This window comes from Pleurodeles waltl, chromosome 5 (assembly GCF_031143425.1).
Source record: "Pleurodeles waltl isolate 20211129_DDA chromosome 5, aPleWal1.hap1.20221129, whole genome shotgun sequence".
NCBI classification, from domain to species: Eukaryota; Metazoa; Chordata; class Amphibia; order Caudata; family Salamandridae; genus Pleurodeles; species Pleurodeles waltl.
The window spans coordinates 1,322,826,976-1,322,960,804 of record NC_090444.1 but is presented as its reverse complement, the minus strand read 5'-3'; the positions used below and the strand labels follow the sequence as shown (position 1 = coordinate 1,322,960,804).

General features: G+C 47.9%; 1 long non-coding RNA gene and 7 other non-coding genes across 8 annotated transcripts; all 8 read right to left on the bottom strand.

Moving 5' to 3' along the window:
* Window positions 1-32,436: 32,436 nt before the first annotated feature.
* On the bottom strand, window positions 32,437-115,950 carry LOC138296449 (uncharacterized). Its single transcript, XR_011203831.1, has 9 exons — window positions 115,780-115,950; window positions 113,439-113,591; window positions 67,791-67,844; window positions 65,323-65,372; window positions 62,973-63,026; window positions 60,392-60,441; window positions 43,249-43,302; window positions 40,668-40,717; window positions 32,437-32,489 (listed from the first exon to the last, which is right to left on the bottom strand). It is a non-coding gene; the product is annotated as an uncharacterized lncRNA (long non-coding RNA).
* Window positions 34,412-34,479, bottom strand: LOC138297964 (small nucleolar RNA SNORD50). The gene has a single exon (XR_011204502.1). It is a non-coding gene; the product is annotated as a small nucleolar RNA SNORD50 (small nucleolar RNA).
* Window positions 40,957-41,043, bottom strand: LOC138297942 (small nucleolar RNA SNORD103/SNORD85). The gene has a single exon (XR_011204481.1). It is a non-coding gene; the product is annotated as a small nucleolar RNA SNORD103/SNORD85 (small nucleolar RNA).
* On the bottom strand, window positions 60,021-60,088 carry LOC138297962 (small nucleolar RNA SNORD50). The gene has a single exon (XR_011204500.1). It is a non-coding gene; the product is annotated as a small nucleolar RNA SNORD50 (small nucleolar RNA).
* On the bottom strand, window positions 60,681-60,767 carry LOC138297941 (small nucleolar RNA SNORD103/SNORD85). The gene has a single exon (XR_011204480.1). It is a non-coding gene; the product is annotated as a small nucleolar RNA SNORD103/SNORD85 (small nucleolar RNA).
* On the bottom strand, window positions 64,952-65,019 carry LOC138297961 (small nucleolar RNA SNORD50). Its single transcript, XR_011204499.1, has one exon. It is a non-coding gene; the product is annotated as a small nucleolar RNA SNORD50 (small nucleolar RNA).
* On the bottom strand, window positions 65,612-65,698 carry LOC138297939 (small nucleolar RNA SNORD103/SNORD85). The gene has a single exon (XR_011204478.1). It is a non-coding gene; the product is annotated as a small nucleolar RNA SNORD103/SNORD85 (small nucleolar RNA).
* On the bottom strand, window positions 69,749-69,816 carry LOC138297959 (small nucleolar RNA SNORD50). The gene has a single exon (XR_011204497.1). It is a non-coding gene; the product is annotated as a small nucleolar RNA SNORD50 (small nucleolar RNA).
* Window positions 115,951-133,829: the final 17,879 nt, after the last annotated feature.

The following is a 133,829-nucleotide window of genomic DNA, read 5'->3' as shown; positions in this document are numbered from 1 at the left end:
AAAGGGTGATCCATGTAAACCGCCTTAAGCTCTTCCACGACAGGGCTGATGTCAATCTGTTGATGGTAACAGATGAGGATCAGGAGGCAGAGAGTGAACCTCTCCCTGATCTTCTGTCATCAGACCCAAAAGATGGTACAGTAGATGGAGTGATCTACTCAGACACCCTCTCTGGCCAACAGCAAGCTGATTGTAGGAGAGTCCTACAACAGTTTCCTGAACTCTTCTCCTTAACCCCTGGTCAGACACACCTGTGTACCCATGATGTGGACACAGGAGACAGCATGCCTGTCAAGAACAAAATCTTTAGACAGTCTGACCATGTTAAGGAAAGCATCAAGGTGGAAGTCCACAAGATGCTGGAATTGGGAGTCATTGAGCGCTCTGACAGCCCCTGGGCTAGCCCAGTGGTCTTAGTCCCCAAACCTCACACCACAGATGGAAAGAAAGAGATGAGGTTTTGTGTGGACTACAGAGGGCTCAATTCTGTCACCAAGACAGATGCTCATCCAATTCCAAGAGCTGATGAGCTCATTGATAAATTAGGTGCTGCCAAATTCCTAAGTACCTTTGACTTGACAGCAGGGTACTGGCAAATAAAAATGGCACCTGGAGCAAAAGAAAAGACAGCATTCTCCACACCTGATGGGCATTATCAGTTTACTGTTATGCCCTTTGGTTTAAAGAATGCCCCTGCCACCTTCCAAAGGTTGGTGAATCAAGTCCTTGCTGGCTTGGAGTCCTTTAGCACAGCTTATCTTGATGATATTGCTGTCTTTAGCTCCACCTGGCAGGATCACCTGGTCCACCTGAGGAAGGTTTTGAAGGCTCTGCAATCTGCAGGCCTCTCTATCAAGGCATCCAAATGCCAGATAGGGCAGGGAACTGTGGTTTACTTGGGACACCTTGTAGGTGGAGGCCAAGTTCAGCCACTCCAACCCAAGATCCAGACTATTCTGGACTGGGTAGCTCCAAAAACCCAGACTCAAGTCAGGGCATTCCTTGGCTTGACTGGGTACTACAGGAGGTTTGTGAAGGGATATGGATCCATTGTGACAGCCCTCACTGAGCTCACCTCCAAGAAAATGCCCAAGAAAGTGAACTGGACTGTGGACTGCCAACAGGCCTTTGACACCCTGAAACAGGCAATGTGCTCAGCACCAGTTCTCAAAGCTCCAGATTATTCTAAGCAGTTCATTGTGCAGACTGATGCCTCTGAACATGGGATAGGGGCAGTTTTGTCCCAAACAAATGATGATGGCCTTGACCAGCCTGTTGCTTTCATTAGCAGGAGGTTACTCCCCAGGGAGCAGCGTTGGAGTGCCATTGAGAGGGAGGCCTTTGCTGTGGTCTGGTCCCTGAAGAAGCTGAGACCATACCTCTTTGGGACTCACTTCCTAGTTCAAACTGACCACAGACCTCTCAAATGGCTGATGCAAATGAAAGGTGAAAATCCTAAACTGTTGAGGTGGTCCATCTCCCTACAGGGAATGGACTTTATAGTGGAACACAGACCTGGGACTGCCCATGCCAATGCAGATGGCCTTTCCAGGTTCTTCCACTTAGAAAATGAAGACTCTCTTGGGAAAGGTTAGTCTCATCCTCTTTCGTTTGGGGGGGGGTTGTGTAAGGAAATGCCTCCTTGGCATGGTTGCCCCCTGACTTTTTGCCTTTGCTGATGCTATGTTTACAATTGAAAGTGTGCTGAGGCCTGCTAACCAGGCCCCAGCACCAGTGTTCTTTCCCTAACCTGTACTTTTGTATCCACAATTGGCAGACCCTGGCATCCAGATAAGTCCCTTGTAACTGGTACTTCTAGTACCAAGGGCCCTGATGCCAAGGAAGGTCTCTAAGGGCTGCAGCATGTCTTATGCCACCCTGGAGACCTCTCACTCAGCACAGACACACTGCTTACCAGCTTGTGTGTGCTAGTGAGGACAAAACGAGTAAGTCGACATGGCACTCCCCTCAGGGTGCCATGCCAGCCTCTCACTGCCTATGCAGTATAGGTAAGACACCCCTCTAGCAGGCCTTACAGCCCTAAGGCAGGGTGCACTATACCATAGGTGAGGGTACCAGTGCATGAGCATGGTACCCCTACAGTGTCTAAACAAAACCTTAGACATTGTAAGTGCAGGGTAGCCATAAGAGTATATGGTCTGGGAGTCTGTCAAACACGAACTCCACAGCACCATAATGGCTACACTGAAAACTGGGAAGTTTGGTATCAAACTTCTCAGCACAATAAATGCACACTGATGCCAGTGTACATTTTATTGTAAAATACACCACAGAGGGCACCTTAGAGGTGCCCCCTGAAACTTAACCGACTATCTGTGTAGGCTGACTAGTTTTAGCAGCCTGCCACAAACCGAGACATGTTGCTGGCCCCATGGGGAGAGTGCCTTTGTCACTCTGAGGCCAGTAACAAAGCCTGCACTGGGTGGAGATGCTAACACCTCTCCCAGGCAGGAATTGTCACACCTGGCGGTGAGCCTCAAAGGCTCACCTCCTTTGTGCCAACCCAGCAGGACACTCCAGCTAGTGGAGTTGCCCGCCCCCTCCGGCCAGGCCCCACTTTTGGCGGCAAGGCCGGAGAAAATAATGAGAATAACAAGGAGGAGTCACTGGCCAGTCAGGACAGCCCCTAAGGTGTCCTGAGCTGAGGTGACTCTAACTTTTAGAAATCCTCCATCTTGCAGATGGAGGATTCCCCCAATAGGGTTAGGATTGTGACCCCCTCCCCTTGGGAGGAGGCACAAAGAGGGTGTACCCACCCTCAGGGCTAGTAGCCATTGGCTACTAACCCCCCCAGACCTAAACACGCCCTTAAATTTAGTATTTAAGGGCTACCCTGAACCCTAGAAAATTAGATTCCTGCAACTACAAGAAGAAGGACTGCCTAGCTGAAAACCCCTGCAGCGGAAGACCAGAAGACGACAACTGCCTTGGCTCCAGAAACTCACCGGCCTGTCTCCTGCCTTCCAAAGATCCTGCTCCAGCGACGCCTTCCAAAGGGACCAGCGACCTCGACATCCTCTGAGGACTGCCCCTGCTTCGAAAAGACAAGAAACTCCCGAGGACAGCGGACCTGCTCCAAGAAAAGCTGCAACTTTGTTTCCAGCAGCTTTAAAGAACCCTGCAAGTTCCCCGCAAGAAGCGTGAGACTTGCAACACTGCACCCGGCGACCCCGACTCGGCTGGTGGCGATCCAACACCTCAGGAGGGACCCCAGGACTACTCTGATACTGTGAGTACCAAAACCTGTCCCCCCTGAGCCCCCACAGCGCCGCCTGCAGAGGGAATCCCGAGGCTTCCCCTGACCGCGACTCTTTGAACCTAAAGTCCCGACGCCTGGGAGAGACCCTGCACCCGCAGCCCCCAGGACCTGAAGGACCGGACTTTCACTGGAGAAGTGACCCCCAGGAGTCCCTCTCCCTTGCCCAAGTGGAGGTTTCCCCGAGGAATCCCCCCCTTGCCTGCCTGCAGCGCTGAAGAGATCCCGAGATCTCTCATAGACTAACATTGCGAACCCGACGCTTGTTTCTACACTGCACCCGGCCGCCCCCGCGCCGCTGAGGGTGAAATTTCTGTGTGGACTCGTGTCCCCCCCGGTGCCCTACAAAACCCCCCTGGTCTGCCCTCCGAAGACGCGGGTACTTACCTGCAAGCAGACCGGAACCGGGGCACCCCCTTCTCTCCATTCTAGCCTATGTGTTTTGGGCACCACTTTGAACTCTGCACCTGACCGGCCCGGAGCTGCTGGTGTGGTGACTTTGGGGTTGCTCTGAACCCCCAACGGTGGGCTACCTTGGACCAAGAACTGAACCCTGTAAGTGTCTTACTTACCTGGTAAAACTAATCAAAACTTACCTCCCCTAGGAACTGTGAAAATTGCACTAAGTGTCCACTTTTAAAACAGCTATTTGTCAATAACTTGAAAAGTATACATGCAATTTTGATGATTTGAAGTTCCTAAAGTACTTACCTGCAATACCTTTCGAATGAGATATTATATGTAGAATTTGAACCTGTGGTTCTTAAAATAAACTAAGAAAAGATATTTTTCTATATAAAAACCTATTGGCTGGATTTGTCTCTGAGTGTGTGTACCTCATTTATTGTCTATGTGTATGTACAACAAATGCTTAACACTACTCCTTGGATAAGCCTACTGCTCGACCACACTACCACAAAATAGAGCATTAGTATTATCTATTTTTACCACTATTTTACCTCTAAGGGGAACCCTTGGACTCTGTGCATGCTATTCCTTACTTTGAAATAGCACATACAGAGCCAACTTCCTACACTGAGCCTTTGGAGCTTGAACCTTACCAGGTTGAGCTCTTAGGCCCAGGGGGACCCTCAAGGGAGGAGCTGTGTAAGGGACAAGAAACCTGTCCCTCTCTTGAAGGCCTTAGGCAGCAAGCTGCTGAAGAGTCCAAAGGCAAGAAAAATGGAACGCATAGGGTCTATTGGGAAGATGGACTCCTGTACACTGAGGCCAGAGACCCCAAACCTGGTGCCACTAGGAGAGTGGTAGTGCCTCAGCTGTTCAGAGAGTTCATCCTAACATTGGCCCATGACATTCCCCTTGCTGGACATTTGGGACAAACCAAGACGTGGGAGAGGTTAGTCAACCACTTCTACTGGCCCAATATGTCCAACATGGTTAAGGAGTTTTGCCTCTCCTGCCCCACCTGTCAAGCCAGTGGTAAGACAGGTGGGCATCCAAAGGCCCCCCTCATTCCACTTCCAGTGGTGGGGGTTCCCTTTGAAAGAGTGGGTGTGGACATAGTTGGTCCACTGGAACCTCCCACAGCCTCAGGAAATATGTATATCCTGGTAGTAGTGGATCATGCTACCAGGTATCCTGAAGCTATTCCCCTTAGGTCGACTACTGCCCCTGCAGTAGCCAAGGCCCTCATTGGTATCTTTACCAGAGTGGGTTTCCCTAAGGAGGTGGTGTCTGACAGAGGTACCAACTTCATGTCAGCATACCTAAAGCACATGTGGAATGAGTGTGGAGTGACTTATAAATTCACTACACCATACCATCCACAAACTAATGGCTTGGTTGAGAGATTCAACAAGACATTAAAAGGCATGATCATGGGGCTCCCAGAAAAGCTCAAAAGGAGATGGGATGTCCTCTTGCCATGTCTGCTTTTCGCTTACAGAGAGGTGCCACAGAAGGGAGTAGGATTCTCACCCTTTGAACTTCTGTTTGGTCATCCTGTAAGGGGACCACTTGCCCTTGTTAAAGAAGGCTGGGAGAGACCTCTCCATGAGCCTAAACAGGACATAGTGGACTATGTACTTGGCCTTCGCTCTAGAATGGCAGAGTACATGGAAAAGGCAACCAAAAACCTTGAGGCCAGCCAACAGCTCCAGAAGTTTTGGTATGACCAAAAGGCTGCACTGGTTGAGTTCCAACCAGGGCAGAAAGTCTGGGTTCTGGAGCCTGTGGCTCCCAGGGCACTCCAGGACAAATGGAGTGGCCCTTACCCAGTACTAGAGAGGAAGAGTCAGGTCACCTACTTGGTGGACCTGGGCACAAGCAGGAGCCCCAAGAGGGTGATCCATGTAAACCGCCTTAAGCTCTTCCACGACAGGGCTGATGTCAATCTGTTGATGGTAACAGATGAGGATCAGGAGGCAGAGAGTGAACCTCTCCCTGATCTTCTGTCATCAGACCCAAAAGATGGTACAGTAGATGGAGTGATCTACTCAGACACCCTCTCTGGCCAACAGCAAGCTGATTGTAGGAGAGTCCTACAACAGTTTCCTGAACTCTTCTCCTTAACCCCTGGTCAGACACACCTGTGTACCCATGATGTGGACACAGGAGACAGCATGCCTGTCAAGAACAAAATCTTTAGACAATCTGACCATGTTAAAGAAAGCATCAAGGTGGAAGTCCACAAGATGCTGGAATTGGGAGTAATTGAGCGCTCTGACAGCCCCTGGGCTAGCCCAGTGGTCTTAGTCCCCAAACCTCACACCAAAGATGGAAAGAAAGAGATGAGGTTTTGTGTGGACTACAGAGGGCTCAATTCTGTCACCAAGACAGATGCTCATCCAATTCCAAGAGCTGATGAGCTCATTGATAAATTAGGTGCTGCCAAATTTCTAAGTACCTTTGACTTGACAGCAGGGTACTGGCAAATAAAAATGGCACCTGGAGCAAAAGAAAAGACGGCATTCTCCACACCTGATGGGCATTATCAGTTTACTGTTATGCCCTTTGGTTTAAAGAATGCCCCTGCCACCTTCCAAAGGTTGGTGAATCAAGTCCTTGCTGGCTTGGAGTCCTTTAGCACAGCTTATCTTGATGATATTGCTGTCTTTAGCTCCACCTGGCAGGATCACCTGGTCCACCTGAGGAAGGTTTTGAAGGCTCTGCAATCTGCAGGCCTCTCTATCAAGGCATCCAAATGCCAGATAGGGCAGGGAACTGTGGTTTACTTGGGACACCTTGTAGGTGGAGGCCAAGTTCAGCCACTCCAACCCAAGATCCAGACTATTCTGGACTGGGTAGCTCCAAAAACCCAGACTCAGGTCAGGGCATTCCTTGGCTTGACTGGGTATTACAGGAGGTTTGTGAAGGGATATGGATCCATTGTGACAGCCCTCACTGAACTCACCTCCAAGAAAATGCCCAAGAAAGTAAACTGGACTGTGGACTGCCAACAGGCCTTTGACACCCTGAAACAGGCAATGTGCTCAGCACCAGTTCTCAAAGCTCCAGATTATTCTAAGCAGTTCATTGTGCAGACTGATGCCTCTGAACATGGGATAGGGGCAGTTTTGTCCCAAACAAATGATGATGGCCTTGACCAGCCTGTTGCTTTCATTAGCAGGAGGTTACTCCCCAGGGAGCAGCGTTGGAGTGCCATTGAGAGGGAGGCCTTTGCTGTGGTTTGGTCCCTGAAGAAGCTGAGACCATACCTCTTTGGGACTCACTTCCTAGTTCAAACTGACCACAGACCTCTCAAATGGCTAATGCAAATGAAAGGTGAAAATCCTAAACTGTTGAGGTGGTCCATCTCCCTACAGGGAATGGACTTTATAGTGGAACACAGACCTGGGACTGCCCATGCCAATGCAGATGGCCTTTCCAGGTTCTTCCACTTAGAAAATGAAGACTCTCTTGGGAAAGGTTAGTCTCATCCTCTTTCGTTTGGGGGGGGGGTTGTGTAAGGAAATGCCTCCTTGGCATGGTTGCCCCCTGTCTTTTTGCCTTTGCTGATGCTATGTTTACAATTGAAAGTGTGCTGAGGCCTGCTAACCAGGCCCCAGCACCAGTGTTCTTTCCCTAACCTGTACTTTTGTATCCACAATTGGCAGACCCTGGCATCCAGATAAGTCCCTTGTAACTGGTACTTCTAGTACCAAGGGCCCTGATGCCAAGGAAGGTCTCTAAGGGCTGCAGCATGTCTTATGCCACCCTGGAGACCTCTCACTCAGCACAGACACACTGCTTGCCAGCTTGTGTGTGCTAGTGAGGACAAAACGAGTAAGTCGACATGGCACTCCCCTCAGGGTGCCATGCCAGCCTCTCACTGCCTATGCAGTATAGGTAAGACACCCCTCTAGCAGGCCTTACAGCCCTAAGGCAGGGTGCACTATACCATAGGTGAGGGTACCAGTGCATGAGCATGGTACCCCTACAGTGTCTAAACAAAACCTTAGACATTGTAAGTACAGGGTAGCCATAAGAGTATATGGTCTGGGAGTCTGTCAAACACGAACTCCACAGCACCATAATGGCTACACTGAAAACTGGGAAGTTTGGTATCAAACTTCTCAGCACAATAAATGCACACTGATGCCAGTGTACATTTTATTGTAAAATACACCACAGAGGGCACCTTAGAGGTGCCCCCTGAAACGTAACCGACTATCTGTGTAGGCTGACTAGTTTTAGCAGCCTGCCACAAACCGAGACATGTTGCTGGCCCCATGGGGAGAGTGCCTTTGTCACTCTGAGGCCAGTAACAAAGCCTGCACTGGGTGGAGATGCTAACACCTCCCCCAGGCAGGAATTGTCACACCTGGCGGTGAGCCTCAAAGGCTCACCTCCTTTGTGCCAACCCAGCAGGACACTCCAGCTAGTGGAGTTGCCCGCCCCCTCCGGCCAGGCCCCACTTTTGGCGGCAAGGCCGGAGAAAATAATGAGAATAACAAGGAGGAGTCACTGGCCAGTCAGGACAGCCCCTAAGGTGTCCTGAGCTGAGGTGACTCTAACTTTTAGAAATCCTCCATCTTGCAGATGGAGGATTCCCCCAATAGGGTTAGGATTGTGACCCCCTCCCCTTGGGAGGAGGCACAAAGAGGGTGTACCCACCCTCAGGGCTAGTAGCCATTGGCTACTAACCCCCCAGACCTACACACGCCCTTAAATTTAGTATTTAAGGGCTACCCTGAACCCTAGAAAATTAGATTCCTGCAACTACAAGAAGAAGGACTGCCCAGCTGAAAACCCCTGCAGCGGAAGACCAGAAGACGACAACTGCCTTGGCTCCAGAAACTCACCGGCCTGTCTCCTGCCTTCCAAAGATCCTGCTCCAGCGACGCCTTCCAAAGGGACCAGCGACCTCGACATCCTCTGAGGACTGCCCCTGCTTCGAAAAGACAAGAAACTCCCGAGGACAGCGGACCTGCTCCAAGAAAGGCTGCAACTTTGTTTCCAGCAGCTTTAAAGAACCCTGCAAGCTCCCCGCAAGAAGCGTGAGACTTGCAACACTGCACCCGGCGACCCTGACTCGGCTGGTGGAGACCCGACACCTCAGGAGGGACCCCAGGACTACTCTGATACTGTGAGTACCAAAACCTGTCCCCCCTGAGCCCCCACAGCGCCGCCTGCAGAGGGAATCCCGAGGCTTCCCCTGACCGCGACTCTTTGAACCTAAAGTCCCGACGCCTGGGAGAGACCCTGCACCCGCAGCCCCCAGGACCTGAAGGACCGGACTTTCACTGGAGAAGTGTGTAGGAGGCTGGACTGGCTTGTAGTGAGTACCAAGGGGTACTTGCACCTTGCACCAGGCCCAGTTATCCCTTATTAGTGTATAGGGTGTCTAGCAGCTTAGGCTGATAGATAATGGTAGCTTAGCAGAGCAGCTTAGGCTGAACTAGGAGACGTGTGAAGCTACCACAGTACCACTTAGTGTCATATGCACAATATCATAAGAAAACACAATACACAGTTATACTAAAAATAAAGGTACTTTATTTTTATGACAATATGCCAAAGTATCTTAGAGTGTACCCTCAGTGAGAGGATAGGAAATATACACAAGATATATATACACAATAGCAAAAATATGCAGTATAGTCTTAGAAAACAGTGCAAACAATGTATAGTTACAATAGGATGCAATGGGGAAACATAGGGATAGGGGCAACACAAACCATATACTCCAAAAGTGGAATGTGAACCACGAATGGACCCCAAACCTATGTGACCTTGTAGAGGGTCGCTGGGACTATCAGAAAATAGTGAGAGTTAGAAAAATAACCCTCCCCAAGACCCTGAAAAGTGAGTGCAAAGTGCACCAAAGTTCCCCTAAGGACAAAATAGTCGTGTTAGAGGGAGAATGCAAGGAAAACACAAATCAGCAATGCAACAACGATGGATTCCTGTCTGAAGGTACCTGTGGAACAAGGGGACCAAGTCCAAAAGTCACAAGCAGCTCGGAGATGGGCAGATGCCCAAGAAATGCCAGCGGTTGGTGCAAAGAAGCTCTTACTAGGCTGAAGAACTGTGAATACTGCAGGAACGACAAGGGCTAGAGACTTCCCCTTTGGAGGATGGATCCCCCACGCCTTGGAGAGTCGTGCAGAAGTGTTTTCCCGCCGGATGGACGCCAACAAGCCTTGCTACACGCAAATCGTGCGTTTGGCGTTTTTGGACGCTGCTGGGGCCCAGGAGGGACCAGGAGGTCGCAAATTGGACCTGCAGAGAGAGGGGACGTCGAGCAAGACAAGGAGCCCTCACTGAAGCAGGTAGCACCCGGAGAAGTGCCAGAAACAGGCACTACGAGGATGCGTGAAACGGTGCTCGCCGAAGTTGCACAAAGGAGTCCCACGTCGCCGGAGACCAACTTAGAAAGTCGTGCAATGCAGGTTAGAGTGCCGTGGACCCAGGCTTGGCTGTGCACGAAGGATTTCCGCCGGAAGTGCACAGGGGCCGGAGAAGCTTGCAAAGTCGCGGTTCCCAGCAATGCAGCCCAGCGAGGTGAGGCAAGGACTTACCTCCACCAAACTTGGGCTGAAGAGTCACTGGACTGTGGCGGTCACTTGGACAGTGTCGCCGGATTCGAGGGACCTCGCTCGTCGTGCTGAGAGGAGACCCAAGGGACCGGAAATGCAGCTTTTTGGTGCCTGCGGTTGCAGGGGGGAGATTCCGTCGACCCACGGGAGATTTCTTCGGAGCTTCTGGTGCAGAGAGGAGGCAGACTACCCCCACAGCATGCACAAGCAGGAAAACAGTCGAGAAGGCGGCAGGATCAGCGTTACAGAGTTGCAGTAGTCGTCTTTGCTACTATGTTGCAGGTTTGCAGGCTTCCAGCGCGGTCAGCGGTCGATTCCTTATCAGAAGGTGAAGAGGGAGATGCAGAGGAACTCGGCTGAGCTCATGCATTCGTTATCTGAAGTTTCCCCAGAGACAGAGACCCTAAATAGCCAGAAAAGAGGGTTTGGCTACCTAGGAGAGAGGAAAGGCTACTAACACCTGAAGGAGCCTATCACAAGGAGTCTCTGACGTCACCTGGTGGCACTGGCCACTCAGAGCAGTCCAGTGTGCCAGCAGCACCTCTGTTTCCAAGATGGCAGAGGTCTGGAGCACACTGGAGGAGCTCTGGACACCTCCCAGGGGAGGTGCAGGTCAGGGGAGTGGTCACTCCCCTTTCCTTTGTCCAGTTTCGCGCCAGAGCAGGGGCTAAGGGGTCCCTGAACCGGTGTAGACTGGCTTATGCAGAATTGGGCACCTCTGTGCCCAACAAAGCATTTCCAGAGGCTGGGGGAGGCTACTCCTCCCCTGCCTTCACACCATTTTCCAAAGGGAGAGGGTGTCACACCCTCTCTCAGAGGAAGTTCTTTGTTCTGCCATCCTGGGCCAGGCCTGGCTGGACCCCAGGAGGGCAGCTGCCTGTCTGAGGGGTTGGCAGCAGCAGCAGCTGCAGTGAAACCCCAGGAAGGGCAGTCTGGCAGTACCAGGGTCTGTGCTACAGACCACTGGGATCATGGAATTGTACCAACAATGCCAGGATGGCATAGAGGGGGCAATTCCATGATCATAGACATGTTACATGGCCATATTCGGAGTTACCATGGTGAAGCTACATATAGGTAGTGACCTATATGTAGTGCACGCGTGTAATGGTGTCCCTGCACTCACAAAGTTCAGTGAATTGGCTCTGAACAATGTGGGGGCACCTTGGCTAGTGCCAGGGTGCCCTCACACTAAGTAACTTTGCACCTAACCTTTACCAGGTAAAGGTTAGACATATAGGTGACTTATAAGTTACTTAAGTGCAGTGTAAAATGGCTGTGAAATAACGTGGACGTTATTTCACTCAGGCTGCAGTGGCAGGCCTGTGTAAGAATTGTCAGAGCTCCCTATGGGTGGCAAAAGAAATGCTGCAGCCCATAGGGATCTCCTGGAACCCCAATACCCTGGGTACCTCAGTACCATATACTAGGGAATTATAAGGGTGTTCCAGTAAGCCAATGTAAATTGGTAAAAATGGTCACTAGCCTGTTAGTGACAATTTGAAAGTAATGAGAGAGCATAACCACTGAGGTTCTGGTTAGCAGAGCCTCAGTGAGACAGTTAGGCACTACACAGGGAACATATACATGCACACCTATGAGCACTGGGGCCCTGTGTGACAGGGTCCCAGTGACACATACATATAGGCCACAAACCTATGAGCACTGGGGTCCTGACTAGCAGGATCCCAGTGACACATAACAACCATACTGAAAACATGGTGTTTTCACTATGAGCACTGAGGCCTGGCTATCAGGATCCCAGTGAGACAGTGAAAACAGTGACAAACACCCTGACATACACTCACAAACAGGCCAAAAGTGGGGGTAACAAGGCTAGAAAGAGGCTACCTTCTCACACAACCCCCCCCCAAACGAAGGACAATAAGGCTAACCTTGGCCAGTTGAGACTTTATTGTCTAAGTGGTGATAAGTAGAGAGTAGCTCTGCAATAGACTGGTTACTCCCTTTATCATCCACTATATGGTTACTTCCCTGTGGGGATGTAAACCACCCTGTTTGAAGTTTTTTTAGCTAAGCAACAATGTGAAGATGTATTTTCAGAGTTTCTATCAGTAAGTTTTAGTTTAGAGCAGTGGGAATTGTCCACTGAACCTATTTGTAGTGATGGAAATGCCAGACAGGGATGCTGTCTCAGAAAAGCCATAGCTGGGCAAAAACTTTGTCCATCTGGCTGGAAGAGAGAACAGGGATGCTGTTTCTCTTGAGTTGGAGCAGGGCAGGGATGCTGTCCTATGAGCTCCACACTAGGGCAGGGATGCTGTCCTAAGTGTTGTGAGGTAGTGCAGGGTTTCTGCACTAAAGTTTCTCTGGGAGGGTTGGAGGGATGCTCCATGTTAACTAAAATGGTGCTGTTTTTCTCACCAATGTTAGTTATCCCACAGAGAGGTACTTCCACCTCAGGGAGTCTAGCTTTGCCAGCTGATGATTCCCTTGGAACAGGTGCCACCCCAGGAGAGGTTTCTCCCACCACAGGAATAGTATCCTGAATGGTAGGGTGGTTAGGGGATACTGTGATACCCTTTTTACCTGTTGATGGAGAGGGATCCTGAGTTTTCAGGCCTTCTCTCCTTTGCTTTTTCATTTCACTTGAAATGAGAGGGAACAATTCCTCAGGGATGCCCAGCATGGCTGCATGGGCATAAAACTCTACATCAGCCCAACCTGAGGCCTCTAGGTCATTACCTAAGAGACAGTCTACAGGTAAGCTAGGTGATACCACCACCTGCTTAGGGCCAGTAACTCCACCCCAACTAAACTGAATTATAGCTAAGGGAAGAAACTTAGTGGAGTTATGGACATCAATAATCTTATACTGTTGTCCAATGATGTGTTGTTCAGGAGGCACTAGGTTTTCAGTCACCAAAGTGAAACTGGCACCTGTGTCCCTGTAGGCCAAGGCCTCAACACCATTTATTGAAACTGTCTGCCTGTACTTATCCATTGTAAGGGGACAAGCAGCCAGTGTGGCAAGGCCAATGCCACTAGGTGTGACAGAAACTGTCTTGGGACTGATTACATCAGTTTCCACTATGGACCCATAAGTGAACCCAACTACACCCTTTGCTTGACTGTTGCCAGCAGTCCCACCACTAGTACCACTACTGCTAGGGGCACTAGAGCTTGATGTATTAGTGGTGGTAGGCTCAGGGGGTTTACCTGGACAGGACTTATCCCCTGGCCTATGGCCTCTATTTTTACACACAAAGCACCAAGGCTTTTTAATGTGTGCAGGTTGGGAAGAAGAGGAAGAATTTGTTTTATCCCCACCCTCTGAAGAGTGTTTAAGATTTGAAGTGGGATCTTTGGTTTTACCCTTATCCCCATGCTTATCTTGAGATTTTTCACCATCTTTCTTCTTATTGCCATCTTTGTCACCCCCTGTATGAACTTTTCTGTTCACCCTTGTTCTGACCCATTTGTCTGCCTTCTTTCCCAATTCTTGGGGAGAGGTCAGATCAGAGTCTACCAGGTACTGGTGCAACAAATCAGACACACAATTATTAAGTATATGCTCTCTCAGGATTGTGTTATACAGGCTTTCATAATCAGTAACTTTACTGCCATGTAACCACCCCTCCAAGGCCTTCACTGAATGGTCAATGAAATCAACCCAGTCTTGTGAAGACTCCTTTTTGGTCTCTCTGAACTTTATCCTGTACTGTTCAGTGGTTAAGCCATAACCATCCAGGAGTGCATTCTTAAGAACTGTAAAATTATTGGCATCACTTTCTTTCACAGTAAGGAGTCTATCCCTACCCTTTCCACTAAATGATAGCCATAGGATAGCAACCCACTGCTTTTGAGGGACATCCTGTACAGCACAGGCCCTCTCAAGTGCAGCAAACCACTTGTTAATGTCATCCCCCTCCTTATAAGGGGGAACTATCTTGTGCAGATTCCTGGAATCATGCTCTTTTGCAGGATGACTATGGGGAATACTGCTGCTGCCACCATGGGTATCTAAACCCAACTTCTGTCTTTCCCTCTCTATTTCTAAAGACTGTCTATCCAAATCCAGCTGTTGCTTCTTGAGCTTCAGTCTGGTTTGCTCCACTCTCAATCTATTGAGCTCCCTTTCCAACAATCTGTCATCAGGGTGGGTGGGAGGGACATTTCTAGATACAGAGGTATGATGGGAATGAACAGAAGGAGACCTGTCCCTTACAGAGGGCACCCTAACAGCTTGGCTACCAGTATAATGTGAGAGCACATCATCAGTATGATGTGATTCAACCTCTGTACCAACTATGCTAGACTGTCTAGTAATGGGCAGGCTGAGAAGTTTCTTTCCTGAACCTTTTCCTGGGGGAGTCCCTGGATCAGATTGAGAACCATTAGCTACTTTTTCTACAGATTGGGCACTTATGGCCTTATCCTGTACTCTAAGCATATTAATTAACAGTTCTAAGGAAGGATTCTTCCCTACACTCAAACCTCTCTCTATGCAGAGACTCCTTGCTCCTTTCCAGCTAAGGTGATCATATGCAAGTTTGGACAGTTCAACTTTTTGGCCTGTGCCAGACATTTTTAGAGAGAGTTAAAGTGATAGACAAAAGAGAAAAAAAGTTTTCAGAACTTTTTGGAAAGACAGAAAAAACTTTTTTAACTTTTAAGAACTTTTTGAAAGTTTAGAAGTACTTTTCAGCACTTAGAAAAGAGTGAAAAGAGGAAATGCAAAACTTTTTGGCTATGTGTATATACACTGACCTTGTTTTGTATATTTTTCTCTTATGAAAAGTACAATGACAAGAGTGGTAAGTAGTCTCAAGCACTTATCCCACCACTGCACAACCAATGTAGGAGGCTGGACTGGCTTGTAGTGAGTACCAAGGGGTACTTGCACCTTGCACCAGGCCCAGTTATCCCTTATTAGTGTATAGGGTGTCTAGCAGCTTAGGCTGATAGATAATGGTAGCTTAGCAGAGCAGCTTAGGCTGAACTAGGAGACGTGTGAAGCTACCACAGTACCACTTAGTGTCATATGCACAATATCATAAGAAAACACAATACACAGTTATACTAAAAATAAAGGTACTTTATTTTTATGACAATATGCCAAAGTATCTTAGAGTGTACCCTCAGTGAGAGGATAGGAAATATACACAAGATATATATACACAATAGCAAAAATATGCAGTATAGTCTTAGAAAACAGTGCAAACAATGTATAGTTACAATAGGATGCAATGGGGAAACATAGGGATAGGGGCAACACAAACCATATACTCCAAAAGTGGAATGTGAACCACGAATGGACCCCAAACCTATGTGACCTTGTAGAGGGTCGCTGGGACTATCAGAAAATAGTGAGAGTTAGAAAAATAACCCTCCCCAAGACCCTGAAAAGTGAGTGCAAAGTGCACCAAAGTTCCCCTAAGGACAAAATAGTCGTGTTAGAGGGAGAATGCAAGGAAAACACAAATCAGCAATGCAACAACGATGGATTCCTGTCTGAAGGTACCTGTGGAACAAGGGGACCAAGTCCAAAAGTCACAAGCAGCTCGGAGATGGGCAGATGCCCAAGAAATGCCAGCGGTTGGTGCAAAGAAGCTCTTACTAGGCTGAAGAACTGTGAATACTGCAGGAACGACAAGGGCTAGAGACTTCCCCTTTGGAGGATGGATCCCCCACGCCTTGGAGAGTCGTGCAGAAGTGTTTTCCCGCCGGATGGACGCCAACAAGCCTTGCTACACGCAAATCGTGCGTTTGGCGTTTTTGGACGCTGCTGGGGCCCAGGAGGGACCAGGAGGTCGCAAATTGGACCTGCAGAGAGAGGGGACGTCGAGCAAGACAAGGAGCCCTCACTGAAGCAGGTAGCACCCGGAGAAGTGCCAGAAACAGGCACTACGAGGATGCGTGAAACGGTGCTCGCCGAAGTTGCACAAAGGAGTCCCACGTCGCCGGAGACCAACTTAGAAAGTCGTGCAATGCAGGTTAGAGTGCCGTGGACCCAGGCTTGGCTGTGCACGAAGGATTTCCGCCGGAAGTGCACAGGGGCCGGAGAAGCTTGCAAAGTCGCGGTTCCCAGCAATGCAGCCCAGCGAGGTGAGGCAAGGACTTACCTCCACCAAACTTGGGCTGAAGAGTCACTGGACTGTGGCGGTCACTTGGACAGTGTCGCCGGATTCGAGGGACCTCGCTCGTCGTGCTGAGAGGAGACCCAAGGGACCGGAAATGCAGCTTTTTGGTGCCTGCGGTTGCAGGGGGGAGATTCCGTCGACCCACGGGAGATTTCTTCGGAGCTTCTGGTGCAGAGAGGAGGCAGACTACCCCCACAGCATGCACAAGCAGGAAAACAGTCGAGAAGGCGGCAGGATCAGCGTTACAGAGTTGCAGTAGTCGTCTTTGCTACTATGTTGCAGGTTTGCAGGCTTCCAGCGCGGTCAGCGGTCGATTCCTTATCAGAAGGTGAAGAGGGAGATGCAGAGGAACTCGGCTGAGCTCATGCATTCGTTATCTGAAGTTTCCCCAGAGACAGAGACCCTAAATAGCCAGAAAAGAGGGTTTGGCTACCTAGGAGAGAGGAAAGGCTACTAACACCTGAAGGAGCCTATCACAAGGAGTCTCTGACGTCACCTGGTGGCACTGGCCACTCAGAGCAGTCCAGTGTGCCAGCAGCACCTCTGTTTCCAAGATGGCAGAGGTCTGGAGCACACTGGAGGAGCTCTGGACACCTCCCAGGGGAGGTGCAGGTCAGGGGAGTGGTCACTCCCCTTTCCTTTGTCCAGTTTCGCGCCAGAGCAGGGGCTAAGGGGTCCCTGAACCGGTGTAGACTGGCTTATGCAGAATTGGGCACCTCTGTGCCCAACAAAGCATTTCCAGAGGCTGGGGGAGGCTACTCCTCCCCTGCCTTCACACCATTTTCCAAAGGGAGAGGGTGTCACACCCTCTCTCAGAGGAAGTTCTTTGTTCTGCCATCCTGGGCCAGGCCTGGCTGGACCCCAGGAGGGCAGCTGCCTGTCTGAGGGGTTGGCAGCAGCAGCAGCTGCAGTGAAACCCCAGGAAGGGCAGTCTGGCAGTACCAGGGTCTGTGCTACAGACCACTGGGATCATGGAATTGTACCAACAATGCCAGGATGGCATAGAGGGGGCAATTCCATGATCATAGACATGTTACATGGCCATATTCGGAGTTACCATGGTGAAGCTACATATAGGTAGTGACCTATATGTAGTGCACGCGTGTAATGGTGTCCCTGCACTCACAAAGTTCAGTGAATTGGCTCTGAACAATGTGGGGGCACCTTGGCTAGTGCCAGGGTGCCCTCACACTAAGTAACTTTGCACCTAACCTTTACCAGGTAAAGGTTAGACATATAGGTGACTTATAAGTTACTTAAGTGCAGTGTAAAATGGCTGTGAAATAACGTGGACGTTATTTCACTCAGGCTGCAGTGGCAGGCCTGTGTAAGAATTGTCAGAGCTCCCTATGGGTGGCAAAAGAAATGCTGCAGCCCATAGGGATCTCCTGGAACCCCAATACCCTGGGTACCTCAGTACCATATACTAGGGAATTATAAGGGTGTTCCAGTAAGCCAATGTAAATTGGTAAAAATGGTCACTAGCCTGTTAGTGACAATTTGAAAGTAATGAGAGAGCATAACCACTGAGGTTCTGGTTAGCAGAGCCTCAGTGAGACAGTTAGGCACTACACAGGGAACATATACATGCACACCTATGAGCACTGGGGCCCTGTGTGACAGGGTCCCAGTGACACATACATATAGGCCACAAACCTATGAGCACTGGGGTCCTGACTAGCAGGATCCCAGTGACACATAACAACCATACTGAAAACATGGTGTTTTCACTATGAGCACTGAGGCCTGGCTATCAGGATCCCAGTGAGACAGTGAAAACAGTGACAAACACCCTGACATACACTCACAAACAGGCCAAAAGTGGGGGTAACAAGGCTAGAAAGAGGCTACCTTCTCACAAAGTGACCCCCAGGAGTCCCTCTCCCTTGCCCAAGTGGAGGTTTCCCCGAGGAATCCCCCCCTTGCCTGCCTGCAGCGCTGAAGAGATCCCTAGATCTCCCATTGACTTCCATTACAAACCCGACGCTTGTTTCTACACTGCACCCGGCCGCCCCCGCGCTGCTGAGGGTGAAATTTCTGTGTGGGCTTGTGTCCCCCCCGGTGCCCTACAAAACCCCCCTGGTCTGCCCTCCGAAGACGCGGGTACTTACCTGCAAGCAGACCGGAACCGGGGCACCCCCTTCTCTCCATTCTAGCCTATGTGTTTTGGGCACCACTTTGAACTCTGCACCTGACCGGCCCTGAGCTGCTGGTGTGGTGACTTTGGGGTTGCTCTGAACCCCCAACGGTGGGCTACCTTGGACCAAGAACTAAGCCCTGTAAGTGCCTTACTTACCTGGTTAACCTAACAAATACTTACCTCCCCTAGGAACTGTGAAAATTGCACTAAGTGTCCACTTTTAAAACAGCTATTTGTGAATAACTTGAAAAGTATACATGCAATTTTGATGATTTGAAGTTCCTAAAGTACTTACCTGCAATACCTTTCGAATGAGTTATTACATGTAGAATTTGAACCTGTGGTTCTTAAAATAAACTAAGAAAAGATATTTTTCTATATAAAAACCTATTGGCTGGATTTGTCTCTGAGTGTGTGTACCTCATTTATTGTCTATGTGTCTGTACAACAAATGCTTAACACTACTCCTTGGATAAGCCTATTGCTCGACCACACTACCACAAAATAGAGCATTAGTATTATCTATTTTTACCACTATTTTACCTCTAAGGGGAACCCTTGGACTCTGTGCATGCTATTCCTTACTTTGAAATAGCACATACAGAGCCAACTTCCTACATGCACTATACCATAGGTGAGGGTACCAGTGCATGAGCATGGTACCCCTACAGTGTCTAAACAAAACCTTAGACATTGTAAGTACAGGGTAGCCATAAGAGTATATGGTCTGGGAGTCTGTCAAACACGAACTCCACAGCACCATAATGGCTACACTGAAAACTGGGAAGTTTGGTATCAAACTTCTCAGCACAATAAATGCACACTGATGCCAGTGTACATTTTATTGTAAAATACACCACAGAGGGCACCTTAGAGGTGCCCCCTGAAACTTAACCGACTATCTGTGTAGGCTGACTAGTTTTAGCAGCCTGCCACAAACCGAGACATGTTGCTGGCCCCATGGGGAGAGTGCCTTTGTCACTCTGAGGCCAGTAACAAAGCCTGCACTGGGTGGAGATGCTAACACCTCCCCCAGGCAGGAATTGTCACACCTGGCGGTGAGCCTCAAAGGCTCACCTCCTTTGTGCCAACCCAGCAGGACACTCCAGCTAGTGGAGTTGCCCGCCCCCTCCGGCCAGGCCCCACTTTTGGCGGCAAGGCCGGAGAAAATAATGAGAATAACAAGGAGGAGTCACTGGCCAGTCAGGACAGCCCCTAAGGTGTCCTGAGCTGAGGTGACTCTAACTTTTAGAAATCCTCCATCTTGCAGATGGAGGATTCCCCCAATAGGGTTAGGATTGTGACCCCCTCCCCTTGGGAGGAGGCACAAAGAGGGCGTACCCACCCTCAGGGCTAGTAGCCATTGGCTACTAACCCCCCAGACCTAAACACGCCCTTAAATTTAGTATTTAAGGGCTACCCTGAACCCTAGAAAATTAGATTCCTGCAACTACAAGAAGAAGGACTGCCTAGCTGAAAACCCCTGCAGCGGAAGACCAGAAGACGACAACTGCCTTGGCTCCAGAAACTCACCGGCCTGTCTCCTGCCTTCCAAAGATCCTGCGCCAGCGACGCCTTCCAAAGGGACCAGCGACCTCGACATCCTCTGAGGACTGCCCCTGCTTCGAAAAGACAAGAAACTCCCGAGGACAGCGGACCTGCTCCAAGAAAAGCTGCAACTTTGTTTCCAGCAGCTTTAAAGAACCCTGCAAGCTCCCCGCAAGAAGCGTGAGACTTGCAACACTGCACCCGGCGACCCCGACTCGGCTGGTGGCGATCCAACACCTCAGGAGGGACCCCAGGACTACTCTGATACTGTGAGTACCAAAACCTGTCCCCCCTGAGCCCCCACAGCGCCGCCTGCAGAGGGAATCCCGAGGCTTCCCCTGACCGCGACTCTTTGAACCTAAAGTCCCGACGCCTGGGAGAGACCCTGCACCCGCAGCCCCCAGGACCTGAAGGACCGGACTTTCACTGGAGAAGTGACCCCCAGGAGTCCCTCTCCCTTGCCCAAGTGGAGGTTTCCCAGAGGAACCCCCCCCTTGCCTGCCTGCAGCGCTGAAGAGATCCCGAGATCTCTCATAGACTAACACTGCGAACCCGACGCCTGTTCCCACACTGCACCCGGCCGCCCCCGAGCTGCTGAGGGTGAAATTTCTGTGTGGACCTGTGTCCCCCCCGGTGCCCTACAAAACCCCCCTGGTCTGCCCTCCGAAGACGCGGGTACTTACCTGCAAGTGGACCGGAACCGGGGCACCCCCTTCTCTCCATTCTAGCCTATGTGTTTTGGGCACCACTTTGAACTCTGCACCTGACCGGCCCTGAGCTGCTGGTGTGGTGACTTTGGGGTTGCTCTGAACCCCCAACGGTGGGCTACCTTGGACCAAGAACTAAGCCCTGTAAGTGTCTTACTTACCTGGTTAACCTAACAACTACTTACCTCCCCTAGGAACTGTGAAAATTGCACTAAGTGTCCACTTTTAAAACAGCTATTTGCGAATAACTTGAAAAGTATACATGCAATTTTGATGATTTGAAGTTCCAAAAGTACTTACCTGCAATACCTTTCGAATGAGATATTACATGTAGAATTTGAACCTGTGGTTCTTAAAATAAACTAAGAAAAGATATTTTTCTATATAAAAACCTATTGGCTGGATTTGTCTCTGAGTGTGTGTACCTCATTTATTGTCTATGTGTATGTACAACAAATGCTTAACACTACTCCTTGGATAAGCCTACTGCTCGACCACACTACCACAAAATAGAGCATTAGTATTATCTATTTTTACCACTATTTTACCTCTAAGGGGAACCCTTGGACTCTGTGCATGCTATTCCTTACTTTGAAATAGCACATACAGAGCCAACTTCCTACATTGGTGGATCAGCGGTGGGGTACAAGACTTTGCATTTGCTGGACTACTCAGCCAATACCTGATCACACGACAAATTCCAAAATTGTCATTAGAAATTGATTTTTGCAATTTGAAAAGTTTTCTAAATTCTTAAAAGACCTGCTAGGGCCTTGTGTTAGATCCTGTTTAGCATTTCTTTTAGAGTTTAAAAGTTTGTAAAAGTTTGAATTAGATTCTAGAACCAGTTGTAGATTCTTAAAAAGTATTCCAACTTTTAGAAGCAAAATGTCTAGCACAGATGTGACTGTGGTGGAACTCGACACCACACCTTACCTCCATCTTAAGATGAGGGAGCTAAGGTCACTCTGTAAAATAAAGAAAATAACAATGGGCCCCAAACCTACCAAAATACAGCTCCAGGAGCTTTTGGCAGAGTTTGAAAAGGCCAACCCCTCTGAGGGTGGCAACTCAGAGGAAGAGGATAGTGACTTGGAGGACAATTCCCCCCTACCAGTCCTATCTAGGGAGAACAGGGTCCCTCAAACCCTGACTCCTAAAATAATAGTCAGAGATGCTGGTTCCCTCACAGGAGAGACCAACACCTCTGAAATCACTGAGGATAGCCCCAGTGAAGAGGACATCCAGTTAGCCAGGATGGCCAAAAGATTGGCTTTGGAAAGACAGATCCTAGCCATAGAGAGGGAAAGACAAGAGATGGGCCTAGGACCCATCAATGGTGGCAGCAACATAAATAGGGTCAGAGATTCTCCTGACATGTTGAAAATCCCTAAAGGGATTGTAACTAAATACGAAGATGGTGATGACATCACCAAATGGTTCACAGCTTTTGAGAGGGCTTGTGTAACCAGAAAAGTGAACAGATCTCACTGGGGTGCTCTCCTTTGGGAAATGTTCACAGGAAAGTGTAGGGATAGACTCCTCACACTCTCTGGACAAGATGCAGAATCTTATGACCTCATGAAGGGTACCCTGATTGAGGGCTTTGGATTCTCCACTGAGGAGTATAGGATTAGATTCAGGGGGGCTCAAAAATCCTCGAGCCAGACCTGGGTTGACTTTGTAGACTACTCAGTGAAAACACTAGATGGTTGGATTCAAGGCAGTGATGTAAATAATTATGATGGGCTGTACAATTTATTTGTGAAAGAACACCTGTTAAGTAATTGTTTCAATGATAAACTGCATCAGCATCTGGTAGACCTAGGACCAATTTCTCCCCAAGAATTGGGAAAGAAGGCGGACCATTGGGTCAAGACAAGGGTGTCCAAGACTTCAACAGGGGGTGACCAAAAGAAAGGGGTCACAAAGACTCCCCAGGGGAAGGGTGATGAGACAACCAAAACTAAAAATAGTAAAGAGTCTTCTACAGGCCCCCAAAAACCTGCACAGGAGGGTGGGCCCAGAGCCTCTTCACAAAACAATGGGTACAAGGGTAAAAACTTTGATCCCAAAAAGGCCTGGTGTCATAGCTGTAAACAGCATGGACACCAAACTGGAGACAAGGCCTGTCCCAAGAAAGATTCCACTCCAAACTCCCATCCAGGTAACACTGGTATGGCTAGTCTCCAAGTGGGATCAACAGTGTGCCCAGAGCAAATCAGGGTCCACACTGAAGCTACTCTAGTTTCTGAGGGTGGGGTGGATTTAGCCACACTAGCTGTCTGGCCGCCTAACATGCAAAAATACAGACAGCAACTCTTAATTAATGGGACTAGAATAGAGGGCCTGAGGGATACAGGTGCCAGTGTCACCATGGTGACAGAGAAACTGGTTACCCCTGGCCAATACCTGACTGGAAAAACTTACACAGTCACCAACGCTGACAATCAGAGAAAAGTACATCCCATGGCAATGGTTACTTTAGAATGGGGAGGGGTCAATGGCCTGAAACAGGTGGTGGTCTCCTCAAATATCCCAGTGGACTGTCTGCTTGGAAATGACCTGGAGTCCTCAGCATGGGCTGAGGTAGAACTAAAAACCCATGCAGCAATGCTGGGTATCCCTGAACTGGTGTGTGTGAAAACAAGAGCACAGTGCAAGGCACAGGGTGAACAAGTAGAGCTGGAGTCTGGAAGAATGGCCCAGCCTACCAAGAGAACAGGAAAGTCAGTTGGGAAACCAACTGCAACACAGCAAAAGAAAGGGAACCTCTCTTCTCAGGAAGAAGTTCTGCCCTCTGAGGGAACTGAGCCTTTGGAGCTTGAACCTTACCAGGTTGAGCTCTTAGGCCCAGGGGGACCCTCAAGGGAGGAGCTGTGTAAGGGACAAGAAACCTGTCCCTCTCTTGAAGGCCTTAGGCAGCAAGCTGCTGAAGAGTCCAAAGGCAAGAAAAATGGAACGCATAGGGTCTATTGGGAAGATGGACTCCTGTACACTGAGGCCAGAGACCCCAAACCTGGTGCCACTAGGAGAGTGGTAGTGCCTCAGCTGTTCAGAGAGTTCATCCTAACATTGGCCCATGACATTCCCCTTGCTGGACATTTGGGACAAACCAAGACGTGGGAGAGGTTAGTCAACCACTTCTACTGGCCCAATATGTCCAACATGGTTAAGGAGTTTTGCCTCTCCTGCCCCACCTGTCAAGCCAGTGGTAAGACAGGTGGGCATCCAAAGGCCCCCCTCATTCCACTTCCAGTGGTGGGGGTTCCCTTTGAAAGAGTGGGTGTGGACATAGTTGGTCCACTGGAACCTCCCACAGCCTCAGGAAATATGTATATCCTGGTAGTAGTGGATCATGCTACCAGGTATCCTGAAGCTATTCCCCTTAGGTCGACTACTGCCCCTGCAGTAGCCAAGGCCCTCATTGGTATCTTTACCAGAGTGGGTTTCCCTAAGGAGGTGGTGTCTGACAGGGGTACCAACTTCATGTCAGCATACCTAAAGCACATGTGGAATGAGTGTGGAGTGACTTATAAATTCACTACACCATACCACCCACAAACTAATGGCTTGGTTGAGAGATTCAACAAGACATTAAAAGGCATGATCATGGGGCTCCCAGAAAAGCTCAAAAGGAGATGGGATGTCCTCTTGCCATGTCTGCTTTTCGCTTACAGAGAGGTGCCACAGAAGGGAGTAGGATTCTCACCCTTTGAACTTCTGTTTGGTCATCCTGTAAGGGGACCACTTGCTCTTGTTAAAGAAGGCTGGGAGAGACCTCTCCATGAGCCAAAACAAGACATAGTGGACTATGTACTTGGCCTTCGCTCTAGAATGGCAGAGTACATGGAAAAGGCAACCAAAAACCTTGAGGCCAGCCAACAGCTCCAGAAGTTTTGGTATGACCAAAAGGCTGCACTGGTTGAGTTCCAACCAGGGCAGAAAGTCTGGGTTCTGGAGCCTGTGGCTCCCAGGGCACTCCAGGACAAATGGAGTGGCCCTTACCCAGTACTAGAGAGGAAGAGTCAGGTCACCTACTTGGTGGACCTGGGCACAAGCAGGAGCCCCAAGAGGGTGATCCATGTAAACCGCCTTAAGCTCTTCCACGACAGGGCTGATGTCAATCTGTTGATGGTAACAGATGAGGATCAGGAGGCAGAGAGTGAACCTCTCCCTGATCTTCTGTCATCAGACCCAAAAGATGGTACAGTAGATGGAGTGATCTACTCAGACACCCTCTCTGGCCAACAGCAAGCTGATTGTAGGAGAGTCCTACAACAGTTTCCTGAACTCTTCTCCTTAACCCCTGGTCAGACACACCTGTGTACCCATGATGTGGACACAGGAGACAGCATGCCTGTCAAGAACAAAATCTTTAGACAATCTGACCATGTTAAAGAAAGCATCAAGGTGGAAGTCCACAAGATGCTGGAATTGGGAGTAATTGAGCGCTCTGACAGCCCCTGGGCTAGCCCAGTGGTCTTAGTCCCCAAACCTCACACCAAAGATGGAAAGAAAGAGATGAGGTTTTGTGTGGACTACAGAGGGCTCAATTCTGTCACCAAGACAGATGCTCATCCAATTCCAAGAGCTGATGAGCTCATTGATAAATTAGGTGCTGCCAAATTTCTAAGTACCTTTGACTTGACAGCAGGGTACTGGCAAATAAAAATGGCACCTGGAGCAAAAGAAAAGACAGCATTCTCCACACCTGATGGGCATTATCAGTTTACTGTTATGCCCTTTGGTTTAAAGAATGCCCCTGCCACCTTCCAAAGGTTGGTGAATCAAGTCCTTGCTGGCTTGGAGTCCTTTAGCACAGCTTATCTTGATGATATTGCTGTCTTTAGCTCCACCTGGCAGGATCACCTGGTCCACCTGAGGAAGGTTTTGAAGGCTCTGCAATCTGCAGGCCTCTCTATCAAGGCATCCAAATGCCAGATAGGGCAGGGAACTGTGGTTTACTTGGGACACCTTGTAGGTGGAGGCCAAGTTCAGCCACTCCAACCCAAGATCCAGACTATTCTGGACTGGGTAGCTCCAAAAACCCAGACTCAAGTCAGGGCATTCCTTGGCTTGACTGGGTATTACAGGAGGTTTGTGAAGGGATATGGATCCATTGTGACAGCCCTCACTGAACTCACCTCCAAGAAAATGCCCAAGAAAGTAAACTGGACTGTGGACTGCCAACAGGCCTTTGACACCCTGAAACAGGCAATGTGCTCAGCACCAGTTCTCAAAGCTCCAGATTATTCTAAGCAGTTCATTGTGCAGACTGATGCCTCTGAACATGGGATAGGGGCAGTTTTGTCCCAAACAAATGATGATGGCCTTGACCAGCCTGTTGCTTTCATTAGCAGGAGGTTACTCCCCAGGGAGCAGCGTTGGAGTGCCATTGAGAGGGAGGCCTTTGCTGTGGTTTGGTCCCTGAAGAAGCTGAGACCATACCTCTTTGGGACTCACTTCCTAGTTCAAACTGACCACAGACCTCTCAAATGGCTGATGCAAATGAAAGGTGAAAATCCTAAACTGTTGAGGTGGTCCATCTCCCTACAGGGAATGGACTTTATAGTGGAACACAGACCTGGGACTGCCCATGCCAATGCAGATGGCCTTTCCAGGTTCTTCCACTTAGAAAATGAAGACTCTCTTGGGAAAGGTTAGTCTCATCCTCTTTCGTTTGGGGGGGGGGGTTGTGTAAGGAAATGCCTCCTTGGCATGGTTGCCCCCTGACTTTTTGCCTTTGCTGATGCTATGTTTACAATTGAAAGTGTGCTGAGGCCAGCTAACCAGGCCCCAGCACCAGTGTTCTTTCCCTAACCTGTACTTTTGTATCCACAATTGGCAGACCCTGGCATCCAGATAAGTCCCTTGTAACTGGTACCTCTAGTACCAAGGGCCCTGATGCCAAGGAAGGTCTCTAAGGGCTGCAGCATGTCTTATGCCACCCTGGAGACCTCTCACTCAGCACAGACACACTGCTTGCCAGCTTGTGTGTGCTAGTGAGGACAAAACGAGTAAGTCGACATGGCACTCCCCTCAGGGTGCCATGCCAGCCTCTCACTGCCTATGCAGTATAGGTAAGACACCCCTCTAGCAGGCCTTACAGCCCTAAGGCAGGGTGCACTATACCATAGGTGAGGGTACCAGTGCATGAGCATGGTACCCCTACAGTGTCTAAACAAAACCTTAGACATTGTAAGTACAGGGTAGCCATAAGAGTATATGGTCTGGGAGTCTGTCAAACACGAACTCCACAGCACCATAATGGCTACACTGAAAACTGGGAAGTTTGGTATCAAACTTCTCAGCACAATAAATGCACACTGATGCCAGTGTACATTTTATTGTAAAATACACCACAGAGGGCACCTTAGAGGTGCCCCCTGAAACTTAACCGACTATCTGTGTAGGCTGACTAGTTTTAGCAGCCTGCCACAAACCGAGACATGTTGCTGGCCCCATGGGGAGAGTGCCTTTGTCACTCTGAGGCCAGTAACAAAGCCTGCACTGGGTGGAGATGCTAACACCTCTCCCAGGCAGGAATTGTCACACCTGGCGGTGAGCCTCAAAGGCTCACCTCCTTTGTGCCAACCCAGCAGGACACTCCAGCTAGTGGAGTTGCCCGCCCCCTCCGGCCAGGCCCCACTTTTGGCGGCAAGGCCGGAGAAAATAATGAGAATAACAAGGAGGAGTCACTGGCCAGTCAGGACAGCCCCTAAGGTGTCCTGAGCTGAGGTGACTCTAACTTTTAGAAATCCTCCATCTTGCAGATGGAGGATTCCCCCAATAGGGTTAGGATTGTGACCCCCTCCCCTTGGGAGGAGGCACAAAGAGGGCGTACCCACCCTCAGGGCTAGTAGCCATTGGCTACTAACCCCCCAGACCTAAACACGCCCTTAAATTTAGTATTTAAGGGCTACCCTGAACCCTAGAAAATTAGATTCCTGCAACTACAAGAAGAAGGACTGCCTAGCTGAAAACCCCTGCAGCGGAAGACCAGAAGACGACAACTGCCTTGGCTCCAGAAACTCACCGGCCTGTCTCCTGCCTTCCAAAGATCCTGCGCCAGCGACGCCTTCCAAAGGGACCAGCGACCTCGACATCCTCTGAGGACTGCCCCTGCTTCGAAAAGACAAGAAACTCCCGAGGACAGCGGACCTGCTCCAAGAAAAGCTGCAACTTTGTTTCCAGCAGCTTTAAAGAACCCTGCAAGCTCCCCGCAAGAAGCGTGAGACTTGCAACACTGCACCCGGCGACCCCGACTCGGCTGGTGGCGATCCAACACCTCAGGAGGGACCCCAGGACTACTCTGATACTGTGAGTACCAAAACCTGTCCCCCCTGAGCCCCCACAGCGCCGCCTGCAGAGGGAATCCCGAGGCTTCCCCTGACCGCGACTCTTTGAACCTAAAGTCCCGACGCCTGGGAGAGACCCTGCACCCGCAGCCCCCAGGACCTGAAGGACCGGACTTTCACTGGAGAAGTGACCCCCAGGAGTCCCTCTCCCTTGCCCAAGTGGAGGTTTCCCAGAGGAACCCCCCCCCTTGCCTGCCTGCAGCGCTGAAGAGATCCCGAGATCTCTCATAGACTAACACTGCGAACCCGACGCCTGTTCCCACACTGCACCCGGCCGCCCCCGAGCTGCTGAGGGTGAAATTTCTGTGTGGACCTGTGTCCCCCCCGGTGCCCTACAAAACCCCCCTGGTCTGCCCTCCGAAGACGCGGGTACTTACCTGCAAGTGGACCGGAACCGGGGTACCCCCTTCTCTCCATTCTAGCCTATGTGTTTTGGGGACCACTTTGAACTCTGCACCTGACCGGCCCTGAGCTGCTGGTGTGGTGACTTTGGGGTTGCTCTGAACCCCCAACGGTGGGCTACCTTGGACCAAGAACTAAGCCCTGTAAGTGTCTTACTTACCTGGTTAACCTAACAACTACTTACCTCCCCTAGGAACTGTGAAAATTGCACTAAGTGTCCACTTTTAAAACAGCTATTTGCGAATAACTTGAAAAGTATACATGCAATTTTGATGATTTGAAGTTCCAAAAGTACTTACCTGCAATACCTTTCGAATGAGATATTACATGTAGAATTTGAACCTGTGGTTCTTAAAATAAACTAAGAAAAGATATTTTTCTATATAAAAACCTATTGGCTGGATTTGTCTCTGAGTGTGTGTACCTCATTTATTGTCTATGTGTATGTACAACAAATGCTTAACACTACTCCTTGGATAAGCCTACTGCTCGACCACACTACCACAAAATAGAGCATTAGTATTATCTATTTTTACCACTATTTTACCTCTAAGGGGAACCCTTGGACTCTGTGCATGCTATTCCTTACTTTGAAATAGCACATACAGAGCCAACTTCCTACACTCGGGATTCCCTCTGCAGGCGGCGCTGTGGGGGCTCAGGGGGGACAAGTTTTGGTACTCACAGTCGGAGAGTAGTCCGGGGGTCCTCCCTGAGGTGTTGGTTCTCCACCAGCCGAGTCGGGGTCGCCGGGTGCAGTGTTGCAAGTCTCACGCTTCTTGCGGGGAGTTGCAGGGTTCTTTAAAGCTGCTTCTTGAAACAAAGTTGCAGTCTTTTTGGAGCAGGTCCGCTGTCCTCGGGAGTTTCTTGTCGTCGTCGAAGCAGGGCAGTCCTCAGAGGATTCAGAGGTCGCTGGTCCCTTTGGAAGGCGTCGCTGGAGCAGAGTTCTTTGGAAGGCAGGAGACAGGCCGGTGAGTTTCTGGAGCCAAGGCAGTTGTTGTCTTCTGGTCTTCCTCTGCAGGGGTTTTCAGCTGGGCAGTCCTTCTTCTTGTTGTCGCAGGAATCTGATTTTCTAGGGTTCAGGGTAGCCCTTAAATACTAAATTTAAGGGCGTGTTTAGGTCTGGGGGGTTAGTAGCCAATGGCTACTAGCCCTGAGGGTGGGTACACCCTCTTTGTGCCTCCTCCCAAGGGGAGGGGGTCACAATCCTAACCCTATTGGGGGAATCCTCCATCTGCAAGATGGAGGATTTCTAAAAGTTAGAGTCACTTCAGCTCAGGACACCTTAGGGGCTGTCCTGACTGGCCAGAGACTCCTCCTTGTTGCTTTCTTTGTTCCCTCCAGCCTTGCCGCCAAAAGTGGGGGCCGTGGCCGGAGGGGGCGGGCAACTCCACTAAGCTGGAGTGCCCTGCTGGGCTGTGACAAAGGGGTGAGCCTTTGAGGCTCACCGCCAGGTGTGTCAGCTCCTGCCTGGGGGAGGTGTTAGCATCTCCACCCAGTGCAGGCTTTGTTACTGGCCTCAGAGTGACAAAGGCACTCTCCCCATGGGGCCAGCAACATGTCTCTAGTGTGGCAGGCTGCTGGAACCAGTCAGCCTACACAGATAGTTGGTTAAGTTTCAGGGGGCACCTCTAAGGTGCCCTCTGTGGTGTATTTTACAATAAAATGTACACTGGCATCAGTGTGCATTTATTGTGCTGAGAAGTTTGATACCAAACTTCCCAGTTTTCAGTGTAGCCATTATGGTGCTGTGGAGTTCGTGTAAAATAGACTCCCAGACCATATACTCTTATGGCTACCCTGCACTTACAATGTCTAAGGTTTTGTTTAGACACTGTAGGGGCACAGTGCTCATGCACTGGTACCCTCACCTATGGTATAGTGCACCCTGCCTTAGGGCTGTAAGGCCTGCTAGAGGGGTGTCTTACCTATACTGCATAGGCAGTGAGAGGCTGGCATGGCACCCTGAGGGGAGTGCCATGTCGTCTTACTCATTTTGTTCTCACTAGCACACACAGGCTTGTAAGCAGTGTGTCTGTGCTGAGTGAGGGGTCTCTAGGGTGGCATAAGACATGCTGCAGCCCTTAGAGACCTTTCTTGGCATCAGGGCCCTTGGTACTAGAAGTACCAGATACAAGGGACTTATCTGAATGCCAGGGTGTGCCAATTGTGGATACAATGGTACCTTTTAGGTGAAGGAACACTGGTGCTGGGGCCTGGTTAGCAGGGTCCCAGCACACTTCTCAGTCAAGTCAGCATCAGTATCAGGCAAAAAGTGGGGGGTAACTGCAACAGGGAGCCATTTCTTTACAGGCATTTTGCCTCTTAGTCTTCTCCCCCTTCTAAAGGGGTGGTGTATGGAATCTGGCTGGACCATGAGCCAGATAACAGAGAGGTTATGTCGCAGGGGTTACATGGGAGCCCCATGGTAGGCCTTGTAGCCTCCATGCCGAAAAAGGGTCTGGTGCAGGGGTGGAAATAAGGGTGCATTCCTTACATTCTTCACTCTGTCTTTCCTACCCAGTCAGTGATCTGGTTCCCTGGTATGGACTTTGGTGCAGCACAATTCAATGGAGACGTTACACAGTATTTAGTTTTGCGTCGAAAGGCTGATACTCGTTAGTGGGCTATTAGCGGAAGAGGAAAGCTCTAAATCACGCAATTCATCCTACTGCCTAGAGGGGATTGAGTCTGCAGTTTAGTGAGCATAATTCCCCTTGTCTGCAGTTTTGTTGAACAAGAGCAGAGGAAAGAGGAAAGCTCTAAATCACACAATTCATCCTACTGCCTAGAGGGGATTGAGTCTGCAGTTTAGTGAGCATATTTCCCCTTGTCTGCAAACAGTTTTGTTGAACAAGAGCAAATTATTGTATTCTTCTGTGGTGGTAGTATGGCTTTACAGGTTACCATTTACTTTTGGAGTTTGCATTGATGTGCTCGTCGGAAGCCCAGAACTTCTCACTTCCTAAAAGATGAGTATGTTATAGATTCCGGCTGGGGCCATTAGTTGCAGCCTGGATCCCAACTGGTGGCAGTATTCAGACAGGCTCTTGACAATTAAAAGCAAACTACTTCACACACCCATCACAAAACTGTTCAAGATTTCTTTCTGAATAATCGATTTGCTTGTAGGTATAAATCACCACATCCTTTCTGCGATGAATATCAGCGGATTTGAGCCTGTTGTGTAAAGTTGGGAGAAAAGTGGCCAACCGAAGAACCAGTTCCAGAGAACGAGAAAAAGTACATCAAGTGCAGCGGGCGGCAGACAGGACACCTGCAGTGCAACAGAGGGGAGCGTCACAGGCAGGAAGGCTGTGGATATCTAACACACTGCTCGAGTGAGGACAGCCAGAGCAATAAAGTGCTGATCAGTCGAGGTCAGGCACACACATCACAGCATGCGAACATTGGGGCTGACCTACAATACAAAGTATGCAGTTGCACCTAGAAGCAAGGTCAGAAAATTCAGTGGTCCTTTTTTGTTTACACGCTAAATCGTAGACACAAAAACGTCCAATGTTCTAAAAGACGAGTGATAACTTATACTGGTACAACAAGACTAGCATGCAATTACAGCTTACTGAATTAAATGCTATGGGGACCCAAGAAATGAAGAGCACTGGGACTAGTTTTGTGGAAGTTGCAAACTGGTGTCAGAGTTATTTTCACAAAGTGCAATGAAAAGCTAAAGAGAAACTGTGGGGCTTAACCATGGCAGCGCTGCGGAGTGCGCAACCACCTAGTGCAATTTTCCACCATGCAGACAAAACAAAATAAGCGAAAACAATAGCACAGAGCTTTCAAACATCACTTGGTAGACATTGATAGAAAGCGATTTGAAGTACCGTTTAATTCCCTGGGTGCTGAGGGACAAAGAAATGCAATCACTTACTGGAAATTGAGCCAAAATCAGCTGAATTTGGCAAGTGGCAGGAGTACACTGGAGCTGTGAATCAAGAGAAATAGCAATTTAAATAGGACCACGTTTCAAAGTAATAGCCCACAGCTTCTAGTAGAAACAAGGGAAGCAGGAATCTAATGACAAATATATGGCTGTACTAAGGATTTCCAGCTGATACACAGTGAAACTGGAATCTGCATAGACCGATATGTCAGAGGCCAAATTGAGACTAATGCTCATTCAAAAAATGTTCATGAAAGATCGCTCTGTGGCCAAAATCCAAACCTGAAGAAAAATATTACAACAGCCAAGCGGTTCGAGAAGTTAATGTAACCTGCTCGGGGGTTCGCAAGAAAAAGCATAATTGATTCACGCTACTGTCAATGTTGTGTGTAAAGAGAAATAAGGTCTTATGCAATGGAAGGGAGAAAGGGAGCTATCTGTTTAAAATGTGGTTCAAGGACATGAGGTAAGCTATTCTGATTGTCCAGCAGTGGGAAAGGAGTGCAAAATACTGGCCACTTTTAAAAGTGTGTTTAGGGAACATGATAGCACAGTGAGATTAAGTCACAGAAAGGAGAAAATAAATGATGTGAATAAAGGAGTATCACAATGGATGTTAGCAGCAGATAAAGAGGTATAACTGATTCAGCTTTACCGTCAACTATTTTATCTCAATGCATGTTTAAAGAATTTCTGATGAATGTGCCATTGAAGACCGCCTATATTAAGTGTGTAGCGTTTGCTGAGTACTACATCAATATTTAGGGCTAGTATGAAGACCACTTAGGAGATTAAGGACAGGGGCAGTTACACAATAATGTATCTGACAACACACACCTAATTACGTGGGTTGATTAGGGACCACACTGACACCACGTACAGAAACAAAGTGTTGCTGGTGGAGCAGATAAATGCCTCTGCCAGTGAAATATATTTTGAAATGTTTTGGAGATGTTTTCTATGACAAAGTTCTTTGTATAAAAGGTTTTGAGCACACATTTTGCAGAAAGGTGCCATCCTGTTGAACACAAGAGATGTGCAACTCAATCTTAGGGGTGAAATGAGGGAGCTTTTGGGTGATGTGTGACCAAGAGATTATTAAGCCTGTTGCTCTATCACAGTTGATTTCTGCTGCCTTAGTGAAGGCGAAAAGAGGAGTGGGTTCACTGGCACTCACTGAACAAGAATAGTGTACTTATCATCCACTTTCCAAAATACCAGAAATGTTAGACACGATGAGTGATGCCAGGTATGTTACAACAATACACGTATTAATGCAGCACATCATTCAGAGACACTTGACGCCAATTCTGAAAACTTGACTACCTTGGTTACACCATTTGGTGCTTATAAATATTTGCATATATCATTCTGAGTCACATTCGAGATTACTATTTTTCAAAAGTTAATACTGCAGCCAATTTAAAATCTGCACCCAGTAAAAGCTTTCAGGACCATAACTGAATTTATGCCAAAAGGGCAGAGGAATACAATAGAATATTAGCAAGAGTGCATGAGGTGCTGAAAGATAGTAGTATGACTGTGACAAGACAGAACTGCAAGTTCTTGAGGTCTTACTAGGGGCATTTTGGCCATTAGATTTGGTGGTTTGGTGATAGCATTAACTGACGCATCTTGTACGTCTGACAAAGATCAACGGAATTGTTCTTAGGAATTAATGTCTATGATTTGAGATTTGGGACAAATGTTTGGGTTAACCACCACAGTATACGAGCTTGGCAAATGAAACAACAAGAGCCATTTGATAATCAATAAGCTTCTACATGTGGTCAATACAAACGGAACGCTGTAGCAATTGTTGCTGCATAAAGTGCGTCAACCTTTAAAAGCACACTTTAGGTCTAATCACTGCCCTAGTCACAAGAACCACCATATCTGATCTTTATGAGAACTCCACTTAGTTGCAATCGGTAAGCAATAGCCATGTGTGCAAAGCCAAACAGATTTCAGGAGTCAGATCTGTATGAATTCTCCTCATGAAGTCAGCTTCGGGATTGCCTCATCTTTACTCAGACTGACGCTAGCTTTTACACCACATGTACAGGAGCGTAGTCCACCTTTTTCGATCAGACAGTGAACCTGTGCTTCCTAAAAGCAGTATAGACAAATCAGTCTTTCAAATACGGAGCATATCCAACAAAATACTGACCAGAAAAGTTCCCCCAAAATAAAGAGTTAAGCTATGGCACACATATAGTTTCCAAAGCATGGAGATCCAAGCCTTAAGAAAGCTATGTGAGAAGCACACCACATTGCACAATAATGAAAATGTCACTTACCCAGTGTACATCTGTTCGTGGCATCAGTCGCTGAGATTCACATGGTATGCATGAGCTCGCCATCTGGTGTTGGGTCGGAGTGTTACAAGTTGTTTTTCTTCGAAGAAGTGTTTTCGAGTCACGGGACCGAGTGACTCCACCTTCTGTGCTCATTGCGCATGGGCGTCGACTCCATCTTCGATTGTTTTCCCCGCAGAGGGTGAGGTAGGAGTTGTACTATAGTAATAGTGCCCGCGCAATGAAAAATGTAAGTATGTACCTATTAAAGGATTAAGTAATATATATACAAATGTACAAAATTGAAGGTAACTTCTGAACTGCTACAGGCTTCCGGGGAGGTGGGTGGGTCCATGTGAATCTCAGCGACTGATGCCACGAACAGATGTACACTGGGTAAGTGACATTTTCAGTTCGATGGCATCTGTCGCTGTAGATACACATGGTATGCATAGACTAGTAAGCAGTTAGTTCCCCATAAGCGGTGGTTTAGCCTGTAGGAGTAGAAGTTGTCTGAAATAGAGTTCTTAATACAGCTTGACCTACTGTAGCTTGTTGTGCGGATAGCACATCTATACAGTAGTGTTTGGTGAATGTGTGAGGCGTAGACCAAGTGGCTGCCTTACATATTTCTTGCATTGGGATGTTTCCTAAAAAGGCCATTGAAGCACCTTTTTTCCTTGTTGAATGTGCCCTGGGAGTAATGGGCAGTTGTCTTTTTGCTTTAAGGTAGCAGATTTGGATGCATTTAACTATCCATCTGGCTATACCTTGTTTTGATATTGGGTTACCTGCATGAGGTTTTTGGAATGCAATAAATAGCTGTTTAGTTTTTCTGATGTTCTTCGTTCTGTCAATGTAGTACATTAATGCTCTTTTGACATCTAATGTATGTAGTGCTCTTTCAGCCACAGAATCTGGCTGTGGGAAGAATACTGGTAATTCTACCGTTTGATTTAGATGGAATGGAGAAATAACTTTTGGTAAAAATTTTGGATTAGGTCGTAGGACGACCTTATTTTTATGTATTTGTATAAAAGGCTCTTGTGTTGTGAACGCTTGAATTTCACTTACTCTTCTTAGAGATGTAATGGCGATGAGAAAGGCAACTTTCCAGGTGAGGAATTGTATTCCGCAAGAGTGCATGGGTTCGAAGGGTGGGCCCATGAGTCTTGTTAGAACCACGTTTAGGTTCCATGAAGGAACAGGTGGTGTTCTTGGTGGTATAATTCTTTTAAGCCCTTCTATGAATGCTTTGATAACTGGTATCCTATACAAGGAAGTTGAATATGTAGTTTGCAGGTATGCAGATATTGCTGCAAGGTGTATTTTAATAGAAGAGAAGGCTAGCTTTGCTTTTTGTAAATTGAGCAAGTAATTTACTATATGTTTTGGAGTTGCCTCTAGTGGTTGTATCTGATTATGATGGCAGTACCAAACAAATCTTTTCCACTTACTTGCGTAGCAGTGTCTAGTGGATGGCCTTCTGGCCTGCTTTATGACTTCCATACACTCTTGGCTAAGTTGTAAGTGTCCGAATTCTAGGATTTCAGGAGCCAGATTGCTAGATTCAGCGATGCTGGGTCCGGGTGTCTGATCTGTTGGTTGTGTTGCGTTAACAGATCTGGTTTGTTGGGCAGTTTGATGTGTGGTACTACAGACAGATCTAGCAGTGTTGTGTACCAGGGTTGTCTTGCCCACGTTGGTGCTATTAAAATGAGTTTGAGTTTGTTTTGACTCAATTTGTTTACTAGGTAAGGAAGGAGAGGGAGAGGAGGAAAAGCGTAAGCAAATATTCCTGACCAGTTCATCCATAGGGCATTGCCTTGGGATTGCTTGTGTGGGTATCTGGACGCGAAGTTTTGGCATTTTGCGTTCTCTTTTGTTGCAAATAAGTCTATTTGTGGTGTTCCCCAGAGTGTGAAGTAGGTGTTCAGAATTTGTGGGTGGATTTCCCATTCGTGGACTTGCTGGTGATCTCGAGAGAGATTGTCTGCCAGCTGATTCTGGATCCCCGGAATAAACTGTGCTATTAGACCAATTTGATGGTGGATTGCCCACTTCCATATTTTTTGAGCTAACAAGCTTAACTGCGTTGAATGTGTTCCTCCTTGTTTGTTTAGATAATACATCGTTGTCATGTTGTCTGTTTTGACAAGGATGTATTTGTGGGTTATGATTGGTTGGAAAGCTTTTAGTGCTTGAAAAACTGCTAATAATTCTAGATGATTTATATGCAGTTTTGTTTGATGTATGTTCCATTGTCCTCTTATGTTGTGTTGATTGAGATGTGCTCCCCACCCTGTCATGGAAGCATCTGTTGTTATTACGTACTGTGGCACTGGGTCTTGGAAAGGCCGCCCTATGTTTAAATTTATACTGTTCCACCATAGAAGCGATAGGTAAGTTTGGCGGTCTAGCAACACCAGATCTAGAAGGTGACCCTGTGCTTGAGACCACTGTGAGGCTAGGCACTGTTGTAAGGGCCTCATGTGCAGTCTTGCGTTTGGGACAATGGCTATGCATGAGGACATCATGCCTAGGAGCTGTAGTATTGTTCTTGCTTGTATTGTTTTGTTTGGAGACATGTGTTGAATGACCCTGTTGAAATTGTGGATCCTTTGTGGAGTTGGCGTTGCTACTCCTTTTGTCGTGTCTATTATGGCTCCTAGATATTGCTGTACTTTGCTTGGCAGAATGTTTGATTTTGCAAAGTTGACGGTGAACCCTAAATTGTAGAGGGTTTGTATGACTTGATTTGTGTGGTTTGAGCATTGTGTGAGCGAACTGGTTTTGATTAGCCAGTCGTCTAGATACGGGAACACATGTATTTGCTGCCTTCTGATGTGTGCAGCGACTACTGCTAGGCACTTTGTGAATACTCTTGGAGCGGTTGTTAAACCAAAAGGCAATACTTTGAATTGGTAATGTATTCCTTTGAATACAAACCTTAGATATTTCCTGTGTGATTGATGGATTGGTATATGGAAATATGCGTCCTTGAGGTCTAGGGTTGTCATGTAGTCGTGTTTTCTGAGCAATGGTAACACTTCTTGTAGTGTGACCATGTGAAAGTGGTCTGATTTGATGAATGTGTTTACTACCCTGAGGTCTAGAATTGGTCTCAGTGTTTCGTCCTTTTTTGGTATCAAGAAGTACAGTGAATAAACTCCTGTGTTTATTTGTGTGCTTGGTACTAATTCTATTGCATTTTTTTGCAGTAGTGCTTGAACTTCTATCTCTAGAAGTTGTGAATGGTATTTTGATAAATTTTGTGATTTTGGTGGTATGTCTGGAGGGAATTGCATGAATTCTATGCAATAACCATGTTGGATAATTGCTAGGACCCATGTATCTGTAGTTATCTTGTCCCATGCTTCGTAATATTGATGTATCCTCCCCCCCACTGGTGTTGTGTGGGAGGGGTGAGTGACGTGTGAGTCACTGCTTGTTGGTAGTGGTTTTGGGGCTTTGAAATCTTCCTCTATTCCTAGGAAATTGCCCCCCTCTATACTGGCCCCGAAAACCTCCCCTGTACTGTCCCTGGTAGGTGGGCGGTGCGGACTGTGAGGTGCTAGCTTGTGTGGCCTGACCCCGAAACCCTCCTCTAAAAGGTGTTTTGCGGAAGGTGTTATAAGATCCTCTGCTCTGCGGGGAGTAGAGTGCGCCCATGGCCTTGGCAGTGTCAGTGTCCTTCTTGAGCTTTTCTATAGCTGTGTCGACCTCCGGACCGAACAGAAGTTTCTCGTTTACTGGCATGTTAAGCACTGCCTGCTGAATTTCTGGCTTGAATCCAGACGTTCTGAGCCATGCGTGCCTACGGATGGTAACCGACGTATTAATGGTTCTTGCGGCCGTGTCTGCTGCATCCATGGAGGAGCGTATTTGATTGTTGGAAATGTTTTGACCCTCCTCAACAACCTGTTTTGCTCTTTTTTGCAGATCTTTTGGGAGATGTTCAATGAGATGCTGCATCTCATCCCAGTGGGCTCTGTCGTATCGCGCTAGCAGCGCTTGTGAATTTGCGATGCGCCACTGGTTTGCTGCTTGGACAGCAACCCTCTTCCCGGCTGCATCGAACTTCCTACTTTCTTTATCTGGGGGAGGTGCATCCCCAGAAGTGTGTGAGTTTGCCCGTTTTCTGGCAGCCCCTACCACCACAGAGTCTGGTGGCAGCTGAGAGGTGATGAAGACAGGGTCCGTAGGAGGCGCCTTATACTTTTTGTCCACCCTAGGCGTCACTGCCCTACTTTTAACTGGCTCCTTGAAAATGTCCTTTGCATGGCGTAGCATGCCTGGGAGCATCGGCAGGCTTTGGTAGGAGCTGTGGGTTGAGGAGAGGGTGTTAAATAAAAAATCATCCTCTACTTGTTCCGAGTGTAGTTCCACATTATGGAATAGAGCTGCTCTAGCCACCACTTGTGAGTAGGCTGTGCTGTCTTCCGGTGGTGATGGCCTAGTTGGGTATGTGTCTGGGCTGTTATCAGACACTGGTGCGTCGTACAAGTCCCACGCATCCTGATCTTGGTCGTCGTGGCTCATGGCGGTGTGAGCTGGCGAATGTGACGGGGTGTAAGTTGGCGAAGCCGGAGTTACAGGTGGAGGCGAGGGAGGAGGTGTTACCTTTTGTGTTGTTTCTTGCTGAGGAGTAAACTGAAGTGTTCTCTTTCGTTTGACAGGTGGAAGGGTACTGATCTTCCCAGTCCCCTGCTGAATAAAGATACGCTTTTGCGTGTGATCCACGTCAGTGGATTGCAGTTCTTGTTCAAATCTATGTTTCTTCATTTGAGAAGACATAGAATGCTCTTCGGTATAGGAGCCAGAAACAGGGTCTGATGTTGCTTTTTTCGGCTCCGAAAGCCCTGTCGATTGTTTTTTCGGCTCCGAGGTAACCTTCCTCTTTTTCTGTGCCGAAAATTCTTGGCCTCTATGGTCTTCGGCGCCACTGTCTCGGCGTCGATCGGTGTCGACACCGAACTCTCGGTGTCGATGCTTCTGTTTAGCACTCTCTCGGTCCCGAGGAGGCTGCGTGCCGGTGTCTCGACCGAAGTCGGACGATCTCGACACTGAATGGGCCTTTTTCGGTGCCGATTGTTGGTCACCGAGAATTTGGGTGGAGCCATGGCCGGTTGGCAGTGGCGTCCCCTGGGCCTTCTTTCCTTTTTTAAGGTTTGATCTCGACGTCTTACTCACAGTTCTTGTAGAGTGTAGCTCGTCGGAGTCTGAATCCTGGATGGAAAAGGATTCCTCCTGTTCTTCTTCTGTCTCGAACTGTCGACGCTCTTTTGGCGTGGACGCCATCTGCAGTCTTCTCGCTCGACGGTCGCGCAGAGTTTTTCGGGACCGGAACGCCCGACAGGCCTCGCAGGATTCTTCACTGTGCTCGGGTGACAGGCACAGATTACAGACCGAGTGCAGGTCCGTATAAGGATATTTGTTGTGGCATTCGGGGCAGAATCGAAACGGGGTCCGATCCATCGGCGTTGTCCTCCACGCGGTCGGGCCGACTAGGCCCCGACGGGGTGCCGAAATCTACCCCGAAGGGCACCGAAGCGCTTCGATGTTCAACGCGTCGTCGTATGTGTCTATCTCTAACCGGATCGCAACGATACCGTCGAAAATCTTCCGTCTTCAGCTATCTTTCCGTTCCGAAACTCGGAGCGACATGAACACGTCCGAACCCGATGGCGGAAAGAAAACAATCGAAGATGGAGTCGACGCCCATGCGCAATGAGCACAGAAGGTGGAGTCACTCGGTCCCGTGACTCGAAAACACTTCTTCGAAGAAAAACAACTTGTAACACTCCGACCCAACACCAGATGGCGAGCTCATGCATACCATGTGTATCTACAGCGACAGATGCCATCGAACAATACATTTAAGCAACAAAATATAAATGGCCAGCTTGAAAAGGTTGCTTACCTTTCGGAAAAGTAGCTAAGACAACAGCAGCCTTCTTTGGGCCATCATTCCTAAATGAGAAGACAGTATTTTAGGCACCATTTAGTAGATGAGTTGAAAGAAACAGTAAATACTCATCACCCTTGCAAATCCCTACCTCACTGGCGCTGGAAACTAAAGCAAATCTGAACAGACTGAAAGAGGAGAAGAGCACAAACGTCTCTCCTTTTGCCCCACTCAGGAAGCTCTACTTGCAAATACACCTATAGTAGCTTCTAGGTATACCTGCAATATGTTGTACGGGCCCCTGTCCAGCTCAGGGTCATTGAGTACATGGTAGGTTTCTCATTATCGAACATTCGCTCTCAGTGAGGGCAAGTGTATCATCATCGCCAGACGGGCCCATAGTGGCAGCAATCAATGGGTGATAGGGAACGAGGATGGAGGAGCACAACACATGACCGAGAAACATGAATGGGCATGGATTAAGACATTGCCACTTCAATCCTGTAAGTCACAAAGGAACAACTGAAAGGTAGACGCAACGAGCAAAGTAAGAATAAATATAGGGGGCACTGACAAATAGTTAAGTCACACTACTCATTTGCCTGAGGGCGCGAAGGCTGGGGGAAAGGAATAGCAGAGTGAAGAATTAAGGAGAGGAACAGAAAGCTTACTAGATAAAAGAGCACAACTTAGAGGCGGTACATTTGAAAAATATAGCCTACAAGTTAAACATGAAAACTCACAATTACTGTGCACACTCTGCGACTGACTGCAATCTAAAAGTATCATCAGTGAAAGATGGAGCAGAGCACCTGATGGTTTTATATGCAAAAAAACGGACAGGTTATTAAGTCGACCAGTCAAACAACTAGAGAGATCACAATATTAAGGGAAGCCCCATGCCCGTGCGGACAGCCAATCACTGCTCGAGGTTCAAAATTATGTTTTCTTTCTACAAGTTTTATCTTCAACTGCGACACAAACCAGCCACATACGGCGACGATCCTGGGTGTGGCATTTTGCCTCTTAGTCTTCTCCCCCTTCTAAAGGGGTGGTGTATGGAATCTGGCTGGACCATGAGCCAGATAACAGAGAGGTTATGTCGCAGGGGTTACATGGGAGCCCCATGGTAGGCCTTGTAGCCTCCATGCCGAAAAAGGGTCTGGTGCAGGGGTGGAAATAAGGGTGCATTCCTTACATTCTTCACTCTGTCTTTCCTACCCAGTCAGTGATCTGGTTCCCTGGTATGGACTTTGGTGCAGCACAATTCAATGGAGACGTAACACAGTATTTAGTTTTGCGTCGAACGGCTGATACTCGTTAGTGGGCTATTAGCGGAAGAGGAAAGCTCTAAATCACACAATTCATCCTACTGCCTAGAGGGGATTGAGTCTGCAGTTTAGTGAGCATAATTCCCCTTGTCTGCAGTTTTGTTGAACAAGAGCAGAGGAAAGAGGAAAGCTCTAAATCACACAATTCATCCTACTGCCTAGAGGGGATTGAGTCTGCAGTTTAGTGAGCATATTTCCCCTTGTCTGCAAACAGTTTTGTTGAACAAGAGCAAATTATTGTATTCTTCTGTGGTGGTAGTATGGCTTTACAGGTTACCATTTACTTTTGGAGTTTGCATTGATGTGCTCGTCGGAAGCCCAGAACTTCTCACTTCCTAAAAGATGAGTATGTTATAGATTCCGGCTGGGGCCATTAGTTGCAGCCTGGATCCCAACTGGTGGCAGTATTCAGACAGGCTCTTGACAATTAAAAGCAAACTACTTCACACACCCATCACAAAACTGTTCAAGATTTCTTTCTGAATAATCGATTTGCTTGTAGGTATAAATCACCACATCCTTTCTGCGATGAATATCAGCGGATTTGAGCCTGTTGTGTAAAGTTGGGAGAAAAGTGGCCAACCGAAGAACCAGTTCCAGAGAACGAGAAAAAGTACATCAAGTGCAGCGGGCGGCAGACAGGACACCTGCAGTGCAACAGAGGGGAGCGTCACAGGCAGGAAGGCTGTGGATATCTAACATACTGCTCGAGTGAGGACAGCCAGAGCAATAAAGTGCTGATCAGTCGAGGTCAGGCACACACATCACAGCATGCGAACATTGGGGCTGACCTACAATACAAAGTATGCAGTTGCACCTAGAAGCAAGGTCAGAAAATTCAGTGGTCCTTTTTTGTTTACACGCTAAATCGTAGACACAAAAACGTCCAATGTTCTAAAAGACGAGTGATAACTTATACTGGTACAACAAGACTAGCATGCAATTACAGCTTACTGAATTAAATGCTATGGGGACCCAAGAAATGAAGAGCACTGGGACTAGTTTTGTGGAAGTTGCAAACTGGTGTCAGAGTTATTTTCACAAAGTGCAATGAAAAGCTAAAGAGAAACTGTGGGGCTTAACCATGGCAGCGCTGCGGAGTGCGCAACCATCTAGTGCAATTTTCCACCATGCAGACAAAACAAAATAAGCGAAAACAATAGCACAGAGCTTTCAAACATCACTTGGTAGACATTGATAGAAAGCGATTTGAAGTACCGTTTAATTCCCTGGGTTCTGAGGGACAAAGAAATGCAATCACTTACTGGAAATTGAGCCAAAATCAGCTGAATTTGGCAAGTGGCAGGAGTACACTGGAGCTGTGAATCAAGAGAAATAGCAATTTAAATAGGACCACGTTTCAAAGTAATAGCCCACAGCTTCTAGTAGAAACAAGGGAAGCAGGAATCTAATGACAAATATATGGCTGTACTAAGGATTTCCAGCTGATACACAGTGAAACTGGAATCTGCATAGACCGATATGTCAGAGGCCAAATTGAGACTAATGCTCAATCAAAAAATGTTCATGAAAGATCGCTCTGTGGCCAAAATCCAAACCTGAAGAAAAATATTACAACAGCCAAGCGGTTCGAGAAGTTAATGTAACCTGCTCGGGGGTTCGCAAGAAAAAGCATAATTGATTCACGCTACTGTCAATGTTGTGTGTAAAGAGAAATAAGGTCTTATGCAATGGAAGGGAGAAAGGGAGCTATCTGTTTAAAATGTGGTTCAAGGACATGAGGTAAGCTATTCCGATTGTCCAGCAGTGGGAAAGGAGTGCAAAATACTGGCCACTTTTAAAAGTGTGTTTAGGGAACATGATAGCACAGTGAGATTAAGTCACAGAAAGGAGAAAATAAATGATGTGAATAAAGGAGTATCACAATGGATGTTAGCAGCAGATAAAGAGGTATAACTGATTCAGCTTTACCGTCAACTATTTTATCTCAATGCATGTTTAAAGAATTTCTGATGAATGTGCCATTGAAGACCGCCTATATTAAGTGTGTAGCGTTTGCTGAGTACTACATCAATATTTAGGGCTAGTATGAAGACCACTTAGGAGATTAAGGACAGGGGCAGTTACACAATAATGTATCTGACCACACACACCTAATTACGTGGGTTGATTAGGGACCACACTGACACCACGTACAGAAACAAAGTGTTGCTGGTGGAGCAGATAAATGCCTCTGCCAGTGAAATATATTTTGAAATGTTTTGGAGATGTTTTCTATGACAACGTTCTTTGTATAAAAGGTTTTGAGCACACATTTTGCAGAAAGGTGCCATCCTGTTGAACACAAGAGATGTGCAACTCAATCTTAGGGGTGAAATGAGGGAGCTTTTGGGTGATGTGTGACCAAGAGATTATTAAGCCTGTTGCTCTATCACAGTTGATTTCTGCTGCCTTAGTGAAGGCGAAAAGAGGAGTGGGTTCACTGGCACTCACTGAACAAGAATGAAAATTAGTTACTTACCTGTAACTGCAGTTCTCCAGTATTGGTATCTTTCATAGATTCACATGCTTGAATCATCCCCGTCGTCGAGGTGGGAGCCCCACGGTAAATTTAAATATATAAAAAGCAGTAAGTCAGTAAAAATAAAACCAGTAGGCCCAAGTAGGCCTCATAAGGTATTTTACAGTCTATCCACTTTGTTTTGTGAAAAGACCCAAACTTGAGTATCAACCAATCAGGATTCAGCCCCTCCCAAACACTCCCAACAGAGGCTGAATTCCCTCAGATTTTCTATTAGGAGTGTGAAGTTTAATATCCGTATAATAGGGGAGCCTCTGAGGGGAGGAGGGTGGGCCGCATGTGAATCTATGAAAGATACCAATACTGGAGAACTGCAGTTACAGGTAAGTAACTAATTTTCTTCTCCAGCATTGGATCTTTCATAGATTCACATGCTTGAATCCGAGTAACGAGCAGTAATGTTTTCTTACTTACTGAATTACATTGACTGTAATTCCATCGTAATTCTATACGTGATGTGATTCACATTAGTTCAGTTTTAAATGTGCACTTACATATAATTATATTTATATTCACAAACATACGAATATAAAAGCAATAAAATGTGTATGGCAAGAAATCCTGACACAGTTTATGCTATTATTATGGAGAATACGACACGTTAAACAGTAGAAGAAAATGAACCATTAATGACCATACCTCGAGTGTGGTGGTGGGATGTGTAAGAGGCTCACCTTAACGAAATAGATGCCTCAGCACTGCATGTCCCACTGCTGTATCGACCTGGTTTGTCTCCTCTAAACAGTAATGTCTTGTAAATGTGTGTTGGCTGGACCATGTTGCTGCTCTACAGATGCTATGTAGTGGTACACCTGCAAAGAGTGCCGCTGAAGTGGCTACCGATCTTGTAGAGTGGGCTCTCACCTTGGTGTGGAGCGGCTTTCCTGCTTTTGAATGGCAGAATTGAATCGCCAGGCCAATCCATCTTGCTAAAGTTTGTTTGGACACCGCGTGTCCCTTCTTTGTTCCGCCGAACGCTACAAATAATTGATCCGACTGGCGGATGGCGTGAGTTTTCTGTAGATAAAACTTTAAACATCTTTTAATATCGAGAGAATGTAATGTTCTTTCCGCCACTGTTTGCGGATTTGGAAAAAAGGTTTTTAAGATGACTGGTTCATTTAAATGAAATGTTGAGGGAACTTTCGGAATGAATTTAGGATTTGTCCGCAGGATGACACCTGAGTTTGTAAACTGGAGGAACGGCTGTTTGATGGTGAAAGCCTGAATGTCACTGACTCTCTTTGCCGAAGTAAGAGCTAACAGTAACGCTGTTTTCCATGCCAGGAATTTTAGGTCAGCCTTGTGGATCGGCTCAAAAGGAGCTTTCATGAGTTGCATCAACACAACATTCAATGACCATAGAGGCGGGGGTTTCCTAATTGGCGGGAAGACCCGAAAAAGGCCCTTCATAAATTGTTTGACAATTCTTGTGGAACACAAAGAGAGTCTATCTGGTGATCTGCGGTATCTGGAGATTGCTGCCAGATGTACCCGTATGGAAGAATATGCAAGTCCTGATTTTGCCAGGAGCAGGAGATATGGAAGTATCTGTTCCGGAGTAGAAGATAAAGGATGTATATTTTCCGCTGCACACCAAACACAAAACCGTTTCCATTTAAGTCTATAGGTTTTGTTGGTAGTGTCAGCTCTAGCTTTTGCTAAGATGTCTCTACACTCTGGGGAGATTTTGAGATTTAAGTATTCATTGTGTTCAGGAGCCAAGCCGACAAATGAAGAGACGACGGATGTGGGTGTGTGACTTGTCCCTGGTGCATCGTTAAAAGAGTCGGACTCTGTCTGAGTGGTAGATGTGGTCGTTCGGAGAGCATGAGGAGCTCCGTATACCATATTTGTCTGGGCCATCTGGGAGCTATGAGTAGAAGTCGACACCCCTCCGTCTTCATTTTTCTGATGACTCTCGGAATGAGCGGGATCGGAGGAAAAGCGTAGGCATAAACTCCTGACCATCTCATCGAAAACGCATTCCCCCACGAATCTTTTTGGGGAAGCCAACTTGCGTAGAACTGGCATTTCTTGTTCTCGAGAGTGGCAAATAGGTCTAAGTTTGGTTTGCCCCATAATAGAAACAGGCCATTGAGAGTTTTCTGGTCTAGCTCCCACTCGTGATAAGGAATTACTGTCCTGCTCAAGGTGTCTGCTAGAACATTGATCTGTCCTGGCACATGCTCCGCTTTTAGTGAAATATTGTGTTTGATGGCCCATGTCCAAATTTGTTGGGCTAGCTGCGAGAGTTGTAGGGACCTTGTGCCTCCTTGCTTGTTTAGATAAAACATGCTGGTCATGTTGTCCGTCCGGATTAAGACGCTTGAACATTGTATCTTTGGCAAGAAAGCTTTTAGAGCTAAGTGTATTGCTTTGAGTTCTAGATAATTGATGTGGAGCTGGCTCTCTTGCTGATTCCAGATTCCGCTGATTTGCAGGTCCTGGCAATGTGCACCCCATCCTTCGAGAGAGGCATCCGTTGTTACTATGTAACTTGGTGTTTGAAGAAGAAAAGACAGCCCTTTTGAGAAATTGGTTGGAGTCGCCCACCACCTCATAGTGTTCTTCATTAGAGGCGTTATGCGAATCTTGTCTTCGAAGGAGCCGAGGACCTGTGTCCATTGTATGTCCAATTGCTCTTGTAGGGGTCGCATATGGAGCCTGCAATCTGGGACTAGCGGAATGCACGATGATATCATTCCGAGCAATGATTTGTAGATGCGGACTGAAACGAACTTTTTTCTGGATAGGTTGTTTGCCAACGAGGTCAACTTTTGTTTCCTCTCGTGTGATGGGTACGCTTTGCTGCGTACTGTGTCCAAAATTGCTCCCAAGAAACTCAATTCTTGTTTGGGGTATATCTGAGTGTAGGAAGTTGGCTCTGTATGTGCTATTTCAAAGTAAGGAATAGCATGCACAGAGTCCAAGGGTTCCCCTTAGAGGTAAAATAGTGGTAAAAATAGATAATACTAATGCTCTATTTTGTGGTAGTGTGGTCGAGCAGTAGGCTTATCCAAGGAGTAGTGTTAAGCATTTGTTGTACATACACATAGACAATAAATGAGGTACACACACTCAGAGACAAATCCAGCCAATAGGTTTTTATATAGAAAAATATCTTTTCTTAGTTTATTTTAAGAACCACAGGTTCAAATTCTACATGTAATATCTCATTCGAAAGGTATTGCAGGTAAGTACTTTAGGAACTTCAAATCATCAAAATTGCATGTATACTTTTCAAGTTATTCACAAATAGCTGTTTTAAAAGTGGACACTTAGTGCAATTTTCACAGTTCCTAGGGGAGGTAAGTATTTGTTAGTTTTACCAGGTAAGTTAGGCACTTACAGGGCTTAGTTCTTGGTCCAAGGTAGCCCACCGTTGGGGGTTCAGAGCAACCCCAAAGTCACCACACCAGCAGCTCAGGGCCGGTCAGGTGCAGAGTTCAAAGTGGTGCCCAAAACACATAGGCTAGAATGGAGAGAAGGGGGTGCCCCGGTTCCGGTCTGCTTGCAGGTGGGTACCCGCGTCTTCGGAGGGCAGACCAGGGGGGTTTTGTAGGGCACCGGGGGGGACACAAGTCCACACAGAAATTTCACCCTCAGCAGCGCGGGGGCGGCCGGGTGCAGTGTAGAAACAAGCGTCGGGTTTGTAATGGAAGTCAATGGGAGATCTAGGGATCTCTTCAGCGCTGCAGGCAGGCAAGGGGGGGGTTCCTCGGGGAAACCTCCACTTGGGCAAGGGAGAGGGACTCCTGGGGGTCACTCCTCCAGTGAAAGTCCGGTCCTTCAGGTCCTGGGGGCTGCGGGTGCAGGGTCTCTCCCAGGTGTCGGGACTTTGGTTTCAAAGAGTCGCGGTCAGGGGAAGCCTCGGGATTCCCTCTGCAGGCGGCGCTGTGGGGGCTCAGGGGGGACAGGTTTTTGTACTCACAGTCTTAGAGTAGTCCTGGGGTCCCTCCTGAGGTGTTGGATCGCCACCAGCCGAGTCGGGGTCGCCGGGTGCAGTGTTGCAAGTCTCACGCTTCTTGCGGGGAGCTTGCAGGGTTCTTTAAAGCTGCTGGAAACAAAGTTGCAGCTTTTCTTGGAGCAGGTCCGCTGTCCTCGGGAGTTTCTTGTCTTTTCGAAGCAGGGGCAGTCCTCAGAGGATGTCGAGGTCGCTGGTCCCTTTGGAAGGCGTCGCTGGAGCAGGATCTTTGGAAGGCAGGAGACAGGCCGGTGAGTTTCTGGAGCCAAGGCAGTTGTCGTCTTCTGGTCTTCCGCTGCAGGGGTTTTCAGCTGGGCAGTCCTTCTTCTTGTAGTTGCAGGAATCTAATTTTCTAGGGTTCAGGGTAGCCCTTAAATACAAAATTTAAGGGCGTGTTTAGGTCTGGGGGGTTAGTAGCCAATGGCTACTAGCCCTGAGGGTGGGTACACCCTCTTTGTGCCTCCTCCCAAGGGGAGGGGGTCACAATCCTAACCCTATTGGGGGAATCCTCCATCTGCAAGATGGAGGATTTCTAAAAGTTAGAGTCACTTCAGCTCAGGACACCTTAGGGGCTGTCCTGACTGGCCAGTGACTCCTCCTTGTTGCTTTCTTTGTTCCCTCCAGCCTTGCCGCCAAAAGTGGGGGCCGTGGCCGGAGGGGGCGGGCAACTCCACTAAGCTGGAGTGCCCTGCTGGGCTGTGACAAAGGGGTGAGCCTTTGAGGCTCACCGCCAGGTGTTACAGCTCCTGCCTGGGGGAGGTGTTAGCATCTCCACCCAGTGCAGGCTTTGTTACTGGCCTCAGAGTGACAAAGGCACTCTCCCCATGGGGCCAGCAACATGTCTCTAGTGTGGCAGGCTGCTGGAACTAGTCAGCCTACACAGATAGTCGGTTAAGTTTCAGGGGGCACCTCTAAGGTGCCCTCTGGGGTGTATTTTGCAATAAAATGTACACTGGCATCAGTGTGCATTTATTGTGCTGAGAAGTTTGATACCAAACTTCCCAGTTTTCAGTGTAGCCATTATGGTGCTGTGGAGTTCGTGTTTGACAGACTCCCAGACCATATACTCTTATGGCTACCCTGCACTTACAATGTCTAAGGTTTTGTTTAGACACTGTAGGGGTACCATGCTCATGCACTGGTACCCTCACCTATGGTATAGTGCACCCTGCCTTAGGGCTGTAAGGCCTGCTAGAGGGGTGTCTTACCTATACTGCATAGGCAGTGAGAGGCTGGCATGGCACCCTGAGGGGAGTGCCATGTCGACTTACTCATTTTGTTCTCACTAGCACACACAGGCTTGTAAGCAGTGTGTCTGTGCTGAGTGAGGGGTCTCTAGGGTGGCATAAGACATGCTGCAGCCCTTAGAGACCTTTCTTGGCATCAGGGCCCTTGGTACTAGAAGTACCAGTTACAAGGGACTTATCTGAATGCCAGGGTGTGCCAATTGTGGATACAATGGTACATTTTAGGTGAAGGAACACTGGTGCTGGGGCCTGGTTAGCAGGGTCCCAGCACACTTCTCAGTCAAGTCAGCATCAGTATCAGGCAAAAAGTGGGGGGTAACTGCAACAGGGAGCCATTTCTTTACACAAGCCCCCCCCAGCCCACAGGCCAGGAGACTCAGCCCAAGCAGGGAGAGTCTTCCTAGTCTGTCAGGCGAGGAAGAGTAGGAGAAATAGGCTGGTTAGTTGCAGGGCCTACTCTGCCTTACATCCTTCTGTTCAGGTCATTCCCTTTGGGGAACTGACCTACTTCCACAGTGATAGGACCTAGTCTGAATTGCCTCTTGTCTGCCTCTTCAATGTCTCCACCCATTCTTTCTATTTTGGTCTTAGAGGTATCCACCTCTGCTAACCTTATCTTGTCCAGGGTTACCCCTAGCTTACCCAGAGAGGTTACCCAGAGCTGGAGTAACCCCACCATGACCAATAGGGTCAGGGGGCCTAACTTGCTATTTGGCATGGGGTCAGACCACCATGCTAAGGATAGTGCAGCCATAAAGGCTAACACCCAGCAGAGGCCACTGACAGCTGTCAGTGCCCAGAACCACACCTTTAGCGCTTCACCTAAAAGGGAAGGGGCTAAGTTACAGGCTTCTTTGGGTTCAGGTTGCCTGTCTGCTGTATTAGAGTGGGGGGTTACCACATCTTGTAGTAAACACCCTTCTTCCACTCTTTCTTCTGTTAGCTGAGGAGCCACCCACTCAGGTTTAACAGTTGCCTGACTAGCCAGGACTTCTTGTGGGTCAGGTTGGACTTTATCAGGGCCATTTTTGGAGTTCTCCCCTACTGGAGCAGAATCTCCTTGGCTTGCTGTAACCTTGGCTAAAGGTTGTCCACCCTTCCTACTCTGTTTTCTTTTCTTCTTCTTCTGGGGCCTGCTTGCATTTACTGCAGAGGCAGGACTTCCAGAATCCTTGGGAGAGGACTGGCACTGGACCAGTTTCTCTCTTGGGCTCTGACTAACCTCTGGGTAGTCATTTCCAAGGAGACAATCAAGGGGGAGGTCTGTACTGACTACTACCCTTCTCCAGCTAAGAGTGCCACCCACTTCTATGGGCACTAAAGCCACAGGCCTCTTAGTGACCCTGTCTAGGCTAACTCTTACCCTGGCAGTCTCACCTGAGATGTACTGGTTTGAGAGCACCAGCCTGTCATGCACAATAGTGTGACTGGCACAAGTGTCTCTCAGGGCAGTGGTTGGGATTCCATTCACCAGTAGGTGGTGGAAGTGTCTACTTCCCTCTGGAATCTCCAACTCACCTGTTGGGCCCTGTTTCCAGTTGAAGGCTATGAAGACCTCCTCATCTGAGGAGTCATCTCCCATGGCTACACTGGTTACCCCTGGAATTTTGTTCTGGGGTTTGTTTTTGGGACAAGAAGTGTCCTTGGTGTGGTGCCCAAACTGTTTACAGTTGTGGCACCATGCCTTAGTGGCATCCCAGTTCTTACCCTGGTACCCACCTTTGTTTTGGGTTGTGTCTTGGGGCCCACCCACCTGTTCTGGTTTTTGGGGGCCTACAGAGGACTCTTTTTCTTTGTTTCTAGTGTCACCCACTTTCTCCTGGGGAGTTTTTGTAACCCCTTTCTTTTGGTCACCCCCAGTGGAAGTTTTGGTTACCCTAGTCTTGACCCAGTGGTCTGCCTTCTTTCCCAATTCTTGGGGAGAAATTGGACCTAGGTCTACCAGATACTGATGCAACTTATCATTGAAGCAGTTACTTAAAATGTGTTCTTTCATAAACAAATTATAAAGCCCAACATAGTCACACACTTCATTTCCAGTTAACCAACCATCTAGTGTTTTTACTGAGTAGTCTACAAAATCAACCCAGGTCTGGCTCGAGGATTTTTGAGCCCCCCTGAATCTAATTCTATACTCCTCAGTGGAGAATCCAAAGCCCTCAATCAGGGTACCCTTCATGAGGTCATAAGATTCTGCATCTTTTCCAGAGAGTGTGAGGAGTCTATCCCTACACTTTCCAGTGAACATTTCCCAAAGGAGAGCACCCCAGTGAGATCTGTTTACTTTTCTGGTTACACAAGCCCTCTCAAAAGCTGTGAACCATTTGGTGATGTCATCACCATCTTCATATTTTGTTACAATCCCTTTGGGGATTTTTAGGATGTCAGGAGAATCTCTGACCCTATTTAAGTTGCTGCCACCATCGATGGGACCTAGGCCCATCTCTTTTCTTTCCCTTTCTATGGCTAGGAGCTGCTTTTCCAAAGCCAATCTTTTGACCATCCTGGCTAACAGGGGGTCATCTTCACTGGAGTTATCCTCAGTGATTTCAGAGGGGTTGGTCTCTCCTGTGAGGGAACCAGCATCTCTGACTATTATTTTTGGAGTCAGGGTTTGAGGGACCCTGTTCTCCCTAGATAGGACTGGTAGGGGGGAATTTTCCTCCAAGTCACTATCCTCTTCCTCTGAGTTGCCACCCTCAGAGGGGTTGGCCTTTTCAAACTCTGCCAAAAGCTCCTGGAGCTGTATTTTGGTAGGTTTGGGGCCCATTGTTATTTTCTTTATTTTACAGAGTGACCTTAGCTCCCTCATCTTAAGATGGAGGTAAGGTGTGGTGTCGAGTTCCACCACAGTCACATCTGTGCTAGACATTTTGCTTCTAAAAGTTGGAATATTTTTTAAGAATCTACAACTAGTTCTAGGTTCTAATTCAAACTTTTACCAAACTTTTAAACTCTAAAAGAAATGCTAAACAGGATCTAACACAAGGCCCTAGCAGGTCTTTTAAGAATTTAGAAAACTTTTCAAATTGCAAAAATCAATTTCTAATGACAATTTTGGAATTTGTCGTGTGATCAGGTATTGGCTGAGTAGTCCAGCAAATGCAAAGTCTTGTACCCCACCGCTGATCCACCAATGTAGGAAGTTGGCTCTGTATGTGCTATTTCAAAGTAAGGAATAGCATGCACAGAGTCCAAGGGTTCCCCTTAGAGGTAAAATAGTGGTAAAAATAGATAATACTAATGCTCTATTTTGTGGTAGTGTGGTCGAGCAGTAGGCTTATCCAAGGAGTAGTGTTAAGCATTTGTTGTACATACACATAGACAATAAATGAGGTACACACACTCAGAGACAAATCCAGCCAATAGGTTTTTATATAGAAAAATATCTTTTCTTAGTTTATTTTAAGAACCACAGGTTCAAATTCTACATGTAATATCTCATTCGAAAGGTATTGCAGGTAAGTACTTTAGGAACTTCAAATCATCAAAATTGCATGTATACTTTTCAAGTTATTCACAAATAGCTGTTTTAAAAGTGGACACTTAGTGCAATTTTCACAGTTCCTAGGGGAGGTAAGTATTTGTTAGTTTTACCAGGTAAGTTAGGCACTTACAGGGCTTAGTTCTTGGTCCAAGGTAGCCCACCGTTGGGGGTTCAGAGCAACCCCAAAGTCACCACACCAGCAGCTCAGGGCCGGTCAGGTGCAGAGTTCAAAGTGGTGCCCAAAACACATAGGCTAGAATGGAGAGAAGGGGGTGCCCCGGTTCCGGTCTGCTTGCAGGTGGGTACCCGCGTCTTCGGAGGGCAGACCAGGGGGGTTTTGTAGGGCACCGGGGGGGACACAAGTCCACACAGAAATTTCACCCTCAGCAGCGCGGGGGCGGCCGGGTGCAGTGTAGAAACAAGCGTCGGGTTTGTAATGGAAGTCAATGGGAGATCTAGGGATCTCTTCAGCGCTGCAGGCAGGCAAGGGGGGGGTTCCTCGGGGAAACCTCCACTTGGGCAAGGGAGAGGGACTCCTGGGGGTCACTCCTCCAGTGAAAGTCCGGTCCTTCAGGTCCTGGGGGCTGCGGGTGCAGGGTCTCTCCCAGGTGTCGGGACTTTGGTTTCAAAGAGTCGCGGTCAGGGGAAGCCTCGGGATTCCCTCTGCAGGCGGCGCTGTGGGGGCTCAGGGGGGACAGGTTTTTGTACTCACAGTCTTAGAGTAGTCCTGGGGTCCCTCCTGAGGTGTTGGATCGCCACCAGCCGAGTCGGGGTCGCCGGGTGCAGTGTTGCAAGTCTCACGCTTCTTGCGGGGAGCTTGCAGGGTTCTTTAAAGCTGCTGGAAACAAAGTTGCAGCTTTTCTTGGAGCAGGTCCGCTGTCCTCGGGAGTTTCTTGTCTTTTCGAAGCAGGGGCAGTCCTCAGAGGATGTCGAGGTCGCTGGTCCCTTTGGAAGGCGTCGCTGGAGCAGGATCTTTGGAAGGCAGGAGACAGGCCGGTGAGTTTCTGGAGCCAAGGCAGTTGTCGTCTTCTGGTCTTCCGCTGCAGGGGTTTTCAGCTGGGCAGTCCTTCTTCTTGTAGTTGCAGGAATCTAATTTTCTAGGGTTCAGGGTAGCCCTTAAATACAAAATTTAAGGGCGTGTTTAGGTCTGGGGGGTTAGTAGCCAATGGCTACTAGCCCTGAGGGTGGGTACACCCTCTTTGTGCCTCCTCCCAAGGGGAGGGGGTCACAATCCTAACCCTATTGGGGGAATCCTCCATCTGCAAGATGGAGGATTTCTAAAAGTTAGAGTCACTTCAGCTCAGGACACCTTAGGGGCTGTCCTGACTGGCCAGTGACTCCTCCTTGTTGCTTTCTTTGTTCCCTCCAGCCTTGCCGCCAAAAGTGGGGGCCGTGGCCGGAGGGGGCGGGCAACTCCACTAAGCTGGAGTGCCCTGCTGGGCTGTGACAAAGGGGTGAGCCTTTGAGGCTCACCGCCAGGTGTTACAGCTCCTGCCTGGGGGAGGTGTTAGCATCTCCACCCAGTGCAGGCTTTGTTACTGGCCTCAGAGTGACAAAGGCACTCTCCCCATGGGGCCAGCAACATGTCTCTAGTGTGGCAGGCTGCTGGAACTAGTCAGCCTACACAGATAGTCGGTTAAGTTTCAGGGGGCACCTCTAAGGTGCCCTCTGGGGTGTATTTTGCAATAAAATGTACACTGGCATCAGTGTGCATTTATTGTGCTGAGAAGTTTGATACCAAACTTCCCAGTTTTCAGTGTAGCCATTATGGTGCTGTGGAGTTCGTGTTTGACAGACTCCCAGACCATATACTCTTATGGCTACCCTGCACTTACAATGTCTAAGGTTTTGTTTAGACACTGTAGGGGTACCATGCTCATGCACTGGTACCCTCACCTATGGTATAGTGCACCCTGCCTTAGGGCTGTAAGGCCTGCTAGAGGGGTGTCTTACCTATACTGCATAGGCAGTGAGAGGCTGGCATGGCACCCTGAGGGGAGTGCCATGTCGACTTACTCATTTTGTTCTCACTAGCACACACAGGCTTGTAAGCAGTGTGTCTGTGCTGAGTGAGGGGTCTCTAGGGTGGCATAAGACATGCTGCAGCCCTTAGAGACCTTTCTTGGCATCAGGGCCCTTGGTACTAGAAGTACCAGTTACAAGGGACTTATCTGAATGCCAGGGTGTGCCAATTGTGGATACAATGGTACATTTTAGGTGAAGGAACACTGGTGCTGGGGCCTGGTTAGCAGGGTCCCAGCACACTTCTCAGTCAAGTCAGCATCAGTATCAGGCAAAAAGTGGGGGGTAACTGCAACAGGGAGCCATTTCTTTACACTGAGATTTCTGGTAGTTGACTACAAACCCCAGGCTGTGTAACAAATGAAGGCAATAGGAAATATGATTTGTTACTTGGTATTTTGAGGGTGCCTTTATAAGCCAGTCGTCCAGGTAAGGGAAGACCTGGATACCTGCCTGGCGAAGATGTGCTGCTACTGGAGCTAGCATTTTTGTGAAGATTCTGGGGGCTGATTTGAGACCGAATGGTAGAACCCGGAATTGGAGGTGCATACTTCCTACCCTGAACCTTAAAAATTTGCGATGGTTGCGATATATGGGGATATGAAAATAAGCATCCTGGAGGTCTAGGGATGCCATCCAATCGCCCGTGTTTAAGAGACGCAGGACATCCTGCAACGTTACCATCCTGAACGATTGTTTCTTTAGAAACTTGTTTAGTGCTCTCAAGTCCAGGATGGGGCGCCAGTCTCCTGAGGGTTTCTTGAGAAGGAAAAACCGGGAATAGAATCCCTTGTTCCTTTGAGATAAAGGGACTGGTTCTATTGCTCCTTTTGTTAGCATTATCCTTACTTCCCTGAGAAGTTGGCTCAACCTCAGAGGCGGTGTACCCGATGGAGGGACACTCGGTGGTGTTTGGATGAATTCCAGAGTATGACCTCTGGTCACCACATCTAGTACCCATCTGTCCGATGTTATAGCCTTCCACTTGGGGAAATAAGAATTGATGCGACCTCCGACCTTCAATATTGATTGGGGAGGTGTTGAGATTATCCGCTGGTCATTGCTTTCTGCCTCTATCTCTTGCTCGGGCAGCTCCTCTTCCTCTAGCCGGATGTTTGTAAGCTGCGGCTGGTGGTAATCGATAATGCTGCTGTTGTTGATGGTGCTGATGTCCTGGTCCTGTGGAGGAAGATGTATATTGTGACCTGTATTGTTGGTATCCACCTCGAAATGAGTAATTACCTCTACCCCTTGCTCCACGAAAAGGTAGTTTTTTATATTGCAGGGTACCTAGGGATTTTGCCGTATCGGTATCCGTCTTGATAGCCTGCAGCATATCATCGACATGTTTGCCAAACAAACTCTCTCCATCGAAGGGCATGTCGAGAACACGAGTCTGGACTTCTGGTCTGAATGAAGTAGCTTTAAGCCACCCTTGTCTGCGCAGGACTGCTGCTCCAGCTAATTGTCGAAAGCCAGTGAGGGAAATATCTATTGCACTGTCTATTATCTCTGCGGAAACCCTTTCTCCCTCCTGCAAGACCTTTTTAGCTTCCACCTTGATATCTTCTGGCAGTGAATCTACAAAAACGGACATGTCTGCCCACATCTGCCGATCGTACCTTCCCAGGATGGCGAGGGAATTTGCCGCCTTGACCGTTACTGCAGCAACCGAGGAGAATTTCTTACCGATATTGTCTAGTCTCCTTCCCTCTTTGTCTGGGGGAGACGCAATAGGTGTAGAGGGGTTTTTGGATCGTCGTTGAGCCGCCTGTGATATAACCGAGTCAGGTTTCGGTTGTGAGACTAAACAGGCCGGAGAATCATCTGGGGCCTTGTATTTTTTCTCTAGCCTTGGCATTTGTGAAGGCACTGTTGCCGGGTTTTTCATAGCCTTCAAACCCTCCTGCCACAAGAAATCCACAATAGGTATGGCTCTTACAGATCTCTTTGATGGCTCTTTAAAGTCATACAAAAAACACTCAGTTTCATGGGAAACAATTTCCAGACCAAAACGTTTCGCCGCTCTCTCTATGATATTATGGAAACCTCCTATGTCTTCTGGAGGAGAATCCACTGGAGCTGCTGGAGGTGGAGATGGTGTGGGAACGAGATAGTCGTCCCATTCACTAGCCGCTGAATCTGCTAGCTCGCCCTCTTCCCTTTCGTCGTCCGACGAGAGGTAAGCTTCCGGAGCTTGGCTAGTTACAGGTCTACTAGCCTGTGGCGTTTCGGAAACATTAGTAGTTTGAGCTTGCTGGTAACTCTGAGGTCTAGGTGGCGTGGACTGAGTTGACGGTGGGAACCTTTTATAGTAGTCCTTCAACATATGTTGTAAATCTGTCACTAATATGCTAGGCATAGCTAGAGGCGATGGTTGGTTTGCCTGTGGATAAGATGTTGAAGCATAACTATGCTGGTAATGTTGATCCTCTTCTTCATCAAACTCTTGACATTTGACATTTAGTTGGGACGGGCTACTAGCTGCCCCGAACATGCCTTGAACGTCATCATCCTCATCGTCTAAAAGATGTTGCGGTGGGTATGGCAGCACCTTACTTGGTGATGTATGCATCGGCAAAATGTCAGATGGCTTGTCCCCTATATTAATAAGGGAAAGGGGTAAGAATCTGGTGGAGTCCTCATGATGGTATGAGGAATGAGCTGGTGAAATGTCCAAAGGTTTGTAAACTGTTAATGCTGTGGTGATCGTAGGATCCATCGTCGACGGTTCCCTCGTCGACGGTTCCCTCGTCGACGGCTCCCTCGTCGACGGCTCCCTCGTCGACGGTACTGTCGTCAACTGTACTGTCGTCGACGGGTCTCTCGTCGACGGGTCTCTCGTCGACGCTTCCGTCCATGACTGCGTCTTTTCCTTAGTCGACGGTCCCTTCGTCGACGGGTATTTTAGCGACGACGGTCACTTCGCCGACGTAGTTTGCGTAGATGGGAGTGCCCTGGATGATTTGTGAACCCAGGAGGCCTCCGCTGTCGACGATGTGGTTGCCGACGAAGCTCTTTTGAAGATTTTTGCAGTAATAATCGTCGTCGATGACAAAGGCGACGACGTCATAATCATCGGTGAGGATGGTGTTGTGAACGTCGACGATACCGTGGTCGCTGTTACCGTCGACACTGTCGTCGACGGGGCGGTCGTCGACGGTTGTTTTTTCACCAAAAAGAGTTTTTCTGACTCTTTTTGTGGTGACAGAGACAGGGATGGTTTCTTTGAGGTGCTTTTCCGGTGTAACGGCGTAGTAGGTTCTGAATGAACCTTTTTTGGTCCATGTTTAACTGCCTCTTCAGTTAAGACTTGTTTAGTCTTTTTGTGCATTTTTGTTGGTGGTTCATTCGCACCTCTATCTCTCTCACCTGTTCTTTTCTGAGGGCGAGAAGTTTGTGGTGACTCTTCGCTGTCTGATGAAGGATGCTCTAAGGCTTTCTGTTTTTGCAGCCATAAGAGAAGTCTACCCTCTCGGTCTTTGAGGGTTTTTTGACTAAAGGTGCGACAGATTTTGCAGTCTCTCACCTTATGGTCTGGATGAAGGCAGTAAATACACTTCTTGTGGGGGTCATCAATATGTAGTCTCTTCTTCCCACAGTTGTCACAGTCTCTGAACAGACCCTTCTTTGCCTTTTCAGACATAGTAAAGTTGTAACTAGTTTCCTGAGAGAAAAAACAATCTTCAGTCAGAAAATAGGAAAAAAACTGAGCAGAGCTCAGGGAGACTCCCTTCACACGACGTGCGGTAGAAAATCTGAGGGAATTCAGCCTCTGTTGGGAGTGTTTGGGAGGGGCTGAATCCTGATTGGTTGATACTCAAGTTTGGGTCTTTTCACAAAACAAAGTGGATAGACTGTAAAATACCTTATGAGGCCTACTTGGGCCTACTGGTTTTATTTTTACTGACTTACTGCTTTTTATATATTTAAATTTACCGTGGGGCTCCCACCTCGACGACGGGGATGATTCAAGCATGTGAATCTATGAAAGATCCAATGCTGGAGAAAGTGTACTTATCATCATCCACTTTCCAAAATACCAGAAATGTTAGACACGATGAGTGATGCCAGGTATGTTACAACAATACACGTATTAATGCAGCACATCATTCAGAGACACTTGACGCCAATTCTCAAAACTTGACTACCTTGGTTACACCATTTGGTGCTTATAAATATTTGCATATATCATTCTGAGTCAAATTCGAGATTACTATTTTTCAAAAGTTAATACTGCAGCCAATTTAAAATCTGCACCCAGTAAAAGCTTTCAGGACCATAACTGAATTCATGCCAAAAGGGCAGAGGAATACAATAGATGGGGTGCTGAAAGATAGTAGTATGACTGTGACAAGACAGAACTGCAAGTTCTTGAGGTCTTACTAGGGGCATTTTGGCCATTAGATTTGGTGGTTTGGTGATAGCATTAACTGACGCATCTTGTACGTCTGACAAAGATCAACGGAATTGTTCTTAGGAATTAATGTCTATGATTTGAGATTTGGGACAAATGTTTGGGTTAACCACCACAGTATACGAGCTTGGCAAATGAAACAACAAGAGCCATTTGATAATCAATAAGCTTCTACATGTGGTCAATACAAACGGAACGCTGTAGCAATTGTTGCTGCATAAAGTGCGTCAACCTTTAAAAGCACACTTTAGGTCTAATCACTGCCCTAGTCACAAGAACCACCATATCTGATCTTTATGAGAACTCCACTTAGTTGCAATCGGTAAGCAATAGCCATGTGTGCAAAGCCAAACAGATTTCAGGAGTCAGATCTGTATGAATTCTCCTCATGAAGTCAGCTTCGGGATTGCCTCATCTTTACTCAGACTGACGCTAGCCTTTACACCACATGTACAGGAGCGTAGTCCACCTTTTTCGATCAGACAGTGAACCTGTGCTTCCTAAAAGCAGTATAGACAAATCAGTCTTTCAAATACGGAGCATATCCAACAAAATACTGACCAGAAAAGTTCCCCCAAAATAAAGAGTTAAGCTATGGCACACATATAGTTTCCAAAGCATGGAGATCCAAGCCTTAAGAAAGCTATGTGAGAAGCACACCACATTGCACAATAAAATACATTTAAGCAACAAAATATAAATGGCCAGCTTGAAAAGGTTGCTTACCTTTCGGAAAAGTAGCTAAGACAACAGCAGCCTTCTTTGGGCCATCATTCCTAAATGAGAAGACAGTATTTTAGGCACCATTTAGTAGATGAGTTGAAAGAAACAGTAAATACTCATCACCCTTGCAAATCCCTACCTCACTGGCGCTGGAAACTAAAGCAAATCTGAACAGACTGAAAGAGGAGAAGAGCACAAACGTCTCTCCTTTTGCCCCACTCAGGAAGCTCTACTTGCAAATACACCTATAGTAGCTTCTAGGTATACCTGCAATATGTTGTACGGGCCCCTGTCCAGCTCAGGGTCATTGAGTACATGGTAGGTTTCTCATTATCGAACATTCGCTCTCAGTGAGGGCAAGTGTATCATCATCGCCAGACGGGCCCATAGTGGCAGCAATCAATGGGTGATAGGGAACGAGGATGGAGGAGCACAACACATGACCGAGAAACATGAATGGGCATGGCTTAAGACATTGCCACTTCAATCCTGTAAGTCACAAAGGAACAACTGAAAGGTAGACGCAACGAGCAAAGTAAGAATAAATATAGGGGGCACTGACAAATAGTTAAGTCACACTACTCATTTGCCTGAGGGCGCGAAGGCTGGGGGAAAGGAATAGCAGAGTGAAGAATTAAGGAGAGGAACAGAAAGCTTACTAGATAAAAGAGCACAACTTAGAGGCGGTACATTTGAAAAATATAGCCTACAAGTTAAACATGAAAACTCACAATTACTGTGCACACTCTGCGACTGACTGCAATCTAAAAGTATCATCAGTGAAAGATGGAGCAGAGCACCTGATGGTTTTATATGCAAAAAAACGGACAGGTCATTAAGTCGACCAGTCAAACAACTAGAGAGATCACAATATTAAGGGAAGCCCCATGCCCGTGCGGACAGCCAATCACTGCTCGAGGTTCAAAATTATGTTTTCTTTCTACAAGTTTTATCTTCAACTGCGACACAAACCAGCCACATACGGCGACGATCCTGGGTGTGGCATTTTGCCTCTTAGTCTTCTCCCCCTTCTAAAGGGGTGGTGTATGGAATCTGGCTGGACCATGAGCCAGATAACAGAGAGGTTATGTCGCAGGGGTTACATGGGAGCCCCATGGTAGGCCTTGTAGCCTCCATGCCGAAAAAGGGTCTGGTGCAGGGGTGGAAATAAGGGTGCATTCCTTACATTCTTCACTCTGTCTTTCCTACCCAGTCAGTGATCTGGTTCCCTGGTATGGACTTTGGTGCAGCACAATTCAATGGAGACGTAACACAGTATTTAGTTTTGCGTCGAACGGCTGATACTCGTTAGTGGGCTATTAGCGGAAGAGGAAAGCTCTAAATCACACAATTCATCCTACTGCCTAGAGGGGATTGAGTCTGCAGTTTAGTGAGCATAATTCCCCTTGTCTGCAGTTTTGTTGAACAAGAGCAGAGGAAAGAGGAAAGCTCTAAATCACACAATTCATCCTACTGCCTAGAGGGGATTGAGTCTGCAGTTTAGTGAGCATATTTCCCCTTGTCTGCAAACAGTTTTGTTGAACAAGAGCAAATTATTGTATTCTTCTGTGGTGGTAGTATGGCTTTACAGGTTACCATTTACTTTTGGAGTTTGCATTGATGTGCTCGTCGGAAGCCCAGAACTTCTCACTTCCTAAAAGATGAGTATGTTATAGATTCCGGCTGGGGCCATTAGTTGCAGCCTGGATCCCAACTGGTGGCAGTATTCAGACAGGCTCTTGACAATTAAAAGCAAACTACTTCACACACCCATCACAAAACTGTTCAAGATTTCTTTCTGAATAATCGATTTGCTTGTAGGTATAAATCACCACATCCTTTCTGCGATGAATATCAGCGGATTTGAGCCTGTTGTGTAAAGTTGGGAGAAAAGTGGCCAACCGAAGAACCAGTTCCAGAGAACGAGAAAAAGTACATCAAGTGCAGCGGGCGGCAGACAGGACACCTGCAGTGCAACAGAGGGGAGCGTCACAGGCAGGAAGGCTGTGGATATCTAACATACTGCTCGAGTGAGGACAGCCAGAGCAATAAAGTGCTGATCAGTCGAGGTCAGGCACACACATCACAGCATGCGAACATTGGGGCTGACCTACAATACAAAGTATGCAGTTGCACCTAGAAGCAAGGTCAGAAAATTCAGTGGTCCTTTTTTGTTTACACGCTAAATCGTAGACACAAAAACGTCCAATGTTCTAAAAGACGAGTGATAACTTATACTGGTACAACAAGACTAGCATGCAATTACAGCTTACTGAATTAAATGCTATGGGGACCCAAGAAATGAAGAGCACTGGGACTAGTTTTGTGGAAGTTGCAAACTGGTGTCAGAGTTATTTTCACAAAGTGCAATGAAAAGCTAAAGAGAAACTGTGGGGCTTAACCATGGCAGCGCTGCGGAGTGCGCAACCACCTAGTGCAATTTTCCACCATGCAGACAAAACAAAATAAGCGAAAACAATAGCACAGAGCTTTCAAACATCACTTGGTAGACATTGATAGAAAGCGATTTGAAGTACCGTTTAATTCCCTGGGTTCTGAGGGACAAAGAAATGCAATCACTTACTGGAAATTGAGCCAAAATCAGCTGAATTTGGCAAGTGGCAGGAGTACACTGGAGCTGTGAATCAAGAGAAATAGCAATTTAAATAGGACCACGTTTCAAAGTAATAGCCCACAGCTTCTAGTAGAAACAAGGGAAGCAGGAATCTAATGACAAATATATGGCTGTACTAAGGATTTCCAGCTGATACACAGTGAAACTGGAATCTGCATAGACCGATATGTCAGAGGCCAAATTGAGACTAATGCTCAATCAAAAAATGTTCATGAAAGATCGCTCTGTGGCCAAAATCCAAACCTGAAGAAAAATATTACAACAGCCAAGCGGTTCGAGAAGTTAATGTAACCTGCTCGGGGGTTCGCAAGAAAAAGCATAATTGATTCACGCTACTGTCAATGTTGTGTGTAAAGAGAAATAAGGTCTTATGCAATGGAAGGGAGAAAGGGAGCTATCTGTTTAAAATGTGGTTCAAGGACATGAGGTAAGCTATTCTGATTGTCCAGCAGTGGGAAAGGAGTGCAAAATACTGGCCACTTTTAAAAGTGTGTTTAGGGAACATGATAGCACAGTGAGATTAAGTCACAGAAAGGAGAAAATAAATGATGTGAATAAAGGAGTATCACAATGGATGTTAGCAGCAGATAAAGAGGTATAACTGATTCAGCTTTACCGTCAACTATTTTATCTCAATGCATGTTTAAAGAATTTCTGATGAATGTGCCATTGAAGACCGCCTATATTAAGTGTGTAGCGTTTGCTGAGTACTACATCAATATTTAGGGCTAGTATGAAGACCACTTAGGAGATTAAGGACAGGGGCAGTTACACAATAATGTATCTGACAACACACACCTAATTACGTGGGTTGATTAGGGACCACACTGACACCACGTACAGAAACAAAGTGTTGCTGGTGGAGCAGATAAATGCCTCTGCCAGTGAAATATATTTTGAAATGTTTTGGAGATGTTTTCTATGACAAAGTTCTTTGTATAAAAGGTTTTGAGCACACATTTTGCAGAAAGGTGCCATCCTGTTGAACACAAGAGATGTGCAACTCAATCTTAGGGGTGAAATGAGGGAGCTTTTGGGTGATGTGTGACCAAGAGATTATTAAGCCTGTTGCTGTATCACAGTTGATTTCTGCTGCCTTAGTGAAGGCGAAAAGAGGAGTGGGTTCACTGGCACTCACTGAACAAGAATAGTGTAGTTATCATCATCCACTTTCCAAAATACCAGAAATGTTAGACACGATGAGTGATGCCAGGTATGTTACAACAATACACGTATTAATGCAGCACATCATTCAGAGACACTTGACGCCAATTCTCAAAACTTGACTACCTTTGTTACACCATTTGGTGCTTATAAATATTTGCATATATCATTCTGAATCACATTCGAGATTACTATTTTTCAAAAGTTAATACTGCAGCCAATTTAAAATCTCCACCCAGTAAAAGCTTTCAGGACCATAACTGAATTCATGCCAAAAGGGCAGAGGAATACAATAGAATATTAGCAAGAGTGCATGGGGTGCTGAAAGATAGTAGTATGACTGTGACAAGACAGAACTGCAAGTTCTTGAGGTCTTACTAGGGGCATTTTGGCCATTAGATTTGGTGGTTTGGTGATAGCATTAACTGACGCATCTTGTACGTCTGACAAAGATCAACGGAATTGTTCTTAGGAATTAATGTCTATGATTTGAGATTTGGGACAAATGTTTGGGTTAACCACCACAGTATACGAGCTTGGCAAATGAAACAACAAGAGCCATTTGATAATCAATAAGCTTCTACATGTGGTCAATACAAACGGAACGCTGTAGCAATTGTTGCTGCATAAAGTGCGTCAACCTTTAAAAGCACACTTTAGGTCTAATCACTGCCCTAGTCACAAGAACCACCATATCTGATCTTTATGAGAACTCCACTTAGTTGCAATCGGTAAGCAATAGCCATGTGTGCAAAGCCAAACAGATTTCAGGAGTCAGATCTGTATGAATTCTCCTCATGAAGTCAGCTTCGGGATTGCCTCATCTTTACTCAGACTGACGCTAGCTTTTACACCACATGTACAGGAGCGTAGTCCACCTTTTTCGATCAGACAGTGAACCTGTGCTTCCTAAAAGCAGTATAGACAAATCAGTCTTTCAAATACGGAGCATATCCAACAAAATACTGACCAGAAAAGTTCCCCCAAAATAAAGAGTTAAGCTATGGCACACATATAGTTTCCAAAGCATGGAGATCCAAGCCTTACGAAAGCTATGTGAGAAGCACACCACATTGCACAATAAAATACATTTAAGCAACAAAATATAAATGGCCAGCTTGAAAAGGTTGCTTACCTTTCGGAAAAGTAGCTAAGACAACAGCAGCCTTCTTTGGGCCATCATTTCTAAATGAGAAGACAGTATTTTAGGCACCATTTAGTAGATGAGTTGAAAGAAACAGTAAATACTCATCACCCTTGCAAATCCCTACCTCACTGGCGCTGGAAACTAAAGCAAATCTGAACAGACTGAAAGAGGAGAAGAGCACAAACGTCTCTCCTTTTGCCCCACTCAGGAAGCTCTACTTGCAAATACACCTATAGTAGCTTCTAGGTATACCTGCAATATGTTGTACGGGCCCCTGTCCAGCTCAGGGTCATTGAGTACATGGTAGGTTTCTCATTATCGAACATTCGCTCTCAGTGAGGGCAAGTGTATCATCATCGCCAGACGGGCCCATAGTGGCAGCAATCAATGGGTGATAGGGAACGAGGATGGAGGAGCACAACACATGACCGAGAAACATGAATGGGCATGGCTTAAGACATTGCCACTTCAATCCTGTAAGTCACAAAGGAACAACTGAAAGGTAGACGCAACGAGCAAAGTAAGAATAAATATAGGGGGCACTGACAAATAGTTAAGTCACACTACTCATTTGCCTGAGGGCGCGAAGGCTGGGGGAAAGGAATAGCAGAGTGAAGAATTAAGGAGAGGAACAGAAAGCTTACTAGATAAAAGAGCACAACTTAGAGGCGGTACATTTGAAAAATATAACCTACAAGTTAAACATGAAAACTCACAATTACTGTGCACACTCTGCGACTGACTGCAATCTAAAAGTATCATCAGTGAAAGATGGAGCAGAGCACCTGATGGTTTTATATGCAAAAAAACGGACAGGTCATTAAGTCGACCAGTCAAACAACTAGAGAGACCACAATATTAAGGGATGCCCCATGCCCGTGCGGACAGCCAATCACTGCTCGAGGTTCAAAATTATGTTTTCTTTCTACAAGTTTTATCTTCAACTGCGACACAAACCAGCCACATACGGCGACGATCCTGGGTGTGGCATTTTGCCTCTTAGTCTTCTCCCCCTTCTAAAGGGGTGGTGTATGGAATCTGGCTGGACCATGAGCCAGATAACAGAGAGGTTATGTCGCAGGGGTTACATGGGAGCCCCATGGTAGGCCTTGTAGCCTCCATGCCGAAAAAGGGTCTGGTGCAGGGGTGGAAATAAGGGTGCATTCCTTACATTCTTCACTCTGTCTTTCCTACCAAGTCAGTGATCTGATTCCCTGGTATGGACTTTGGTGCAGCACAATTCAATGGAGACGTAAAACAGTATTTAGTTTTGCGTCGAAAGGCTGATACTCGTTAGTGAGGTATTAGCAGAAGAGGAAAGCTCTAAATCACACAATTCATCCTACTGCCTAGAGGGGATTGAGTCTGCAGTTTAGTGAGCATATTTCCCCTTGTCTGCAAACAGTTTTGTTGAACAAGAGCAAATTATTGTATTCTTCTGTGGCGGTAGTATGGCTTTACAGGTTACCATTTACTTTTGGAGTTTGCATTGATGTGCTCGTCGGAATCCCAGAACTTCTCACTTCCTAAAAGATGAGTATGTTATAGATTCCGGCTGGGGCCATTAGTTGCAGCCTGGATCCCAACTGGTGGCAGTATTCGCACAGGCTCTTGACAATTACAAGCAAACTACTTCACACACCCATCACAAAACTGTTCAAGATTTCTTTCTGAATAATCGATTTGCTTGTAGGTGTAAATCACCACATCCTTTCTGCGATGAATATCAGCGGATTTGAGCCTGTTGTGTAAAGTTGGGAGAAAAGTGGCCAACCGAAGAACCAGTTCCAGAGAACGAGAAAAAGTACATCAAGTGCAGCGGGCGGCAGACAGGACACCTGCAGTCCAACAGAGGGGAGCGTCACAGGCAGGAAGGCTGTGGATATCTAACATACTGCTCGAGTGAGGACAGCCAGAGCAATAAAGTGCTGATCAGTCGAGGTCAGGCACACACATCACAGCATGCGAACATTGGGGCTGACCTACAATACAAAGTATGCAGTTGCACCAAGAAGCAAGGTCAGAAAATTCAGTGGTCCTTTTTTGTTTACACGCTAAATCGTAGACACAAAAACGTCCAATGTTCTAAAAGACGAGTGATAACTTATACTGGCACAACAAGACTAGCATGCAATTACGGCTTACTGAATTAAATGCTATGGGGACACAATAAATGAATACCACTGGGACTAGTTTTGTGGAAGTTGCAAACTAGTGTCAGTTATTTTCACAAAGTGCAATGAAAAGCTAAAGAGAAACTGTGGGGCTTAACCATGGCAGCGCTGCAGAGTGCGGAACCACCTAGTGGAAATTTCCACCATGCAGGCAAAAAAAAAACTAAGCGAAAACAATAGCACAGAGCTTTCAAACATCTCTTGGTAGCCATTGATGGAAAGCGATTTGAAGCACGGTTTAATTCCCTGGGTGCTGAGGGACAAAGAAATATGATCACTTACTGGAATTTGAGCCAAAATCAGCTGAATTTGACAAGTGGCAGGAGTACACTGGAGCTGTGAATCAAAAGAAATAGCAATTTAATAGGACCAAGTTTCAAAGTAACAGTTCACAGCTTTAAGTAAAAACAAGGGAAGTATGAATCTAATGACAAATATATGGCTGCACTAAGGATTTCCAGCTGATACACAGTGAAACTGGAATCTGCATAGACCGATATGTCAGAGGCCAAATTAAGACTAATGCTCATTCGAAAAATGTTCATGAAAGATTGCTCTGCGGCCAAAATCCAAACCTGAAGAAAATATTACAACAGCCAAGCAGTTCGAGAAGTTAAGGTAACCTGCTCGGGCTTTCGCAAGAAAGAGCATAATTGATTCACGCTACTGTCAATGTTGTGTGTAAAGGGAAATAAGGTCTTATGCAATGGAAGGGAGAAAGGGAGCTATCTGTTTAAAATGTGGTTCAAGGACATGAGGTAAGCTATTCTGATTGTCCAGCAGTGGGAAAGGAGTGCAAAATATTGGCCACTTTTAAAAGTGCGTTTAGGGAACATGATAGCACAGTGAGATTAAGTCACAGAAAGGAGAAAATAAATGATGTGAATAAAGGAGTATCACGATGGATGTTAGCAGCAGATAAAGAGGTATTACTGATTCAGCTTTACCGTCAACTATTTTATCTCAATGCATGTTCAAAGAATTTCTGATGAATGTGCAGTTGAAGACCGCCTATCTCAAGTGTGTAGCCCTTTCTGAGTACTACATCAATATTTAGGGCTAATATGAAGACCACTTAGGAGATTAGGGACAGGGGCAGTTACACAAAAATGGATCTAACAACACACACCTAATTAGGTGGTTTGATTAGGGACCACACTGACACCACGTACAGAAACAAAGTGTTGCTGGTGGAGCAGATAGATGCCTCTGGCAGTGAAATATATTTTGAAATGTTTTGGAGATGTTTTCTATGTCAACGTTGGTTGTATAAAAGGTTTTGAGCACACATTTTGCAGAAAGGTGCTATCCTGTCTAACACAAAAGATGTGCAACTTAATCTTAAGGGTGAGTCGAGGGAGCTTTTGGGTGATGTGTGAACAAGAGATTATGAAGTCTGTTGCTGTATCACAGATGATTTCTGCTGCCTTAGTGAAGGTGAAAAGAGGAGTGGGTTAATTGGTACTCACTAAAGAAGAATAGTGTTACTTATCTCATCCACTTTCCAAAATACCGGAAATGTTAGACACGGTAAGTGATGCCAGGTATTTTACAACAATACATATATTAATGCAGCACATCATCAAGAGACACTTGAAGCCAATTCTCAAAACTTGACTACCTTTATTACACCATTTGGTGCTTATAAATATTTGCATATATTATTCTGAGTCAAATTTGTGATTATTATTTTTCAAAAGCTAATACTGCAGCCAATTTAAAATCTCCAGCCAGTAAAAGCATTCAGGACGATAACTGAATTCATGCCAAAAGTGCAGAGGAATACAACAAGATGTTAGAAGAGTGCTTCGGGTGCTGAAAGATAGTTGTATGACTGCGGCAAGACGTCTTACTAGGAGCATTTTGGCCATTAGATTTGGCGGTTTGATGACAGCATTACCTGACGCAGCTTGTACGGCTGACATAGATCAACTGAATATTTCTCAGGAATGATTGTCTATGATTTGAAATTTGGGACAAATGCTTGAGTTAACTACCATAAGTATATGAGCTTGGCATATAAAACAACAGGGGCCATTTGATAATCAATAAGCTTCTACATGTGGTCAATACAAAAGGAACATTGTAGCAATTGTTGCTGCATAAAGTGTGTCAACCTTTAAAAGCACACTTTAGGTCTAATCACTGCCCTATTCACAAGAACCACCATAACTGATCTTTATGAGAACTCCATTTAGTTGCAATCGGTAAGCAATAGCCATGTGTGCAAAGCCAAACAGATTTCAGGAGACAGATCTGTATGAATTCTCCTCATGAAGTCAGCTTCGGGATTGTCTCATCATTACTCAGACTGACGCTAGCTTTTACACCACATGTACAGGAGCGTAGTCCACCTTTTTCGATCAGACAGTGAATGTAGGAAGTTGGCTCTGTATGTGCTATTTCAAAGTAAGGAATAGCATGCACAGAGTCCAAGGGTTCCCCTTAGAGGTAAAATAGTGGTAAAAATAGATAATACTAATGCTCTATTTTGTGGTAGTGTGGTCGAGCAGTAGGCTTATCCAAGGAGTAGTGTTAAGCATTTGTTGTACATACACATAGACAATAAATGAGGTACACACACTCAGAGACAAATCCAGCCAATAGGTTTTTATATAGAAAAATATCTTTTCTTAGTTTATTTTAAGAACCACAGGTTCAAATTCTACATGTAATAGCTCATTCGAAAGGTATTGCAGGTAAGTACTTTAGGAACTTCAAATCATCAAAATTGCATGTATACTTTTCAAGTTATTCACAAATAGCTGTTTTAAAAGTGGACACTTAGTGCAATTTTCACAGTTCCTAGGGGAGGTAAGTATTTGTTAGTTTTACCAGGTAAGTAAGACACTTACAGGGTTCAGTTCTTGGTCCAAGGTAGCCCACCGTTGGGGGTTCAGAGCAACCCCAAAGTCACCACACCAGCAGCTCAGGGCCGGTCAGGTGCAGAGTTCAAAGTGGTGCCCAAAACACCTAGGCTAGAATGGAGAGAAGGGGGTGCCCCGGTTCCGGTCTGCTTGCAGGTAAGTACCCGCGTCTTCGGAGGGCAGACCAGGGGGGTTTTGTAGGGCACCGGGGGGGACACAAGTCCACACAGAAATTTCACCCTCAGCGGCGCGGGGGCGGCCGGGTGCAGTGTAGAAACAAGCGTCGGGTTCGCAATGTTAGTCTATGAGAGATCTCGGGATCTCTTCAGCGCTGCAGGCAGGCAAGGGGGGGGTTCCTCGGGGAAACCTCCACTTGGGCAAGGGAGAGGGACTCCTGGGGGTCGCTTCTCCAGTGAAAGTCCGGTCCTTCAGGTCCTGGGGGCTGCGGGTGCAGGGTCTCTCCCAGGCGTCGGGACTTTAGATTCAAAGAGTCGCGGTCAGGGGAAGCCTCGGGATTCCCTCTGCAGGCGGCGCTGTGGGGGCTCAGGGGGGACAGGTTTTGGTACTCACAGTATCAGAGTAGTCCTGGGGTCCCTCCTGAGGGGTTGGATCGCCACCAGCCGAGTCGGGGTCGCCGGGTGCAGTGTTGCAAGTCTCACGCTTCTTGCGGGGAGCTTGCAGAGTTCTTTAAAGCTGCTGGAAACAAAGTTGCAGCTTTTCTTGGAGCAGGTCCGCTGTCCTCGGGAGTTTCTTGTCTTTTCGAAGCAGGGGCAGTCCTCAGAGGATGTCGAGGTCGCTGGTCCCTTTGGAAGGCGTCGCTGGAGCAGGATCTTTGGAAGGCAGGAGACAGGCCGGTGAGTTTCTGGAGCCAAGGCAGTTGTCGTCTTCTGGTCTTCCGCTGCAGGGGTTTCAGCTAGGCAGTCCTTCTTCTTGTAGTTGCAGGAATCTAATTTTCTAGGGTTCAGGGTAGCCCTTAAATACTAAATTTAAGGGCGTGTTTAGGTCTGGGGGGTTAGTAGCCAATGGCTACTAGCCCTGAGGGTGGGTACACCCTCTTTGTGCCTCCTCCCAAGGGGAGGGGGTCACAATCCTAACCCTATTGGGGGAATCCTCCATCTGCAAGATGGAGGATTTCTAAAAGTTAGAGTCACCTCAGCTCAGGACACCTTAGGGGCTGTCCTGACTGGCCAGTGACTCCTCCTTGTTATTCTCATTATTTTCTCCGGCCTTGCCGCCAAAAGTGGGGCCTGGCCGGAGGGGGCGGGCAACTCCACTAGCTGGAGTGTCCTGCTGGGTTGGCACAAAGGAGGTGAGCCTTTGAGGCTCACCGCCAGGTGTGACAATTCCTGCCTGGGAGAGGTGTTAGCATCTCCACCCAGTGCAGGCTTTGTTACTGGCCTCAGAGTGACAAAGGCACTCTCCCCATGGGGCCAGCAACATGTCTCGGTTTGTGGCAGGCTGCTAAAACTAGTCAGCCTACACAGATAGTCGGTTAAGTTTCAGGGGGCACCTCTAAGGTGCCCTCTGTGGTGTATTTTACAATAAAATGTACACTGGCATCAGTGTGCATTTATTGTGCTGAGAAGTTTGATACCAAACTTCCCAGTTTTCAGTGTAGCCATTATGGTGCTGTGGAGTTCGTGTTTGACAGACTCCCAGACCATATACTCTTATGGCTACCCTGCACTTACAATGTCTAAGGTTTTATTTAGACACTGTAGGGGTATCATGCTCATGCACTGGTACCCTCACCTATGGTATAGTGCACCCTGCCTTAGGGCTGTAAGGCCTGCTAGAGGGGTGTCTTACCTATACTGCATAGGCAGTGAGAGGCTGGCATGGCACCCTGAGGGGAGTGCCATGTCGACTTACTCGTTTTGTCCTCACTAGCACACACAAGCTGGCAAGCAGTGTGTCTGTGCTGAGTGAGAGGTCTCCAGGGTGGCATAAGACATGCTGCAGCCCTTAGAGACCTTCCTTGGCATCAGGGCCCTTGGTACTTGAAGTACCAGTTACAAGGGACTTATCTGGATGCCAGGGTCTGCCAATTGTGGATACAAAAGTACAGGTTAGGGAAAGAACACTGGTGCTGGGGCCTGGTTAGCAGGCCTCAGCACACTTTCAATTGTAAACATAGCATCAGCAAAGGCAAAAAGTCAGGGGGCAACCATGCCAAGGAGGCATTTCCTTACACAACCCCCCCCCAAACGAAAGAGGATGAGACTAACCTTTCCCAAGAGAGTCTTCATTTTCTAAGTGGAAGAACCTGGAAAGGCCATCTGCATTGGCATGGGCAGTCCCAGGTCTGTGTTCCACTATAAAGTCCATTCCCTGTAGGGAGATGGACCACCTCAACAGTTTAGGATTTTCACCTTTCATTTGCATCAGCCATTTGAGAGGTCTGTGGTCAGTTTGAACTAGGAAGTGAGTCCCAAAGAGGTATGGTCTCAGCTTCTTCAGGGACCAGACCACAGCAAAGGCCTCCCTCTCAATGGCACTCCAACGCTGCTCCCTGGGGAGTAACCTCCTGCTAATGAAAGCAACAGGCTGGTCAAGGCCATCATCATTTGTTTGGGACAAAACTGCCCCTATCCCATGTTCAGAGGCATCAGTCTGCACAATGAACTGCTTAGAATAATCTGGAGCTTTGAGAACTGGTGCTGAGCACATTGCCTGTTTCAGGGTGTCAAAGGCCTGTTGGCAGTCCACAGTCCAGTTCACTTTCTTGGGCATTTTCTTGGAGGTGAGCTCAGTGAGGGCTGTCACAATGGATCCATACCCCTTCACAAACCTCCTGTAGTACCCAGTCAAGCCAAGGAATGCCCTGACTTGAGTCTGGGTTTTTGGAGCTACCCAGTCCAGAATAGTCTGGATCTTGGGTTGGAGTGGTTGAACTTGGCCTCCACCTACAAGGTGTCCCAAGTAAACCACAGTTCCCTGCCCTATCTGGCATTTGGATGCCTTGATAGAGAGGCCTGCAGATTGCAGAGCCTTCAAAACCTTCCTCAGGTGGACCAGGTGATCCTGCCAGGTGGAGCTAAAGACAGCAATATCATCAAGATAAGCTGTGCTAAAGGACTCCAAGCCAGCAAGGACTTGATTCACCAACCTTTGGAAGGTGGCAGGGGCATTCTTTAAACCAAAGGGCATAACAGTAAACTGATAATGCCCATCAGGTGTGGAGAATGCTGTCTTTTCTTTTGCTCCAGGTGCCATTTTTATTTGCCAGTACCCTGCTGTCAAGTCAAAGGTACTTAGAAATTTGGCAGCACCTAATTTATCAATGAGCTCATCAGCTCTTGGAATTGGATGAGCATCTGTCTTGGTGACAGAATTGAGCCCTCTGTAGTCCACACAAAACCTCATCTCTTTCTTTCCATCTGTGGTGTGAGGTTTGGGGACTAAGACCACTGGGCTAGCCCAGGGGCTGTCAGAGCGCTCAATGACTCCCAATTCCAGCATCTTGTGGACTTCCACCTTGATGCTTTCCTTAACATGGTCAGACTGTCTAAAGATTTTGTTTTTGACAGGCATGCTGTCTCCTGTGTCCACATCATGGGTACACAGGTGTGTCTGACCAGGGGTTAAGGAGAAGAGTTCAGGAAACTGTTGTAGGACTCTCCTACAATCAGCTTGCTGTTGGCCAGAGAGGGTGTCTGAGTAGATCACTCCATCTACTGTACCATCTTTTGGGTCTGATGACAGAAGATCAGGGAGAGGTTCACTCTCTGCCTCCTGATCCTCATCTGTTACCATCAACAGATTGACATCAGCCCTGTCGTGGAAGAGCTTAAGGCGGTTTACATGGATCACCCTCTTGGGGCTCCTGCTTGTGCCCAGGTCCACCAGGTAGGTGACCTGACTCTTCCTCTCTAGCACTGGGTAAGGGCCACTCCATTTGTCCTGGAGTGCCCTGGGAGCCACAGGCTCCAGAACCCAGACTTTCTGCCCTGGTTGGAACTCAACCAGTGCAGCCTTTTGGTCATACCAAAACTTCTGGAGTTGTTGGCTGGCCTCAAGGTTTTTGGTTGCCTTTTCCATGTACTCTGCCATTCTAGAGCGAAGGCCAAGTACATAGTCCACTATGTCCTGTTTAGGCTCATGGAGAGGTCTCTCCCAGCCTTCTTTAACAAGGGCAAGTGGTCCCCTTACAGGATGACCAAACAGAAGTTCAAAGGGTGAGAACCCTACTCCCTTCTGTGGTACCTCCCTGTAAGCGAAAAGCAGACATGGCAGGAGGACATCCCATCTCCTTTTGAGTTTTTCTGGGAGCCCCATGATCATGCCCTTTAATGTCTTGTTGAATCTCTCAACTAAGCCATTAGTTTGTGGATGGTAAGGTGTAGTGAATTTATAAGTCACTCCACACTCATTCCACATGTGTTTTAGGTATGCTGACATGAAGTTGGTACCTCTGTCAGACACCACCTCCTTAGGGAAACCCACTCTGGTAAAGATACCAATGAGGGCCTTGGCTACTGCAGGGGCAGTAGTCGACCTAAGGGGAATAGCTTCAGGATACCTGGTAGCATGATCCACTACTACCAGGATATACATATTTCCTGAGGCTGTGGGAGGTTCCAGTGGACCAACTATGTCCACACCCACTCTTTCAAAGGGCACCCCCACCACTGGAAGTGGAATGAGGGGGGCCTTTGGGTGCCCACCTGTCTTACCACTGGCTTGACAGGTGGGGCAGGAGAGGCAAAACTCCTTAACCATGTTGGACATATTGGGCCAGTAGAAGTGGTTGACTAACCTCTCCCACGTCTTGGTTTGTCCCAAATGTCCAGCAAGGGGAATGTCATGGGCCAATGTTAGGATGAACTCTCTGAACAGCTGAGGCACTACCACTCTCCTAGTGGCACCAGGTTTGGGGTCTCTGGCCTCAGTGTACAGGAGCCCATCTTCCCAATAGACCCTATGTGTTCCATTTTTCTTGCCTTTGGACTCTTCAGCAGCTTGCTGCCTAAGGCCTTCAAGAGAGGGACAGGTTTCTTGTCCCTTACACAGCTCCTCCCTTGAGGGTCCCCCTGGGCCTAAGAGCTCAACCTGATAAGGTTCAAGCTCCAAAGGCTCAGTTCCCTCAGAGGGCAGAACTTCTTCCTGAGAAGAGAGGTTCCCTTTCTTTTGCTGTGTTGCAGTTGGTTTCCCAACTGACTTTCCTGTTCTCTTGGTAGGCTGGGCCATTTTTCCAGACTCCAGCTCTACTTTTTCACCCTGTGCCTTGCATTGTGCTCTCGTTTTCACACACACCAGTTCAGGGATACCCAGCATTGCTGCATGGGTTTTTAGCTCTACCTCAGCCCATGCTGAGGACTCCAGGTCATTTCCAAGCAGACAGTCCACTGGGATATTTGAGGAGACCACCACCTGCTTCAGGCCATTGACCCCTCCCCATTCTAAAGTAACCATTGCCATGGGATGTACTTTTCTCTGATTGTCAGCGTTGGTGACTGTGTAAGTTTTTCCAGTCAGGTATTGGCCAGGGGAAACCAGTTTCTCTGTCACCATGGTGACACTGGCACCTGTATCCCTCAGGCCCTCTATTCTAGTCCCATTAATTAAGAGTTGCTGTCTGTATTTTTGCATGTTAGGCGGCCAGACAGCTAGTGTGGCTAAATCCACCCCACCCTCAGAAACTAGAGTAGCTTCAGTGTGGACCCTGATTTGCTCTGGGCACACTGTTGATCCCACTTGGAGACTAGCCATACCAGTGTTACCTGGATGGGAGTTTGGAGTGGAACCTTTCTTGGGACAGGCCTTGTCTCCAGTTTGGTGTCCATGCTGTTTACAGCTATGACACCAGGCCTTTTTGGGATCAAAGTTTTTACCCTTGTACCCATTGTTTTGTGAAGAGGCTCTGGGCCCACCCTCCTGTGCAGGTTTTTGGGGGCCTGTAGAAGACTCTTTACTATTTTTAGTTTTGGTTGTCTCATCACCCTTCTGCTGGGGAGTCTTTGTGACCCCTTTCTTTTGGTCACCCCCTGTTGAAGTCTTGGACACCCTTGTCTTGACCCAATGGTCCGCCTTCTTTCCCAATTCTTGGGGAGAAATTGGTCCTAGGTCTACCAGATGCTGATGCAGTTTATCATTGAAACAATTACTTAACAGGTGTTCTTTCACAAATAAATTGTACAGCCCATCATAATTACTTACACCACTGCCTTGAATCCAACCATCTAGTGTTTTCACTGAGTAGTCAACAAAGTCAACCCAGGTCTGGCTCGAGGATTTTTGAGCCCCCCTGAACCTAATCCTGTACTCCTCAGTGGAGAATCCAAAGCCCTCAATCAGGGTACCCTTCATGAGGTCATAAGATTCTGCATCTTGTCCAGAGAGTGTGAGGAGTCTATCCCTACACTTTCCTGTGAACATTTCCCAAAGGAGAGCACCCCAGTGAGATCTGTTCACTTTTCTGGTTACACAAGCCCTCTCAAAAGCTGTGAACCATTTGGTGATGTCATCACCATCTTCATATTTAGTTACAATCCCTTTGGGGATTTTCAACATGTCAGGAGAATCTCTGACCCTATTTATGTTGCTGCCACCATTGATGGGTCCTAGGCCCATCTCTTGTCTTTCCCTCTCTATGGCTAGGATCTGTCTTTCCAAAGCCAATCTTTTGGCCATCCTGGCTAACTGGATGTCCTCTTCACTGGGGCTATCCTCAGTGATTTCAGAGGTGTTGGTCTCTCCTGTGAGGGAACCAGCATCTCTGACTATTATTTTAGGAGTCAGGGTTTGAGGGACCCTGTTCTCCCTAGATAGGACTGGTAGGGGGGAATTGTCCTCCAAGTCACTATCCTCTTCCTCTGAGTTGCCACCCTCAGAGGGGTTGGCCTTTTCAAACTCTGCCAAAAGCTCTTGGAGCTGTATTTTGGTAGGTTTGGGGCCCATTGTTATTTTCTTTAGTTTACAGAGTGACCTTAGCTCTCTCATCTGTAGATGGAGGTAAGGTGTGGTGTCGAGTTCCACCACATTCACATCTGTGCTAGACATTATGCTTCTAAAAGTTGGAATACTTTTTAAGAAACTAAAACTGATTCTAGAATCTAATTCAAACTTTTAACAAACTTTTAAACTCTAAAAGAAATGCTAAACAGGATCTAACACAAGGCCCTAGCAGGTCTTTTAAGAATTTAGAAAACTTTTCAAATTGCAAAAATCAATTTCTAATGACAATTTTGGAATTTGTCGTGTGATCAGGTATTGGCCGAGTAGTCCAGCAAATGCAAAGTCTTGTACCCCACCGCTGATCCACCAATGTAGGAAGTTGGCTCTGTATGTGCTATTTCAAAGTAAGGAATAGCATGCACAGAGTCCAAGGGTTCCCCTTAGAGGTAAAATAGTGGTAAAAATAGATAATACTAATGCTCTATTTTGTGGTAGTGTGGTCGAGCAGTAGGCTTATCCAAGGAGTAGTGTTAAGCATTTGTTGTACATACACATAGACAATAAATGAGGTACACACACTCAGAGACAAATCCAGCCAATAGGTTTTTATATAGAAAAATATCTTTTCTTAGTTTATTTTAAGAACCACAGGTTCAAATTCTACATGTAATAGCTCATTCGAAAGGTATTGCAGGTAAGTACTTTAGGAACTTCAAATCATCAAAATTGCATGTATACTTTTCAAGTTATTCACAAATAGCTGTTTTAAAAGTGGACACTTAGTGCAATTTTCACAGTTCCTAGGGGAGGTAAGTATTTGTTAGTTTTACCAGGTAAGTAAGACACTTACAGGGTTCAGTTCTTGGTCCAAGGTAGCCCACCGTTGGGGGTTCAGAGCAACCCCAAAGTCACCACACCAGCAGCTCAGGGCCGGTCAGGTGCAGAGTTCAAAGTGGTGCCCAAAACACCTAGGCTAGAATGGAGAGAAGGGGGTGCCCCGGTTCCGGTCTGCTTGCAGGTAAGTACCCGCGTCTTCGGAGGGCAGACCAGGGGGGTTTTGTAGGGCACCGGGGGGGACACAAGTCCACACAGAAATTTCACCCTCAGCGGCGCGGGGGCGGCCGGGTGCAGTGTAGAAACAAGCGTCGGGTTCGCAATGTTAGTCTATGAGAGATCTCGGGATCTCTTCAGCGCTGCAGGCAGGCAAGGGGGGGGTTCCTCGGGGAAACCTCCACTTGGGCAAGGGAGAGGGACTCCTGGGGGTCGCTTCTCCAGTGAAAGTCCGGTCCTTCAGGTCCTGGGGGCTGCGGGTGCAGGGTCTCTCCCAGGCGTCGGGACTTTAGATTCAAAGAGTCGCGGTCAGGGGAAGCCTCGGGATTCCCTCTGCAGGCGGCGCTGTGGGGGCTCAGGGGGGACAGGTTTTGGTACTCACAGTATCAGAGTAGTCCTGGGGTCCCTCCTGAGGGGTTGGATCGCCACCAGCCGAGTCGGGGTCGCCGGGTGCAGTGTTGCAAGTCTCACGCTTCTTGCGGGGAGCTTGCAGAGTTCTTTAAAGCTGCTGGAAACAAAGTTGCAGCTTTTCTTGGAGCAGGTCCGCTGTCCTCGGGAGTTTCTTGTCTTTTCGAAGCAGGGGCAGTCCTCAGAGGATGTCGAGGTCGCTGGTCCCTTTGGAAGGCGTCGCTGGAGCAGGATCTTTGGAAGGCAGGAGACAGGCCGGTGAGTTTCTGGAGCCAAGGCAGTTGTCGTCTTCTGGTCTTCCGCTGCAGGGGTTTCAGCTAGGCAGTCCTTCTTCTTGTAGTTGCAGGAATCTAATTTTCTAGGGTTCAGGGTAGCCCTTAAATACTAAATTTAAGGGCGTGTTTAGGTCTGGGGGGTTAGTAGCCAATGGCTACTAGCCCTGAGGGTGGGTACACCCTCTTTGTGCCTCCTCCCAAGGGGAGGGGGTCACAATCCTAACCCTATTGGGGGAATCCTCCATCTGCAAGATGGAGGATTTCTAAAAGTTAGAGTCACCTCAGCTCAGGACACCTTAGGGGCTGTCCTGACTGGCCAGTGACTCCTCCTTGTTATTCTCATTATTTTCTCCGGCCTTGCCGCCAAAAGTGGGGCCTGGCCGGAGGGGGCGGGCAACTCCACTAGCTGGAGTGTCCTGCTGGGTTGGCACAAAGGAGGTGAGCCTTTGAGGCTCACCGCCAGGTGTGACAATTCCTGCCTGGGAGAGGTGTTAGCATCTCCACCCAGTGCAGGCTTTGTTACTGGCCTCAGAGTGACAAAGGCACTCTCCCCATGGGGCCAGCAACATGTCTCGGTTTGTGGCAGGCTGCTAAAACTAGTCAGCCTACACAGATAGTCGGTTAAGTTTCAGGGGGCACCTCTAAGGTGCCCTCTGTGGTGTATTTTACAATAAAATGTACACTGGCATCAGTGTGCATTTATTGTGCTGAGAAGTTTGATACCAAACTTCCCAGTTTTCAGTGTAGCCATTATGGTGCTGTGGAGTTCGTGTTTGACAGACTCCCAGACCATATACTCTTATGGCTACCCTGCACTTACAATGTCTAAGGTTTTATTTAGACACTGTAGGGGTATCATGCTCATGCACTGGTACCCTCACCTATGGTATAGTGCACCCTGCCTTAGGGCTGTAAGGCCTGCTAGAGGGGTGTCTTACCTATACTGCATAGGCAGTGAGAGGCTGGCATGGCACCCTGAGGGGAGTGCCATGTCGACTTACTCGTTTTGTCCTCACTAGCACACACAAGCTGGCAAGCAGTGTGTCTGTGCTGAGTGAGAGGTCTCCAGGGTGGCATAAGACATGCTGCAGCCCTTAGAGACCTTCCTTGGCATCAGGGCCCTTGGTACTTGAAGTACCAGTTACAAGGGACTTATCTGGATGCCAGGGTCTGCCAATTGTGGATACAAAAGTACAGGTTAGGGAAAGAACACTGGTGCTGGGGCCTGGTTAGCAGGCCTCAGCACACTTTCAATTGTAAACATAGCATCAGCAAAGGCAAAAAGTCAGGGGGCAACCATGCCAAGGAGGCATTTCCTTACAGTGAACCTGTGCTTCCTAAACGCAGTATAGACAAATCAGTCTTTTTAATAAGGAGCATGACCCAAAAAATACTGACCAGAAAAGTTCCCCCAAAATAAAGAGTTAAGCTGTGGCACACATATAGTTCCCAAAGCATAGAGATCCAAGCCTCATTAAGGCTATGTGAGAAGCACAACACGTAGCACAACACGTAGCACAAAAAATACATTTAAGCAACAAAAACTAAATGGCCAGCTTGAAATGGTTGCTCAACCTTTCGGAAGAGTAGCTAAGGCATCAGCAGCATTCTTTGGGCCATCATTCTTAAATGAGAAGACAGTATTTTAGGCACCATTTAGTAGGAAAGCTGAAAGAAACAGTAAGTAGCCATCACTAGCACAAATCCCTACCTCACTGGTGCTGGAAACTACAGCAAATCTGACCAGCCTAAAAGAGGAGAAGAGCACAAACGTCTCTCCTTTTGCCCCACTCAGGAAGCACTAATTGCAAAAAAGCCAATAGTCGCTTCTAGGTATCTGCAATATGCTGTACGGGCCTCTGTCGAGCTCAGGGTTTATGAGTACATGCTAGGACAAAAATCTTACTGGATAAGGATAAGTTACTTACCTGTAAATCCTAGTTCTCTTCCAGGGGAATCCCCATCAAAGTCATAAGCACTAAATATTCTTGCCGATGTGCGGGCCCCCTTAGCACATATAAACACACAAGAATATACCTTAAATGTATAAGTAAAAATTGTGTAGAGAATTTTGGTACATATATGTGGAAATCCTAGTTTTCTTCCAGGGGACTCCTCATCAAAGTCATATGCAACCCGCCCGCATCCCCGGACGTAATTCTGGAGGTAAAGAATATTTAATCTTCTATCCTACTCCTCTCATCACCGAAAAAAGTACTGACCTAACTGTAGCCCAACTGTCACCTCGCTCTCACCTCTGAGGCATAGTGGGATACTGGAGGTTGTCAGGGCCTTAAAGGGACGTCGCTAGTTTTCTTGGTTCTGCTATGTTAATTTGGATGGAGCCTATTGGGTAATAATGCCTTTGTATTTTCATTGCAGTTTTCTCTCTATAGGAGGTTGCTAGCACTTTCTATGCTCTCTTCTATGATTACAGTTACGTTTTAACTCTAGTTCAAGAGTTTCATTAAAGAAAAACTTTACAAAAATAGGGCATTTTTAGCCTGTTTGTCAACATTGACTCCATGATTGCTTACACATGTATATGATATATATGTACCAAAATTGTCTAAACAATTTTTACTTTTACATATACATTTATGTTATTTACATGTGTGTGTTTATATGCGCTCCGGGGCGGAAATATTCAGTGCTTATGACTTTGATGACTATTCCCCTGGAAGAGGAAAGAGCCAAACTAAGAGGCGGTACATCTGAAAAATATAGCTTACAAGTTTGAAATATGAAAACTCACTCTCAATTACTTTACACACACTGCGACTAACTGCAATCTAACTATCAGTGAAAGATGGAGCAGAGCACATGGTGGTTTTACAAGCAAAAAAACAGACAAGTCGTGAAGTTGACCAGTCAATAAACAACTATAGAGATCACAACATTTAAGGGAAGCTCCATGCACGTGCTGACAGCCAATCACTCCTCGCTGTTCAAAACTGTGTTTTCTCTGTACATGTTTTAGCTTCAACTGCAACACAAATCAGCCACATATGACGACGAATGCTGGTTGTGGAATTTTGCCTCTTGCTCTTTTTGCTCTTCTGAAGGGGTTGAGTGTGGGATCTGGCTGGACCATCAGCCAGATAAAAGAGAGGGCATGGCGCACTGGCCAGGGGGGTTACATGGGGGCACCATGGTGGGCCTTGTAGCCTTCATGCCTCAAAAAGGTCTGGTGCAGGTGTGGAAATAAGGGTGTATTCTTTTAAATTCTTCACATTTCCATTCCCACCAAGTCAGTGGTCTGGCTCCCTGGTATGGACTTTGGTGCAGCACAATCCAATGGAGATGTGGTACAGTATTTACTTTTGCATCAAAAGGTTGATAAGTGTGGCACTGGCAGAGGAGGAAAGCTCAAAATCATAAAATTCATCCCAGTGACTAGAGGGGATTTAGTCTGCAGTTTAGTGGTTTTGCTTGTGGGGGCTATGACTGCTTCTGCTGGCTCTCCTGCCTTTTGAGGGTCAGCCCGGACTTCCCTCCAAGGGTCCAGTCCCCAGGACTTTGCTGGTTCTCCACAGCTCTGCAAAACGCCCAACAGCTCCTCTTGCATTTGCTTGTTGGTGGCCATCCTGACAACTGACCGATCTGTGACCCAGCAACCGGCGCAGGACAGCTTCTACACAACTTCAAGGACTCCTCCGCAGCTCCTGGGCTCCACAGTTGACCTTCAACTTCCAACATCAACCTGGATTTTCTCCCACACAAGGGTGGGTTGAGGCTTCTGCCCCACTTGGACACTCCTGTATGGACTGGACTCTGTCCCCTTCTTTTGCAGGACCTCCTCATCTGGAATTCACCATTGGGTCCGACTGCGCTTATCCCGTTCTTCCAAACTTCATTTTCCAAACCCCCTTATTAGTCTATGGGAACACCAGGTAACTTGCCTCTGCTCTCCTGGTTGCTGGGGGTCATCTAGGTATTCAGCTCTTGGGGTTCAGAGTTCTCCCAGCTGCCTACTAACTACTCCACGTCCCTGGGTGGGGGACCTAACTTCGCATTCTACTATTTTAGTATATGGTTTGGCCCGCCTATAGGGTCCAGCTATTTTCTACCAATGCTTGTTGTTTTTCTATGCTAATTTCTACTACTTACCATGTATATATAGTGTATTCTAACCTCCAGTTTGTGGTCTGCCTGTAGTAATCTAGGTTCAGTGTTACTGTAAAAAAGTATCTTTATTTTTGCAACACTGTGTGGTTCCTTTCATTTGAGATATGTTACTGTGTGACTACTGTGGTATTGCAGATGCTTTACTCTCCTCCTGGATAAGTCTTGGCTGCTCACCACAGCAACCACTAGAGAGCCCTGGCTTCCTAGACACTGTTCACTAACTAATAAGGTGTTGTCTGGACCTGGTACTGGTATAAGGTGCAAACAGCATAGGTATCCACCACACACCAGACCAGCCTTCCTACACTGGTGGTGCAGCAGTGGGATAAGACACTTTCAATTGCCTTACCACTCTGTCACTGGGCAGGAAAGTCCACCACTAGTCTATAGGGTACACTACACTTGGTAGTTAGGCTTTTTTAGACTTCTAGTTTAGGTAAATTGGGTCTAGCACAGCCCTTTTCTAACTTTTTAGGGTGTCTAACACCTTAGAGTAGGTAGGTGCACACTGGGGAACATCAGTCCTGTACGGAGCACTCATGGCAGTGAGAAGGGCGGGGGGACATGCCAGTAGGTCCACTTTTACTACCAGAGGGGTTGGGGCAAAAGGTCTCCAAGAAGGGGGGCGAGGGTAGATCCTCATCTGTCCACACCCTTATCTCAGCAGCACCCGATTAGACTAACCCCTCTAGCTCAGAGGGAGAGTCCCTAGATAGGGATTTCAGCAAACTGAGGCTATAGGAGGCCAGACTGAGGCTGCAGCAGCAACAGTTAGGGAGGCCTTGGCAGTGGAGAGGGAAAGGCAGAATTTGGGGTTGCTACCCCATGGTGGCAGCAACAGCTTTAGAGAAACTAGGGTCAGGGAGGACTCCTATGACTCCAAAAATCTGAGTAAAATTGTCACCACCTTACAAGGCTGGGGATGAAATTCAGTGGTTCAATCCTTGGAGAGGGCCAGCAAGGTACAAATGGACCATCAAAGACAGAGGGCAGCCATCTTCTGGCTTTCCTTTTCTGACAAAGGCAGGGACAAACTCCTCACTGTCAGGGAGGAAGATGCAGACAATTATCAAGCACTTAAGAATGCACTCCTTAATTGATTTGGATTAACAACAGAGGAATATAGAATCAAATTCAGGGAGACTTGGAAGAAGTCCTCCCGGGATTTGGTAGATTTTGTGGACAGCTCTGTCAAGCACCTGAAAGACTGGTTCCATGGAAACAATGAGCACGATTATCAGGGCGTGTACAATCTTCTTGTGAGAGAGAGCATTCTTAATAATTGCATATCTGCTAAGCTGCATCAGTACCTGATGGAGTCAGATCTGGCCTCTTTCCAAGAACTGGGAAAGATGACAGATAAATGGTTTTGCACCAGGGTGGGTAGAAACACACCAACAGGCGGTGACCAAAAGAAGAAGGATTCGTCCAAGAATCAAGACGAAGGTGAGAACAAATCTAAGGACAAGAAAGAGTAAGAGTCTTCATTAGACCCACAAAACACTTCTGGAGGTGGGTCTAAATCCTCTTCCCACAAGAAACCTTGGTGCTACATCTGTAGGCAAAGGGCCACAGGGCTGGTGACAGCACCAGTCCCAAAAAGAGCACCAACCCTGCTACTACCACTTCTATCCCCAGTGCCCCTAGCAGTGGCAAAAACAATAATATTAGTCAACCCAAGAGTGTAGTTGGGCTCGCTCTGGGAACCATTGTGGGCTCTAGGTTAGAGACCACTTAGGTAGTTTTGGTCTCAGAGGGAGGCATTGACCTTGCCACCCTAACTGCTTGTCCCCCTAATATACGTAAGTACAGGCAGCATCTGTTTCTCAATGGTTTTGAGGCTCAGGACTACAGGGATACAGGGGCCAGTGTCATAATGGTGACTGAAAAACGTGTGTCACCTGAACAGCACCTACTTGGTCACACTTACCAAGTCATTGACGCTCAATAAGTGCCACCCCATGGCTGTTGCTGACCTTAGCTTGGGGAAAGAGTTACCTCCTGTTCAGGCTTCTGATGAGGGTCCCACTCCTGATTGATAGGAACCTTCCAATTGGGTGGTACCTTCTCCATAGGAGCTTAAAGCTGATACAGATGAGGTTGTAGGTGCAGGAGGACCCATCAGGGAGAAAGTTAGCCTAGAAAAGAAGTCCTAGCCTACCACAGAAAGTCTGAGGCAGCAAGCTACACCTCAGGAAGCAGTGGATGTCAGCGGGACCCATAGGGCCTACTGGGACAATAACCACCTTTCTTCCGAGACAAGGGGCCCCAAACCTGGTGCCACCAGGAGGTTGGTCATTCCTCAAAAGCTTAGGGAGTTTTTAATCACCATGGTACACTATATTCCCGTTGCAGGCTGTAAAGAAATGGCTCCCTGTTGCAGTTACCCCCCACTTTTTGCCTGATACTGATGCTGACTTGACTGAGAAGTGTGCTGGGACCCTGCTAACCAGGCCCCAGCACCCGTGTTCTTTCACCTAAAATGTACCATTGTTTCCACAATTGGCACACCCCTGGCACCTAGGTAAGTCCCTTGTAACTGGTACCCCTGGTACCAAGGGCCCTGATGCCAGGGAAGGTCTCTAAGGGCTGCAGCATGTCTTATGCCACCCTAGGGACCCCTCACTCAGCACAGACACACTGCTTGCCAGCTTGTGTGTGGTGGTGGTCAGAAAATGACTAAGTCGACATGGCACTCCCCTCAGGGTGCCATGCCAACCTCACACTGCCTGTGGCATAGGTAAGTCACCCCTCTAGCAGGCCTTACAGCCCTAAGGCAGGGTGCACTATACCACAGGTGAGGGCATAGGTGCATGAGCACTATGCCCCTACAGTGTCTAAGCAAAACCTTAGACATTGTAAGTACAGGGTAGCCATAAGAGAATATGGTCTGGGAGTCTGTCAAAAACGAACTCCACAGCTCCATAATGGCTACACTGAATACTGGGAAGTTTGGTACCAAACTTCTCAGAATAATAAACCCACACTGATGCCAGTGTTGGATTTATTAAGAAATGCACACAGAGGGCACCTTAGAGATGCCCCCTGTATTTTACCCAATTGTTCAGTGCAGGACTGACTGGTCTGTGCCAGCCTGCTGCTGAGAGACGAGTTTCTGACCCCATGTGGTGAGGGCCTTTGTGCTCTCTGGGGACAGAAACAAAAGCCTGCTCTGGGTGGAGATGCTTCACACCTCCCCCCTGCAGGAACTGTAACACCTAGCAGTGAGCCTAAAAGGCTCAGGCTTCGTGTTACAATGCCCCAGGGCACTCCAGCTAGTGGAGATGCCCGCCCCCTGGACCCAGCCCCCACTTTTGGCGGCAAGTCCAGGAGAGATAATGAGAAAAACAAGGAGGAGTCACTGGCCAGTCAGGACAGCGCCTAAGGTATCCTGAGCTGAGGTGACTCTGACTTTTAGAAATCCTCCATCTTGCAGATGGAGGATTCCCCCAATAGGGATAGGAATGTGACCCCCCCCCCTTGGGAGGAGGCACAAAGAGGGTGTACCCACCCTCAGGGCTAGTAGCCATTGGCTACGAACCCCCCAGACCTAAACACGCCCTTAAATTTAGTATTTAAGGGCTCCCCTGAACCTAAGAATTTAGATTCCTGCAACTTACCGAAGAAGGACTGCTGAGCTGAAAACCCCTGCAGAAGAAGAAAAGAAGACACCAACTGCTTTGGCCCCAGTCCTACCGGCCTGTCTCCTGCCTTCTAAAGAAACCTGCTCCAGCGACGCTTTCCCCAGGACCAGCGACCTCTGAATCCTCAGAGGACTGCCCTGCTTCAAGAGGAACAAGAAACTCCAGAGGACAGCGGCCCTGTTCCAAAAAGACTGCAACTTTGTTACAGAGGAGCAGATTTAAAGACCCCTGCAATCCCCGCAAGAAGCGTGAGACTTGCAACACTGCACCCGGCGACCCCGACTTGACTGGTGGAGAAAACGCTACAGGGAGGACCCTCCGGCGACTCCAAGACCGTGAGTAACCAAAGTTGTCCCCCCTGAGCCCCCGCAGCGACGCCTGCAGAGGGAATCCCGAGGCTCCCCCTGACCGCGACTGCCTGACTCTAAAATCCAGACGGCTGGAAAAGACCCTGCACCCGCAGCCCCCAGCACATGAAGGATCGGAACTCCAGTGCAGGAGTGACCCCCAGGAGGCCCTCTCCCTTGCCCAGGTGGTGGCTACCCCGAGGAGCCCCCCCCCTTGCCTGCCTGCACCGCTGAAGAGACCCCTTGCTCCCATTGACTCCCATTGGAAACCCGACGCCTGTTTGCACACTGCACCCGGCCGCCCCCGCGCTGCTGAGGGTGTACTTTTTGTGTGGACTTGTGTCCCCCCCGGTACCCTACAAAACCCCCCTGGTCTGCCCTCCGAAGACGCGGGTACTTACCTGCTGGCAGACCGGAACCGGGGCACCCCCTTCTCTCCATTGAAGCCTATGTGTTTTGGGCACCACTTTGAACTCTGCACCTGACCGGCCCTGAGCTGCTGGTGTGGTGACTTTGGGGTTGCTCTGAACCCTCAACGGTGGGCTACCTTGGACCCCAATCTTAACCCCGTAGGTGGTGTACTTACCTGCAAAGCCTAACAATACTTTATCTCCCCCAGGAACTGTGAAAATTGCACTAAGTGTCCACTTTTAAAACAGCTAAATGTGTTTTATGTAAAAAGTATATATGCTATTGTAATTATTCAAAGTTCCTAGAGTACTTACCTGCAATACCTTTCAAACGAGATATTACATGTAGAATTTGAACCTGTGGTTCTTAAAATGAACTAAGAAAATATATTTTTCTATACAAAAACCTATTGGCTGGAATTGTCTCTGAGTGTGTGTTTTCTCATTTATTGCCTGTGTGTATGTACAACAAATGCTTAACACTACTCCTTTGATAACCCTACTGCTCGACCACACTACCACAAAATAGAGCATTAGTATTATCTCTTTTTGCCACTATCTTACCTCTAAGGGGAACCCTTGGACTCTGTGCATACTATTCCTTACTTTGAAATAGTGCATACAGAGCCAACTTCCTACACAGGCCATTTGGGGCAAAGCAAGACTTGGGACAGACTTGTCCCTCGCTTTCACTGGCCTCACATATCTGAGGATACAAAGGGGTTTTGTCACTCCTGTGTTACCTGTCAAGCCAGTAGCAAGACAGGTGACACCCCAAAGGCTGCCCATATTCCACTACCAGTGGCAGGGTACCCTTTAAGAGGGTAGGGGGTGGACATTATTTTTGGGCCCCTGGACCCTCTAACTGCATCTGGAAACAGGTTTATACTGGTGGCGGTGGGCCATGCCATTAGGTACCCAGAGGTAATTCCCCTTAGGACCACTACAGCTCCTGCAGTGGCCAAGGCCCTCCTGGAAATCTTTTCCAAGGTGGGTTTTCCTAAGGAGGTGGTATCAGACAGAGGTGCCAACTTCATGTCTGCATACCTTGAAGCCATGTGGAAGGAGTGTGGAGTAACATAAATTCACCACCCCTTATCATTCACCAACACATGGGTTAGTTGAGAGATTCAACCAAACTCTCAACTGCATTATCATGGGACTCTCAGAAAAACTCAGGAGGAGATGGGATGTCTTATTGCCTTGCCTCCTCTTGCCACCTCTTCCCCTACAGGGATGTTCCAGAGAAGGAAGTGGGCTATTACGCCTTTGAGCTTTTGTTTGCCCATTCTAATAGGGGTCCACTTGCCCTTGTGAGAGAGGGTAGGGAGCACCCTCTGAAAATACCCAAACAGGACACAAACATGTACCAGGTCTAAGATCCAGAATGGCATGAAGAGAGTATATAAAAAAAAAAACACCTGAGGCCAGCCAAGAAATGCAAAAGCAGGGGCATGATCAAAAGGATGTGCTGTCTACCAGCCAGAACAGAAAGTGTGGGTCCTGGAGCCTTTGGCTCCCTGGGCACCCCAAGATAAGTGGAATGATCCTTACACTATTGTGGAGAACAAAGGTGAGATCACCTACTCAGTTGACCTAGGCACTCCCAGAAGCACCCACAGGGTGATTCTTGTGAATCGCCTGAACCTTACTATGACAGGGCTGACATGACTTAACTCACGGCCACTGGTGAAGGTCAAGAAGAAGAGAGTGACCCTCTCTCTGACCTCTTCTCCCACAGCCCAGTAGATGGCTCAGTGGAGAGAGTAGTTCTTGCTGTCTCTCTGACCAGCAAATGGATGAGTGTAAAAATCTTCTGGGTCAGTTCTCCGAACTGCTTTCCTTGATCCCTGGCCAAACCACCTGGCGTGAACACACCATTGACATTGGTGCCATTCTGCCAGTAAAAAGTAAACTATCAGAAGTGCAAAAGTTGCTTCACTTAGGAGTCATTGAGCCTTCAGACAGCCCTTGGGCTAGTCCTGTAGTCTTGGTACCAAAGACTCAATCTCCAGGGCAGATGTCCTAGGGCAGATGAGCTGATAGATACTCTGGCTGCCTTAAAGTATCTCAGTACATTTGATTTGACTGCTGGATATTTGCAGATCAAATTATCAGAAGATGCCAAAACCTAAAACAGCTAGTCGGTATTATCATCTTACAGTGATGCCTTGTGGTTTGAAGACTACCCCTTCGGCATTTTAAAGGTTGGTGAACAAAGGTCTCCAAGGCCTGAAAAGCTTCAGTGCTGCTTATCAAATGATATAGCTGTCTTTACACCTGGAGGATCACCTGGTCCACCTTGGAAATGTACTTGAGTACCTGTGTAGGAAGCTGGCCTGGTGTGTGTGAACACCTTACAGAGCTCAACAAATCTACTCGACCACTTGCTATGGCAGTTTTATTTTATGAGGTAGAGCTATTTTTAGATTCCACTCCTCCTGTTCAGTCAGAAAATGAATTAGCAATTAAGATGCCTTTAAATCTTATTTTTGTCACATTTGCTCTGTGTTCAAGACTTAGGTCAAAAGTCAGTTTGTCTTCTTCCAATGCAAATACTTTTCCTTGTGACTGCACAGTTGTAGGAAGTTGGCTCTGTATGTGCTATTTCAAAGTAAGGAATAGCATGCACAGAGTCCAAGGGTTCCCCTTAGAGGTAAGATAGTGGCAAAAAGAGATAATACTAATGCTCTATTTTGTGGTCGAGCAGTAGGCTTATCAAAGGAGTAGTGTTAAGCATTTGTTGTACATACACACGGGCAATAAATGAGGAACACACAGAGACAAATCCAGCCAATAGGTTTTGTTATAGAAAAATATCTTTTCTTAGTTTATTTTAAGAACTACAGGTTCAAATTCTACATGTAATATCTCATTTGAAAGGTATTGCAGGTAAGTACTTTAGGAACTTTGAATCATTTCATTAGCATGTATACTTTTTACATAAAACACAATAAGCTGTTTTAAAAGTGGACACTGCAATTTTCACAGTTCCTGGGGGAGGTAAGTTTTTGTTAGTTTTGTCAGGTAAGTAAATCACTTACAAGTCTCAGGTTTGGGTCCAAGGTAGCCCACCGTTGGGGGTTCAGAGCAACCCCAAAGTTACCACACCAGCAGCTCAGGGCCGGTCAGGTGCAAAGGTCAAAGAGGTGCCCAAAACACATAGGCTTCAATGGAGAGAAGGGGGTGCCCCGGTTCCAGTCTGCCAGCAGGTAAGTACCCGCGTCTTCGGAGGGCAGACCAGGGGGGTTTTGTAGGGCACCGGGGGGGACACAAGGCAGCACAAAAAGTACACCCTCAGCAGCGCGGGGGCGGCCGGGTGCAGTGTGCAAACACGCGTCGGGTTTTCAATGGTTTCCTATGAGAGATCAAGGGATCTCTTCAGCGTTGCAGGCAGGCAAGGGGGGGGGGGGGGCTCCTCGGGGTAGCCACCACCTGGGCAAGGGAGAGGGCCTCCTGGGGGTCACTCCTGCACAGGAGTTCCGTTCCTTTAGGTGCTGGGGGCTGCGGGTGCAGGGTCTTTTCCAGCCGTCGGGAAATGGAGTTCAGGCAGTCGCGGTCAGGGGGAGCCTCGGGATTCCCTCTGCAGGCGTCGCTGTGGGGGCTCAGGGGGGACAACTTTGGTTACTCACAGTCTTGGAGTCGCCGGAGGGTCCTCCCTGAGGTGTTGGTTCTCCACCAGTCGAGTCGGGGTCGCCGGGTGCAGTGTTGCAAGTCTCACGCTTCTTGCAGGGAGTTGCAGGGGTCTTTAAATCTGCTACTTGAAACAAAGTTGCAGTTCTTTTGGAGCAGGGCCGCAGTCCTCTGGAATTTTATGTCAATCTATAAGCAGGGCAGTCCTCAGAGGATTCAGAGGTCGCTGGTCCCTTGGAAAGCGTCACTGGAGCAGGTTTCTTTGGAAGGCAGGAGACAGGCCGGTAAGTCTGGGGCCAAAGCAGTTGGTGTCTTCTGTTCTTCCTCTGCAGGGGTTTTTCAGCTCAGCAGTCCTCTTCTTCTTGTAGTTTCAGGAATCTAAATTCTTAGGTTCAGGGGAGCCCTTAAATACTAAATTTAAGGGCGTGTTTAGGTCTGGGGGGTTAGTAGCCAATGGCTACTAGCCCTGAGGGTGGGTACACCCTCTTTGTGCCTCCTCCCAAGGGGAGAGGGTCACATTCCTATCCCTATTGGGGGAATCCTCCTTCTACAAGATGGAGGATTTCTAAAAGTCAGAGTCACCTCAGCTCAGGACACCTTAGGGGCTGTCCTGACTGGCCAGTGACTCCTCCTTGTTTTTCTCATTATCGCTCCTGGACTTGCCGCCAAAAGTGGGGGCTGGGTCCAGGAGGCGGGCATCTCCACTAGCTGGAGTGCCCTGGGGCATTGTAACACGAAGATTGAGCCTTTGAAGCTCACTGCTAGGTGTTACAGTTCCTGCAGGGGGGAGGTGTGAAGCACCTCCACCCAGAGCAGGCTTTGTTTCTGTCCTCAGAGAGCACAAAGGCTCTCACCGCATGGGGTCAGAAACTCGTCTCTCAGCAGCTTGCTGGCAGAGACCAGTCAGTCCTGCACTGAACAATTGGGTAAAATACAGGGGGTATCTCTAAGATGCCCTCTGTGTGCATTTTTTAATAAATCCAACACTGGCATCAGTGTGGGTTTATTATTCTGAGAAGTTTGATACTAAACTTCCCAGTATTCAGTGTAGCCATTATGGAGCTGTGGAGTTCGTTTTTGACAGACTCCCAGCCCATATACTCTTATGGCTACCCTGCACTTACAATGTCTAAGGTTTTGCTTAGACACTGTAGGGGCATAGTGCTCATGCACATATGCCCTCACCTGTGGTATAGTGCACCCTGCCTTAGGGCTGTAAGGCCTACTAGAGGGGTGACTTAGCTATGCCACAGGCAGTGGCAGGTTGGCATGGCACCCTGAGGGGAGTGCCATGTCGACTTAGTCATTTTCTCCCCACCAGCACACACAAGCTGGCAAGCAGTGTGTCTGTGCTGAGTGAGGGGTCCCTAGGGTGGCATAAGACATGCTGCAGCCCTTGGAGACCTTCCCTGGCATCAGGGCCCTTGGTACCAGGGGTACCAGTTACAAGGGACTTACCTAGGTGCCAGGGTTGTGCCAATTGTGGAAACAATGGTACATTCTAGGTGAAAGAACACTGGTGCTGGGGCCTGGTTAGCAGGGTCCCAGCACACTTCTCAGTCAAGTCAGCATCAGTATCAGGCAAAAAGTGGGGGGTAACTGCAACAGGGAGCCATTTCTTTACAACAGTTCTAGGATTTTGTAAGGTGAGAAGTCTGACCTATGTGAAATGAAAGGCTTTTGGTATCAAGTTTTTTCCTAACACACAACATTTATATAACTAAGTCAACTTTACAAACATTTCAAAATGTATTTCAGAAGCTGTGAAAGACTATTTTTTTGTAAAAAAATATTTTAATAGGATGAAAAAAGTCAGAACACTTTACTTGGTGATGTGTAAATGATAAATGTTTTCTGAAACTCCATTTTCACTGATTATTGTTAATACACTACATAGTTTTATCAGTAAAGCTGCAAGTTAGTGGGAAGGTTTTTGGACATTTCTTGGAATTTACTATCGTTTACATGATAATGCGCAGCCACATCATGCTTTAGTAATATATTTATGAAAAGTGAGTGTTTAAACATAAACTGAGAAATACTCCTGCCCCAATGGCAAAGTTATCAGTAAACTAAGAGGCATGTCATGTATGGATCATGTGTACCCTATTTGTGGGCTAGATTTATTATACATGGAGCAAACGTTTAATGCATTTAATCAAACAAAAGAGGATTTTTTTATAGCAGAAATGCTGAACTCCTATATTTGAAGGTGCACTCATGTGAGAATAAAGAAAAAGGCGACTGTAAAACACAATATTTGCCTAGGATCACATAATTTGAGACCCGTTTCTGAGTCAAGTACACTACAGTTAAGTTGAGTAGATTATTCAAACTACAAGACCTGCAGGTCTACTAACATTTTGATGATTTTTCGAGGCCTTCACTATACCAGGTTAAGTATCCCCTATTAGTGAAGTGTAGGCAGTGTCTAGAAGCTAGGCTCTTAAGAAGTAGCTGTGGATGAGCAGCCAAGGCTTATCTAGGAGAAATGCAAAACCACTGTAATCACGCAGCACTTACACACATAAAAGTAAACACTCAGTTGTACAAAAAATAAAGGTATAGGAAGTTGGCTCTGTATATACCACTTCAAAGTAAGAAATAGTGTGCACAGAGTCCAAGGGTTCCCCTTAGAGGTAAGATAGTAGCAAAAGTAGATAATTCTAATGCTCTATTTTGTGGTAGTGTGGTCGAGCAGTAGGCTTATCAGATGGTAGTGTTTAGTATTTGTTGTATACATACAGGCAATAAATGAGGAACACACTCAAAGACTTACTCCAGGCCAATGGGTTTTTATATTGAAAAATATATTTTCTTAGTTTATTTTAAGAACCACAGGTTCAAGATTTACAGTTAATACTTTAAATGTAAGGTACTTCACTTAGATACTTTAGGAACTTTGAAAGAAAACAATATAATGTACAGTCTTTGTAAAAATGGCAATAATCTATTTTCAAAGTGGACACAGTGCAAAAATCAACAGCTCCAAGGGGAGGTAAGTAAAGGTTAGATTAGGAGGTAAGTAAAACACTTACAAGTCTCAGTCCTGGGGCATAGGCAGCCTACCGTTGGGGGTTCAAGGCAACCCCAAAGTTACCACACCAGCAGCTCAGGGACGGTCAGGTGCAGAGGTCAAAGAGGTACCCAAAACACATAGGCGCCTATGGAGAACAGGGGTGCTCCGGTTCCAGTATGCCAGCAGGTAAGTACCTGCGTCCTCGGAGGCAGACCAGGGGGGTTTTGTAGAGCACTGGGGGGGACACAAGTAGGCACACCAAACACACCCTCAGCGGCACAGGGGCAGCTGGGTACAGTGTGCAAAGCAGGTGCTGGGTTTTGTATAGGTTTCAATGGAGGGACCTGGGGGTCACGCTAGCGGTGCAGGCAGGCACAGGAGGGGGTTTCTCAGGACAGCCACCACCTGGGCAAGGCAGAGGGCCGCCTGGGGATCACTGCGTCGAAGTTCGGTTCCTTCAGGTCCTGGGGGTTGCGGGTGCAGTGTTGGTTCCAGGCGTTGGGTACCTTGTTACAGGCGGTCAGGGGGGGCCTCTGGATTCTCTCTGCAGGTGTCGCTGTGGAGGCTCAGGGGGGTCGTCTCTGGTTACTCACGGGCTCGCAGTCGCCGGGGAGCCCTCCCTGAGGTGTTGGTTTTCTGCAGGTCGAGCAGGGGGCGTCGGGTGCAGTGTGTGAAGTCTCACGCTTCCGGCGGGAAATATGAAATCCTTGGAAGTTGCTTCTTTCTTGCAAAGATATAGCTGGTTTTGAACAGGGCCGCTGTTCACAGAAGTTTCTTGGTCCTGTAGTCCAGGGCAGTCCTCTGAGGCTTCAGAGGTCGCTGGTCCCTATCGGATGCGTCGCTGAAGCAGGTTTTCGAAGTTGGAGACAGGCCGGTAGGGCTGGGGCCAAATCAGCTGTCGTCTTCCTCCTTCTCTGCAGGCTTGTAGGTCAGCAGTCCTTCTTTCTTCAGGTTGCAGGAATCTGATTTCCCGGGATCTGGGGTGCCCCTAAATACTGAATTTAGGGGTGTGTTTAGGTCTGGGGGGGCAGTAGCCAATGGCTACTGTCCTTGAGGGTGGCTACACCCTCTTTGTGCTTCTTCCCTGTGGGGAGGGGGCACATCCCTAATCCTATTGGGGGAAACCTCCAAACTCAAGATGCAGGATTTCTCAAGGCAGGGGTCACCTCAGCTCAGGACACCTTAGGGGCTGTCCTGACTGGTTGGTGACTCCTCCTTGTTTTTCTCATTATCTCCTCCAGCCTTGACGCCAAACGTGGGGGCAGTGGCAGGAGGGGCGGGCATCTCCGCTAGCACGGTTGCCCTGGGGCGCTGTAACAAAAGGGGTGAGCCTTTGAGGCTCACTGCCAGGTGTTACAGTTCCTGCAGGGCCAGGTGAGCAGCACCTCCACCCAGTACAGGCTTTGTTCCTGTCCATAGAGTGACAAAGGCACTCTCCACGTGTGGCCAGCAACATGTCTGGTGTGTGGCAGGCTGGCAGACACTGGTCAGCCTACACTGGAGGTCGGGTAGGTATTCAGGGGGCATCTCTAAGATGCCCTCTGGGTGTATGTTACAATAAATTGCACACTGGCATTAGTGTGCATTTATTGCGCTGAGAAGTTTGATACCAAACCTCCCAGTTTTCAGTGTAGCCATTATGGAACTGTGGGGTTCGTTTTGACAAACTCCCAGACCATATACTTAATATGGCCACGCTGTACTTACAATGTCTAAGAATAGACTTAGACACTGTAGGGGCATATTGCTCATGCACATATGCCCCACCTGTGGTAAAGTGCACCCTGCCTTAGGGCTGTAAGGGGTGACTTACCTATGCCACAGGCAGTGTGAGGTTGGCATGGCACTCTGATGGGAGTGCCATGTCGACCTAGTCATTTTTTCCCCACCAGCACACACAAGCTGTGAAGCAGTGTGCATGTGCTGAGTGAGGGCTCCCTAGGGTGGCATAAGACATGCTGCAGCCCTTAGAGACCTTCCCTGGCATCAGGGCCCTTGGTACCAGGGGTACCAGTTAGAAGGGACTTACCTGAAAGCCAGGGTTGTGCCAATTGTGGAGACAAAGGTACAGTTTGGGGAAAGAACACTGGTGCTGGGGGCCTGGTTAGCCGGGTCCCAGCACACTTTCAAATCATAACTCAGCATCAGCAAAGGCAAAAAGTTAGGGGGTAACCATGCCAAGGAGGCATTTCCTTACAAAGGGTACTTTATTTTTGATCAATAACACCACAAAATACTAGAGAGGCAACCCTCCAATAAGAGGTAAGTAATACACTGATTATATACACCAGTAAACAGTAATAGGCACAGAAAAGGTTAGAAAACAGTGCAAATAGCAATAACCAATCGTGACCCATGGGGGAGCCCAAACCATATACTAAAACAAGCATTGGCAATGCAATGGGTCTCAAGTTTGCTCGCGTTAGAGCTATTAGCATCGTAAACTCCTTACCGTACTTTTCTTGCCCCATAAATTGAAAAGTAAAACAGTTTCACCAGACTTTTCTTGCCATATTAACTGAAAAGTAAAAGTTTCACATAAGCAAGCCGATGGCCGCCATCAGCGCAAAGCAGACACACAAAGGGAAATAAAAGTTTGCTTGCAGTGAAACCCATCTGCAAAAGTGCAATTATCCACGTAACCAGCAAAAGCAAAATTACAGGGTAGTGGTCACTCCCTTTTACATTGTTCAGTTTCACGCCAGAGCAGGAACTGGGGGTCCCTGAACTGATGTGGACTGGTTTATGCACGGAGGGCATCAAATGTGCCCTTCAAAGCAAACCAGTGGCTTGGGGAGGCTACCGCTCCCAAGCCAGTCGCACCTATTTCCAAAGGGAAAGGGTGTTACCGCCCTCTCCCAAAGGAAATCCTTTGTCCTGCCTTCCTTGGCCTGATCAGATCAAGCAGCAGGAGGGCAGAAACCTGTCTGAGGGGTGGCAACAGCTGGGCTGTCCAGAAAACCCTGTAAGACTGGTGGTAGCAATGCTGGGGGTCTTCTAAGGAGCCCCCTGAGTGCATGGAATCATACTTCCAATGCTTGCAACTGTATTGGGGATTGATTCCAACATGTTTGATACCAAACATGCCCAGGTTCGGAGTTACCATTATGTAGCTGGACATAGGTAGTGACCTATGTCCAGTACATGCATAAGATGCATCCCAGCGCTCATGACGTCCATGAAGATGGCACTGGAGTTAGTGGGGGCATCTCTGCTAGCGGAAGGGTGCCCTCACACACGGGTATGTGCACCCTGCCCTCTGGGCTAAGAGGGCCTGCCATAGGGGTGGCTTATAGTGATCTGATGCAATAATCTATGGTGAAAAAGGGTGCATGCACCCTTTCACGCAGGCTGCAATGGGTGGCATAATACATGCTACAGCCCATGGAGATTCCATGGTACCCGAATCCCGTGGGTACCTGTATACCATGCTAGAAGAGGCTACTTTCATACACCCTGAAAAAGGCAGGCCTCACTATCAAAGCTTCAAAATGCCAGATAGGGGCACCTATAGTAGGTGGAGGCCAAATTCAGCCTCTCAAGGGCAAAATACAAACCATAATGGATTGGGTTGTCCTTGCTATTCAAACCCAAGTCAGGGCCTTCTTAGGCCTGACTGGGTTCTACAGGAGGTTCATTAAAGGGCATGGATCCAATGCACCCACCTTAAATTAGCTCACATCAAAAAAAGATGCCCAAGAAAGTTTTGTGGACAGCTAGCTGCCAGAAGGCCTTTCATGCCCTGAAACAGGCTATGTGCTCTACACCAATTCTCAGAAGCCCTGACTACTCAAAACAATTCATTGACCAGGCAGATGCTTCAGGTGTGGGGATAGGGGCAGTACTTTCACAACTTAATGAAGAGGACCAGAATCAATCTATTGCTTTTATAAGTAGAAGGTTGACCCACAGAGAGAAGAGTTGGTCAGCCACTGAGAGGGAGGCATTTGCTGTGGTCTGGGCCTCAAAGAAGCTGAGGCCATACTTGTTTACTCACCTCCTAGTGGAGTATCACCTATACAGTATTTTAGTATTTGTGTTACCATAATAAAGTACCTTTATTTTTGTAACACTGTGTGGTTCTTTCATGTGTGTACGTGCTGTGTGACTGTAGTGGGACTGCATAAGCTTTGCATCTCTCCTAAATAAGTCTTGGCTGCTCATCCACAGCTAACTCTAGAGAGCTGTGGTTTCCTAGACACTATCTACACCTCACTAATAGGGTATACCTGAGATAAGGTGATAACACCATAGGTGCTCACAACACCAGGCCAGCTTCCTACATTGGTGGTGCGGCGGTGTGATAAGACACTTGCAAATGCCTTACCACTCTGTCTCTGGTTGCTTTCCATAGGAAAGACCATTACTAGCTGCTAGGTACACACTACACTTAGTTGTTGGGATTCTAGCCTCCTAAGTTTGGGTAAGCTAGGAGTCTAGCATAGCCCTTGCTCCAAACTTTTCTGGGAGCCTAGTTGTTAGAGTAGTTAGGCACACCTACACTACTTTAGCAAGAAATTCGCAGTCACAAAGTGTAGCTGGGCTCACCTTGGGGGCTGTACTGGCATCTGGGCTAGTTAGAGAGACCACTGAAGCTGTGTTGGTCTCTGATGGGGGCACTGACTTTGCAACCCTAGCTGCCTGTCCCCTTAATATGGATAAGTACAGGCAGCATCCCCTAATCAATTGTGCTGAGGCCAACAGGAACACAGGTGCCAGTGTCACTATTGTGACTGAAACTGGTGTCTCCTGAGCCACGCCTACTTGGTCACATGTACCAAATGACTGATGATAACACTTTGTGCCACCCCATGGCAGTTATCAATTTCAGCTGGGGAGGTGTTACTGGCCCTAAAAAGGCTCATGTCCTCTGATCTACCTCTAGAGTGTCTGCCAGGTAACGACTTGGAGACTAGAGCTTGGGCTGAAGTGGAATTGGAGACCCATGAGTAATGCTGGGCATATCTTTGCCCTCACTTAGGCACAGGCTAAGAAACAAAAAGAACAAGGAACAATGGCCCAGGAGATTCCTAAACCAAAGAGTAGAAAGGGTACCCCCCCCCCCGCTCCAGCATCCAGTCAGGATCCAACTCCAGAGTGGGAACAATCCACTCCTTGGGTGGAACCTACATCACTGGAACTGCAAGCTTACACAGCTGAGCTCTTGGGTGCAAACCTGTCCCACACCAGAGGGCTTAAGGCAGCAAGCTGCGGCACAAGGGGCAGAAGAAATCAGGGAACCCACTGAGTGTACTAGGATAACAGTCTCCTATACTCAGAAGCAAGGGACCCTAAACCTGGTGTCACCAGGAGACTGGTAATCCCTCTAAAGTTTAGGGAGTTCCTGTTAACTCTAGCTCATGATATCCCCCTTGCAGGCCACTTGGGACAAAGCAAGACCTGTGACAGACTTCTCCCTCACTTTCACTGGCCCCATATGTCAGAAGACACCAAGGAGTTTTGTCACTCCTGTGACACTTGTCAAGCCAGTGGCAAGACATGTGGCACTCCAAAAGCCCCTTTAATCCCACTACCAGTGGTTGAAGTGACCTTGGAGAGGGTTGAGGTGGATATTGTTGGCCCCCTCGACCCTTCAACAGCCTCTGGTAATAGATTCAACCTTGTGGTAGTGTCCATGCCACCAGATACCCAGAGGTCATTCTTCTTAGGACCACTACAGCTCCTGCAGCGGCCAAATCCCATGTGGGAATTTTCTCTAGGGTGGGTTTTCCTAAAGAGGTGGTATCAGACAGGGGTGCTAACTTCATGTCTGCTTACCTTAAAGCCATGTGGAAGGAATGTGGTGTTACTTACAAGTTCACCATCCCTTACCACCCTCAAATGATTCACTTGAGAGGTTTAACAAACTCTTAAGGGTATGATAATGGGACTATCAGAGAAACTGAGAAGGTGGTGGGATTTCCTGTTACCTTGCATCCTCTTCAGCTATAGGGAGTTTCCTCAGAAGGGAGTGCGCTACAGCCCCTTTGAACTTCTGTTTTGGCACCCTGTTAGGGGTCCTCTTGCTAGAGAAGGCTGGGAGCAACCTCCGAAGCCTCCCAAACAAGACACTGTGGACTATGTACTTGGCCACAGATCAAGGATGGCTGAGTACATGAAGAGGGCCACTAAGAACCTTCAGGCCAGCCAAGAGTTGCAGAAACAATGGCATGATCAGAAGGCTGTGCTGGCTGTTTACCAGTCAGGACAGAAGGTGTGGGTCCTGGAGCCTGTGGCTCCCAGGGCACTCCAAGACAAAATGAGTGGGCCCCACTATTGCAGAGAGAAAGGGTGAGGTCACTTACATGGTTGACCTAGGCACTCCAAGAAGACCCCACACTGTGCTGCATGTGAATCCCCTAAAGCCCTACTATGACAGGTCTGACATGACCTTGCTCACGGCAACTGATGAGAGACCGAAAGAAGAGAGTGACCCTCTCCCTGACCTCTTCTCTCACAATACAACAGATTGCTCAGTAGATGGGGTTGAACTTGCAGACTGCCTCACTGAGTCACACAATTATGACTGCAGAAACCTCCTGGGAGAGTTCTCTGAACTGTTCTCCCTGACACGTGACCAGAGTACATGGTGTGAACACACCATTGACACGTGACAGCTTGCCTGTTAAAAACTAAATTTACAGGCAGCCGATCATGTCAGGGAGTGCAAATCTGAAGTTCAGAAGATGCTAGACCTATGAGTCAGTGGGCCTTCAGACGGCCCCTGGGCTGGTCCTGTAGTGCTCGTCACAAAACCCCACACTCAGAATGACAAAAGAAATTAGGTTTGTTTTGTGTAGACTACAGAGGTCTCAATACTGTTACTAAAACAGATGCTCATCCCATCCCTAGGGCAGATGAGCTCATAGACACACTGACTTCTTGTAAGTATCGGAGCACCTTTGACATGACTGCTGGCAGATCAAGTTGTCAGAGGATGCCAAACCCAAAACTGCATTCTCCACTCCTAGTGGGCACTATCACTTTACTGCGGTGCACTCTGGACTTAAGAATGCAGCTGTCACATTCCAAAGGCTGGTGAATAAAGTTCTCCAAGGCCTGGAAAGCTTCAGTGCAGCTTATCTAGACAACATAGCTATCCTTAGCTCCACCTGGGAGGACTACCTGTTACACCGTGGGAATGTATTGGAGGCACTGCGGAAGGCAAGCCTTACTTACTATCAAGGCCTCAAAGTGGCAGAGGACAGGGAAAATTGGTTTATCTGGGTCACCTAGTCGGTGGAGGCCAGATCCAACCACTAAAGGGCAAAATCCAGACCTTCTGGATTGGACTGCTCCTACCACACAAACCCATGTCAGAGCCTGACAGGATATTACAGGAGGTTCATGAAGAACTATGGCTCCATTGTAGCCCCTCTAAATGACCTCTCCTCTAAATGGATGCCCAAGAAGGTTTTGTGGACAGCTAGCTGCCAAAAAGCTTTTGATGATCTTAAACATGCCATGTGTTCTGCTCATATATTAAGAAGCCCTGACTACTACAAGCAATGTATTGTGCAGACAGATGCTTCTGAGGTAGGGATAGGGGCAGCACTATCTCAACTAAACGAAGTGGGCCAGGATCAACCTGTAGCTTTCATTAGCAGGAGGTTGCTCCTAGGGAAAAGCGTTGGTCAGTCAGAGAGGGAGGCCTTTGCTGTGGTTAGGGCTTTGAAGAAGCTGAAGCCATACTTATCTGGCACTTAATTCCTTGTTCAAACAGACCACAAGCCCCCACCGTGGTTAAAACAGATGGAAGGTGAAAATCCCAAACTCTTGAGGTGGTCCATATCCCTACAGAAAATGGACTGTACAGTGGAACATAGACCTGGGAGTAACCACTCTAATGCAGATGAACTCTCCAGATATGTCCACTTAGACAATGAAGACTCAACTGGACAGGGAGGGTCTTATTGTCCTTCGTTTTGGGGGGTTATGTAGGAAAGTACCCTTTTTTGGCATAGTTACCCCACTTTGCACCTACTGTCAGTGTGTGTCGACTGTGTTCACTGGGATCCTGCTAACCAGGACCCAGTGACTGTGTTCTCCACCTCACAATTGGCATACTGGTGCCCCCATGTAAGCCCCTAGTATATGGTACTTGGGTACCCATGGCATTGGGGCACCAGGGTTTCCCCATGGGCTGCAGCATGTATTGTGCCACCCATTGGAGCCCATGCAAAATGTGTCTGCAGGCCTGCCATTGTAGCCTGCATGCACCCTTTCACTACAGGTCACTGCACCAAGTCACCCCATATGGCAGGCCCTCCCAGCCCAGAGAGCAGGGTGCAAGTACTGGGGGGGGGGGGGGGGGGTTGTGGCACCCCTGCATGAACAGAGGTGCCCCTACAAACCCCAGCTCAATTTTCCTAGACTTTGTAACTGCAGGGAAGCCATTTTACCTGTGCACTGGACGCAGGTCACTACCTGTGTCCAGCTAAATAATGATAACTCCGAACCTCGGCATGTTTGGTATCAAACATGTCGGAATCCTACCCCAATACTGTTGCAGGTATCGGTTGCATGATTACATGCACTCTGGGGGCTCCTAAACCCCCCCCCATTTTGCTCCTACCAGTCTTCTGGGCAGCCTGCACTGCTGCCACCCCACAGACATGTTTCTGCCCTCCTGCTGCTTGACCAGTTCAAGCAGAGGGAGGCAGGATAAAGGATTTACTTTGGGAAAGGCAGGCAACACCCTCGCCCTTTCGAAATAGATGTTACATGGCTTGGGAAGGGTAGCCTCCCCAAGCCACAGGTATGCTTTACAGGGCACATTTGGTGCCCTCCTTGCATAAACTGGTTTGCACCAGTCCAGGGACCACCGGTCCCTGCTCTGGTTCAAAACTGGACAATGGAAAGGGAAGTAACCACTCCCCTGTCCATCACCACCCAAGGGGTGGTGCCCAGAGCTCCTCCAGGTGGCCAATTGATTCTGACATCTTGAATCCAAGGTGGGCGGAGGCCACTGGGAGCATCTGAGTGGCCAGGTCAGGAGGGTGACGTCACTGCCCCCTCTGATAGGTGGTCACCTTGCAACGTGACCAAGCCCCCTTTTGGGCTATTTAGGGACTCTCTTGCAGATGGGTCCTGTAAGGAAATGCCTCCTTGGCATGGTTGCCCCCTGACTTTTTGCCTTTGCTGATGCTATGTTTACAATTGAAAGTGTGCTGAGGCCTGCTAACCATGCCCCAGCACCAGTGTTCTTTCCCTAACCTGTACTTTTGTATCCACAATTGGCAGACCCTGGCATCCAGATAAGTCCCTTGTAACTGGTACTTCTAGTACCAAGGGCTCTGATGCCAAGGAAGGTCTCTAAGGGCTGCAGCATGTCTTATGCCACCCTGGAGACCTCTCACTCAGCACAGACACACTGCTTGCCAGCTTGTGTGTGCTAGTGAGAACAAAACGAGTAAGTCGACATGGCACTCCCCTCAGGGTGCCATGCCAGCCTCTCACTGCCTATGCAAGTATAGGTCAGTCACCCCTCTAGCAGGCCTTACAGCCCTAAGGCAGGGTGCACTATACCATAGGTGAGGGTACCAGTGCATGAGCATGGTACCCCTACAGTGTCTAAACAAAACCTTAGACATTGTAAGTGCAGGGTAGCCATAAGAGTATATGGTCTGGGAGTTTGTCAAACACGAACTCCACAGCACCATAATGGCTACACTGAAAACTGGGAAGTTTGGTATCAAACTTCTCAGCACAATAAATGCACACTGATGCCAGTGTACATTTTATTGCAAAATACACCCCAGAGGGCACCTTAGAGGTGCCCCCTGAAACTTAACCGACTGTCTGTGTAGGCTGACTAGTTCCAGCAGCCTGCCACACCAGAGACATGTTGCTGGCCCCATGGGGAGAGTGCCTTTGTCACTCTGAGGCCAGTAACAAAGCCTGCACTGGGTGGAGATGCTAACACCTCCCCCAGGCAGGAGCTGTAACACCTGGCGGTGAGCCTCAAAGGCTCACCCCTTTGTCACAGCCCAGCAGGGCACTCCAGCTTAGTGGAGTTGCCCGCCCCCTCCGGCCACGGCCCCCACTTTTGGCGGCAAGGCTGGAGGGAACAAAGAAAGCAACAAGGAGGAGTCACTGGCCAGTCAGGACAGCCCCTAAGGTGTCCTGAGCTGAAGTGACTCTAACTTTTAGAAATCCTCCATCTTGCAGATGGAGGATTCCCCCAATAGGGTTAGGATTGTGACCCCCTCCCCTTGGGAGGAGGCACAAAGAGGGTGTACCCACCCTCAGGGCTAGTAGCCATTGGCTACTAACCCCCCAGACCTAAACACGCCCTTAAATTTAGTATTTAAGGGCTGCCCTGAACCCTAGAAAATTAGATTCCTGCAACTACAAGAAGAAGGACTGCCCAGCTGAAAACCCCTGCAGCGGAAGACCAGAAGACGACAACTGCCTTGGCTCCAGAAACTCACCGGCCTGTCTCCTGCCTTCCAAAGATCCTGCTCCAGCGACGCCTTCCAAAGGGACCAGCGACCTCGACATCCTCTGAGGACTGCCCCTGCTTCGAAAAGACAAGAAACTCCCGAGGACAGCGGACCTGCTCCAAGAAAAGCTGCAACTTTGTTTCCAGCAGCTTTAAAGAACCCTGCAAGCTCCCCGCAAGAAGCGTGAGACTTGCAACACTGCACCCGGAGACCCCGACTCGGCTGGTGGCGATCCAACACCTCAGGAGGGACCCCAGGACTACTCTAAGACTGTGAGTACAAAAACCTGTCCCCCCTGAGCCCCCACAGCGCCGCCTGCAGAGGGAATCCCGAGGCTTCCCCTGACCGCGACTCTTTGAACCTAAAGTCCCGACGCCTGGGAGAGACCCTGCACCCGCAGCCCCCAGGACCTGAAGGACCGGACTTTCACTGGAGAAGTGACCCCCAGGAGTCCCTCTCCCTTGCCCAAGTGGAGGTTTCCCCGAGGAATCCCCCCCTTGCCTGCCTGCAGCGCTGAAGAGATCCCGAGATCTCTCATAGACTAACATTGCGAACCCGACGCCTGTTCCTACACTGCACCCGGCCGCCCCCGCGCTGCTGAGGGTGAAATTTCTGTGTGGACTTGTGTCCCCCCCGGTGCCCTACAAAACCCCCCTGGTCTGCCCTCCGAAGACGCGGGTACTTACCTGCAAGCAGACCGGAACCGGGGCACCCCCTTCTCTCCATTCTAGCCTATGTGTTTTGGGCACCACTTTGAACTCTGCACCTGACCGGCCCTGAGCTGCTGGTGTGGTGACTTTGGGGTTGCTCTGAACCCCCAACGGTGGGCTACCTTGGACCAAGAACTAAGCCCTGTAAGTGTCTTACTTACCTGGTTAACCTAACAAATACTTACCTCCCCTAGGAACTGTGAAAATTGCACTAAGTGTCCACTTTTAAAACAGCTATTTGTGAATAACTTGAAAAGTATACATGCAATTTTGATGATTTGAAGTTCCTAAAGTACTTACCTGCAATACCTTTCGAATGAGATATTACATGTAGAATTTGAACCTGTGGTTCTTAAAATAAACTAAGAAAAGATATTTTTCTATATAAAAACCTATTGGCTGGATTTGTCTCTGAGTGTGTGTACCTCATTTATTGTCTATGTGTATGTACAACAAATGCTTAACACTACTCCTTGGATAAGCCTACTGCTCGACCACACTACCACAAAATAGAGCATTAGTATTATCTCTTTTTGCCACTATCTTACCTCTAAGGGGAACCCTTGGACTCTGTGCATGCTATTCCTTACTTTGAAATAGCACATACAGAGCCAACTTCCTACAGGTCCTCTGATTCGGCATGCAAGATTCCAGCAGGCCTCCTCTGCATCGTTTACTTCATCTTCTGGCTAATGGAACTGCAACTGGACCCTCCAGGAATCGACAATCTGCATCCACAGCGATGACTCTGCCTGCAACATTGTTTCCACGGCTCCTTCCAGCAACTGCAACATTTCCCCAGCTGTACATCCTCTGAGGACGACAAGTCTTCAGTCTGCACGAGAAGCAAGAAGGAATCTCCCTTGGAATGAAGGAGTCACTACCCTGCATCCGCAGGTCCCTGCAACAAGCGACGACCAGCTGTGTGGATCCCCAATCCTGCATCGCGGGTGGTGGTCCTCTCTGCCAGCTGTCCAATTCTGGTGGAGGTAAGCCTTTGCCTTCCCACACAGGACAGTACCCCCGTGCACTGTGTCTCTTGCAGCTACCAAGGCTTGTTGACATCTCATCCAAGGGATCTTCAGGCTTGATGTAGCCCCAGCGCCCAGCACTGTTCCCTGCGAATCAAAGCCCTCTGCGTGGGCCTCACCACGACTCCTATACTTACCGTCTGTGGGGGCTGCCTCCTCTTCCTGTGACTCTCCTCACTGCAGAGGATCACCCGGGAATAGCCTCCGTAGGTTGAGTCCTCCCGGACCTTGTTGGTCCTCAGCAGCTCCACGTTTCTTCTTTCACAAGATTTGCCTTTGCCAAGGCTTGTTGGTGGTTTTTCCACACCACTGACTGACTGAATCCTTCCGGCATGGGACGTCAACTGCATCACTTCAGGAACTCTTCAGCTGCTCCGGCGCTGCACTGCTGACTGTCTTCGCTCTCCGTCGACCTGGACCTGCATCAACAGACGGGTGGGTAGTGGCTCCTGCCACCACCGGACAGTCCAACTCGAACTGGACTTGGTCCCCTTCCTTTGCAGGTTTTTGTAATACTGTGTGGTTCTTTCATGTGTGTAAGTGCTGTGTGACTACAGTGGTATTGCATAAGCTTTGCATGTCTCCTATATAAGTCTTGGCTGCTCATCCACAACTACCTCTAGAGAGCCTGGCTTCCTAGACACAGACTACACCTCACTATTAAGGAACACCTGGAATCAGGTTATAACACCATAGGTGCTCACCACACACCAGGCCAGCTTCCTACAGCTTGCTTGGGCACTTAACGCTCAGTCAAACAATCACCCAGGTTCTGTGGGTGTACTGCCATTGACTGATGAAGTTGTACTGTTGCACAGTACGCAAGATGCAGATCCAGTGATCGGGGTCTTCATGGGGCTTCTCCTCGGTCCACAATTACAATGGGGCAACTTTGGCTACAGGGGTCGATGTCCCTTGGAGTCCAGTTGAAACTTGTCTCCAGTTACTGCAAAACCAGCTGGTCCATTTAACTGGTGGCAACTCCTAACTTGGGCAACTAAACTGCAGTCCCAACAGCTCTCCTGGGTCCAGCAAGTTACTCCCCTTTTCCATGGTTCAGTTTCGTGCCAGAGCAGGGAACAGGGGTCCCTGTACTGGGGCAAACCAGTTTATGCAAGGAGGGCACCAAATGTGCCCTTCAAAGTATACCAGTGGCTTGGGGAGGCTACCCCTCCCAAGCCAAGTAATACATATTTCCTAAAGAGAAAGGGTGTTGCCTCCCACTCCCCCCAAAAAAACCTTTGTTCAGCCTTCCTGAGCTTGAGCCAGTCAAGCAGCAGAAGGACAGCAACCTGTTTGTAGGATGGCGGCAGCTCGGGCTGCCCGAGAAAACCCTGCAAACTAGTAGAAGCAAAACTGGGGGTCCCCCAGAGTGAATAGAATCATACAACCAATACTGGCAACAGTATTGGGGTATGATTCCGACATGTTTGATAACAAACATGCCCAGGTTCGGAGTTACCATTATGTAGCTGGATAGAGGTAGTGGCCTGTGCACAGCTAAAATGGCTTCCCCGCACTTACAAAGTCCAGGAAAATTGAGCTGGAGCTCGTAGGGGCACCTCTGCTCATGCAGGGGTGCCCCCACACAGGTAATTGCACCCTGCCCTCTGGGCTCGGAGGGCCTGCCATATGGTGTGCCACACAGTGACTTGGTGCGGTGACCTGTAGTGAAAGGGTGCATGCACCTTTCCACGCAGGCTGCAACGGCATGGGCTCCCATGGGTGGCATAATACATGCTGCAGCCTATGGGCAAACCCTTGGTGCCCCAATGCCCTGGGTACCATATACTAGGGACTTACATGGGGGCACCAGTATGCAAACTGTGGGGTGCACTAAGTCAGGAACAACTAAATTGAGAGAGAGAGCACAGTCATTGGGGTCCTGGTTAGCAGGATCCCAGTGAACACAGTCAAAACACAGACAGGCAAAAAGTGGGGGGTAACCAGGCTAAAAAAAGGGTACGTTCCTACACAAGCCGTACTGGCCTCTGACTCGCTCCCTGCCAGTTAGTGGCACAAAGCAGGCTGGAGTTGCAGTTTACAACTTTACAAACGTTTTCAAAGTAACCACTAATATCAGTTGTTGCCAAAGCCTGCATGCGATTTGAATGAAAAGCAGTGATTTATTGTCTGCTTAGTAATTTACATCCCCGGAACCCTCCCGTGGATTTTGTGCATTTTGGTGTTTAAAAATTCATAAAAACAAGATGTATTTTTAAACATTGGTGTCAGATTTCTTTTGTGTTGTGTTTCTTTGACAGTTTTGGTACTTCTAAATACTTTTTTTTATTTTTTTTTAAAAACATATTTTTATTGATTTTTCAATTGTGACATACATTTCAATGCGCTCAGTTAACAGCAATACAAGGATATTGTCAGTTACAGTAATTTGCTGGGCGCTTGTTATTAAACTTAACAAACAACTAATAACTTCCGTGCACCGCTAGATCCGCGCATTTATGTCTAGACTTTCAGGCAATGCCGGCACGCGCATTTAAAGCTTTCTTTCGTGTGAGGTTTTAATTACCGGTTAGGGTTCTAGATGAGGGCACCCCCTATGGAAGGGGGGGGGGTGGCTTGGCTTCTGTAGAGCCTGTATCCCCTAATTGGGCATGATGGTCTGTGCGTGCTATTTGTCTTGTATGCGCTTAAGGGTGTGGTGTATTGATATCAGTGCCGAGGTGTGGTGAGGTAGGCGTGTGCGCTTCTCCTGATTTACTGCCGCTTTACAGCCAGGGCGAAGCCCATGATTAACTGTATAGTCGCGGCTATCTGCGGTTCAAGGGGGTTTTTCGTCGTTCTTTGCTTCTAATTTGGAGACCAGTGTACCCCAGGTTTCACAGCCCGAGTGTCGCAGTCCACCCCGCGCCAGTTTCGTTAGTACTTGATATTCAGCTCGTGCCAAGCGAAGCGTGAGAGTGAGCCAGGCACCATGGTCGGGGGCCTTCCAGTTCATGGCTATTAGTCTTTTGTACATTGCATAAGCCAGGTCTACGAATCTATGCATGTGTTTGCTTCTTTTGGTTCTTGCCCTAAGGCCAAGGAGACAGGATTTGGGATTCGCGTCTAGGCCCAGGCCAGTCATTTCCGACAGTACAGTGGTCAGCACGGCCCACTCCCCCTGCACCCGCGGGCACTCCCAGACCATATGATAAAACTGTGCTGCTGGGGTTTTGCATCTGGGGCAAGTTGGGTCCGATCCAGGGAACATGCGTTTTATCCTGGCTGGCGCTAAATATGTCTGATGTAAGTAATTAAACTGTGTGTATCGGAATCTGGGGTTCCTTGAGACCTCGCGTGTGTGACTCAGGGCTTTCGGCCATTCTGTCTCTGAAATCGGGGCAGGCAGTGCGGCATTCCACCTCTCCCGAGCTTTTTGCAGGCTAGCCTCCGGGGGCTTATTCAGAAGTTTATACGTGTTTGATACTACTTTTTCACGAGCGTCGTAGCTCAGCATATGGTGCAGGTTAGCCGAGATGATTGGCTCAGCGTTCCCAGACTCCCATGTGCTTATAATGGCATGGCATATAGCGTGGTATGTCAGAAATTGCCCCGAGCTGATCTCTGTGAGGGCCTGTATGGCTTCGAAGGACATTAGTTTTCCTTCCTCGAAGCATTCTCCCACCGTGCTTATGCCCGCATCTATCCAGGTTACGGACGAGTGAGATCCAGTTGTCACCCATCCGGGGATTCGTTCTAGTGGTAGGAGAGGTGAGTAGGGAAGTTTTTAGGCTTCTTTTTTAATGTACTTCTTCCAGTATGCATGAGCTGCTGTCATCAGTGGATTTACGCATGTGGTTTTGGTTTGCCTGTTCATGAGCCACTCAAGCAGAGGGACTCCCCGGAGTCGGGTTGTCAGCCAGGTGGCCTCCGCTGCACCAGGATTATGGATCCAATTTAATATCCACTGCAGCTGTGCTGCTGCAGAATAGAGCTCAAAGTTAGGGGCTCCCAGCCCACCCGCCGCCACCGGGTGGTGTAGTGTGTTGAGTGCGACCCGCCTTCTACCATCACCCCACACAAGCTGCACCAGTGCAGAATTTAAACTGTTGAAAAAGCTTTTAGGGATTGTGATCGGCAGGGCAGCGAAGTAATACAGCAGCCTGGGCAGTACTAGCATGTTGGCTATGGCTACCTTTCCCAGTGGTGAAAGCGGTAGTTTATTCCAGAAACACAATGAGCTCTTCATAGATGTCACCGCTCTCCCCAGGTTGCCATCCCTGAGGTCTACCGCACTGTGGTAGACGTTGACCCCTAAATATTTAAATGTGTCAAAGCACCATTTTAATTGGCCTGATGGGGTATTCTCACGTCACGCTGGGGACCAGCCGACAAACGGGAATATGCAGGATTTCCCCCAATTCACGATCAATCCCGAGATCTCTCCAAACTCGCACAGCAATGACATCACTGGTGGGAGCACCTCCTCTGCGCTGCGTATATATATCAAGGCATCGTCTGCGTACAATGATATGACGTGGGAGGTGCCGTTCCTTACCACCCCCCAGTCTTCCGTTTTTGCTCGGACTCGGCCGGCCAGTGGTTCCATCGCCGAGGGGGATAGGGGGCACCCCTGCCTTGTTCCCCTGCTAATCTGGAAGCTCTCTGATATGACACCCCCTGTCTTCACCCTGGCCTGTGGGTTCGTGTACAGAATGCGTACCCATCTTATAAATTTTGGGCCTATGCCCATTCGCTGCATGGTGGTAAACAGGAAGTCCCATTCCAGTGTGTCAAATGCTTTTTCGATGTCTAGCGAAATCACTGCTTCCTCAAATGCACTCGGGGGGTGTCGCCCATTACGCTCAGTAACCTGCGAATGTTGAGGAAGGTGTTGCGTTTTGGAATGAATCCATTTTGGTCTTCGTGTATCAAAGTGTGCATGTGTGGAGCTAGCCTGTTGGCTAGTATTTTGCCAAGTAGTTTGCAATCTAGATTTAGCAGGGACAGAGGTCTGTAGGACCCAACGTCGGTGTGGTCTCGTCCCCGTTTCGGGAGGACCACTATCATTGCCTCTCTCATTGTGGGGGGGGGAGAATTCCGTTAACCTCCGCTTCTTCAATAACTTTTAGGAGACGTGCAGTAAGGTGTGACGCAAAGGTAGAGTAATATTCTGATGGCAGGCCATCTGTCCCTGGAGCTTTGTTTCTAGGTAGTTGTTCTAGAGCCTTGTTAAGTTCGCCTAGTGTAATAGGGGCCTCTAGTGACTCCTTGTCAGCGTGTGTGAGTTGGGGCAGGGAGGAGTCCGCCAAAAAAGACTCGAGTTGTTGGGGGGTGCATGATGTGCGTGAAGTGTATAATTGTGTGTAGTATTCCCTGAACGCATCATTTATTTCTTCCTGTGTGGTTGCTAGTGCGCCTGCACCTAACCCTATTGCCCCAATTGGAGGGCATTGCCGTTCCTCCCGCAGGAGCCATGCGAGCAGCCTGCCCGATCTGTCGCCTTCCGCTTGTAATCTGGTCAAGTTATATTTGTAGTCATGAAGGCGTAATGTGGCGTCGGCGGCTGCGTATTCTGCGCGTGCATCTTTTAATGACGTGTATGGTGTTTCGCTGCGGGCCACTGCATTTTCTAGTGCTCTTAATTTCTTCTCCAGCTTGCTAACTTCTGCATGGAGCTTGCGTCTTACCCCCCATGTAGTGGAAATACAATGCCCACGAGTCACTATTTTGTGTGCGTCCCACTCCGTTGCTCTTAAGTTTGTGGTGTCAGCGTTCAATTCTCAGTACTGTTTGAGCGCTGTTTTCAGGGCGTCTGTGAATGCAGGGTCCTGCAGTGCTTCCACTTGTAGTCTCCAGGTTGGGATCACTTGACGCCTCCTGCCCCAGTCTAGAGTTATTTTGAGTGGCGAGTGGTCTGATAGTGTTTTAGCTAAGTATTCAATCCCGTTAGTTACTGTGCAAATGTCCTGGGTGCCCCATAGTAGATCTATCCTGGTGTGCACCTTGTGTGGTATAGAATAAAATGAATATTCTCTGTGGTGTGGATGCTTCATACGCCACAAATCAGAGGCCCATGTTGTTGGCCCATGTTGCCAGTGGGTGCCTGGGGTGTCTATTAGCCACTAGGTGTGTGGGGGGGCTAGACCTATCCAATGTCGGGTCCGGCATATTGTTAAAGTCTCCCCCCCATATTGCGGATGTTGCGGGTTCGCCAATAATGCTGGGGTAAGCGTGTTCAGGAACTCAGGTAGCGCAGTGTTAGGGGCGTATATTCCTATAAGTGATAGTTGTTTGCCGTCTAATTTACCCTCCACTATTACGTACCTACCCCCTGATCTATCCTGTGTGATGTTTGAAGAAATGGGACACTCCCTGCTATCCATATGAGGACCCCCCTCGCGAAGGTTGAATAAGATGTACCTACAATCTGTCCTCCCCATTTGTTCCGCAGTTCTTGTAGGTCTGGATCCCACAGGTGGGTTTCTTGTAGGATTGCAATGTGTATGCCCTGGCGTTTGAGTCTTGCGTGCACCCTGGTCCTTTTGCTATGATTCCCGAGGCCCCTGACATTCCAGGTGACCATGTCATATTTGCGTGCGTTATAGGCTGTATGTTGGGCCATGTTTATTTTGTAGTGATGCAACTAACATTCTGCTCCCTAGTAGGATCCGAGCAGTTTCCTCCCTCCCCTTCACCTCGTCGACCCTGTTTCCCGCCCCCAACCATGTGTCCTGTGTTATGCGCAGATCCACGGTGCACGAACTAGTAATTACCCTCCCACCCTCCCCAACTGGATCCCATTCCCAACTGTGAACCAACAAAAAACTGCGCACCCCGTTGGGGTGCGAACTAGGCTGTGTCCATGTGTGGTACTTCTAAATACTTGACACTTATTCCTTTGACAAAGCATGACTGCTTGAAGACAGTTACCCAAGGTGGACCGAAGGTTTTGTAAACAAGCCTGACTGGACGCAAGACGGATTTGCGACTTTATCACACGGTGAGGTTGCACAACGACACCACAGTATACAGTCTCAAGTTCTTATAAGTCACACACTGCTAAGGCAAATCAGAGAACGTTGTGTTTTAAGGCAAGAGGGTTTAAGTTCAATGGTCTCACCTGTACTGTAAATTCCATATAGCTGTTCAGCTACTTTCTGTGAAAACCCGCATCGAACAATGTCTGGAAACGTTCTGAATGGTTACTCATAGAATTCAAGGCATCTTCGGTGCCATTCCCATTGACATCTTCTGAAGCCACGTTGCCAGATTACTGTCGAAATGTAATAAACGGCAACATTCAATACAGAAAAGGGCGTCTTAGAAAGTTAGTCATTAAAAAAAATACAAGCAGGTCGGAACTGGAAACAGCTACAATACCCAATAGTGCCCAGCCATGGACATGAAGCTAACAAGTCATCTAAGATTTTCCGGGCACGATGAGCTGTTCTAGCAGTTTCAGTGTGAACGAGCACATCAATCACCCAGTCTTTACTTTCTCACCACTTCCGTACCTTTAATTGCTCAGAAATCAAAAACGAAAAGTACTTAACAGAACAGGGTTAGTTCTCATAGAACATAGCAGGTTTCAGTTTTGAGAGCATATTTATCTAATTTGGAGATCAATTTAGCAGAACAATACATCAACATTTACGATTAGCTACTATTGTGGCTCTTTCAAATGGCACCGAATAGAAGGGCTTTACGGTGGACTAACTGCATCATTTAAGAACCCGACTCTCTCATGGGCCGGTCTGTAGATAATCGACAATTAGCAAAGCAGTTTTAGTTGTGGAGAACATTTACCAGGTCAGAAATATAAATCGTGCTGTTAAGGTCTAGTTCACACAAAGCAGAGGCGAGCGAGCCGCTGAGAGCTCCAGCCTGAAGCCTGGATCCGACTCAGCTCGAGGTCACGCTGGAACCTCAAGCCATAACGTACTGAGCTTTCATGTGGCTTCTTCCAGCCACCCTGGCTCTACTTTCATGCGTAAAAACAAAGCATACACATCTAAGGCAAAAGGGAGACACAAATACCCACTTGGCAACTGATTTGTACAAAATGGAGAAAAAAAAATCTCACCTAATAGGAACTTAACTAAATTGTGTTGTTTTAGGCAAATATTTTATTTTACCAATCCTGTTTTTTCTTCGCGATTGCATATAAAAGCACCTTCAAATAAGTGCGTGTAGAATGTCAGATGCATAAAAACCTGTCGTGTTGGATTTTGAAGACTATAATGTTGCTGGGTCTATAAAAAAAAAAATCTCTCACAAACAGGACTGACACGTGCTAACGTGAGATTTATAAAATAAAAAAGGAGGGGGGTGTATTTCTCCAAGTGACGTGTACGCCGCAGTGCATTGATGTAATGTATTCAACTTGTTAAATTAAAAAAAAAACTTTGGGAATTCTAAATTGTATGTGGTTTGCCCTATGATTTACTCAGAAAACACCCGTCGAGCTCGGCTCTTAAGAGAAGTCAGACACTTGGCTCGCCCTGTTAAGTGTGTTGGCTCACAAATCTCTAAGACGAGGTGCAACAAATCGCATTTTGGACCATGAACGCTGCCTTGCAGCTAAGAGGATGAAATAAATGAAAATCAAATACAGGAAGAGGTGACACGGGGTCGATGTTTATTTCGAGAAGACACGCGCAGTGAAACCCTTTGGTTACCCTCCAAAGGTCAGTGGATGTTTTCAATATCACCTTAAACATTCTAAACACCCTAACAGTAAATAAGGAAAACAGACCAGAGAAGAAGCTTCAGACCAGGGGCACATAAACTGAATGCTAGTGCCCTCTTGTCGTAAATCAACGGCTTTTTTTTTGGTCTTCGTCTCGCTTTTCACAATTCACTGCCAACACGAGGCAGTTTAACAATGTGTTTGGTAAGTTAGTAAAGGGGGGAGGAGGGCAACAAAAGAAGCTATAATTCACCTATCTTAAGTAGCGGTGCTGTCGACAAAACAGGTCGGTTTTGGACCCTAGAGGACAAGCATTGCAACAAAAGCCATGCGGTCCCTCTCATGGGGGCGAATAGTGAAACTGACTAAGACAGTCCCGCACTCATATAGGGTGCAAAGCCGATACCTACCCGAAAGCCTTCCATGCCGCGCTCTCCCCCGCAATTGAGAAAAAAGCAGAGCTCCCTACCCCAAACATCCTCCGCCCCCATTACATGGCACTATCGGACTTTCTTCGAAAAAGATCCTCTATGTATAGCACCCATGCAGCTCAAGCCACGCCGCCGGCACGGCCCGGACAATACATAACTATTTCTCTGACCAGACTCACGCAGTGAAGCAGAGAGGCCGGCACACACAATCCCAGCGAAGCGGGCGCCCTGGCATCGGATAAAGTCATTCCCAGCGAAGCGGGGCCCTAGCAACGAATCAAGTCGTGAGAAGAAGAAATGGCGGGGCCTCGGAGGGAAGGGGACCACACCGGTACACCCACCTCCGTAGCTCCGACTTCCTTTCATTGTGTGCGATGATAATAACACTGTCACCATTATGTCCCTCCAACGATGTGAGTAGCTCTCACAAATTTAAATGGCGGCCTCGAGCCCGTTCCGTACCGCTCTCCCGCAACTGACGCAACCTTCCAATGCGCGTGCGCTGTAGTTTAAAGTTCGGGAAGTGACGAGAAGGTGGGGAGGAGCGTACCTCTCAATTTCAGAGGGAAGTTCAAAAATACTGCTGCTCCCCGTAAGTTGTTTGCGCCTGTGCGTCTGTCTATGCCTCTCCGAACGCGATGTTATGCAATGCGTGGAAAGGCACAGCAATACTGTTTCAAGCAATATCTTTAAATATATTTGTATACTGTAAAATTACACATGGAAATATTCCATTAAGCTGTCATTCAAACCTCATTTGTCCATCAAGATTCGCGTTTGTTTGAATTATTATAACATATGATATATAATAATTATATATATAATTATATATCTCTATTATTATTAATATAATTATAATTCTCTTTAAAAAAAACTGACGGTTATAGGAACGTTATAGTTAGACGAGATTTGCAGTACTGAAAGGAAAATGCTGATTTGCACGACTCCCTGCGTGTAACCTATTATTCTCCTGCTGCTAGTGCATTGATGTGGTAGTGTCCTATTCAAATTCCAACATGTAGTCCTCTTTCTTACATGGTGTATTCCTCTACCTCTATGGCCAGAATATTGCTATTCCTGGTAAGTACATTATTCAAATTTTCTCACTACATCTTTATGTATATCTGAATGTTCCATTATGTCTACACTCCACTAAATGAATTCCAAGCCACACAATGCCACTCCACTATACTCAATGCCACACTACTCCTCACACCACATAATGTCTCCACTGTACCTCTATGGCCAGAATATTGCTATTCCTGATAAGTACATTATTCAAATTTTCTCACTACATCTTTATGTATATCTGAATGTTCCATTATGTCTACACTCCACTAAATGAATTCCAAGCCACACAATGCCACTCCACTATACTCAATGCCACACTACTCCACACCTCACACCACATAATGTCTCCACTCTATGCCACTTCACTCCAAGCCACACAATACCACCCCATGTCACACAATTCCACTCCTCTCCATAACACACCACACAATACCAACTCCACTTCACCAGCACAAAGCTACTACACCCTACACCAGTGGTCTTTAAACTTTTTAAAGCCAGCTCCTCCCTCCCTCTGTGAAAAAAAATGATCACCCCCCCTCTGAATTTTTCACAATTATTTTATTGAATTGGCAATGTTTAAATAGGTCTAGACTTTTTTTTAAACATTGCAGATAACATCTGATACTGTTTCAAAAAAGGCAGTCAAATACATGATGTCAACCATACTATTCTGTTATCCGCATAATGCTTCTCTTGGCCACAGCCTGGCGCCCCCACCTCCCTGGGATCATTTGAGGCCCCAGAGGAACCCACCCGCACCCCCCCCAGTTTAAAGACCCCTGCTCTACACAATGTCACTGTACTCCACTCCTCTAAATGCAACTCCACACCACTTAATGCCACTCCATTCCATGTTGCACAATGTCACTTCAGACCATGCCAGTCTACTAAATACCAACACACTACACTCCATGTCACAAAATGACACTCCACCCCACGCAAAGGCACTCCACTTCATTAAGTGGCACTCTACTTCATGTAACAGAACATAACTCCACTTAACACAATTTGACTCCTCTCCACTCCACACAGTGCCATGCACTGCCACTCCACTCCTTCTAAGCCAATATATTTCACATAAGTGAGACCTATTGGTTTTGCTAATGCTTGTTTTGCAACATCCTTGGCATCCAGTAGGCTTTTTGTTCCCTGGAGGTATAAAGAGGGCAAATCCTCCAATCTTTCCAGCGGGTGGGTGAAAAAGAACATTAGAGTTCAAGGGGTGGGAAGTGTGGTCTGAGGCGGGCTGTCCGCAAACATATTTTCTTCTTTTTTTTCAAAATACATCTTTGAGTGTCATCGTTTTTTAACACCACCTCCCCGCTCATGACGGTTGGACTGTGAGTAATCCCCTAATATGATAGTCAACCGTATTCGTAGTGACTGACGCTGAGACTTGTTGTGGAGCAAGTATATATGTTAGATCAGAAGTTGTCTGAAAGCTAACATACATCACTACCGGGGTGGGAAATATGGCTGAAGGTGATCCACAGTCTTCGGGGGCAGAAATGGACACACTTTCCATGATTCTTTAGGACGTTACTTCCATAACTACAAAGATCTCAACCTTTCTCACTACTATATTAGACAGGGCACACAATGTTAAATCCTTGATATTATACTTGACTTTCATTCATCACCGCACAGATAACACTAATAAAAGGGGAGATTAAATATATCAGGTTTATGACCAACCACCTGATTCGGGTACAGATATCACCAGATTACAGTCGAAAGTAACAGATTTGGAAGTCCATGGAGATATACATAGTATGTCCATCCTATATAAATGGGCCTAGTTTTTTTTGGCAATCTGTAAAATAGTTCTGACATGATGATGTTGTGTCAGGCGGCTATTTTGGTCTTCGGGGAGTCTGACTACCAGGGTATATTACTGAGCCTTACTCTATGAGCCTGCTGAAATTCTAAATCAGCAATATTCAAGAGTCCTATCGCCTAACATTACATAGACTCTCTGACAGGGAAGGCCGAGGCAGAGTTTTTCATGCCCTGCAGCTAGAACATGGCAAAGACTAACCAAGATTCCCCCCCCAAAAAGAACAGGTAATGGAAATAGTATTAGAATTACCATTCCACCAAGGTTTAATTATGTCCTCTAAATGCTCCCGCTTACAATTGAAATCTTTAAAGATGATTGTTGAAAGACTGATTCAAAAATTTGTACGGGAGTCGACTAAGCCTAGGATCTGGAGGACTAAACTGTATGCTAACACAGGCAGAAGGCCTGCATCTCCTGAGTATTTTTTTTATTGTAGGGCTCATCATCTGTTCTAGATGGTACACTGATCGGAGGGGAAAATTAACCCTTCTATGTGCAGACAACTAGAGTCTTTTATCTTGCTAAGAAACCCTGCACTAGACATGTTTCACTCCACCAAGGGCATGGTGGGAATAGTGGATAACCCATCATTGAGTAAATGATGAAAACGTGGAGTCTCGCACATCGGGAGATAGGATGGATCCATGCACCGGCACCTACATGGAATAATGCTCAGTTTAACTATACCCAGGCAGGACTGCCTTCTCTGCAAGCATTAATGCCTTTCCAATGGGCCCTCAACACAATTAGATATTGGGGTCTTAACCGAACTCCCACACTGCCATTTTGGACGCATACCAATTGGCCACAACCCTGAGGTTCATCCTAGCAGATCTCAGACACTGAAAACCCATCATTGTCTCTTGGCTGGATTGCATCAATTTCATAAAAAATGAATGCCCTCCCACAGGGCCTGTACCTTTTCCAGTCCCTGCCTACTCCGATCCCCCAAGATGATATCACTCTCTTACAGCGGGACCTTCACTCCTTTATCCAGAATGGCAAGCTGAATAGGATCTGTAACTCTTTACTGAAGTGAAAGTGGTGGACTGGCCTGCCCTAATATCCTTGAGTACTATTGGGCCACCCAATTATGATACATCTCTCAGTGATTGGTCTGGGAGAGTGAGGAACACGTTCCACATGGATCTGTCAGTGGCCTGCTGGCCCCTCTGTGTTCTAGCCTGGCTACCCAAGCATGCTCAATTGTGAAGTACCTATATAGCTACCCCCATTAGGGCGGTACTCGACATATGAGACAGATTGTGAATCAGGAGGGGGCTTACTACCTTCTCCTCCTCCAACACTCCCATTGCACGTAACCTTGATTTCACTCTTGCGTTACTGCCCCAATCATTTCCTAGCTGGGAGGCCGAGGGCTGTATGAAATTAAGAGACCTCTTTGTGGGAGCCTCCATAAATCTCCCTGAAATGATGAGGCTACAATGCTGTCAGCTGTGTCATTGGGCGTTGCACCCCTCCAATTATTCTGGGGCTACCAGACCCTATACTCCCTTCGAAAAATTGGTGAGACCATATGACAGGTCTAAGGGACTAATCGCGCAATACATACTGGACCATTGAACACTCCACACCCCCTCAAACCCACACATATCAAACTTTCTGGCAGACTATCACTACAGAGGGCATTTCGTCCAAGCAATGGGAACCCCTTTAGCGAGACATACCTAAAACGTAACGGAAATTATCCAACAGGGAAATAGCTTATAAGATGATGTTTCAATGGTATTATACACTGGCTTACCTCTCCACCATATATCCCTCCACATCTTCCCTCTGCTGGCAGTGTGGACCAGTAAAAGGGGTTTCTTGCCACATCCACTATGGACTACTGTTGAGTCCTTAGCAGGAAATGGAATGTATGGGGATCAGATTGTGCTGAAGTCATGCTAACCAACCGAGCAGGCTGCTTCCCTTTTGCGACCCCCCCCCCCCCCTTCATCTCATAATCATTGACCCCAGCAAGGACCGATACCGGGGGAGTCCGGGGCATAGGTGGCCTCACTGAGCCCCTCACATAGCTCTGTCAGAGCGTAGGAGGCTGCACCACATATCAGTGAACAGACTCAGGTTGATGCCAGTTAGTAGGCCTGAATCCAGTGGGTCCGAACTTTGACCAATAGCCCCACTGCGGACTTGACTAAGAAGTGCAGATGAACATTACTGGGTGGAGATTGCAGGAGGGGCTGGCAGATTGCTGCAGGTTGAATGGTGTGCACAGGCTCAGAGCCGGGGTCAATACACTGGTTATGTGCCCTGTCTCTCTGGGAGACCTCCACCATTATCAGGGCCTCACTCCTACACTGGACTTGTTGTGCCACCCCAGTGATTAAACTGTAGGAGGCTTGGGGGCCTGGCGAGTCAAGGCAACACTTTACCAACCTAGTAGCTCTTTCTGGCATGGAAGGGTCTGTGTGTGGGAGCCCTACAGCACTGGAAGCATGATAGAATAATGGTTCCCAGAGGCGTTGCTGGCCCTCAACAGCGGAGGCAGTAGAGTGGCGGTACTATGGTCCACTTGGAATCGGACACCCCAGTAGATATGACATTATAAGCACCAAGCACAGAGAACTATTTGGACAAGCTACTTATGGCCATTATGGATACAAGACAGCCGAAGTTGACACATTTGCAATTGAACTGAAACTGTGCCGAGATGACCGATGTAAACTAAAGGACTGCATCACCCGCACTGAACATGAGATGACAGAGATCCCCCTGACTCTGCATGACCTGGAAGGACTCGTTTGCTGTCTTACCAATAAGGTCTGAAAACCCAAAGCCCGGGCGGAAGATTCTGAGAGTTGCTTGCGCCAAAATAATCTTCACATAGTAGGCTTCCCGGAGGGGCCGGAGGGAGTGGATCCTGTGACGTTCTTTGTCGCCTGGCTGTTGAGAGAGAGAGCACCGGAATAACTATCCGCACACTTCCTCATAGAGCGCACCCATCGTGTCCCAGCACAGTGGCCACCGATGGGGGCAACTTCTCAACCTGTAGTGGCCTGCATAATGAACTACAGAGACAAAGAAGCCCTATTACAGGCAGCTAGAACAGCCAAGCTGTCCCATTATGAAAATGGCAGAGTATTTATCTTCCCAGAATTCAGCATGTCTGAGTAGCGCCGCAGGGCTACCTTTTTTGGTGGTGAAGCACAAATTGAGGCAGGTTGGCCACCACTATTCCTTCCTTTTTCCATCAAAACTCAAGGTCGTGGTTGGGAATAAAAGTTACTTCTTTACCGAGCCAGAGGATGCCTGGAACTGGGTTGAACTTTGACGCTATGAAATGTCCGCTTCCCCGTCACTGCCATGCTGACAACATGAGGCACAAGCATCACATCACCGGAAGCTCAGGACATGCAAAAATAGTGGTGCTGGAATCCAAGGGACATCCACTCCAGAATAGGCAAAGGAAGAACAGGCCCAGGCTCTGACGATGGTGGTTACGTTGTGGGCAGACAAGCGTTCACCCCCTGCTCACAGTTCGGACAATGGCAATCCACTCGCACTTCCAGTAACATGGTCTCGGAAACATTGTCGGAGGTGGCACCGCAAACGGTGGATGAGCTTACATGACAACAAGAACCTCAGGCAGAAATAATACCCCTTTGAGATCTATACCCATGTGTTAGAAATGGGGTCTTTGGTTGGCAGTCAGGTTACCCCCTGTCCAAGCAAGGACCCTCACTCTAGTCAGGGTAAGTCACACACAATCTAAATTATCCTGTGCCCATCCTCTGGTAGCTTGGCACTGAGCAGTCAGGCTTAACTTAGAAGGCAATGTGTAAAGTATTTGTACAATAAATCATACAATAACACAATATAGCACCACAAAAATACACCACACAGTGTTTAGAAAAATATATAATATTTATCTGGATATTTGCAGGGCAAAACAATAAAAGATGCAATAAGAGATTGTAAAGATATCACTGGAAAGTTATATAAAGTGTCATAAGTCTTTAAAAAGCAAACAAAGTCTCTTTCAAGCACAAAGTTCCTGGTTTGGAGTGAAAAATCTCTGCAAAGGGCCGCAGAGGAGGAGATGCGTGGAAAATGGTTTGTGCGTCGGTTTCGCCCCTTCACACACAGACTTGCCTCGTTATTTTTCATGTGGGGAAGATGTTGCATCGATATCCGGAGCGCGGACAGGTCTCCTTTGGTGGGTCGCGGGGTTTTCAGACGCCCTGGGGTCTGTGCATGGAATCCTGGGCTTGTTGTCCGGCTGCGTGTCATTCTGGTGGGCTGTGCGTGGAATTTTCTCCCTCACGGCAGGCACTGCGTCGATTTCCTCTCTGGAAGTCGGGCGGCATTGTCCAGGCCGGCCGTGCGTCAAAGTTCCGGTCGCACGCAGGCGCCGCATCGATCTTTTTCTCGCAAAGTTGAGCGCCGTCTTTCCGGTTCGGCGTGCAGTGAATTTCTCACTGCGGAGCAAGCTGTGCGTCAAATTTTTCACCGCACAAGTAGTCCAGTTGAAAGAGAGAAGTCTTTTTGGTCCTGAGACTTTAGGGAACAGGAGGCAAGCTCTATCCAAGCACTTGGAGAGCACTTCTGCAGCAAGGCAAGAGTTCAGCAAGGCAGCAGGGCAACAGCAAGGCAGCAGTCCTCTGTAGAAAGCAGTCAGGTGAGTCCTTTGGGCAGCCAGGCAGTTCTTCTTGTCAGGGTGCAGGTTCTGGTTCAGGTTTCTTCTCCAGGAAGTGTCTGAGGTGATAGGGCAGATTCCCTGTTTTATACCCAAATGTGCCTTTGAAGTGGGGGAGACTTCAAAGAGTGGCTTAGAAGTGCACCAGGTCCCCTTTCAGTTCAGTCCTGTCTGCCAGGGTCCCAGTAGGGGGTGTGGCAGTCCTTTGTGTGAGAGCAGGCCCTCCACCCTCCCAGCCCAGGAACACCCATTCAAAATGCAGATGTATGCAAGTGAGGCTGAGTACCCTGTGTTTGGGGTGTGTCTGAGTGAATGCACAAGGAGCTGTCAACTAAACCCAGCCAGACGTGGATTGTAAGGCACAGAAAGATTTAAGTGCAAAGAAATGCTCACTTTCTAAAAGTGGCATTTCTAGAATAGTAATATTAAATCCAACTTCACCAGTCAGCAGGATTTTGTATTACCATTCTGGCCATACTAAATATGACCTTCCTACTCCTTTCAGATCAGCAGCTACCACTTCAATAATGTATGAGGGCAGCCCCAATGTTAGCCTATGAAGGGAGCAGGCCTCACAGTAGTGTAAAAACGAATTTAGGAGTTTTACACTACCAGGACATGTAAACTACACAGGTACATGTCCTGCCTTTTACCCACACAGCACCCTGCTCTAGAGGTTACCTAGGGCACACATTAGAGGTGACTTATATGTAGAAAAAGGGGAGTTTTAGGCTTGGCAAGTACTTTTAAATGCCAAGTCGAAGTGGCAGTGAAACTGCACACACAGGCCTTGCAATGGCAGGCCTGAGACAAGGTAAAGGGGCTACTAAAGTGGGTGGCACAACCAGTGCAGCAGGCCCACTAGTAGCATTTAATTTACAGGCCCTAGGCACATACAGTGCACATTACTAGGGACTTATAAGTAAATTAAATATGCCAATCATGGATAAATCAATCAACAGTACAATTTACACAGAGAGCATATGCACTTTAGCACTGGTTAGCAGAGGTAAAGTGCTCAGAGTTCAAAAGCCAACAACAACAGGTCAGAAAAAATAGGAGGAAGGAGGCAAAAAGTTTGGGGATGACCCTGTCAAAAGGGCCAGGTCCAACACCATGATAATGTAGTAATGGGTTCTCCCAACTGACCCAGAGTGAGCAGAGCTGCAGATTGCTTACACGCTGTGAAAACCAGAGACAGGCTCGCTATCCCCGTTGCCTAGCTCGAGGGCAGACATTATGCATGCCGGTACACATGCAGGAGCATCACATCCATGGGACATTTCGTCAACTGTTGGCCGATCGTAATGTTTGAGGGTTCCCTGGGTAGGGAGTTGGGGGTTATGTTTTTACAGTTTGTAGATTTATGTGGTGTATTAATGTATCCTTTTTAGGAAGTGCAACATTCATATTTGGTTGTATAACTCTGATGATGTGGCTTATGATCTGCTTCAGGGCTCACTCCTCCAGTTAGGACACTGGCATGACTAAGCTTAGCATAATCATGTGGAATGTCCATGGTATGGGCACTGCGCAGAAGAGACATGCTGTTCAACAGTATCTTAGGTGGAGGGGTGCATAAATTGCACTGCCACAAGAGACTCGGATCATGGGAGGCGAGAATGCCCGGCTTCAAAAGCGCTAGAGAGGGCAACGTTTTTGACCCACATACTCTGGCTTCACTTGTGGAGCCCTAATCTGGGTTAGTAAACCAATGAGGCCAATACCCTCTAACCCTTATGACCAGGGTAATAAATGTGTTTGCATTAGAGGTCAGTGCAAGGGGGAAGTAACCTAGACTTCCGCGGGATACAGAAGGTAAGTGAAGGTGATATATACAGTCAGTGCAGAGAGTGGTTTTAAGAAAAACTCTAGTAATACAGTGATTTATACCACCCATAGGTGCTACCAATTGGATTATCCTTGTCCTGATGATGACCCTTTCTTGACTCACCTTATTACGGGGTCGAAACGTCGACATAACTCCAAAGAGTGGTTGAGACAAATGCAAAGACATTTTGTGAAACTTCAGGGCTTCCTGGACTGAAGGAGCCACTCGAAGTTCATAATTTTCTTAAAACCACACTCTGCACTGACTGTATATATCACCTTCACTTACCTGCACTTCAGCACTTTCACTGTTTTTATTAGGAGCACCTATTGAGACGAATGTGAAAATATAATATATACTCTCTCATGAACAAAATTACATGTTCAATCAATATTCACTTGTAAAAACGGATTAATATGATCAAAGTATTATATGAAGGAATACATTTCTTTTTGATATCCCATTTATGGTACACAGAGAATTTCTTAAGTCTTTTGTGTGCCGCGGAAGTCTAGGTTACTTTCCCCCTTGCACTGACCTCTAATGCAAACACACTAATCTGGGTTAGGCCAGGGTTCCCTCCAGGCTCACAAGAACCAAAATTGACCCGGAGGGAGTTGGAAAGTACCCTCTTTTTGCCTTGTTTACTATCATTTTCTGCCTGATGTCAGTGTACTTGACTGTGTTCACTGGGATCCTGCTAACCAGGACCACAGTGATTATGCTCTCTTTCCTCTAAATGTTGTCACTGCATACTGGTAACCCAGTATTACACCTAAAATTGGCATACTGGTACCCCCTTATAAGTCCCTAGTATATGGTACCTAAATACCCAGGGCATTGGGGCTACAGGGAATCCCTATGAACTGCAGCATTTCTTTTGCCACCCATAGGGAGCCCATGCAAAGGCTTCTGCAGGACTGCCATTGCAGCCTGCGTGAAAAGGTGCATGCACCCTTTCACTGCCATTTACACTGCACCAGGTCACTTATAGGTCACCCCTATAGCTGGCCCTCCAGCCCTGAGTGCAGGGTGCAGAGTACCTGTGTGTGAGGTCACCCTTGCACTAGCAGAGGCACCACCACGACTCCAGGACCATTTTCATGGACTTTGTGAGTGCAGGGACGCCATTTTACACGTGTACTGTACATAGGTCACAACCTATGTCCAACTACATAATGGTAACTCTGAACATAGGGATGTTGTATCAAACATGTTGGAATCATACCCCAATGTTTTTACAAGCATTGGTTGTATGATTCCATGCACTCTGGGGGCCCCTATGAGGACCCCCAGTATTGCCATTCTAGCCTTCCGAGGTTTTCCAGGCAGCCCCAGCTGCTGCCACCTCACAGACAGGTTTCTGCCCTCCTGTTGCTTGAGCAGCTCAAGCCCAGGAAGGGAGAACAAAGGATTTCCTTTGGGAGAGGGGTGTTACACCCTCTCCCTTTGGCAATAGATGTTACTGGCTTATGAGGGGTAGCCTCCCCAAGCCACTGGAAATGCTTTGAAGGGCACATTTGGTACCCTGCTTGCATAATCCAGTCTACACCGGTTCAGGGATCCCCAGTCTCTGCTCTGGCATGAAACTGGACAAATGAAAGGGGAGTGACCACTCCCCTGTCTATCACCACCCCAGAGGGTCCCTGGGTTTTGCCGTCTTGGATTCCAAGTTGGCAGTGCACTCTGGGAGCATCTGAGTGGCCAGTGCCAGCAGGTGATGTCAGAGCCCTCCCCCGATAGGTGCTTACCTGTTTAGCTGACCAGTCCCCCTTTCAGGGCTCTTTAGGGTCTCTCTCTTGGGTGGTTCTTCAGATTCGGATTGCAAGACTCCAGCAGGAATCCTCTGCATCCTTTACTTCACCTTCTCACCGAAGAAACTGCATCTGGACCCTTCAGGAACTCTACAAACTGCAACAAAGAAGCAAAGAGGACTTCTGCAACAATGTATCTTCAGGTCCTGCCAGCAACTGCAACTGTTTCCTGGTCAGGTATCCTCAGAGGTCAGCCTGTCTTCAGCCTGCACCAGAAGAACGAAGGAATCTCCCTTGGAGTGAGGGAGTCACTCCTCTGCTTCAGCAGGCACCTCTCTGCAATGATGACCGGTTGTGAGGGGCCCCTCTCCTGGTGAGCTGCGAGGATCCTGCATCATGGGTGGTGGACTGCACTGGTCCAGATTTTGGTGGACGTAAGAGCTTGCCTCCCCACACATGACAGTACCCCATTGCACTGTGTGTTTTCCAGTTGCCAAAGCTTGTTGGCATCCTTCCACGAAGTTCTTCATGCACCGTGCAGCTCCAGCCCCCAGCACTCCTTCCTGCGACGCACAGCTTCCTGCGTGGTACTCTGGTGGCTTGGGACCCTTTGTTGTAGCCCTGCATGGGCCTCCTTTTGCACCTTCTTTGTCCCCATGCTGTGGGACTCCTGTACCTGCTGCCTGGCCTTCTGAGGGATTTTGGAGTTGCTGGGACCTCCCTCTGTCTCCTCCACCTGGGCAGAGGCCACCAGGTCCCTCCTGGTCCCGGGCAGTACCATTTCTCGCTAACTGCAAGCTTTGTGTCTGCCAAGGCTTGTTGACGGAATCCAGCAACGCAAACCAGACTGCAGTCAGTCATCCAGTGTGGGACATCATCTGCACCAACCAGGAACCTGTATCCTTCTTCTTGGGTGCAGTACTGTTGGTTCTTCTTTTGCTCCTTCAGCCGGGTTAGCAGGGGCTCCTGTTTTCCCTGTACTCTTCAGTGCTTCTTGGACTTAGTCCCCTTCTTCCACAGGTCGTCAGGTCCAGGAATCCATCGTTGGTGTCTTGCAGTCTCTTCTGGTTCTTGCAAAATCTTCTATCATGTGTTCTTGTGTGTTCTAAGAAAGTCACTGTGATTTACTCCTGCTTTCCTGGGCTCTGGGGTGGGTTCTATTACTTACCTTTGGGGTTTTCTAATACTTCCAGCGCCCCTCTATACACCACACTTGCCTAGGTGGGAAACTAACGTTCGCATTCCACTATTTTAGTACATGGTTTGTGTTCCCCCAGGCCCATTTCTAACTATTGTGATTTTCACTATTTGCACTGTTTTCTAACTGTTTTTACAGTTATTTCTGCATTTTACTCTATATACTGTGTATATTAATTACCGCCTAAGGGAGTATAGTCTCTAAGGTATTTTTGTCATTTGTGTCACCAAAATATAGTGCCTTTATTTTTTTAACACTGAATATTTTCTTTCATGTGTGTGATTATTGTCTGACTACAGTTGTATTGCATGAGCTTTGCATGTCTCCTAGAAAAGCCTTGGCTGCTCAGCTACAGCTACCCTAGAGAGCCTGGCTTCTAGACACTGCCTACATTTCACTAATAAGGGATAGCCGAACCTGGTATAAGATGTAAGTAGCTTTGGTACCCGCTACGAACCAGGATAGCCTCCTACACCCAGGCAGAGGCAGGTTCTGGAAAGAAGGATGCTCGGTTGTCATGCAGGATTTTGAGCTTCGCCAGGAATAGCAGCGAGTACTGGACAAGCAGCTTCCAGAGTCTGCGTTTGACTGCCAGAAACAAGTGATTTTTGTTGGGTTTGCAGCATAGTCTGAGAACACAGACACCTGGCTATTTTCATAGAACAGTGGTGCCACAAGTCTGGCGGCCTGTAAATCACATCTCAGTCTTTGTAGTGGAGTAACTGGACTACCACTGGGCGTGGGGACTACCCTGGTGGAGGCCTGCATGCTGGGACCCAGTGTGCTCTTTCATGGTGAAATGGAATGGAGGGTTAGGGCATTGGTGGACCTGAACAATTTTACCCAGTCCTCAAAGAAGTCTATCATTAACTGGGTACCTTCTGCACCCTCCGGGAGACCCACATCACGGATTTTGTTGCGTGAACTCTACTGTTGGCATCCTCAGCACATAATTCTAACCATTGCACTTTGTCCAGAAGGTCTTGGGTGGTCCGTTCCTAGGTCTTCAACTGTGATGCCATCTCTGAGATATGATGTTCCAAGTCGGTGACCCGGGAAGCCAGGTTTTGCTGATCCTTGCGAAGGAGACCAAATTCCATGCGTATCTGATCTATGCGCACTTCTACTGATGAGCGAGACGATTCACTGGCGAGCAGGATGGTGTCTGGTTTTTCATCTGAGTCCTGTGGAGGCCTGGAGGTCCTTGTCCTGTGTCCAGGGTCCTCCTCATGATGGAGTGTGGAAGAAGATGGGCCAGAGTGAGGTTTAGTTGATTTCTGTCTAACCATGGTCTTCCTGATCAGCCCAGCCAGTAAGTTGCCGGGCCACTGTATGTGGGATGACTCCAGCCATTGTCCATGGGATAAGAGTCTGCCAGTGTCAGTTGTGAGCTTTGTTGCCAGCGGCCCTCTCCCCCGGGTGCTGTGCTTGCCCTGGTACGGTATGCAGGGTTGGATCTGCCTAGTTGATGACCCGATGCAGCACTCTCTTAATCCCTGCCAGTATTTCTACTCTCCCCTGGGGTGAGTATGGACTGACATCAATTGCCCTTGCCTGCAGGTCCCCCCAGTCTGTCTAGGAGCAGAGGGAGGGTGTTGTGCTACCATTGTGCACTGGATGATCCTGATTCCTATGCACCTGCTTTGCTGCCAGCCCTTTTCTGAAGGCTAGCTTTGGGAGATGAGGGGGGTGAGATGAGCACATCTGTGCAGTGGGAAAGCTTGGATGACGCCTGACTGAACACCTCTAAGCCCGCGGTGCCACCAAGCAGGGCTACCCAGGCCCACAGCTGCCATTGTCGATGAAGGTGAGCTGATGTTGAAGAGCGGTCAGTACGCCCTCCACATGGCTTCCCTGGTGCAGGTGTCCTCTGGAGCTGCCCTGCAAAGGGGCGGGGTAAAGTCGAGGGGGGGGCTCAGGGTCCGTCCACTGCCTGCCGTCAATAGTGCTGTGCCACTACTTTCACTCGTCAGGCTGAGCACCAGGGCAAGTCTACTGTCCTGGTAGGAAATCAGGTCGCAGGCCTCCCTAAGTCCCCCAGCGGCCTATGTTGTAGACTGGCTCAGTATATGGTGTACACCTATAGCTGAGGCACCCTGCAATGAGTCCAGGCAACCCTTAGTGATAGTGTAGGAGGTTTTAGCTAACCAGAGCTTTCAGAGGGGTAGCTGTGGAGAGCAGCTAAGGCTTACCTAGGAGGGTGTAAAGTGGTTGCAAATGCCACACAGGTCAGTCAGTGATGTACACACAGGAAATAACCACTCCAGTGTGAGAAAGATGTTATATATATTGTAACACACACTGTAGAACTAACTTTGGTATATCTCTTAACTGGAGATATGAACATAAAAAAACATACTCAGCAACACATAAGTAAAGGCATAAAATAACATGGGCCCCTATGGGGGGAGGGCCAAACCATATACTAAAAAAATTGAATGAAAATCACTGCCAATGCACACTACCACCCAAGGACCCTTAGGACTGGAATAGTACTAAATCTGCAAACGTAAGTGGGTAGGATTCCCTAGTCGCCCATGTTCAGAGTTGTAATCCAGGGTCAGTGTCCACAGGATAACATGGGGAAGTCGTGGTTGGAGGTTTCACATTTTAGGACCCCCACCTGTGGATACCTAAAACAGTGGAGTACCTACACCAGGGAGCCCAGGTGCATGGGGTGAAATTGTGTCAGAACCTCCTGTTGAAGTCAATGGGTACCTTGGTTTCCCAGCTGCTGTCGTGACCCGTGGACCAGGTCGGTGGAACCCAGGCATGGATTCCTGAAAAAGAGGACCCAAGGAAAGAGGGGACAGAGTTCAGACCACCCAGAGGTGCCTAGGCAGTGCAGCAGGGCAATGCCCACCCTTCTCAGAGATGCTTTCCTGTTGAACGAAGAAGTGCAGCTGTGGAATCCAGGCGGTGCAGGAAGATTCCAGGAGTCATCCATGAGCTGTCCCATGACAGTTGTCGAATTACAGAGGGGTCAGAGGTCAGTGAAATCACAAACAAGCCTTGGAAAATGCAGGGAAGCGTTGCAAGGAGGTTGCAGGTTTTGTGGGGACCAGCAAGGTCCAGGTGACCCAACCTTGGATGGTGGGTCAGGGCCAGCCCTCAACACAGAGGAGAGCCAGCAGGAATTGATGGCACCCCCAGCAGGACCCTCTGGTAGCAGGCACAGGGAGTCGCATGGAGGCCTCAGCAGCACACCAAAGAGGTGTTCCTACATCGCAGGAGTTGCAGAGAGGATGTCATTCTTGGAGCTGGAAAGTGCTGGAGGCTGGGGCTTCTTGGAGCCAGGGGGTCTTTGGACTGAAGAGCCAACAAGCATTGCCAATGACAAACGGACCTCTGTGCACAGGGGTTCCAGCCAAGCAGCTCCAGCGAGGGACCATAGACTTCCCAGTTGTAAGGAAGATAGGTCAGACCTCTGGAAAGTTACAGAACCACCATCTGTGTTGTAGAGCGTTGAAGAGTCTGTGGGACTGCAGGATCCACAAACCGGTAATCATCATTGAGGTGCCTGCGGATGCAGGGGAGTGACTCCTTCACTCCAAGGGAGATTAACAGGGGCCACTGCTCATCTTATTTCCAAGATGTGGCAGAATCAAGTGGCCACCTGGCAGAACTCTGTGCACCTCCCTAGAGGAGGAGCTGGACAGCAGGGCGGTCACTCCCCTGTCCTTTGTGTGGTTTCGCGGCAGAGCAGGAACTCGGGGTGTTCCTGCACTGGTGAAAACCAGTTTATGCAATAATTTGCCCTTCAAAGCAGTCTGGTGGTGCTCAAGGGCACCCCCAGCCCAGTGACACCTATTTCTAAAGGAGAGGTGGTTACACCTTTCTTTTACAGGAAATCCTTTGTTCTGCCTTCCCCTGCCAGAGTTAAGCTCAGCTGCAAGACGGCAGAACAGTGTCTGGTAATCATCATTGAGGTGCCTGCGGATGCAGGGGAGTGACTCCTTCACTCCAAGGGAGATTAACAGGGGCCACTGCTCATCTTATTTCCAAGATGTGGCAGAATCAAGTGGCCACCTGGCAGAACTCTGTGCACCTCCCTAGAGGAGGAGCTGGACAGCAGGGCGGTCACTCCCCTGTCCTTTGTGTGGTTTCGCGGCAGAGCAGGAACTCGGGGTGTTCCTGCACTGGTGAAAACCAGTTTATGCAATAATTTGCCCTTCAAAGCAGTCTGGTGGTGCTCAAGGGCACCCCCAGCCCAGTGACACCTATTTCTAAAGGAGAGGTGGTTACACCTTTCTTTTACAGGAAATCCTTTGTTCTGCCTTCCCCTGCCAGAGTTAAGCTCAGCTGCAAGACGGCAGAACAGTGTCTGGGTTCTGCAGCAGCACGGGCTGGCATGCAGAGCCTGCAAGGCTGTACAGGCTGGTATGGGGGATCCCCTAGCGAACCCCTAAAATGCATGGGATCAGGCAACTAACACTGAAATCGCTGTAGTTGCATGATTCCAACATGTTTGATACCAAACATGCCTATGTTTGATAATGCCATTATGTAGTTGTACATCTCGAGTTGACCAGTGTACACTACATACCTTAGGATGGCTTCACAACACATACAAAGCCCAGTAAATGGAGTCTGGGATTTGTAGGGGCACCTCTGCTCATGCAGGTGTGCCCTCACACAGAGAACCATGCACCCTGCCCTTGGGCTGAAGAGCCAAACTTAGGGGTGTCTTATAGGGTGAGCGTGCAGTGACCATGATATAATGTATATCTAGGGTGAAAGGTGCATGCACCATTTCACACAGGCTGCAATGGCAAGCCTGTATTCCCATTTTACATGGGCGGCACAATACATGCTGCATTCCATGGGGTACCCATGGTGTACTAATTCCCTGGGTATCTTAGTACCATATACTAGAGACCTATTTGGGGGCACCAGTATGCCAATTGTTCGGTGTAAAAGTTACTATGGAACTAAATTTAGGGAAGAGAATACTGACACTGGTTAGTAGGATCCCAGTGTGCTACAGTCTAAAGGTACTGACACCAGGCAAAAAGTGGGGACATCTATGCCAGAAAGATGCTATTTTCCTGCAGCCTGCTCGCCAGGGTTGCGCCGAAGCGCTGGGGCTCCTCATCTCTCAGTCCGGGTCTGGCCTGGTATTTTCGTCAATTCATGCTAACTTCTGCCAATATCAGGGCTTGTCATGGCTGTGTGACCCCCCTCACAAGGGTCAGGTGCTGAGTGAGGCGATGCGGCAGGCCTGCACTGCTGGCCTATGAAGGCGAGGCAGTCTTCATACTGCTTACACCCTGGTATGGTGCAATGGCACCAAAGTCTCTTGCCTCCACCTCCGGGATCAGTGCAGCCCAGTAGTCAGCCCTGTTGACTGACCACTCTCCATGGATCATAGCAATGAGGCGTTCCCGCTCGGAAGAGGGGTGTGGAGAGCGGACATGCGGTAGGCTAGCTCATGCTGTTGTTGCAGTCTGGGCGTCCCCAATCAGTTGGAGGGTGGGCTGCCTCCTCAGCTCTGCAGCTCCCCTCTATGCAGCTGTGTTAGGGAAAGAGGTGAGGGAGCCTCCTGGATCCCTGATTACTGCAGGATTAATGTTGATTGTGATGTTCAGGCCCCGGAGTGAAGTTACTCTGTGTCCGCCATCTTTAGCTCCTTGGCCACCCCATCAGCCCCCTCTCATAAATTCACTGTACATAATGGATGGAGGCCGTTGTCTTTTCACCTGGTTTGTTCGTGCACTAGCATTCACCACACACGACCTGTTGAATGTAGTCTGTAGGGAGTGGGAGAGGGGCTTAGGTTGCGAGTTGACCAGGAAAGAGTAGGAAACAGTACTTACATACCCCAGGAAGTTGTTGTGGGATACCAAGTTCCAGTACATCCAGCATAATATATTGCATAGAGCTTACCTCACCTGCAGCTCTGTCCCAAATATTTGGGTCCTCCTTTGGTTGTCTGAGATGCCAACAAGCAGGTGCTGGCATGATCCACATGTCCTGGAGCTGCTCAGAGGCTGTAACCTCATGGGTGGCAGTGTCCAACTTGCTGAGAGAG